The sequence below is a fragment of the Natrix helvetica genome (genome assembly GCF_964273705.1).
Source record: "Natrix helvetica genome assembly, chromosome: 1".
In the NCBI taxonomy this organism is placed as follows: domain Eukaryota; kingdom Metazoa; phylum Chordata; class Lepidosauria; order Squamata; family Natricidae; genus Natrix; species Natrix helvetica.
The window spans coordinates 70619010-70763188 of record NC_138548.1 but is presented as its reverse complement, the minus strand read 5'-3'; the positions used below and the strand labels follow the sequence as shown (position 1 = coordinate 70763188).

General features: G+C 40.6%; 2 protein-coding genes across 4 annotated transcripts; one reads left to right on the top strand and one right to left on the bottom strand.

The window, feature by feature from the left end:
- Positions 1-82948: 82948 nt before the first annotated feature.
- Positions 82949-97917, bottom strand: VPS18 (VPS18 core subunit of CORVET and HOPS complexes). 3 transcript variants are annotated; one of them, XM_081939458.1, is made up of 5 exons: positions 97590-97917; positions 91938-92079; positions 89441-89532; positions 86905-88775; positions 82949-84894 (listed from the first exon to the last, which is right to left on the bottom strand). In XM_081939458.1, exons 1-5 carry the CDS (start codon positions 97678-97680, stop codon positions 84163-84165), a joined length of 2928 nt encoding a protein of 975 aa, XP_081795584.1. In that variant the 5' UTR covers positions 97681-97917; the 3' UTR covers positions 82949-84162. The 3 variants fall into 3 exon arrangements, with proteins under 3 accessions (XP_081795584.1, XP_081795586.1, XP_081795585.1); XM_081939460.1 differs by having other exon boundaries at positions 97661-97917; XM_081939459.1 differs by lacking the exon at positions 97590-97917 and adding an exon at positions 97346-97525.
- Positions 97918-107141: 9224 nt separating this feature from the next.
- On the top strand, positions 107142-130006 carry RHOV (ras homolog family member V). Its single transcript, XM_081936453.1, has 3 exons — positions 107142-107793; positions 125417-125475; positions 126935-130006. Exons 1-3 carry the CDS (start codon positions 107595-107597, stop codon positions 127373-127375), a joined length of 699 nt encoding a protein of 232 aa, XP_081792579.1. The 5' UTR covers positions 107142-107594; the 3' UTR covers positions 127376-130006.
- The last annotated feature ends 14173 nt before the right edge of the window (positions 130007-144179 follow it).

Sequence of the window (144179 nt, the reverse complement as noted above, 5' to 3'; positions counted from 1 at the left end):
AATATGTTGTTATACCTCAAAGTCCTGTTAAAAATGAAAATACTGACTAGACCTATCAGTCTAGTGTTTGCCCAAAGAGATGCTTGCAATGGCTCTAAAACATGAACAAAGAGGTTTTGTCCCTCAACTCAAGAGAGAGTGCATTCCAAATAAGTTGAACATCAGCAAAAGAAGGTCAGCCTTAAATTGTCAAAAGATGACCTGTGGCAACTATAGGGGAACTAGCTCAGGTAGATGTTTATTAGGGATGGGGAATCATATACAGTAAGTTATTCTCTCAAGTCACTTGAACCTTGTGTAAGGTCTACTTGGAAATTAACTGGCAGTCAATACAAATCCATCAGCCTAGGTATGTACCAGTATGGTAAAAAAAAAAAATCAAATGAGAACCACTATGGTACAATCAAAGCTCTGTCTGTTTTTTAAGCTTGTAGGTATAGAGAGGGTGGAGCCTCAATCACATTTTCATGGCTTCTATCTGGATTTCTTTTTTTAAAAAACCATACCTTGTGGACACTGGATCATGCTTCCCCCCCCACCCCACCCCCCCAAGACTATCCTGGTGATTGAGATCTGTAGTCAGTAAAGTCTTAATGCAGAGGAAATAAAGTAGAGGAAATAGTGGTTTAAAGAACTTGGTTAAGCATCAGGTAATTTTCCAAAGAAAATTGGGAGGCACGGGTCATCCTCATTTTTTTCTCCTTTCACAAAATCAATGGGCAGAATTTTTTTTTAAGCCTACAACAAACGCAGATAAATTAAAGAGCTATATTGATTCTAGGTACCTTAATCAGCATAACAGGTCTAAAAGAACAAAACACACACAACAGAAACTAAAGCCTGAATCTGCTGTATTATTGATTGCTAAAAGAAAATGCCTTTGCTTGAATTTCCTAGTTTTCCCAGAGTTGTAAAATGATTATGTTTTTCTTGTGTTTATGTTATAAACTTTATGGCTATTACACTGTCACGTGTTGCTGGACGTGTTTTGAAAAACTAGCACTACTGCACTTTGCACAAAGAAAAATTCTGGTGTGTTCCTTTACCTAGGAAAGTGGACCTGGCCTCAGTTTTGCTAACAGTACTTATAATCACTTGATTCAGCTGTCACAGAATGAGACTACTCAAAACTTCATTGGGTGGGATATTCAGAGAGGGCCTTGGTTGCCAGTGTACTTTTGACCCTAATTCAAAGCAGTTATTCAGAATTTAATGTTAAAAATTTAAAGATTTTAAATCATCTAAGTTCTTTCAATTTCTCTCTCTCTATAAAAATGGCTGTGTGTGTGTATGTATGTTCCAGCATAACTCTGGAACTCCTTGAGCAATTTCAACCAAACTTGGTACACAGATGACTTACTCTCTGGAAACAAATACTGTGAGGGTAAGACACCCCTAACACCTCTCAGGGTGTGTTCTGTTAAGATACTGCCTGTTGTGCCTTAAAATGGCTTCTACTGTACAGCGCAGTGGAGTTGCCATGGTAACGGCTTCACAGTACTCCACAAGGGGGGCTCCCTCTGGTAAAGGGGAAAATACAACATTACAAACCACATTTGGTCCGGACATTTTCCCCCTATAAATAAATACCTGGGCAACACTGGGTTATCAACCAGTTTTATATAAATGTGCCTATAAATGTTTAAGATCATTTTCAGTATGTATGCAAGATAGGTGTGGTCTTCTTTCCTTTCCACAAATATATTCCCACTCTCTTGCCAAAAGTTTTAAAATTTAAGTTTGAAAATTATATTAGCTGTTGATCCATCTTTTAGAAATATATTATATAAAAAACCTTTTAAAATATGCTGGCTGGGGAATTCTGGGAGTTGAAGTCCACAAGTCTTAACGTTCCCAAGTTTGGACACCCCTGTCGTAAATCAGTTGGGAATACAGTACTAAAGTCTGCAATATACTGTTACTAGCAATAACAATATCAGTAGTGACCATGTGGATTTTTGCAGCCCAGATCTGGTAGCCCTAATGCCAGTCATTTGACTGGCGCAATTTGTGGTGTTTGCTAAATCACAATTTCATGGATAGGGTATATTTCTTGTTTTTTTTTAAAGCTCTAAAAAGCCCTTTGGAAGGCTTTGTCTGAACGCTTTGCTTACCTTCCTACCCAAGGAGGCAAATTATTAGCTAATTTCAGCTGCATTAAAAAAAATGACTCATTCCCAAAGGAGCAGAAGACAACCATTTGCCTTGAATATAACTTATCATTTGCTTTGCCGAGCATGAGGACATTAGGAGGGTCAAAGCCAGTTCAAGCTGACTCTCTCCCCCTTCCTCCTTTTCAGTCACAAAGACCGCTGAGCATCTGCAACGAACTAACCAAGCTGCCCTGCTCCTTCCCACCCAGACTCTTATGACATGCCCCACTTTAGATCTGCAGATCTTTTCCCAAGAGCAGCCTGTGGACTTTTTATAAGCTGTGCTTGTCCTTCCTTCAAAGAGAGAAGCTGAAACACTGCAATGTGTATTGAATGCCGAGGAGTATGTGGAACCTCGGAAGAAGAAAAAAGAGTTGGCTTGTGAGTGACGTCTCCCTTAGTACACATTTTTCCACACTTGTACAGAACTGTTTAACAGAACATGTGTTGATTCCCATATTGACTATGGAAAAACTTTTCCAGACATTGTCCGGCGTAACATCTTATTACTCAACCATGAAAAGGCTTTTCTATTTAGATGCAAATAAACTCCTTCCTGACAACAAATGTTGAGTAATTTTGACGTCAATAACTGTAGCCGGACATTCCAAGAATAGACCTACCATTTGGGAAAGGAGCAGAAAGGAAGCACTGCAGATCCTCAATAGGAGCAGCAATTCTTTGGAAAGTGGGAGGCAGAGGAAAGATGAGCTAGAAAGGGATTGCAAGCAACCAGCTAGAACTAGATGATCAATTGCGCTGCAGCAATTTCTGCATTTGGAGGCCTATCCAGATTATTGCACAAGGGTGGAAATGCCTCTGTGCTGAACAGCTTGCAGCTTCTAGTCTGAAATTGCTCACTGTATAGTTGCAATCCAACTCCAGAGTTTAATGTTTCTCTTGATCATCCAGTTTTCAAGCAGTTTATTTATTTGCACACAAGAAAATGATATGTGAAGCATTGTGACTTTCTTATCTACTGCATTCAGTTCTGGTCGCCACGATGTAGAAAAGATGTGGAGACTCTAGAAAGAGTGCAGAGAAGAGCAACAAAGATGATTAGGGGACTGGAGACTAAAACATATGAAGAACGGTTGCAGGAACTGGGTATGTCTAGTTTAATAGAAAGAAGGACAAGGGGAGACATGATAGCAGTGTTCCAATATCTCAGGGGTTGCCACAAAGAAGAGGGAGTCAAACTATTTTCCAAGGCACCTGAGGGTAGAACAAGAAGCAATGGGTGGAAACTAATCAAGGAGAGAAGCAACTTAGAACTGAGGAGAAATTTCCTGACAGTTAGAACAATTAATCAGTGGAACAGCTTGCCTCCAGAAGTTGTGAATGCCCCAACACTGGAAGTCTTTAAGAATATGTTGAATAGCCATTTGTCTGAAACGGTATAAGGTTCCTGCCTAGGCAGGGGGTTGGACTAGAAGACCTCCAAGGTCCCTTCCAACTCTACTATTGTATTGTATTGCATTGTATTGTATTATATAACTAGCCTCTTTTTAAAGAGACATTTCTGTGCCGTCAATTTTTGGATATTGCTTGCCACCTTCAATAGATATACACTGTGTGAATAATGAAAGGGGGTCTTCTTAGCTAATTATTGTTCTGTTTATCTGTCAACTGTTGTAGCCATTCTGCAAAATGCCAGATATTAAAATATTTTAAATTGTATGGCTAAAAGTAAAAGAAAAATTCTAAATAATTTGTCTATCTTATTCAATATTTGTTATACTGATTGAAGTGGTACTCCAGGAATTTGGAAAGAAATAAAATAACTGACATCTGAACCATGCTTAATTTTTGGCAAAGCATAGTTTAAAAATGACAGATATTGTCAGACAAACTAACCAAAATATTGAGGAGATTATGAGGAATTTTGGAGGACTAGAAGGAAGACATAATTATGAGGGGTCCTTGGTGCTCTCTGAGCTTGGTTGTTTCCTTGCAGATGTTTCATTACAAAAACTAGGTAACATCATTACTGCTAGTCCAAATCTAGCTAACATCATCACTAGCACTGATGATGTTACCTAGTGTGAGTAATGAATTGTCTGCAACAAAACAACCAAGCTTAGAGAGCACCAAGAAGACATAACCCCCTCCCCAATTTAAAATTTGGACTGAAGTTACAGTAAAGCAATGAAGAAAAATTATCTCTGTAATGAATAATATTACTCTCTTATCATTTTATTGAGCCCTTACAAAATAATATATTCCAGGTGTAGATTTTTATCTATGAATGACTTGCTAATTATTTAGGCAGCCACCTCCAATCTGATGCCCCAGGTTATGTTTAGAATGCCATTCTTAGAATTCCTAAATAATGTAGCTTGTGGTCATGCAGTCTTGAAATTCTGGAAGACATCCACAGACCATGGGCAAAACTTTCCAATTGTGCAGAAAGATAAGGTCTTGACAGTCTCAAATGAATATAACAAGGGCTTCTATGATTATAACTTTAATTACCTGATCCTGATAAGGAGACCTCAATTTATTAAGCCTCTACGATAGAAAGTTAGTTTGAGGATCATAACATGTTACTAGTATCAACTACAACTTTTTCCAACCTATGTCCTCCAGATATATAAGACCTTAATCCAATACTTTTCTGGGAGCATGGCCAAAGGCTTTGACATATTTGACATCTAGTTTGTTTGGCTGACAACACCTTATGGTATATATGATAACTTGTTGCCACATAGCTCAAGAGGATGGCTCACATACAGACTCTCATTGTTACTGTGTTAGAAGTAATTAGAATAGGGAAGATGTCTCATTTACTTTGAGATGGTTCTATTTAAATTAGTAGTTCTCATGATAACAGTTAATGTGATTTGATAGTCAAATATGGACAATATAGCTCCTTGCTGAAATTGACATTTGGGCCCATAGAAAATAGGGCTTCCTCCTCACTAAGATGTAAAAAAACAGTCCTTTGATCTTTTCTCCATCTAAATTCTGCAAAAAAAAAAGAGCCAGGACACCAGAATTCATCTACTGTCCTTTCTGTCTTGGTTTGCAAAATTCTCTTTGATACTGCTCTAACACTAATGTAATCCAAGCAAGAAGGGAGGTTTTGCACCTTCTAGGACAGCTAGTATGTAACTGTGGTTACAAGATGGCATGATGCAAGATGTAAGTTAATTTGTAAGGAAGCTTATTTTTCACAAAACTGCTTTGAGCAGACAGTTTAGTGTTATAGTAAAGATTTTGGATTAACACTGGATTAAAGTTCCTCCCCACCACGGAAACTCGCCGGGTGATTTGGGAAGAATCATTCTGTCAGAACAGCTGATCATGCCAATTTTATGTTGTGAGAACGAAGTGAAGGGTAATTCATGTACACTGAACTCCTGGATAACTATAGGAAGTATACCTAATAAATAAGCAATTGTATATGTCATTGTCATTGAGAAGCACCGTTGCCTACCAATAATCTGGTTCAGTGGTGGGATTCAAATTTTTTTACTACCGGTTCTATGGGCATGGCTTGGTGAGCATGGCATGGCTTGGTGGGCATGGCAGGGGAAGGATACTATAAAAATCTCCATTTCCTCTCCACTCCAGGGGAAGGATACTGCAAAATTTCCATTTCCTCCTGATCAGCTGGGACTCGGGAGGCAGAGAATAGATGGGGTGGGGCCAGTCAGAGGTGGTATTTACTGGTTCTCCGAACTACTCAAAATTTCCGCTACTGGTTCTCAAGAACTGGTCAGAACCTGCTGAATACCACCATCTCTGATCTGGTTGGTAAAATGTAATTCTGAGCTTCTTCATAGGAAGCTTCTTCTTCCTATGCCATTTTGGCATCCAACAGACTCAGAAGAAGAGGTTAGATCTGCAGTGAAGCAACATTGAAACTATTTCAGGAAAATGTTTTCAAACCCTACATACATGCATAGAAAGGCACTGGGAAGGGAAGAGGGAATCCAAAATACAAGTGTTATACTGACAATTGGGATCAGAACTTCCATCACTAAGCATCATTGACTTTGCTGGTTAGAAGCTCCCCGGGAAGGTCGCAAATAGTGATGATGTGACCCTGGGTTGGTGCTTGCCAAGCACCCGAATAATGATTATGTGACCTTGGGAATGCTGTGATGGTCGTAAGTTTGAGAACAGATCACAAGGTAGTTTTTTAATCACCATCATAACTTCAAATGGTTGCTAAATGAATGGTCATAAGCCAAGGACTACTGTACCTATGTGGTATCTCATTCAATTATCATGTTTCTGGTTGATTCCCCCCCCCCCCGAGATTATACTTAGTAAGACAGCTGTTGGATCTTAAGCTTCTGGTTAAAAAAATATATAAAGTAAATCCCAAAGCTTGGAAAACTAGATTCTTTCTGTTCTTGCACTATGTGACAGTTATAGACATATAAGGAAGTTCTCCCATGTTTCTGGACATTCCTACAAGTAACTGCAGAAACAAACATGCTATAAATGTTTGTTAAAAAGTATCTCTGCTATAATATATAGTGAAAAGAGAAAAACATGTATAGATAAGACGATATGACAATGTACAAAAGGTTGACATAATGATTGTAACATATGTTGAAAAGAGAAAAAACAATAAAAATTACTGGAAAAAAAGTATCTGCTCGAAATGAAAGAATTATCATTTCTACATCATTTTTTTGGGTCAAGGCTATGGCCACAAGTTGCTGACTTCCTTGACATTCTGGTAGATAAGCAGAAGTGAAAAGGCCCTCAAGGCTTATTGCTTCTTTCAGTATTTTCTCATTAAAATATTCCTCCATTGCCATGGATACAGTATTAATTAAATAGGGATCTCAAAAGGGTTTTCCCCATAACATTATTTATTGAAGGAATGCCTATTCTTACAACATTCAAAGAGGAGTCTACCAATAAAAAAAAAATCACAAATGTTATTCTGTTCATAATTAATGTATGGTACTATATAAAAATGGGGCACCTGCAGTTTATTTATTTATGTGTCTTAATCTCTTCATTGTTTTTCTATTTAAAACAATTTGAAGAAGGTGTGAAATTAAAAATTAGCAGACTTGCAGAAAGATGAGAAAGGACGGTGAGACAGCATTAAAAATAATACAGATGCCTCTCTACTTGTGGTTAAACTTCAGATGCTAAATTTCCCCCAGGTTGAATATTATACAAACATTAACTTCTATATTGGGCTAAATCAAACTGTCATATTGGTTATAGTTATGACAGAAAACATATCGGAAACAACATTGGGATGATGTAATTTTACATTTCCCTTCAATACAGAACAAAACAAAAATATTTATTTTTCAGTGCAAATTGCGCATATTCTTGTGGGCACATATGTACCTCTGAAAGGAGCATACGTTTTAAAGGATTCTCCACATCCTATTTTTGCAGATAATTTCTCTACTGTGGGAGACAATTAGCCTCTGACAACAAACTCATTAAAAAAAATCTGACCTGGCTTTTGATAGATCTAAAAAAAAAATAGTTCCTTTGGGCTTCCTGCTCACATCCCCTGGTGTTTTAAAATAGCTGTGACCTGTGAAGTCCCTATGTGCTGCTGAGAGCATTCAGCAATTTTTGTTCCTCTTGTGCCACATATTGTTTGTGTGTTTAAGTGCAAACTCGTAAAGAAACCAAACCTGTCCATTAACAAAAACACAGAGGTGCAGCTATGGGGCTAGGCAGAGAAGAGGGCTCGGAACAGCTTCCTCCCAGGCCCATAGCATAAACTCCAGGCCCACGTAGACCAGACTCTATCCCTGAGCATTGGTTGGGTTTGTTTTTACTTAAAGATGGAACTTGGAAGGGACTTTGTGCAGGAAACACCTGCTTTTAACGTGACGACTGTCTTATCTGACCCAGTCACATCAGGTGGCTTCCTTGTTTACATTAGCAATAGGTCCCCAGCGACACGCCTGCTTTGGCCATCATTGGCTGACTGGCCATCTCCTTTTTTCCAGCTTGCTCGCTGATCTGAAGAGAAAAAGCAGTGGCAGCTTTTCCCAGCAAATAAGCTGCAGCTTCATTTCCTTTCTTCTCCCCCCCCCTTCCTTTAGTAGTAGAGTAAGAATTCTGGCAATCCTCGAAGGGAGTGGCAAGATAGTTCCAGCAGGGACCTATAAATGGGTGGTGAGGCAGATGGAGAAGGTCACTTTGCTATCATCCATACAACAAGGATGCCCTGAGTTTATTAAAGAAGGTCTGTTTAATGTTCATTTATTTTTATGGCACTTTTACAGCTAATAACAGTTGTTCCATGTATTCAGTCAAAAGACACTAAAAAATAAAGCAGTATGAAAGCCAATACAAGAACAGCACAACACCCAGGAAAACCAGGAGCAATAATAGCAATAAACGCAGCATACAATCATAATCATAAACTAGCAATGCAAGATTTTAAATAACCTGACATGTTTTTAAAAAAAATATATGTGAGAAAATGAAATTGTCTCTACCCGACATCACTTAAAATGGAAGCATTGGCAGGCCCCTCTTAGAAGGGCGTTCTTTGACTCCAGAGAAGCTAGCTGATCTGGAATAAAGCATAATAATGTGGGTTAGAATGGTCATGTTGGAGTCTGGAGTCTTGCCATGATGTATTCTGGAATTGGCTGTTGTTGCCTGCAGCAGTCACCAGTGGTTGGTCACAATACTCACAACCTCTTGTTGAAATTAGAAGTTCAACAACTGTAGGGAAAGAAGACGGAAAGAAAGAAGTGCAATCCTCATCCAATACAATGAACACTACTCCTACTATAACCACATTGCCCATAAAGCAGGAGAACAGCATTTTAAAGATCAACTGACTTTGCCAAAGCATCAGATAGAAATACACTTGTTCAAATTCAGTGGGAAAGTTTCTCAATGAACTGGCCCAGGTTATGCTTTTGGACTGAACCAGGATATATTATAGTATAAGGAGAGATAAAATTTTATTATAGTTTTGACAACCAAAAGCTCGCAAGAATTACATACTACTGTAGTAGAACACATTTGGTAGAAATAGAATAGAATAGAATAGAATAGAATAGAATAGAATAGAAAAGCGGAGTTGGAAGGGACCTTGGAGGTCTTCTAGTCCAACCCCCTGCCTAGGCAGGGAACCCTATACCGTTTCAGACAAATAGCTATCCAACATCTTCTTAAAGACTTCCAGTGTTGGGGCATTCACAACTTCTGGAGGCAAGCTGTTCCACTGATTAATTGTTCTCACTGTCAGGAAATTTCTCCTCAGTTTTAAGTTGCTTCTCTCTTTGATTAGTTTCCACCCATTGCTCCTTGTTCTACCCTCAGGTGCCTTGGAGAATAGCTTGACTCCCTCTTCTTTGTGGCAACCCCTGAGATATTGGAACAATGCTATCATGTCTCCCCTAGTCCTTCTTTCTCTTAAGCTAAACATACCTAGTTCCTGCAACCGTTCCTCATATGTTTTAGTCTCCAGTCCCCGAATCATCTTTGTTGCTCTTCTCTGAACTGTTTCTAGAGTCTCCACAACTTTTCTACATCGTATTAAGTGGTATTAACACTTCACGTGATCTTGATTCTATCCCTCTATTGATGCAGCCTAGAACTGTGTTGGCTGTTTTGGTGGCTACTGCACACTGCAAGATAGTCTTTGAGTTAAAACTTAATAGCGCCTGTCCATTTTACAACCTTTTTTTGCTGTGGTCATTAAACAAATCCATAGTTCACTATGGCATGGTTTTGCCAAAAACTAGAACCAAATGCCTAGTTTTACAAAACCTTTGTAAAACATGATCATGTGATCGCAGGTCAAGGCAAACAGCCGCAAATCCAGAACATTGTCACGTGTCCAAAGTACAGTCATGTGACCAGGAGGGGGGGTGACTGTTGGAACTTTGGATCCAGGTTGTAAGTCTCCATTTTTAGATAGCTTGTAACTTTGAATAGTTGCCTAAGTGACTGGTTGTAAGTAAAGGACTACCTATACTAGGACTAGTACTTACCCAAGTTCAAAACTCCCTGCCCTTCCTTACCGAGTTGTAGAATTACAGTACTGATAAAAATTATACGGTCAGATTTACATATTCAAACAACCAAGTGGGCAGGTATTATTGAAACTGCCGTGAGATTATTCCAGTTACCTGCACAGATCTTGCTTCTTTCCTCTTCCTTTCTCTCCAGTGAGTTGGACAACTTCCTAATTTCAATGAGAAGTCATGAGTGTTGTGACCATCCTTTAGGCCAGTGGTTCTCAACCTTCCCAATGCCGCAACCCTTTAAAATAGTTCGTCATGTTGTGGTGACCCCCAACCATAAAATTGGTGTCTTGGTTCCTAAGACCATCGAAAATATGTGTTTTCCGATGGTCTTAGGTGACCCCTGGGAAAGGGTCGTTCGACCCCCAAAGGGGTCCCTCCCCACAGGTTGAGAAACACTGCTTTAGGCACTGCTGCAGGCAAAAATGGCTTGTCTAGGCAACACACTGCAGGGGCATCATCCTTCTGTCATTCTGAAAGCTATTGGCTTTTTAGCAGCAATTCACTCTATCAGCTCAGTCTCAGAGCACATCAAGAGATAGGAGACAAATTCATTATTCTCCTCATGGAACAACAGTGAAACATAAATTCCCAGAATCATTCCTGATAGGAAATACCTGACAAATGCCTTGAAGGAATTTTGCAATGTAAAAGCACTTATTAACTGTACTGAAAGTGGTCTTTCTGTTTGTTTGTCTGTCTGTCTGTCACCTGTTGTATGGATAAAGCATTTTATCTAATGTTTTCCTGAAAACCTCAGCTAAGATAGAAAGTTTTACGCAGAGAGCATTGGATGGGAGGGTGGGTGGGTGGATGAAGGATGGCTGACACGAGAGAGAGAGAGAGAGAGAGAGAGAGAGAGAGAATTCATTTCCTCTAATTTCTTAATCAAATAGTCATTTTAATCATCTGAACTCTTTTCTTCTGGAGCAAAGTTTAAAACTGTTTATTGAATAGGAATAAGAGATTCCTGTGGTTTATTAATGTGCTTGAATATTAATTATAGACATCGTAGACCAATTTGGTACCCTTTTTTGGGGTCCCGCTTTAAATTTTTCCTTCTGTATCATGGAAATGGGGGGGCCCAGAAGTAGAAGTGCTGTCAAAGTTGGTGGAAAAAAATTCCAAAGGAAAACTGTCTAGATGAGATGGGTGTCACATAAATCTAGTAAATGAATAAATACTTAAGATGGTTTGAAAAAATGGTAAAAGTTGTTCAAATGATGAGGTATAGGATGATATGAAATATGGACTGGTATAAAAGGATATTCCAATTCCTTTTCTTTTTCAGACTTTGTTAAGGAATAAATATAGGATTGCTAGAGAAATTGTAGCTCAGAGGTAGAATATATGTGTTACATATGAGAATCAAGATCCAATTTTCTGTATCTTTCAATCTGAAAATTTGAATAAAAAGTCAAAAACATTTTATTCACTCTTATATTTGAACTCTATCATGTGGCCCACCAAAAAGCTACAAGGCAGCTACAAGGGGAGCTCTAGATACTCCCATGTAACACCACTCCTGCGCGAGCTGCACTGGCTACCTGTAGTTTTTCGGGTGCGTTTCAAGGTCCTGATTACCATCTTTAAAGCGCTCCATGGCACAGGACCTAGTTACTTGCGGGATCGCATCCTCCCACGTACATCCCTGCGGCCAATCTGCTCTCACAGGGAGGGGCTTCTCCAGGTGCCGTCCACTAGGCAATGCCAGCGGGCGGCGCCGAGGAGTAGGGCCTTCTCTGTGATGGGCCCAACCCTCTGGAATGACCTCCCCCCCGATATCAGAACCACCACAGACTTCCGCTCCTTCCGACAAAAATTGAAGACTCACCTGTTTCGATTAGCTGGCCTGGCATAATTATAATTGTGACAACTGTTACCTCCTGGAAACATATTCTTCCTGGTTATTTATACAGTACGGTTTTAAATTTAACTGATTTTAGGGTTTTTAGAACCATATTTATATTCTTCCGTACAGTTCTTTTAAATTTTAACCTCCTCCTTATGTGTATTTATATCTGTATTTATATTTGTATTTGATACTTGTTGTTTGTTGTGTGGACTGTACACCGCCCCGAGTCCTTTTTGGGAGAGGGGGCGGTCTAGAAATTCGAAGAAAATAAAATAAATAAAATAAAAATAAATATATAGTTTTAAGGGGGCGTGCATAAGCACACCAGCGTGACTACCGTCCCTGTCCTACTGTGCCATTTTTATGTGTTTATATGGCTATGTTTTGCTTATTTATATCCATTTTATATTGATATTCAGGAGGAAGGGAAGTGGTCATAAAAGATATGAATGGATGTACTGTTTTACCTGGAGACAACTCCCACTCAGCATATAAAGCAATGATTAAACACTACGACACTAGCACTGAGGATGTTACCTAGTTAGAGTAATGAAACATCTCTGAGAAAACAAGCAAGCTCAAAGAGTATCAAGGACCTCTCACAGTATGAAGGATTAGCCCATTACCAAGCAGAGTATATTTATACTCATCCATATGCATCACTGGTCTGAATTAGCTTGGTAACTACTCCGTGATGGATTTTACAGAATGGGGATATAATTTTGAATGCAATCTGGAAACTTGCAGAACTATAAAGTTGAAAGGGACCATAAAGAGTCACTAAAGAATCTTTGACAGATCACAATCTGGCCTTTGTTTGAGGCCTCTGGCAGAGGAAAGTCGCCACCGAGTTCTTGTCTCATTGACTGACAGCTCAAAGAGCCACAAAGTTCCTTCTGATGACTCATCTAAACCTTGCAATTTGGTTCTGCTTGTAATTTTAATTCATTGGTTCTGGTCCAGCCCCACAAGGCAATAGAAAATAAGTCCTCTTCCTTCTTTGTGAGACAGAATGACTTACAGCAAACAATTTGACTAATATTTTATGGCAAATATTTGGCCACTAGCAAAATATTGTAGCTAGGCTATTAACTGATGACGGCATTATCATCATTATTTTTAATCATTAACAATGCAGTAAAATATGACACCAACATCCATGCACAGATGAACTAGTTGACCTATATTTTGTGCCAAGAAACCTTGACTGCTGTTAGGTTCATGAGAAAATGGATAGAATCTACTAATCTACTGCAGCTCTGCTGCTTTGAAATTCTTATTTCTTGAGACTGTACTTTTTACTTATCTAATAAAATGAAGTGTGATCCATAAAAGCTTATGTAATAATAAACATAATGGTGCCAAAAGATTTTCTTATATTTTTTCTCCCAAAACTGGTCTATCTCTATTTGAAATAATTCCTATTTTGGTATATTAAGTATACCGTCCAAAGCATATGCTGATATCAGTCTGTGCAAGTCAGGGGCAGAAAAGAACTCTGTATGATACTCCTCCAGTGATGGGACACCTGGATTGATTGGCATATGCCGTTCATTCTCACAGACTATTTGACCTATATGATGTTTGTGATTTGCCATATATGAATTTCATTTGTATTTTTATTTTGTATTGTTCTGAGAGCAATTTGCTTCAGGGTGTCTTATACATATTAACAGTAAAGAAATGAATGAATGAATGGATGTATAAAGGATCTTTCTACCCTAAAATAATTTAAAGCATTTTTTCCTGCTCCAACCTAGTCTCCAGACGTGTACTCTTATTTCAAATTATAGTGCAATTCTGCGGACTGGACTAATTGGAATTAACCAGCCCATCCAGAGGGTACCAAAGTGAATGTCAGGCCTGCAGCCATCTTTTCCTTTGGATCTTTAGCTTGCCACACTTTCTATTATTCTACTATGCATTTTCCATTGTGTGAAAATGGGAGGGGGGATTGTATGGAGTTAGATGATATGTAGCCATAACAAAAAAATTTATAGACAGCCAAGGTCATCCTTTGTCTTTGCACCTCTGCACCTGACCAGAACTGGATGGATGGAACTGCCAGCATTGCAGTGGAAGATTGGACCATGTGATGGACTTGTGGGTGTGGGGGCAAGATCTTGAACTTTCAGCTGGGTGGGGAAAACCGGAAAGCTTTCAGATTCAGATTTTCCCAGATGTGCCAACATGTCTCTCTTAATAAATTGGAACTTTGAGAAATGCTTTGCCTCAGACTCTGATTTAATTTTGGATGCTATTTGGAAGCCTGACATTGAAAATGTGATAGAAAAGTATTTGAAAGGTCCAGATCAGACTTAGACTAAATATTATATTAAACAGGGGCAACTAATAATCTGATCTGTACTTCTAGTAAGTATACAGGTAATCCTTGACTTATAACACTTCATTTAGTGACTGTTCAAAGTTGCAACGGCACTGAGAAAAGTGACTTACGAGCATTTTTCACAATTCAAATGCTTGGCAAATGACTTACGATATATTTATGATGGTTGCAATATTCCAGGGTTATGCGATCACTTTTTGTAACCTTCTGACAAGCAGTCAATGGGGAGGCAGATTCACTTAAGCACCATATTACTTAATTAACAACTGCAAAGATTGACTTAACAACTGTGGCGAGAAAAGTTGTAAAATAGGGCAAAGTTCACTTAACAAATGTTTTATGCAGCAACAGAAATATTAGGCTTAATGGTGGTCATAAATCCAGGACTACCCGTATATGGATGGCAATTACCTCTGCCGCAACCTCCAACTTTCCTTTCTGAACTGCCTCACGTCATCCATTCAAGTCAGTTGAGGTTTTGCATGAGAAGATCTGGAAACGGAAAACATCTCTCCATCTCAGAAAGTTCTCAGAACCTGCATGCTTACTTCAAGGATTATGGAGGGTGGGGGCACAAAAAGGGGTTATTTGTATTTACCAAATAATTGGAATATCATTTCTCCCATGGGATGCATTTATCTGATCCTGCCTTTTAGGAAAGCTCTTTAAAAAATGGTTTGTCCAACAGCCCCAGGGGCAAGGTCATTTGCAAACCCACATTAGATATGTGATCTTTTCATCATTGTTATTCTTCCACAACTAGTATTGTTATTTCTTGATTTCCTTTCATTTTCCAATTTTTACTATGTTGCCTCAACTTGCTTTTGTGATTATAACAAGCAGCATATAAATATATGTTTGTTTGTTTGTGTGTATAATCTGAGCCTACATAGCAAGAGATATATTTTGCATTTGCAAAGCAGCCAGAATGACTTCTTAACTAAAAAAAGCTGGGGAAGACCTCTGCTGGCAAAGTTGCAGAGCTGCTGTCCTTGAGAGCAAATAGCTTCAAATAAAACTGATCCATGATCTGGTTCTGTATTTTCAGTATCATTAAGCGCTAAAAGAATGCTTTCATTTTACACTTAAATTCAAAAATAATAATGCGTAAGGCCTAATTGCATCTCAATGGGATTAAACATTAATTGCTTTATTCTTAATACCTATAAGGCTTGAGCAAATGAGGGTGAAGCCTCATTATCACATGCAAGGACTGTCAAAGCTTTGGGTCTGTTTGAAACTTGATATGTCCAACTCTGCCTGTATTCAATTCCAGATAACACCTTGGTGTCAAAGCCTTTGTATTATAGATGTGCAACAGAAAAAAAGCAGAATAAGATGATATGCTTGGGGGGGGGGGCAATGAAATTCTACCCGATAGACACAATTCCTATTTTTCTTTTTTCCTCTTTCATAGCCACAGTATTCTATTTTTTGTCCACAAAGCATCTCTTCTCTTTGAGAAAATTCACATGAAAGCATTCAGAGTATTGGGGTTTGATTAATTTAGAACGGCTCTCCCTTGCTCATACTGATTCAAAGACATCCAGAGAATTCAGCAATTTAATCAAGATGAAATTAGTGTTCCAAAATTATCATACAAACCTATGTCCATCCAGCATCATGACCCATATACAGAAAGAGTGGAGTGTTCATTATAACGGCATATTTATTTTGAAATTTGCTCTTTGTGCCCCAATGCCTGTTTTAATATCCCTTTCAGTGGCACAAAGAGACCCTGGAACCTGTTTCTAAATATCAATAACCTCATGAAACTGCCTTTGCCTTATTCCCAGCCCAGAGCAGAGTCATCTTACTGTTTCAGTTTTCAAGTAATATTTTTTTTTCTTTGCTCCCCAAACTGGTATTTCTATTGGCTCCTTTAAGGCACACCATGTTCCTTTCGGGTGTGTGGGCAATGTTCTCTAGTAACATTTTAACTTGGTTGAGGGATGACTCCTCTGTTAACGTGTTCCAACTCTGCTTAGCTTATGAGTTGGTCAAAGCTAAAGGTATACTCCACTGAGTCTATAGAAATGTGTATATATATCTAATAAAGGTTAAAACAATAGAAGCCAAACTTCTGATCTTTTAATGGGATATTTCTAACTGGTCAAAATAGCTACACTTGCAGAATATTTTTTACTCTACTACAACTAGAAGCATAATTTATATTTCATATAATTTATATAATTATATAAATAATATATAACATAAATTCATAATATATAAATTTATTATAATATTATAAAATAATACAGTATATAATGTTATAATTATTATAATTTGATATCATTCTGGTATGCTGGACTACATCATTTATTATTCCCAAACAGAATGAGTGTTACATCCCTACAGATTTGGAGGACATAATGTCACACAAGTTAAAATATTCCAGCAATGCTTCAATATAACATACTAGACAAACATCCTCCACACTATAGAATAGAATATAGAATAACAGAGTTGGAAGAGACCTTGGAGGTCTTCTAGTCCAACCCCCTGCTTAGTCAGGAAACAGGACACCACTTCAAACAAATGGTTATCCAACATCATCTTAAAAACTTCCAGTGTTGCAGCATTCAAAACGTCTGGAGGCAAGTTGTTCCACTGATTAATTGTTCTAACTGTCAGGACATTTCTCCTCAGTTCTAAGTTGCTTCTCTCCTTGATTAGTTTCCATCCATTTCTTCTTGTCCTACCCTCAGGTGCTTTGGAGAGAGCTTGACTCCTCTACCAGCCCAAATAAATTGACCCCAAGGGAAAAATCAAATGGATTACATTGGTGATATAGGCTTTCCTTGGTCTGTCTATGGAAATCCAGCTGATTACAGCTGCATGTTAGGAAATACTTCCTAAGCAGAGCAGTTTGATAATGGAACAAATTACTTAAGGAGGAAGCAATATTCCTCCAACCTATTTGAATAGTTAAGGCATTGGGTTAGAAACTGGGAGATATAGTACAAAGCCATATGAGTGACGGCTTGGACCAATCACTCTTTCTCAACCCTAGAAAGGAGGCAACTGCAAACTATTTCCAAAAACCAAGCAAAGAAAACTACAGGGCCTGGTTCAGTCGGTCGCCAGAAGTCAAAACGGATTCAAAGGCAAAGAAAAGAAAATAATTATTTGTTGGGTATATGTTCGGATAAAAGCTGGCCTGACTTCTTTTAGGCTTGTGCTCATTTGAAATCCTGCACTGGATTCAATTGTCTCTAAACCTGTGGCAATTATCTCTGCGCCTATTGCAAGCCCTGTTTATATTGTTTAAATGTACTGCAAAATAGAACAGCACGTTGCTAACTACCTTTCTCTCTTCTGCTTAAGACCCAGGTCAGATGCGTACACTTTTCAAGATGAGAATTGTGCTGTGTCGGTGGGCAAAAGAAAGTTTCACACATCTCCAAAAATGAAAGTGAAGCTCTCAAAGAACAAGGCCATGCTGCCACACAACGGCAACTCAGCTTCATCCGTTTCCTAAGGGGATTCTGAAGAGAAATCAAATCCAACCCAATGTGCTGAGGTATTATGCTTCCAAGTGGGCCGGTTCCAGATGGAGCATCCTCTCCATCAGGGGCTAATGCTTCTGTCCTCAGGATGCCTTTTGGCACTGACAGCAGTTGGCGAAACAGGCGGGCATGCTGCTACAGCCCAGTTAGCGGCCTCAATAGAAAGCAGAACCAGTGTAAACATTTTTTTGCAACTGACAGTTCGCTTGGAATGCATCGAATAGCCTGATGGATTTCCACCACTCGGCCTGCGCGTTTCCACTTGCCTCTCTGTAGCCCTTTGTGCAGGTTTACCTCTCGCTGCTGCAGCACTCTGGCGCTACCTGTGCCTCCGTGTGCAGAATCTGCCTTCTGGCGTTGGCTTCTGCAAAACTCAGCCTCTGTGATCTTTGCAGCAGGAATTCTTTTTCTTTTCTTTTCTTTTTACAGCTTGTCCCTGAGATTTATTTTGGCTTAGCGAGATGCTGGTGACATCTAGCAAAGTTCAGGGCATTGCCAGAAAGAAAGGTCGGTGGCTGTTTGTATTAAAATAACAACGGTAGTTCCCACTCTGCATGCCACACAACACCCTGTGAACCCTCCTCCAAAGGGTAAGGAAGGAGGGGCAGCTGCTTCCTCTCCCCTTTCACCTCTCGCCACTGAAGTCATGGCATTCCCAGACTGCCCTCCGATTATAATAAGCCAAGGCCATTTGGAGGCCTCTTTCTGGCTATCAAACAGGAAAAAAGAAAAAGAAAACCACCAACATGACCAGAACCAGAGGCCCTTTTCGCTTGCCTCTCCTTGTGAATGGTGGAAACAATACTGAGGTCAGGAATCTTTAAGATGATAAATCATTTCACTGCAGCCTAAACCATTTTAATGAGAAGTGGTTTTCCAGGCAGTGCATTATAATTGCATCTAAAGATCGCTTTGTGTCTAGGACAGGGATGGCAAACTTTTTGGGCTCGGCATAGCAACCATTTGGAAAGTGCCCAACTTGACCAAGATGGCATGTCACAGACACACCCTTGAACAGAAAATAAACAATTCTCAATTCCCCCGCCCCAGGCAGTGGTGTATTAACCATTAAGCAGATTAAGCACGTGCTTAGGATCCAAAGGGGGCACCACAAAGGTGAGAAATGAAGATTTGTACAGTAAGTACAAAGGAGGGGGAGGGGGCACCAAGATGTGTCAGTGCTTAGGGCACCAGTGAGCCTTAATCCGTCACTGTCCCCAGGCTTTGAACAGTACAATTCAGCAGCAGCACTAAAACTGGGCCTAGAGGCCCAGGCCTTGACTTCAGTCCTAGGACCACCACTGCCACTCTAAATGGGCACCTCCCACCAAAGTGTGTGAGCCTTGAAGAATGGTGCAATTGCCTCCGTGGCCCAATTTTCCCCAGCATGCCCCTTACCTACAGGCGATGTTCTCTTTCTGGTAACAGGCATCTATGGCTTATTCAAGTTTGCTCTGGTTGGATTATTCTCTTCTGCCACCTCTGCAGCCTCTGAAAACCATGTAAAAGCACGGCCCGTTCTCATACCAGTTTCGGAGGCTGCAGAGCCAAGTGAGAATGGGGTCTCTCTCATGTGGCATTTGGATCCTCCAGAAGTGCATGAGTTTGTGCTCTTGGCTAGCAGGGGCAAGAATCAGATGTGTTCTTGCATAACGTAAACAGGTAAGAGCCTATTTACGGACCTACCTTGTGGCATTAAGGGCGGCCAAACGTAGATATTGCGCCGCTCTTATTGCGTCCGCGGATAACCGCCCTGCCGCCCTGTTTAGGGTGACCCGCTCCCTCTTGTCACAGAGGACGCGGGGGGCACCCTTGCAGGGCAGAGCAGAGGAGTTTGGGGAATATCTGCAGGACAAAGTCGCTCAGATCCGGAGCGGATGGGCCCCCCTCAGTGGACCAGACGGGCCGCCAACAGCGAGTCTTGTGAGACCATCCTGGGAGGAGTTTGATTCTGTTGCCCCCGAGGATTTGGATAGGTTGCGTGGACGGCTGCAACCCACCACATGTTTAATGGACCCGTGTCCCTCCTGGTTGGTACTGGCATCTTGGGAGGTGACCCGAGGCTGGCTTCTGGGCCTGGTGAATGCCTCATTGGGTGAGGGATCCTTGCCAACCGCCTTGAAGGAGGCGGTGGTGAGGCCCTTACTTAAGGGGCCTTCGCTTGACCCAACGGAGCTAGCTAATTACCGTCCAGTCTCCAACCTTCCCTTTCTAGCGAAGGTTGTTGAGAATGTGGTGGCGCAGCAGTTTCCACGACACCTTGACGAATCCGATTATCTAGACTCACGCCAGTCCGGCTTCCGACCCGGGCACAGCACGGAGACAGCCTTGGTCGCGTTGGTCGATGATCTCTGGAGGGCCAGAGATAGAGGTTGTTCCTCTATCGTGGTCCTATTAGACCTCTCGGCGGCTTTTGATACCATCGACCATGGTATCCTATTGCGCCGGTTGGAGGGGATAGGAGTCGGAGGTACCGTTCTGCGGTGGTTCGGCTCCTACCTCTCCGACCGGAAGCAATGTGTGTTGACAGGGGGACAGAGGTCGACCCCGAGGCCACTCACTTGTGGAGTGCCACAGGGGTCGGTCCTCTCACCTCTCCTGTTCAACACATATGTGAAGCCGCTGGGTGAGATCATCCGTGGTTTTGGGGTTGAGTGTCACTTCTACGCTGATGATACCCAGCTGTATATTTCAACCCCAAACCATCCCAACGAGGCTGTCGAAGTGATGTCCCGGTGTTTGGAAGCCGTCGGGGTCTGGATGGGGGACAACAGACTTAAACTCAACCCCTCCAAGACTGAGTGGCTGTGGCTACCGGCACCTCGGTTCAGCCAGCTGATTCCATCGCTGGCCATAGGGGGCGAACAATTGCCCCCTGTGGAACGGGCGCACAATTTGGACGTCCTCCTTGATGCCCGGCTGTCAATGGATGACCATGTGGCAGCCGTGGCAAGGGGGGCGTTCCACCAGGTTCGCCTGGTGCGCCAATTGCGCCCCCTACTGGACCGAGATGCCCTACACACGGTCACTCATGCACTGGTGACGTCCCGCCTGGATTACTGCAACGCTCTCTACATGGGGCTGCCCTTGGGACGCGCCCAGAGACTGCAGTTAGTTCAGAACGCAGCCGCGCGGGCTGTGATGGGGAGTACGAGGTACTCCCACGTAACACCTCTCCTGCGCGAGCTGCACTGGCTACCTGTGGTTTTTCGGGTGCGTTTCAAGGTGCTGATTACCATCTTTAAAGCGCTCCATGGCACGGGACCTAGTTACTTGCGGGATTGCATCCTCCCACATACATCCCTGCGGCCAATTCGCTCACACAGAGAGGGACTTCTCCTGGTGCCATCCACTAGGCAATGCCAACGGGCGACACCAAGGAGTAGGGCCTTCTCTGTGATGGGCCCAACCCTCTGGAATGACCTCCCCCCCGACATTAGAACCACTACTGACCTCCGCTCCTTCCGGCAAAAATTGAAGACTCACCTGTTCCGATTAGCAGGCCTGGCATAATTACAACTGTCCCTCCTGGCAAATGTACTATTAACTGGTTATTTTAGGGGTATTGTTTTTAACTTATTGTGTGTGTTTTAGGGGTTCAAAATCCTATATTTATATATACTGCTTTGTACAGTTCTTTTAATTCCATTTTTAACCTCCTCCATTCCAACTGTACATATTCAATTTTTATTGTATTTTGATATATTTTGCATGGACTGTACACCGCCCCGAGTCCCTTTTGGGAGAGGGGGCGGTCTAGAAGCATGAATAATAAATAAATAAATAAATAAATAAATAAATAAACGTCTGAAGGAAATCATGCAAGAGTACACCCCATTCTTGTATGGCCTTCACAGATTCATGTGAAAGCATGCCTCATTCTCATGCAGTTTTCAGAGGCTCTAGAAGCCACCCAAGAGCACAGCCCTTTTACCCAACTTCCAGAGATTCCAGAGATGACAATCCATTCGTCTGAATCTTCTGCATCCTCTGAAAATCGTGTGAGAATGAGATGCGTCCTAGAGATGGGTTGCTCCCGGTTTGGCCTGGATCGGGTGAACTGGTAGTAGCGGTGGCGGGAGGCTCCACTCACCCGCCTGGACGCTTCTGCGCATGCGCGCGTATGCGTGCACGAGCAAACCGATAGTAAAAACATCAGAAACCCACCACTGGTGTGTCCTTTCAGAATAGATGAGTGTTGGTGAATGCTCTTATGCGTATGCCAAAACACCATTGCATGTCAGCTTTGATCATATGTCATAGGTTCGCCATCACAAGGTGACCAAGACTGTTTTCCTCTGGTTCAGTCATTTGATTTTGACAAAATGGCATTTCCCCAAGACTCAAACTGTTCAGTCTTTGAATGAAGTCTGCCAATTGCTGGATGTAGTTGGCATGGGCTTATTAGAGCCATCCCCCTTTCTTCCATATAGCATACTTTTTGATGACCTTTTAGAGAAATTAAAGAGACAAGAATCATTAAAATACGTGGAACCTTGTTTAGTTCTCACATTGCATCCATATATTCAGCAACTGTTGAAAGTTATGATGGTGTTGAAAAAAAGGGACTCACAATGGCTCCTCAAAGTTGCTGCCTGTTCACAATCATCTTGTCAAATTTCAGGTGCTTGGCAACCAACCTGCACTTAAAATAATCAGTGACTCCTGTGGTCATGTTTTCCTGTACTATACAAACTGCCTCAATCTCTCTTCTCCCTTTCCTGCCCTTTGACTGCCCAGCATGAAAAAAAAAACCATGGTATTAAATTTTATGTGATTTTCACATACAAATGGATCACAGCATTATCCCAGGAGTAATAATAATTGAAAAGAGAAGAGTAATCTTTGCAGAATTAGAAAATAATTGTAAAATGCGGTGATCTTGTGATTTAAGATGAGATTATGGAAAAGATTTTGTAAAGTTAACCCTGCAATTATTAGCATATTAAAATGCTAATATATGTATATATTAGCCGCATATATATATATATGGCCGCATATGTATATATGCAGCCATATATACATATTGTATTCATAAATAAAACCACAATTAGTTTTCTTGTGGCTGGGTTTACACCAGTAAGCCCTGCTCTCCTGTACTTGATTCGAAGTTGGTTTACTTATGAAGTTTACTCAGGGATTTCCCACCCACCCAACCACCCATGAGCAGTATATAGTATATTCTGGAATCATTATTGTGACAAAATAACAGTGATGAAGATAGGCCGTGAATGAAGATAGCAATGAAGATAGGCTGTTGACACATCTGTGATAGGTAATGCTATAAAGATGCTATAAATTACTAATGGAGAAATTGCTACTGTTTAATGCAGCCAACTGTATTCTGTAACTCTGAAAGATATTGCGTATTGATCCTTGCATTTTTGTTGTTGTCCTTTGAAATAGGAATTTGATCTGTGTATTGTTGTAACTGATTTTACATGCAGTATCATAGGCATCTAAGAAGGAGGGTGGGGTTGGGCAGCAAGGACCACACAGTTTTAATGTTTGGCACCATCTCAGTTAGATACAGATATTTATGTATCCTCTGGGTTTTATCATTAACTAAATTAGAGGCTATACAAGTTGAATGGCTAACATATGTGAACAGCTGCTCGATATGCATATATATAATGTCTTTTTTTTTAAACAATCCTAGAGTCACTCTAAGGATTTGAGTCATTCTTAGAAACTCAAATGGTATGTTAGTGGAAAAGCTTACCTTCGGAGTTGTGGGTGCTCCCTCATTTGAGGTTTTCAAAAATAGACTTGACAATCATTTGACCGCAATAGTGCAAGCCTTCTGCCTTGAGCAAGGGGTTGAACTAGAAGACCTCTGAGGTCCCCTCCAGCCCTATGATTCTATGTTCTAATTCAATTAGAATAAACTTTTAAAATTCAGGAAGTTTTGGTGGAGCCTAGTGAGATCCAAGGAGGATGTCTTTGGGAACATGAGCACTTGCAGGCACCAGCATACTTAGCCAGGGCTATGTGGATGTGAAATATTAATCTAGTCAATATGAAAAGGAAAAATACATTACAGGGGATTTCTGTTACTGAATGTTCCTTTTGGTGGAATTCGGGGGGGGGGGGGGAGGACAGCAACTCAATATTTAATCGATATCACATCACATCACCTTAACTTAAATAGATCCCTGTATTGCAGAGAAAATGGGGAAATATGTGAATTGTCCACTTTTTCTCTCTCGGACTCTTCATGGTTCTATTTGAATTATATGTTAATATTTTATATACAATAATACAATAGTAGAGTTGGAAGGGACCTTGGAGGTCTTCTAGTCCAACCCCCTGCCTAGGCAGGAAACCCTATACCGTTTCAGACAAATAGCTATCCAACATCTTCTTAAAGACTTCCAGTGTTGGGGCATTCACAACTTCTGGAGGCAAGCTGTTCCACTGATTAATTGTTCTCACTGTCAGGAAATTTCTCCTCAGTTCTAAGTTGCTTCTCTCCTTGATTAGTTTCCACCCATTGCTTCTTGTTCTACCCTCAGGTGCTTTGGAGAATAGTTTGACTCCCTCTTCTTTGTGGCAACCTCTGAGATATTGGAATAATGCTATCATGTCTCCCCTAGTCCTTCTTTCTCTTAAGCTAAACATACCCAGTTCCTGCAACCGTTCTTCATATGTTTTAGTCTCCAGTCCCCTAATCATCTTTGTTGCTCTTCTCTGCACTATGTTCATACAAGTCTGAGAAGAGATAGGATAGAGGCATATAGGAATAGTAAATGAATGGATTCACAAGCCAGATTTACCCTGCAAGCTATTTTTTAACCACCAAAACTTGTGCAATTCATTCACCCTCTCTCTCTCTCACCTCTCCTATAAAAGGTTCATTCAGAAGGTTGGACTTTTCAGTCTCCCAGCCATCAGGACATGCTGCAACAGAGTGCAAAGGAGAACCAACACCGTGAACGAGCAAGGTGTCAGATTGCCTTTGCAAGCTGGGCTCATTTTCCACATACTTGTACCATTGTCTTCTGAGGGGGGAATAGTTGAGTTGGTCTCAATATGCCGTGGCTTGTCCCAGCTAATGAAAGCAAAAGCAGGAGCAGGGCAATTTCAAAGGCTTCGACAATCAGGAGTGGGTGATTTTAAGCCACAAAGTACACATTAGTCAGTTCTTGGTATTGGCTAGGAAGCAAAAAAAAAAAAAAAGTCTGCTGAAAAAATAGAGACGATGCTATCCACGACTTTCTTTTCTCTCCTCCCATTCTCTCTTCTTTGTGTCCTATGTTGTGGTGGAAGCAGAATGAGCAAAATAAGTGGCAAAAAGTCAAAGAAAGACATTTTTACCCTTTGAGACTTCTAGTGCATCTATAGAAAAATATTATTTATAATAAGTAAGATGTGATTTCCAGAGTAAGTATAACAATTGTATAATTTGATAGCTGTCAAAACTCTAGGATATTTTTTTTAGGTCTGCAGCCTCCAATATTCTAGTTAGAAAATTCCATAGGCTAAACTTGCAACTTTATACTTTCTTCCTCTAAAGGATTATTACATTATAAGTAGTCCTCATTTAGTGAACATAGTTGGGACTACAACTTGGTCATCAATGAAGCAATCACTAAGTGAAACATCATAATTTTACTTTCTTACTTCAGTTGTCCTTTGTTTCATAGACCTACAAAGGCTGTAACTACAAAATGTGGCTAAATGAGGCAGTTGCTAAACAAGGGCACCATTATCATGTGGCTCTTTCTGTTAATGAATATGAAATTCATAAAGCAGACTTTGCTTGCTATCAGTATCAATATATTGGGCTGCAGAAATCCCAAAATTGGAATTTGAGTTTCTGTAAAAGCTTTATGATACAAGAGAAGCTGCTTGATTAAAAGCCACATTTGCAAAATTTGCAGATCACTGGGCAGCCTCCTGCAATTTCCCACAGGTTAAGGACATAAGTAGATCTAAGAAATTGGCAAAAATGGCTTCTGCAATAATTGAATGATTCATCCATTTACATCAGGCTAATGATGCTGCTAATTGTTTTGCTGGATATCGGAAAAGCTGTCTTGGCTAGATTCAAACATTTCTTCCTGTTCCCTTCCCTTAGGCTTGGCCTTTCCTTTCCATGTGACATCTTTTAGATCACCTCCTTTGTTCTCCATAATGCATAGAAAAATTACATATTATTGTTGGAAAGTTCCATTTGGAATTCTGCTGCCTTTACTGCCTACTCAGTTTTCTCTGGATAAAAGTTATGCCCAAGTCCTTTTATCAGATGGGCAGCCAACTAAACATAAGACTTCATGCCGGAAAGCATAAGTAAAATTCGAGTCACTCTCTGTCAAAATGCCAACGATGGAAGATTTTTCGTTTTGATAATTTTTCTGCTTTCCAATTATATATGGGAACTTGGGTGTGTATAATATGTCCATAAACCAGGGATATATAACCTGATTTTGAATAAATTCTCCAGTAAGAATAAACTAGGTGAAGAGATTGTGGGTATTATGATCCACAGCCTCTAACAGAGAGCAGTTTGCCTAACCCCAACTTAAAATAACATTTTCTCATTGCTGTGGTCTTTTGAATTAAAGTTAAAATTAGAAAATAAATGTCATAAAAAACTTCCTGATACTTTGCAGTGTATTATCACCGTTTTCACACTGCTTGAATTCAATAAGTCTTTGGAATAGGATTAACTATGAGTTATTAACTCCCCCTGAATTTTTTTGGGTTGTACAGCTTTATTTAATTAATCACTTCTGTCATGTAAAGCTACTCCTGAACAAGTAATAATCAATCACAGTTCTCCTTGTTTGTTAATGTGTGTTATTCACTAAAGGTTCATAATCTGGTTCCCCTCAAGCATTAGACAAGCCCTCACACCCATTTTTATGCTTTATTTTCATGACATTCCTATCTTCTCATCTCCAGCCGACAGCTGAAGCAGCTTAACATCATCTTTAGTTGTATCCATACGTATAAGCTAGGATGCTACATTAACCAGATGGTTGCTGATACATTAGGAATAGGAGCTATCCAACCCCCCACCCCCTCCCCCAGTGTTTTCACACAAGTACAGAGTTTTGGATCAATTGAGTTTTGATGCATCGCTTGCAACTTGAATTGACCTACCAACTTGTTTTCTGAGTCTGAGATTATGGGCTGAGAGAGTGACTGGCTCAAAGTCACACAGGCAAAAATTCATGAGGTAGGATTAGAACTCAACAGTCTCTTGGTTTCTATCTTGGTGTCTTAATCACTAGAGCAGTGGTGGGTTCCTACCGGCATTACTACCGGTTCGCTGAGTTGCGTGTCAATGGAACAAAAATTACTCAGAAAAAAAGGAAAACAGCTGAGGAGCGGCAATTCAATCTGCCACCCCGGATCAGCTGGGCTTCGGAAGCTGGAATAAAGGTAAGTATAACTCAGGGGTGAGCAAGCGGGCCCACTTTTTAAAAAAAAAACAGAGAACTGGTTCGCTCTCTGTTTGAAGGCAGCACTACCGGTTTGGGAGAACCCATCAGTGCACTAGAGCTACAGGTGTCAAACTCACGGTGTCACACTCCAGTCACATGACATATCACGATGGTTTTTCCCTTCATGGAGCTGGGGTGGATGTGACACATCCTGCCTGTGGACCCCCAGTTTGACACCCCCCTGACAGTGACTAGACCAAACTGGCTCTCTAGTTCTACCCAGTATTATTGGTTAGATTAGTCTAGTCACTGGAAAGTGCTCTTCACAATCATTTTGGGTTGCATGATAGATTGGAAATTTGACTTCTGCAGTCAGATCTGCCCACATAATGTGACTGGTGTTTTCTGAAGTGCTGGTCGGTTGTTGTTAGTTACCTATTAATATGAGTTTAGCTCATTTTGGAAGAAGTGATGATTTGAAGTTAAGTTCTCTTTAAAGAGCATGGTCTCTTGACAGAATGTTTCCTGGTGGTCAGTTTAAAGAAGGAAAGAGCCATTTTCTGTCAACTTTGTGTTGCTGATTTTGCCACCACAGGTGCCTTATAGGTTTACTACTGTCAGCAAGATGCTTCATAAAGCATTTATACAAGGGCAGAGCAGCACCATTTTACTTACAATACAATACAATACAATAGTAGAGTTGGAAGGGACCTTGGAGGTCTTCTAGTCCAACCCCCTGCCTAGGCAGGAAACCCTATACCGTTTCAGACAGATGGCTATCCAACATCTTGTTTTTATTTTTTATTACTTATTACTACTATTATTACTTATTCTACTTTGGCTCTATGGATATCCATAGTTTATATATGGGTGCCAAAATGAGACTAAAATTAAACTGTGCTAATGCAGTTATTGCATTGCACACTAATCAAGAATGTGGCTTGCTCATTATGCATTGTCCCTTTCTTGCTGCATCTCATGCCCCTTCTCCTTGCCTGTAACCTGTTGGCTGTGTTCATCTCTACACTATTCAGAAATAGCCTAACTGAGGTTATAGGTGTGAAGCACTGCATTTGTAACACATTAATTGAGCAATCTGACAGGTGGCTAAATATGCCATTCCAAGCTTAATTTGCCCAACACCATCCCATTTCACATTAGGAAGAGTGATTGGTTGATTGTTTGCTTGCCAGCAAAATATGCTTGTTCCAAGGACAAATTAAGCTGGTGGAATCCAGCCTTCCTAGCTTTCCTTTTAGGTTTTCTTACAATTCAAGGATTGAAGGATAGAGTTTTAGCATCATTACTTGGCTGTGCTTTCAGAATGTCCTATCTTGCCTAATTTCAGCTTGTATACTGTACACCCATGGGACGTTTGGGGGAAAAAGACTGAAACATTTTCCTTAAAATCAATCAGGTTGATTTCCCCAATCATGGAAACTCTCTGAATTAAGAGAACACAGGGAATATCTTGGAAGGAAAAGAGGAAGAGCCACACAACCAAAGTCAAACGCGTGTGGCTTGAACCTGGCTAAGAAACTAATGCGAAAAAAATATATCAGACAAGCCCCTCTCTCATTTACCCAAAGATAGAGAGAGGGAGGATGCAGCTGCAAGACTTGCAAGATCGCTACCATAGCTGTTCTAATTCTACATGGCATTGGTTTCTTAGTTTTGGTTACCTTGTGGAAGTGACACTGAGTGACTTGAGAGCAAAACTCTCTCTCTCTAGCCCATCTACCTCAATAGCTCAAGGTTGCTATTGTAGGAAAAAATGGGAATTGCATTCCTTGTCTTCCTGAACAAAAGACTAGGTATGTAGAGAGAGAGAGAGAGAGATCTACAAACAAATAAGTTCCTACGAAGACTTTGCGTGCACTCAGGGTTGAGATTCAGCCGGTTCAGACTGATCCAGGTGAACCGGTAGCTCCGTTGATCAGCTGGGGAGAGAACCGGTTTGCTCCGACGATCAAGTTGGCCTGCCCACCCACTCCTTACCTATATCCTCTCAGGTGATTTGTGCAGCAGAGTGGATTGCCGCGCCTCAGCTGTGTTACTCCCCAGAAGTAACATGGAAGGTAAGTTTTGTTAAAACCGCTGACACGCATGAAGCACGTGATCACTGAACCGGCTGTTAAACCGGCAGGATCCCACCACTACCTACACTTTCTCCATTTCTGTGCACTGAAATTGCAGTTCCCTCCTCCATCTCCAAAATGTATGAAAATTCCCATATTGGGATATCCAGTCCTAGTTACGGCGCAAGTGTTCAGAATATGGTTGCACGATTGCTACCTAAGGCCGGGAACAGAAAGAACATCTCACTAGCTGATAAATAGCTACATCTGACTCAGTGGTGGGATTCAGATTTTTTTACTACTGGTTCTATGGGCGTGGCTTGGTGGGCATGCCATTGCTTGGTGAGCGTGGCAGGGGAAGGATACTGTAATATATCCATTTCTACCCCACTCCAGAGAAAGGTTACTGCAAAATCCCCATTCCCTTCCAATCAGCTGGGACTCGGGAGGCAGAAAATACATGGGCCACTCAGAATTGGCCAGTCAGAGGTGGTATTTATCGGTTCTCCAAACTACTCAAATTTTCCACTACCAGTTCTGCAGAACTGGTCAGAACCTGCTGATAACTACCTCTGATCTGACTTTGATCCTTTGTAGGAAACCAATCAAAGAATTAGGGCTGCTTATAAGAAATGGTTACGAAAGAACTGCCTTCATCCCTGTTGCCCTACCTTTTTAATCATGTTTCAAAAGAAGTCATAATGTTTCTTTTACATGATCTTCCTCAAGCACATGTCCTCCAGATGTTTTGCCTTCAGTTCATAATGGGAAATTATGATAATTAAAATCTGATATTTTTGGAAGGCATTGGGTTGGGGAAGATCACTCTGTGCAATATCTGTTTAACTGATATATATTTTAATCTTGTATTTTATACTTTAAATTTTATCCCATATAGTATGCCTTATTTTAATTGTGATGCTTTTGACACAAATAAACAGATTTCTGTGGAATACATTGTTCATATCTGGAAGATTTGTCTGATATTGATTTCCCTTTTACCTTTAGGAAAATATTGCTTTTATTTTTGTTTTAATTTAAACTCAGAATAGAATATTTCTATGCCACTTTAATCTGCTGCTTTTAATTCTGTTGTTCATTTTTGTCTTCATTTTTTTTTGGTTTTCTTCATGTTGTACTTCTAAGCTATTTTTTAAAAAATATAACATTTGCCAACAAAAAAGGCATCCTGAACACTCTGTAATTTGATAAATACCAAAATATCAAAATTGATGTATAATATGATACGCGTTACCTCAGAATCTGACCTAGAATGGACATTTCTAATCATTTATTAAAAACTTGGACCTTGATGTTGATAGTATGATTGCAAAGTGGACTTAGTATTTAGTTTTGTATATGGTTCCATTTCCAGTAAAATATTCTTTTCCAAGAAATCTAAAGTATTTGTGAATTTCCCCTTAATCAGGAAATGTGTTACAGATAAACAAGCAAGAGGCATAAATAAAAATGAAACTTGCTGGTTGAATAAATATGCATGGTGTCGTAAAACAAATAATTGTGTTTGCCATTTTCTCTTATGAGTTATGATTGACAAGTAGGAAATATATAAAGATGAGGAAGGAGAAAACCTCCTTTAAAGTAGAGACAGTTTAAAAACTCATATAACCACAGCATCCTTTTTTAGTCTGGGATTCCCCAGATTGTTAGCCATAAATTCTCATAATCTCCCAACACATATACAAAATGATTAAATATTTTTAAAAAACTTCTGGATCTGATTAATTCAGTTTCACTAGAAAAGCAAGTTTCAGAGAAAAGAAACATCAACAGATTGGTTTCTGGTGTGACAGAATATTTACAGTACATTTCTGATATAATTAGGGCAGTCAGAACATGCAGTAGAATGTGTCTATCGTCCAAGAAGTAAACAGAGCATTTATAATGTTGATTATTTGTTAATCCTAAATATAAACTTTAATCAAGATCAAACCAATAGCTAAAAATACAGATTTTGTTACTTTTCAGAAACAAACCCAGAGTGGTTAAAGGTGACTCAATTAAAAAAAAAAACTAGTAAATTGGCCAGTTGGTTGGAAGAAAAGAACCATGTCTTCAGAATAAAAGTAGTTTTTCTTCTTCTTTTAGTCTAATTAAATTCTAAAAGAATATGCCAACATCCTAATTCACACCAAGATTATACTGATGACTAAAACTGAATCTTTGCAAAGGATTGCTAAGGAGCAACAAAGTTCTGAATCTATTTCCAAACAAACATACGATTATACTAAATTTATTGCAAACCTAAAGTGATGACTGGAAATAAGTCATGTTAAACCTAGAGTGATTTCTGACTAATTAAATATAGTATTGTAGTAGGTTTCCCTTTAAATAAGAATTAGATATTATTGATGTACACTGATAATAAGCCTATCTCAGCAATTGCTAATGTATAGCTCTAGAGGAGAGAGCCCTCTCTGAGCGTGATGGGCAGTTAGGATAAACAAATAAATAATAACATATCTAAATCCCCTAAGAATACGTATGGGTCCTTAAACATCTACATTATTCCTAAAAACCATCCTATGAAAATTGCCCCTTTGAAGATGAAGCAATAAGGGCACATATCAATATTCTCATCTATTAGACTTAGCTGATCCATAGCAATTTTTTTTTGTTAAGTATAAACATAAAAAAATACAAAAAGAAAAAGAAACCCAAAACAAGGATCTTGCAGAAGTATTCTAAAAACTGTAATACTATATTCACTAAAGCAGTATGGTGAAATATAAAATATCTGCTACTAAAAAAGAATTTCAAAAACAAAGGCCAGGAATTCAGAATTTATTATGTTTCTAATAGGAGAAGTCAATAAGATAGCAAAGCAGTTTATTAATTACCGTGTTTCCCTGAAAATGGGAAAGGGTATTATTTTCTTTTGACCCCCGAAATAAGCACTTGGCCTTATTTTTGGGGAGGCCTTATTATTTTTGAGGTGCAGGAGGAGGTGAGCATGGCTGCTGCTGTGTTGCAATATTTTGGGGGAGCGTTTATTTTGGGGGGAGGGCTTATTTAGTGCATGCACTCAAAAGCCCAATTGGGCTTATTATCCAGGGAGGTCTTATTTTCGGGGAAACAGGGTATATACAAAATTATCTAGCCTGGGAATTTTCTTTCAAGTTTCTTTCTTTCTTTCTCTCTCTCTTTCTCTCTCTCTTTCTCTCTCTCTTTCTCTCTATCCCTATCTCTATCTCCTTTCTTTCACAAAGAGTATCCAGCAATTGATAAAGTATAAGTGATTCTCATTCTGCTTCCTTGTTCTTTCAGTCTGTCATTTTCTCTAATTTCTGATTTGTGTGTGTGTGTGTTTAAGTGACAGAGTTGTAAAAATTATTAAGTTAGGAGAACAAAAAGCTGCAGTAATTGTCTTATCATCATGATGTATGAAATTGTGAGTAATCATTTCTTGTATATTATACTTTTACATAGTAGCTAAGCATAAATATGATTATCTACTGACTCTCTTACTTTTTATGAATGTTTGACCTTTCTTTTTACTGATTTTTTTTGTCTATGCACCAAAGTCCACAATAAATCTGTTACACCATTATCTCATGTAGTGAAATTCATTGAGCTTACTATATCTAAGTTGCATAGGACTGAATCCTAGTGTTTCAAGGTACCACCAGATGTGTTGTATGTACAAACATAAACAGAAGTGACAGCATCCCATGTGAGACTATATCACCTTATTTTCTTTTAAGCTGGAGCTGTCTTTCTTGACATTACAGGTATCCTTTTATTGGATCTTAGCTTCCAAATCCCCATATACACATCAAATTTCTCAACTGCTCTCAGCCAGATGTTTTCCAAAGCTTTCCAGCCAGTTGGCTCCTTCTATCTGTTTGCTGTTTTGAATTCTCTCTTGAAAGAGTTTTCACTGTAAGCTGATTTGGGTCTGAAGAATTATTGGGTCAATATTTATTTTAATTACATTTGGACAACATTAATGGCCCTCAAGCAGTGATGAAATTTGGGAATGGATGAAGTCAAAATGTGACCATCAGAAAAATAGACTATGCTCATTTAACTCAAAGGCTCATCACTGCTTGATTGATGTCAACCATGAAAGCTTATACCAGTGTTTTAGTGACACTGTGTATTATGTTTATTATTTTTCTTTCGTTCAATCGTGTCCAGTTGTTTGGAACTTCCTGGACAAGTCCCTGAAGTCTTTGTGACAAGGGTTTCAGAAGTGGCTTAGCATTGTTTCCTTCCTAGGGCTGAGGCAAACTGGTCCACGGTCACTCCGCTGGCTTTGCGCTAAGGCAGGACTAGAATCCATGGCCTTGTCTTTTAAATCAAGGTAATTGTTTGTATTGACTTTTATATACGGCCAGTATCATTAATCTCTCATAGCTGTCTTATGAAGATATTTCATTGGTTATAATCCTTTCTGAGTTTTTGTTCTTCTCCATCTTCTTTTGTTTGATTTCTTCTGGTCTCAGTGGGTATTGTTGCTGCTTGCAGGGGCTGCTTGAAAGGCCTTTAACCCTGGCATGGGTTTTTGCTTTTGCTTTCCCCTAAAATCTACTGTAACTTCCCCTCTCTCTTTGCCACCAAAAAGCAGCCTTCATGCCTTTTCTGCTATGATATCCCAGTTGTCATGCCTAGAAGGACATCTTTTCCCTTCCCATTTCTTGGTGCCCTGCATAGCCACATGTTATGCATAGATGTGGTTGAATTGGCATCTTTCCTGGCAAATTTTTGAGCACGCAAAATGAAGGAGATAAGGGAGTCAATGTAAGAGCTTTCTGTGAACACCGCGAACTACATTTATTTAGAGGAATGAAAGGGGTAAAGAGTAATCTGTCACTCCAAATTGATTTCTCAATTATGCAGAACTGTGTAGCTAAGCAGGAAATTCAAACAACAAATTAAACATTCTGTAGTCATTCACAATTGTTTGGATGTTTAAATCTGTGGTTAAGTAACAGCTTAGTCAACTATCCAAAAATAAAGGGCCAACCATATTTCCTGTCTAAAATGTCTTTCTAGGGAATAAAGTTGCCAAATCTCTGAATTCAAATCTTTGCTTCCAATAATAACTTCACATTGAAATCACTAGGCAATAAACCCAAGGCAATAATTAATGTTTCAACCAAATCAAAGCTGGTGGTGAATTTATCATATGATATACAAGTAAGCTAGATATAGCAGTTATATATTAAAATCTAATATAATCTGCCCCCGTTTTCTTCCTCTATGACCTTCCTCTTCCTAGACCCAGGAAGACTGTAAATAACTGTTTTCCACCCTCTCTATAGCGGTTGGTGCCTTCTGTACTCCAGTGGTTATGTGGCCAGCTATAGCTATATAGTCACCCTTTATTTTATTACCTAGGAAATCATTAATCATCAGCTTTGAAACAAAGAAACTGGCTTAACCTATTCATTTAACACTTGAAAAAGAAAGGTTTTCTCAGCTCAGCAGCATGACATAAATGAGTGGAGGTTTATTCTTAGCAAATAAATCAGAGGTAGTTATCAGCAGGTTCTGACCAGTTCTGGAGAACCTGTAGGGGAAATTTTGAGTACTTCAGAGAACCAGTAAATACCACCTCTGATTGGCACCGCACCCATCTATTCTCTGCCTCTTAAGTCCCAGCTGATCGGGAGGAAATGGGGATTTTGCAGTAACCTTCCCCTGGAGTGGGCAGGGAACAGAGATTTTACACTATCCTTCCCTGCCATGCCCACCAAGCCTTGCCAGGCCCACCAAGCCACACCCACAGAACCGGTAGTAAAAATGTTTGAATCCCACCACTGAAATAAATGCAGTAAAATAAAGGTTTCCTTTGCTTTACAGCATGGGTGTCAAACTCATGGTTTCACATTGCCGTCAGGTGACATTTTGTGACATTTTCCCCATTCGCGGAGCTGGGATGGGCGCGGCCTGTGCATGACGCATCCAGTCTGTGGGCCGCCAGTTTGACACGCCTGCTTTATGGCATATCCTAATGTTACTAAACCAAGGATGGCAATGTTTGGCCTTCCAGCTGCTTTTAAGCGGCAACTCCCATGTTCATTGTAGCCAAAATAGCTGTTAGGAAAAGTAATGAGAGTCACAATGGAATCATAATAGGGAGGCTACACATCACTTTATATTGCTGAAATCAAAGGACCATAGACTTATTTTTTAAAACCGAATTCAAGAATAGGAAATTTACCTGAGGACGAGCTATGCGCTTCTGTCATCCAGACTTGGAACTGGATCAAATGATATTCATTCTCATTTTACTCACCAGTCAGAAGTGAAACCTCATGGGAGGTTTGTATTCTTAATCCTTAATTCTCCAGTGTCAAAGTACAGCAGGAGAAACCAGCCTGAAGAGAGGGGCACTGCCATTCCAAGAACAAAGTTGACACACGTGAATAAGACGAATTTTCCACGGTGTGCTTATTTGCCACACCGTACCAAGAATTGGTAATTATATTCTTCTTAATTGCATATTTCCACTTAAAAACTAGACCAGATGCCAAATTAAATCTGGTAGGAGAGTATACTTCCTGTTTACGAAAATAGCCTTCCTGAGAGGAAGGGCCCGCTTCCTGTACACACTTGTCCCTTCGTATCATTAGAAATTCCAAACCAATTCCATGAGACAGGATGACTTATGAAAATAGTTTGACTCCCTCTTCTTTGTGGCAACCCCTGAGATATTGGAACACTGCTAAGTCAGTCAAGAACATCAAAATATCATGAGTTAACAAGTTAGAACATCAGTATCTTAACACTTTGTCAATCTCATGAGACTTAAGTCATTTAATTTCCCCCCCTCACCATTATTTTGGTGGGGAATACTTGGAGTAGCTTCACAGATCATCAAACCACTGATTAGGAATTGATCTAGAAAAACAGGTGCACTTGAAAACCATGAGCATTTCTGTAATAAATAATCTTTTTTAAAAAATCTCTGCTATTATATAGCATACACTTTTGGAGGCCTATACAACTCCTCTGGTTGCTGCAGAATTGGAAAATAAGTAGATAAAATGCAAATTGGCAGTTTGCCCAGAGAAGGAAATTAATTTGATGCCAGGGTTTTGATAATAAAGGTCTTTAATTCGAAGAAGGCAAAAATCAGAGGAAATAGTATCCTCACAGAAGGTTCCTGAGTTATTCTGAAGTAGAAATTATAGGAAGTTGAGAAAAGTTTCTAGTAAGACAGCTTGAACTCTAAAAAAAAAATGGAATTGGGAACTTCTATAAGGAAGAATTTAGATATCTCTCTCTCTCTCTCTCTCTCTCTCTCTCTCTCTCTGTGTGTGTGTGTGTGTGTGTGTGTGTGTGTGTGTGTGTGTGTGTTTATAAGTCTTCATACATTGCAATTAGAACAAATATGTAAATCCAAAGTTTTAGGGAAGTGATGGTATTTGTTATGGTATTCATTATACTAAAACAGCATCTTTTAATCACGCGCATACACCCCCCCAAAATACTGCAACTAGATTGGCAAAACTGACTAAATCAACTTTAGTTAAAACCAAGGTCTGGGTTCCATAGAGTGGCCTACTTTGCCCAATATTAAACTATGGTTGATAATCCAGCAGCCACAGGCAACTGTGTGCACATGAAATCTCTTGATGGCCATTGTTAATTCAACTGCTGATTTTATTTAAAATTAAAAATGGTCCAAAATGTACAATATCTCAAATGTTGCATGACATTTTTTTAAGATTTCAGCATTTTTGGAAGGAATAACATGACTTGCCTCATCTTCCCAAGAAAGACCAACCTGGATGATACTCTTCTGGAAATTCTCCCTCCAATAATTAATTAGGTTTATTGCCCCAAATGTGATTTTTCAAGAGGCAACTGGACTTTCTGGTTTTTACAATACAATACAATAGTAGAGTTGGAAGGGACCTTGGAGGTCTTCTAGTCCAACCCCCTGCCTAGGCAGGAAACCCTATACCATTTCAGACAGATGGCTATCCAACATCTTCTTAAAGACTTCCAGTGTTGGGGCATTCACAACTTCTGGAGGCAAGCTGTTCCACTGATTAATTGTTCTAACTGGCAGGAAGTTTCTCCTCAGTTCTAAGTTCCTTCTCTTCTTGATTAGTTTCCACCCATTGCTTCTTGTTCTACCTTCAGGTGCCTTGGAGAATAGTTTGACTCCCTCTTCTTTGTGGCAACCCCTGAGATATTGGAACACTGCTATCATGTCTCCCCTAGTGCTTCTTTCTCTTAAGCTAAACATACCCAGTTCCTGCAACCGTTCTTCATATGTTTTAGTCTCCAGTCTTCTAATCATCTTTGTTGCTCTTCTCTGCACTCTTTCTAGAGTCTCCACTTCTTTTTTACATCGTGGCGACCAGTAATGTCTTTGAAGACATTTTGCTTCTCATCCAAGAAGCTTCTTCAGCTCTTTATATATAGCAAATTAGGTTTATCAGATTCAGCCTACAAAAAAAATCTGGACAGCCATTACATTGCAGCAAAAAGTCAGGAGTATGTGCCTGTCTGCTGCCATCTAGTGCTATCTAGGTTTTTGCAGCCTAAATGCTACAAATAATATATTTACAATCTGCTATTTCCAGCACCATTTAAAAAGATTCGAATGTGTCTCCCTTCTCGAGAATCTATCACTGATGCTGTCTCAAACCATTTGGATTTCCAGCTGGTATCCTGATGAACTGGTTCCACCACTGATATTTCCTGCCAGGTCAGACAGAAAGAAACATTCAAATTGCTTAGTGAGTAACACCCAGGATTGGGTATAGCAGGCAGATATCTCCTGTGAATTATTAGAGAATTGGATAATCTTATGTAAAATCAACCTGGTAGAGCTGCCTAATGCAGCCCTCAAGCTGCAGTGGTTTTCTCAGCCCTGGAATTAGAAAAGAATTGCTTCCTCCTCCAATTTTCTCACAATTTTCATAATTTTCCTCTCCTTTCCTGCAACAAAATAGAAAGGCAGTGGTAGTAGGCCTCCTACAGTGAGGTCACCTTCCCACTTGGAGTGTCTGCAGGAATGAATTGCTAATTAATCTGTTATCTTTCCTTTAATCACAATAATTGTCCTTTTCTGTGATTTCTTGCTTTTGCATGGGGAACTGGTGACCTCATCATACTATCATTTATCATTTTTACTGCCATATAGTGTCAGGACATTATTAGCTTGTGGAAAGCAAATCATACTGATGAAAAGTCATGCAGAGTGATTGGATAACATAGACATGTTCTCTAGATATTCGTAAAGTACTTATTGGCAATCATTTTAATCATCATTAAAGTATTCTGTTCTACAATTTAAATCATTATTATTTTTAAATTGCCCTTTATATACACTTTTTTAAAAAACTGTAACCTGCTTTGAGGGTCATTTTATGCTAGGACACAGGGTAGTACTTAAGAAATGTTTTTATCTCTGTTGGAAGTACTAATTTATTTCTATTCTTTCAAGTTGATTGAAACAATCAAACATTGTTTTAAAAAAACTGGGACAGAATTCAGTGCGAATTTAGCATTTAGAGCCTGTAATAATTGAAGATGCACTCAATTACTAAACTGAAAAAAACGGGAATCTGAAAGTGCTTTGTGATTTTGAAAGTAGTTAACATTATAAAAAAAAGATCATTTACAAATGTGATTAAAATGTAGTAGATAAATTAGCAAACAAATACAATATTCCAGTTGGATTGTAACTGAATGCAGTGGGTTTGAATCAGTGACGTGCGGTGAGGTTTAGGGCTGGTGAGGCTGGTGACGTCATCAAATTATCATCATGAAGGGAGGACTGTGACAACTTTGATCTTTGCAAGCGTGCAAACAAAATACCCCAGGATCGTGGTGGCGGGGACAGCAACTCCTTCTGCTGCGCTGCGGAGAAGAGCCACAGGAAGGAGGGGAATGGGACCACGTGTGCAGGAGGCAGCCCTTCATGTTGGCTCAGGAAGAAGGGGAATGGGACCACGTGTGCAGGAGTCTCCTCAGCGCCAGCCTCAGATCAGTGCGAGCCGCGGTCCCCCTCCCCTGCACACGTGGTCCCATCCCCCCTCCTTTTTGAGCCAACATGAAGGGGATTGCGGCTGCGCTGATCGGAGGCTGGCGCTGAGGAGCCTCCTGCACACGTGGTCCCATTCCTCTCCTTCCTGTGGCTCTTCTCCGCAGCGCAGCGAAAGGAGTTGCTGTCCCCGCCACTGTGATCCTGGGGTATTTTGCTTGCATGCGCAAGAAAGAGATGAAAGAAAAAAGGGGAGTTTTTTTTTTCTTTTCATGATGAGAGCAGTGAGGCTCTGCCTCCCCTGCCTCCCCTGACTGCACATCACTGGTTTGAATATATTATAGCAGTGGGGAAGGATAGATGTAACACTCTTCTTATTTGGTGTTGCATGATTATTTTTCTGCCTGATTTTTCATTACCTACCTGTAAGTCAGTGGTTCTCAACCTTTTCTCCACCACAGAAGTTTAAACACCTTTTGTGGCCACGAATCATGGCCATGGACCACCCAGACTTCATGGATCTTTTGTGACAACACCGTAGCCCCACTGTGGTCCATAGACCACAGGTTGAGAACCATTGATTGATTCCCTATTTCTCTTGGCAGGACTGATCCTCCCAACCGAGAAGGTGAGGCAGAAAACATTGAATGGAATGAAAATACTGTAAATTGTTCCTCATTGTTGTGTCTGTTTGGTACTGGGGCAGGGGAGGGGAGGAAAGGAAGATGATGGGATTTTTCCATTCTAAGTACTAGAATAACTTGGCTACACGTAGCCTGCACCTTGACATAGTAAGCTACTTCTAGATGACAAAACTTCCAGCTGCTTAGCTACAAGCATTTCCTTCTTAATGCCAGTATTTCATTTTCCGCTCTGCTGTTACACACCAGTTTGAGCTGTGGTGCTTAAGGAGATTCCTGCATATTCCTTGGATGGCAAAGGTGACTAACAAGCAAGTACTAGAGAGTGTAACACCAGACATGTTACTTGAAGGAAAAACCACAAAACCGTGCCTCACTTAATTGCTTATACTCACTTATACTATTCTTTCTCCCCCCTCACGCTCCCCTCCTAAGCTTACCAAATAAAATAGTTTGGGAGGCCGTATCAGACAATTCATGAAATCAAATTGGCTAATAATGTTTAAGAAACTTGCTAATAGCCTTTGGAGGTCTAGGGATGGGGCTGGTACATGTGTCCTGTCAGTAGCTTTCAATACCATCTACCATGGCATTTTTCTGGGTTGGGCTTCAGGGACTGGGAGTTGGTGGCACCATTTTGCAGTGGTTTTCTTACTTTTTTTGTGGCTGGTTCCAGTTGGTATGTGAGAAGATATTAGCCCCAGGCCGCTGCAGTAAGTAGAAGAACTTCTGTCCTGAAGGCTTGTCCACATGATCTGGTTGTTCCCTTGCCAGAGTGAGCCAACAGTCATTATCTGATGAGACATCTTTTTGGGTAACTTTTTGGGTAACCATAGTAGACCTGAGAAAGATATTCAGGATATCATAAAGAGAGCAAATTACATGTTGTATCTCCAACTCTGTATCATTTTGCCAGAACAAACCTAATGCTAATATCAAAGTGTCACATCTTATACCTCATTCTGTGCAGACATTCAGAATGGAGACCTGGACACTCTTGCTATTTATTCCTTGAACCACTAAGATCTTGGCCAAGAAACGGTTTGTGCCTATTCTGGGTTGAAATAGAATTGTATATAGTACATAGCAATAGCACTTAGATTTATATACCGCTTTACAGTGCTTTACAGCCCTCTCTAAGCAGTTTACAGAGTTAGCATATTACCCCCAACAACCTGGATCCTCATTTTATCCACCTCGGAAGGATGGAAGGCTGAGTCAACCTTGAGCCTGGTGAGATTTGAACTGCCAAATTGCAGGCAGCCGGCATGTAGCAGAAGTAGCCTGCAATGCTGCACTCTAACCACTGTGCCACCATGCTCATTGCAACGCATTCCTCTGCCCAAAGTGCAGGGGATGGATCAGGCAGGTTGTAGCAAAGCACCAAATCACTTTCTTTCAAGCCAATTAGATTGGAAAATCTATTTCTATGCATTTTGTTTTAATTTATGTATTCAAAACTCCCTGTCGCCTCAGCCTCAAGAATCAATGCGGTGGTGACTGATAGAAAGGAATTTGTTTTCCTCCCACCTGCATTCTTGATTAATGAAATTGAACAACAATATATTAGTGTTTTCAGCTAATGTCAGCAATCCAGCAAGTATATAAACATAAAAGCAAATCAGACTTTGGAGGTATCTGGTTGAGAACTTTCCCCTTTTTGTTCATAGTTATGCTTTGTTTCAGTGATATAATGACTTCATTAAATAACATAAGTCTTTTAAAAAACTTCCTTTGTTTCTGTTCAAAAGTTCGAAAGTCCACAAGTTTCTGTTTCCAATCTTTATCTCTCCACTCAGCTGACATCTGCATACAAATGGAGTCTGCTCCAAAGTGAAATTAGCACTTTAATATAGCCATAGTGATTAATATCTGTTAAAGCAGAGGCACTCAGATTTACATTCAGTCCATCCTTAGCTCTCAGGGCTAACTAGGTGACTGAACTATCCATTTATGATCAGCCCAAACCTCCATTGTAGGACTCTTGTTTGGGAGAAAAATGAGGAGAATACCATACAATATATACATGCTGTGTTAAGCCCCTAGAGGAAAATTGATAACAATAAATATATAATAAATGAAACATTGCTGGGCAGATACAATGCTTCTGACCTTCGTAGTTCTGACAGCAACATACTTGAGCTGTGGAACTGAAGTTTCATTTTACCAGAAAAACTCTTGGTAGCAACATTACCTTTGTACTAGTGAACTTTGTTCTATTATGACATCAGAGCTTTCTCAAGGCAAGACAGAAGAAAACAAATGTTTCCTATTGAAAGTACATTGATCTCTTAAGCACCTTTTCCTTAGAAAGATGCTTGACGTGTGAAGATCAGAGTTTTAGCTCGCCAATGAAATTTCCTAGAATCCCAGAGTTTGCAAATCTCACACGTTCGTTTTCCAGGAGGCAGGGTTGAGTGAAAAGTTTATCTCCAATTGCTTTATACTTAACTAGGATGGTAACTAACTGAATTACAAATCGCCATTAGGTTATCCCAAATACTGTATGTATTCAGTTGTGAGTTCTAAAATGCTAGTTGGGTTTCCAAGACACTATTCCCGTGATGGCGAACCTATGGCATGCGTGTCGCCCCAGCTCAGCTCCGCTGGCCAGCTGATTTTCAGGTCTGTGCCGTGCATACACGGGGGTGGGGGGGTGGGGGCATGCGGGAGATGCGGGAGATGCGTGCACATGCACAGGGGGCGCAGGGGTCTCACACACACACACACAAACCAAACATTTTGGTCCCAGGAGACTGGGAAAGTCTACTAGGCCCAAAATGGGCCATTGGGGGGTGCAGCGCGCTCCCAGTGTCCCAATTTTGGTCCCAGGAGGATGCAAGAAGGTCTGGTAGCCCACAACAGGACACAGGGGCGCACATGTGCAGGGGGTGGGGGGAGCACGGGGAGTGTCACACATGCATGCGCAGGGGGCAGGGGGAGTGTGTGTGGGTGTCGCGTGCCCATTGTATTATGAGTGTGTCCACGCAACAACAAAAAGGTTAGCCATCACTGCACTGTTCTGTTCCTCTATTAGAACACTTTTGGAGTTTTGAGAAATTAGTGGCAACTGCATAAGAATGGTTTGGTACTGCCCTCTTTGTAAAAAAAACCTCTGCAGTTTAGTCTATAACTTTTGACTTTCTGCTGGACTCCCCTTCAAGTCTTATTCAAGCTGATCCTGCTTAATTTCCACATTTCGACTTGCAACATAGCCAATTTTAAAATAGCCAGACTAATAAGGTTTCAGAACAATAAACAGAGACTGGATAGTCATTTTTCAGGGATGGTACAGCTAGTCCTCCACTTATGACCACAACTGAGCCCAGAATTTCTGTTATTAAGTGAGACCATTGTTAAGTGACTTTTGCCCCATTTTATGACTTTTCTTGCCACAGTTGTTCAGTGAATCACTGCCATTGTTAAATTAGGAACATGGTTATTACGTAAATCTGGCTTCCCTATTGGCTTTGCTTGTCAGAACGTCACAAAATATGATCACAAGACACTGCAACCATCATAAATATGAGCCAGTGGCCAAGCATCTGAATTTTGACCATGTGACTATGGGCATGCTACAATATGAAAAACGGCCCTAAGTCACTTTTTCCAGTTTTGTTGTAGCTTTGAATGATTACTAAACAAATAGTTTTAAATCAAAGACTACCATATAGGGCAGTGGTCCTCAACCTTTTGGGGACCTGTTCCATGAAAAACAATTTTTCCACAACCTGGGGGTGGTGTTTTTGTCCTCTACCTAGATTCCATGGATGCACTGATGAAGCTTCACTCTGTTTTGCAACCTAATTCCTAAATATCCACGAACTGGTCCCGGTCCATGGACCAGGAGTTGGGGACTCCTGATATAAGGAATCCTGTGGCATGGGTTGGAATTGATGACCTCTTAGGTCACCTCTAGCTCTGTAATTCTATAAAGCACCTCAATTAATTGATTACAAAGGTAAAGAAATGAATTCCAAAACACAAAGCCAGATTTTCAAACCCATATTACTGAGATCAGTCCTCAATGCATACAATTTTTCTCAATGCATTTATAAAGAACAAGATGGAAGGCTTATAAATGTAATAAATAAATAAATAAATAAAAAGGTATAGTTTGCTTTAATGCTTTTAGGATACATGGAAGCAGTTGCAATATAAAAAATTAGAACTAAAATTTTATCAAGTCTGTACTATTTCTAAATGTTTAAAAGCTGCATAAATTCCCCCCCCTCAAAATTATGTCGCAATCATTTGCAGTTAACAACTAAAGTATGTTGAAGCGTCAATGGCCAATTTGTTTTCCAGAAACAGCTGCCATCAGTTTCCCAGATTTTCTGCCACTTCCAGAAAATTTGCTTCCAAAAGCAGCCAGCCAAATGTTTCTCTGCCTGCCTTCCCCAGTCTGGCACTCTTCCGATATGTTGATGCTCATTTTGGAAGAATGCTTGATTTTCTTTCAAGATGAAAAGATTGCCATGATATTGCCGAGTCTAAACTCTGAAACGACTTATGTAGGGTTTCTAGAAAAACACAATTCCTGTTTTGCAGTTAATATATCATGATTTGTAGTGATGGATAAAATGTTTCTGCAAGCAAGTCCTTCTGTGTTTGGAGTTGCATTTCTATCCAAACATCTCCTCAGTTACCCTTTAAATTAGTGTATCATTAATGTGGTGTAGTAGAACTGCTACAGCAGGGATGTCAAACTCAAGGGTGCTTAAATCTGGCCCACAGGGTCAGCCTGGAAATATCAAAGGATCAGCTTGTGGGGCCTCCGCGCGGCCCGTTTTTGGCCAGGAGAGTGCTGCAGGAGGCCTGGGAGGCCAAAAATGGGCCTTGTGGGGGACTTACGGGGCCTCTGTGTGGCCTGTTTTCGGCTGGGAAAGTGCTGCAGGAGGCATCCATCCTGTCTCCTCCCCCACTCCCTCCCGGCTGCGGAGGAGAACTACGATGCTGATCCAGCCCTTGAAGAAATCCAATTTGACACCCCTGTGCTACAGTCTTTGGCAAAACTGCTCTTCAACATTTGCAGGTAAGTATACCGGTATTCTGTATTGGCTCTAGAACTGATGACTCTTTGGGAACTACAGATAGTCCTCACTTAACAACTGGTCACTCAGAAACAGTTCAAAGATCCCACAGACCTCCTGAAAGCTACTTATAGCTTAATTTCAAAGTTCTGATGGCTGCAAATTGTCCCCTGCAATCATGTGATCATATTTTGGTCAATTGGTCAGCGGTTTGCTTTTTATGGCGATTTGCGGAGTCTCTGATTTTCAGCGGGTTTTTTGCTCATTTCCAGTATTTACTTCTGGTTTCTGACAAAAATACCCATTGGGAAAAATAGATGGTTTAACAATTGCTGCATTTGGTTAACAACCACTGCAAAAAAAGTTAGGTGAGGTCATGTTGATGATCCACTTAGCGATTACCACTATTTACAACCATAATTCCAGGCTGCCATAATTCGAGAACTACGTGTAACAGTATTTCCCCACCAGCCCATTTGTCACTATTTGCTTGAATGGTATCACTGCAGCAGCATGTTGCCAAGGGGGAGGACATATCATGCTCTTCAAAGAAAACCCCCTTATGTTAGGCTGCCTTGCCTATTTTTTGTCTCCTGACAAAGTAGCTAGTGAGGACTACGTACAAAAACAAGGCTCCAGAAATCTTTTAATGTTGCATTCTGAAGGCATCCTATTTTCCAAACATGGGACATATTTGAAAAATAAAATTAATTGTAAAGTGTGCAGCTCAGCCTCTGTGGGAGAATGAAACCCTTCATTCTCTGAAGTCATGTGCCTAAATAGAAACACAATCAACTACTAAGTGAGTTGCTCAACTTCATTCTAGAATAGTGTTCCCTGGGGAAATTGCAGGGAATCCCAAACAGTAATTCCGATGGCAGGGTTTAAATATGAAAAGGATTTTGACAGCTAAGTGCTCCCAAGTTTCTACCATTTCCTCAGGAAATGAAGAGTAATGGTATCACAAAGTGCGCTCTGTCCCTCACTTCCTCACATCCAGGAGGGTCTTTTCCCCGCTTTTTGCTTTGTCTGAAGCAAAAACAAATGTGAAATCTCAGGAAGAATCATGCTGGTGCCCCATAAATATCTTTATCTTGGTTGAGATAATCGTTTCAACTGACTTGATAGAAGTTTTGAATCTTTTATGAAATGTATAATAGACATGTTCGCTAAGCTATCCAAGTCTTTGCCTTTTCACAAAAACGTTGAACCAAGCAATTTAGTTGCAAGTAAGAGGTTGACTACTATTTTTGAGTTTAAAAGTTGTAAAAAAACAACGTTGGGCTATGCTACAGTTTCATTTCCAAATCCCAGTTAAAACAATGAGGGTTCAAAGGTGGGTTTAAAACTCTATAAAATAGCTGCGAGGTTAGTTTGCATTTTCAAGTTGTAAGGCCAGAAAGTTTGCATGTGTGTGTATGTGCATGAAATACATTTCCTTTGTATTTTGGTACTTTAGGGTTAGTGATAGGGTTAGTAGGACAGGAAAAGCTCTATAGGTAATAGCATACTAATATAAATATGCATTCAAAATATGTAGCAGATACAATTGTAAAGATGCTTTTATGAAGCTCTGGAAGGAGAAAGTTATGAGAAAAAAGCACATTTCCCCTTTAAGGATCATTACTTCCTCTTTTGCCAGTGTATGCTTTTAACAATGGATTGTTCTAACAATTTTAACAACTCATAGGTTGAAGCTCAAACCGGGATAATATTATAATGTTGCTTGTTCAGCTTGTGCACTTGCTGTGCATGTCATAGCTACTACAGGGGAGTAAAATCCAGTAATGGTAGCAGATTTTCTTCTGACATCTCCTCTTCGAATAGTAGCTATGTACAGTATTTGCATGATTAGTGACATTCCTTATAGCTGTGGAAATGCAGTTTGCCACAGAACTGCTTGTTGGGCAGCTGCTGAGAGGGAAAAAGCTCTGCAGGGAGTAAACCTTGCACATCTTGCAACTGCTTTTGTTATCATGATTAATTCTTTATAGATTTATAGCTAGCCGTCACTTTTATGATATGCTCTATTAGACGGGACGCATAAAGAGTTGGTGGGATTCAATCTTTTTTACTACCAGTTCTATGGGCGTGGCTTGGTAGGAGTGGCATGGCTTGGTGGGCGTGGCTAGGGAAGGATACTGCAAAATCCCCAATTCCCTCCCCACTCCTGGGGGGAAGGATACTGCAAAATCTCCATTTCTACCCTACCCCAGGGGAAGGATACTGTAAAATCCCCATTCTCTCCCTACCCCACTCACCTTCTTTCCAGCTCCGTTCTGTGCAGGGCAACAAAAGAAGACCCAGCCGATCAGCTGGGACTCCAATTAGCTGGGACCCAGGAGGTAGTGAATAGGTGGGGGCGGGGCCAGTCAGAGGTGGCATTTGCCAGTTCTCCGAACTATTCAAAATTTCAGCTACTAGTTCGCCAGAACCGGTCAGAACCGGCTGAAATAGGACCACCTCTTGTTCTGATCAGAGTTTCCAGTTCTGGAATTCCACCCAGATCCCATAACCTTTCTCCTACCTGGCTCAAAACCTTCCACTGTGTCTCCCCGTGAAGTGACATTGCTGAGCCCATATGAAGCATGTGGGTGAGTGGTGATCTGAATGGTTGCAACAGCTCAAGCTGGTTGTGAAATTCAGCCACAAATACCCTGGAGGCTGCAACTTGCACAGGCATCAGAATTCCAGAATTCAGTTAGCATGTTTCAGAGAACATTGTAGGCGGGAAACTGTATTAGTCTACAGGGTCAAAAATAAATAAATCATGAGCCTAGAAGGACCTTTTTCAATTCCTAAATGTCATTAAAAGATGTAAAGTGTTTGTGAGCTGCAATTCACTTTATTAAATGCATCGAGTGGTTAAAATGGTGAAAGATTTAAAAAAAAAACGAGGTGCAAGAAAAAGGGGGAATTGCCTCAAATCTTTTGAGGTGTGTGAGTTCATTAGTTTCCTTCTCAATGTTGCTGTTACAAAGTTGCTTTTCTAAAACAATCATTTTTTTTAGAATGGCATTTTAATGTATTATAATTGTTCTTTATTAGGTTTTTAACTTGTACATTTCAACTCTTTTTAACTTGTACATCCATGACCCGCCTGAAACTGTTACTCTGAATGCCAATGATATCAATCAATATTACCAGAGAGGAACGGTCTCATAGACATTTTTTATATAATTATGTGGATTGTGTGTATATGTTTGCTTCTCTTCTGCCATGTTCTCATCATAGGCTAAATAAAATAAATAATCATCCATAAGATATTAATAAGATCTCACAGATAACCTACATCGGCATAATCTTCTGCTCCCTTTCCCCATCCAACTTCCCCCCCCCCATTTCCCTCCCATTACACCACATGCCAATTTAAATCATACATCAATCTAATGAAGTTAGCTGCAGCTCAGTTTTAATACAACTGAGGAAAACATGCAGAACATTTTCTCATATGGATCTTACAGAAGTTGTAGGCTCTCTTGCATTACAAGTAGACCTAAAGGTGCTTTTTCAAGAGGCAACTGGACTTTCTGATAAAAGGAAGTCCAGTTGCCTCTTGAAAAAGCACCTTTGGGACAACCACGACCTATGAGAATCTCCATAGACATTACAAGTAGACTTCTCCTTAAGTTATACTTTCAGCAAAGCAACTGATTCTCCCTTTACTACAAAGTTGGCAACCTAGATTTGACTTGACTCTTCCCAGAATACAGTTACAGTAGTTGTTGATTTACAATTGGTTGCTTAGAGACCATTCAAAGTTACTGACTGACTTGAAAAAGGGGACTTATGACCCGGATTCAAAGTTCTGACCGTCAGATCAGAGGTGGGTTCCTACCAGTTCGGACTGGTTCAGCTAAACTGGTAGTGATGTGCTGGCCTGGGTCGCCAGAACTGGCAGCGACCCAGGCCATGCCTCCAAACCGGTTCTCTGTTCGGCATGGGATGGGGGTTTTCCCCCATTTTTTAATGTTCTGCATATGCGCATACCTATTTATAGGAAACTGCGCATGCACACACACTGAAAAAGCAGTAATGCCAGCACCCCTGGGTCAGATCCTGTCTATAGCCACTTTACCAAACTTTGGTTATTTGTCTGCACTGATGGTATTTGGAGCATCCTGCATTTTAAGATGGTTTTGCAAAAAACTAGCACTCGTTTCTGGTTTTCAGCAAAACCATGCCCAAAGCAAACCTTTGGTTTGCTTACTGACGGTGGTGTTTGTTTAATGACTGCCACGTTTGTGTTACAACCATACGCTAATACAACCGTATTAGCTTAATGACTACGCAAAAATGGTCATAAAATAATTTTACAACCATTACAATATACAACCAGTCCTACGTCAAGAACTACCTGTACATGAGAAGGTGATAAATATAATCTCAGCCACTCCTGGGACATCATAATGCTATAGTCCTTGGCCAGGCACAGAAGCAAGTGTGGCTTCCAGAACAGAAAAGGGGGCCACCTCTGCTCTACTACCACATTTGGCTGCCCTTATATCCACCCAAGTCAGTTTGCAACAATTGGCCAAATGATTTGCATATGTCAGCAAAAAAATGCCACAAGTAGCAATAGCTCTTAGACTTATAGAACGCTTCATAGTGCTTTTACAGCCCTCTCTAAGTGGTTTACAGAGTCAGCAAATTGCCCCCAACAATCTGGGTCCTCATTTTACCGATCTCAGAAGGATGGAAGACTGAGTCAACCTTGAACTGGTGAGGATCAAACTCCTGGCAGCAGGCACAGTCAGCTTGTAATACTGCATTCTAACCACTGCGCCACCATCATGGCTCCTTTCCTCCTTCTCAAAAGTCAAAATACGTGCCACATCAGGAATTAACTGTTCTTTCATGACAGTGCCAAATTTTATTCCCGAGGTGGCCACTGTAGGGCCAGGACAGATGAACTGCTTGGGTTAAGGTGAAGAAAACACCTTGCTGTTGTCTCAGTTCCTGAAAATCTGGGCAGAGGATCAATCTCATTTTCACTTCTCCCCTGTGACCAGTTACTCAAACAGTAGGGGATGAAACTGCCTTATTGCAGCTCCTGTGCCAGTTATAACAGGAAAAGTGGGCTGTCCTCCCCATTTGTTCATTGTTAATATGAGAGAAGAGAGATTTGCAATGTCAATATTGCTTCCAGGCATTACAGCGTGCCCGAAGCAAAAGTTTCTGGTTTCAGGCTGCAATATACTCAGCTACCAGGGAATAAGCGTCAGAGAAGAGAGCTTCTGCTGCATAGCACATGTACATGCCATCCAAAAACCCCACATGTGCTTTGTGGGTGGAGACATCAAGAACATTTGCACAAAAAAAGTTAATTAAATTATTTAAGTATTCAGTATTGAAGGCAGCCTGGAGAATTTTTGCATGCTATGTAAAATCCTCCTCACCACCATAATAATCCCGGAGCATTCAGAGCAAAGAGATCGGTGCTATTCTTGTCACACCTAGGAAATCCCAAAACAGAGGTACAGAATTATTTGGTTACAAACATAATCGAACTTCACTCAAAGAGTTGTGATCTTTCATTGTGGGTGACCCCAAGCTTTGGGCAAAAGAGGCATGCAGGGGCAGTGCTTTAACCATTTAATTCTACTGTACTTTTAGGAAACCAGGAGTTGGACCACTAGAACCACCTAGTGGTTAAAGATCTGTCACTGCAGTTGTTGGTTTATACTTGAAGGCAAGCAACAACAGGGTGTGTGGTATGGAAGGGATTCCATTTTTGCTTCTTTTGCATAAGAGAAAACCCATTGTTTTTCTTACCTTTTCCCTGTACCATTTTTCTACTACTCCCATGGCTTTCTCTGCTGAATCTCTATGGAATTTGGGATTCAAAGAAACTGATATAACTTTCTTTTTTTTTTTGTTAAAGGTTTAACTTTTTTTTAAAAAAAAGAGTGTTTCGTTCTGCTTGTACGGTGAAAGGGACTTTTCCCAAGTTCCAGTCAGACTTTGATTCCAGTATGTTAACAACATTGGACAAAAGAATATTGCAATGTTTTAAAAAAAAGTTTTAGAGATGTTTATAACTTGGCCAAGTAAAGAGTGTGGGAGTCAAATCCAAGATAGGTGGAGGGCACCAGAATGGGAAAAGCAGATTGTGACAGTATCAAGCATGAAGAAAAATACATTTGGCTCAGTTCAGGGATGCAGCTGATCCTTTCCCTTCTTCTGAAAGCACTGTAATTTTCTCAATAGTACATGTGTGATACTTTCCAGATTTACTGTGACAGCTAGAGAACATTCTGAATTAGATTCATCTTAAGGATTACTAGATATCTAGCGTCGATCAGAATATGTTCTAAATTATCCAAGGTTAAATAAATTCAGACTTACTCAAAGCCATTCCGTTGAAATCAGGATGACCTGGCCCTTTCTAGCTTAAATCCCATTAATTTCTCTGGTCTTATTTACAAAGGACTCTGATTTGTTCATTGACTTAATTGAGATTTTGGTATACAATGGGACATTGTAAAACTCTCCTTATCAATGATTTGGCTACGTTTGCTTTTCATGAGACTTCTCGGTTCCAGGGAACAAACTTCCTTCCAACAGAGCACCAATACAGTGCTCAGGGTGACTTGAAAAGGAAAACGTAATGAAGTTGGCTTTAATTTATAGTGCAGAAATGCTCCTTTTGATTACCAGGCCTCAGCAGAGGTGGGATCCTACCGGTTAAACATTAGGTTTGGTGATTGTGCACTTCGTGTGCGTAGCTTTGAGAAAACGTACCTTCTGCATTACCGCTGGGGAGGAAAACAGCTGCGGCGCGGCAATCCGCTCTACCACGTAACTCAGCTAAGAAGATATAGGTGAGTTAAGCGCGGGGGCAGGTGGGCGGGGCCACTTCATTGTTGGAGAGAACTGATTCGCTCCCAGCTGATGGTTGGAGCTACCGGTTCACTCGAACTGGTCCGAACTGGTAGAATGCCATCACTGGGCCTCAGCCCAGACCATCCACAGCCAATCTGCATGTAGACTTGAGTCCCTCCAAAGTCACACAGCCAGGTCGGTTTTCTGTAGCTTTCCAGAGGCCATGGTGGAAAGAAGTTGTTGTTCCCACCCACCCCCAGTTTTGTGCACTGTTAGAATTGCTTTTTATTTTTGGAACAAATAGGTAGCAGCAACCTACCTTGGCTGATTTCAAGACCTGAGCAGGATGATAGCAATAGTGCTTAGACTTATATATCGCTTCACTTAACACTTGGATATGAGAACACCAGGACATACCAAATGGCAGTAATGCATGAGTATGCACACCCACCCAACCCATAACTTTAACCTTTAACTGTCTACTATTGATCTCACCACATTCCTAAGAAGTCTACATAGCAGTCAAAGAAGCTGAGCTCCACTTGAAGGCCGTTACATTTTATAATACACATCTGAAAATCATTCTGCCATCTGAGTCAGAAAATAATCATTTATTTGTTTATCCTTTTCCTGGATATTTAAAAGTTGAAACAATTCTTGTTCTTAGAGGCAAAGTTCTCATTAGCATGAAGTACCATTAAAGTTTTCCCCAATAATGCCTGCAATAATGATTCATCCTTAGTAAAATAAATAGGCTTATGAATAACGATGCAGTAGAAATGGAACTCCTATGACAAATCCCATATGCCAAGGAACAGTTCTGCTTGTTGATAATTGAAAAAGTAAGTTTCCACACACAGAACAACAAACACACCCTTCCTGCTATAAAGGGGCACAGAATAGGGTGGCTGAATTATCCACCAAAATTTTCAGAGGAATGGAACAAAGATGATCACAAGTTTTCTAATGTTACAAAATCAAAAAGATTTTTTAAATATCTCATTTGTTCTTTCTTGTGAAAAGAGAAATGATGGAAGAAGCAATGAGAAAATGAATGAAGAAAGGTTACAAATAGAAGATGTCAACTTTTGGACTTCCTTTCTATCAAATTACCGTACATGTCTGGAACGGTATAGGGGTTTCCTGCCTAGGCAGGGGGTTGGACTAGAAGACCTCCAAGGTCCCTTCCAACTCTACTATTGTATTGTATTGTATTAGATGAAACAATGACACAACAGCATACTTTCCTGGTAGAATGCCAAACCATCTAATCTGGCTCAACTGCCATTTTAATTCTGATCTCCTTGTTATTCTCTAAATCATGGTAAAATCTCAGTATGAAAATAATCATTTTTTATTAAATCGATGGATGAAGAATTCCCATCCATAAGTGGGAGGTTGTACAGTGAGGAGTGACATAAATTAACTGCTAATATAATCATTTATTGCCAACAATCCATTACCACCATACATCAACTAATGCAAAAGGCTAAATATATGCCTTTGCAGACTTTATTTTAGATTTCCTTTGCTTACTGAAAGTCCAGGTAAAAGTAATTCTCAACAATCATTCATAGGTAAACTTCATTCATTCAACTGATTCTTTCAACATCCTACTTTTTATGAAGTCTATTCTCATAAGAGAGTTTAGAGGACAGCTTATTGGGTTTTAATACTAATTAAAACTAAAACCGTCATACAAAATATTTATCTAGGTCATGTTCAAATGCCTAGCATGTTCTAGAATATGTATAGCCTCATTTAGACATCACTGAAGTTATGTAAAGCTTGATTGTTATATTGGCCCAAGGATTGTATAACTCTACAAGACACTACAAATCACTAGCATGGAAATGACTAAAGCCAAAATCGGTGCTGACAAGACTCAAATCATGTGTTTAGGATTCTCTTAAAACCAATGAAGAATTGTTTTCCTGGAAACACACTTCTAAAAGGATGAGTCCTCCACAGAAAAGGAGGATGTTGATATTTAGTAATAGTTGAGCCTATACATGTTATAAGGAGCCATGGTCTGCTTCTTAGTATATATTAACTATCTCTTAATTCCAATCAGAATTGAGTTTACTAAACATTGTCAAGCCTTTTCTGTATCACTGCCTTCTCCTGAATGAACAACACAACTAGCTTATTTACTTTTGTCTACTATTACTAAATCTGTGCTACATAAATCCAGACAATGGCTAGCTATTAGCTAGAGTAGAGAGAAGCTGTTTCTTTGCTGATGCCAAGTAATTAGTTGATTGTTGTAACCCAGTTCTACCCTTGATCATGCCAAAAGGCAGAAAGTAAAACTTTGGCCAGTTAACAGAAAGAACGTAGGAAGCCCTCAGGTATGGTGGTCCCCAGGCTAATGCAGCTTACAAGTTCTGTCTCTCTGTCTGGGCTACCTGGTGTTTAATTTATCACTTGGTGTCCCGACTAAAGAAATAACTCCAAATTTTGATTTGATTTGATTAAGAATAAACACTGTTTATGATTCTATGGAAAATTGTCAAATTCCAAATTTATAAGCTAGGATTAAAGTGAGGATATTACTCTGGAATGTTCATCCAGCTATGTAACTTGCACGTTGTGTTTTTATGGACCCAAGAAAACTCCCATTGAGATGAATTTAGTATTAATAAATAGAACAAAATGAAGCCCAAAATATATGTAGTCCATCTATACTTAAAACAATGTGGCAATATTAGGGCTACAACAGGAAAAGTCAAAATGCAATGGAATGTGTAAACTCATCTTTTCTCGGATGCATTTTTCGTCAGCCTTTCTAACTACTTTCTGTACTAAATTTGGGAAACGCACTGTTCCTCAAATCCTGTTGCATCATTCGTCTGTGTAATCAGTACACATAAACAAAGGAAAACGGGACTGGTTCTAATTCTGCTTTTCAAAATTTGCATTCTTTTTGAAAAGAGTTTTAATTTTAAAAGGTTTCCTGTTCTTTTTGGCCAGTTTGGGTATTGCTTCCCCACCAGCTCTTCCCCCCACCCCCCTGAAATGCTTTCATTTGATCACTAATTGATTACTGACCAATCTATATTGTCAACTTTCATTCTAACTATTTTATTTGGCACTGGAACAAATCCTTGTGATTTCATAATTGTTTAATTAATGGGGAAGCATTCCAACATTTTCGTACCCGATTTCCATTCATCCCTCTGTATCCCAAAGTCATGTTTCCACATTTACTTCCCAGCATTCCCATAATTAATGTCAGGGCATTTAATAATGTCCCCCTTGCTTTCTAAGATGCTTTTCCGTGGACATGCTGTTCCCCCCTCCCCCCACCCCAGGATCTTCTTTTGCTCTGCCAGGTGACTCTCAAGTGTAGGAAGTTAAAACCCACCCGTCTCCTAGAAAAATGAAATATCCTGAGAAATATTGAAAAAGGCAGAATATTATATTTCCCTGGATAAGAAATGGAGAAACATGTTTTTAGGCAGGAAACAGACTCACTCTTAATAGAGCCCCATATTAAGTTCTTAATAGAACTTTTGTCAATGGGCCATTAAAATGCCTGAGCCAGTCTATTCTATATAACAAAAATCTCCCCCTTCAGCTCCAGGTTGACGTGATTAAGGCATCATGTGATTACCCATCTCGCCACATGGCATCTGGGAACTCAACCAAGCTTGGTACTCAAAAGGCACACAACCTACAAAGTTAGCTAAGATCCTCCACCCCTGGGAGTCTGACAACCAATCAAAATACATTTCTTACACAGGAACAGGAAACAATAGGTGGGGCCGAACAGAGAGTATAAGAAACCCAGGAACTCTCAGCAAGCCCCCTTTCCCTCTTCTTCACCCAACATCTGGAAGCATGTGATCACCTTTTCTGTTCAGGAGCTCAAGTCGTGTGATCCTGTCCACCATTAAACCATCTTTCCAAGTAGCCTCCATGTTTCCAGTGTCTTTTTCCCCACTTGGAACTGAACCCAGAAGGACATTTCTTCCAACAGAAGAAAACAGATTGGGGTCATCAGTTGATCGAAAACGGTTGGTTCTTTTCGGTCCATGCATTCTTGAGCTCACACCATTTTGTTTCTCATCATCTTCACTGAATTGATTAGCAAGCTTCCAATTGCTTTACAGTCTGTTCATGCTAGACAAATGCATAGCTTGTGGGAGGAAGCAAGTGGTTTTATTTTTGTCCTGTGGAGAGGGTGGAGAAATAATCATCAGATCAGGATCCACGTACATGCAGACACTACGAAGGGACAAAGAAATGCTAAGGCCAATCACTGATTGATCAAAATGAAGGCAACCATGACAAACACAGACGATGCATTTAGCAAGCATTCCAACATTCCTTTTCCACATATATGTACTAGCAGACAACACTGGATTTTTCATATCCCCATTAAACAGTGGTGGGTTTCAAATTTTTTTAGAACCTATTCTGAAGGTGTGTCCTGTTTTGTGGGAGTGGCTTGGCCGTGACCGGGTGAGAATGGCCAACTTGATGTCACTCACCTGGAGATGTCATGGATTGGGTAAAATGTGGTGAAGCTCACTTAACAATGCTCTTGCTTAACAACCAAAATTTTGGGCTCAATTGTAGTCATAAGTCAAGGACTATCTCTACCTTCCTCTGCATGGCAGCCTTGTCCTAGTAAACTATTTCTCCTTTCTGGCAATTTTCCTCTCTGTTAGAGGTACCAAAATAATCCATACAAGGTTTCCTGCTGCAGCGGGGGTGGGGGGTGGGGGGATTGGACTGGATGACCTCCTAGTAGCCTTCTAGCCATAAATTGCTGTGCTGTTTTTCTTTCTTTCTGCCAACAAAGAAACCAGCCTGAGGCTCATTCCACATGTCTGCCAGATAGAGATAATGAGATAATGACCCTAGAGAAAATTTGGCTCCATTCACAAGCAGGGAATCATCCAAACCCTTTTAGAAACACAATGCTCATATTGCACTTCAAAAACATAAAATCATATAACATATAACCATATAACCAATTTGTTCTTTCCTGCACCTTTTCAATTTAAAGTTATTAAGACTTGTAGACTTCAACTCCCAGAATTCCACAACCAGGCAGGCTCAATTCTGATTTAAAGCAACAGCATTTGTTTTTCTCCTTTGCGAAATAAGTTTCCTTCTTTCTTTTTCTTCTCCCTTCCCCTCCTTCCTCCCTCTCTCCCTCCCTACCCCCTCTCTCAAACACACACATACACCCACAGAGAAGTTGGATTGGACTATCTCTCCTACCCCCTTTCCTCTCTCACTCTCTCTCTCTCAAACACACACACACACAGCTTCACTGATTACAAGTTGGATTGGATATCTTTTCCAATAGCTTGAAAGCAGCTCCTCTGCCATCCCCCCCATTCCCCCGCTGCCTTCCCCAAACACTTCCCCCATTGCAAATGCAGCCTGCTATCTGGGTGGGAAATGCCTGGAACGCAATAAAGCCCACCCACTCACCTCCTGCTGGCAGGCTGGGGTGAGCGGAGAAGCAGAGAAGCCGGAGGTGAGCCAATCCGAGCCTTCTGAAAGAAAGGGGCTGGGTGAAAGTGTGTGTGCTACAGCATGGCTCTTTGCCTGGCTTCCTGCCTCCTCCTGTGGTCTCCTCAGTGCTCGCTTGTGCTGTCCCTTCTCAAGTGTAGTTTGATTGCAGGTGGAGCCAGTTGCCTTTTCAAACTTGTAATCAGTGAAGCTGGGCTGGTTTTTTGCATAGCTTTATTCAGCTGTGTGTGTGTGTGAGAGAGAAAGAAATGGATGGGGGCCTGGGGAGGAAGTCACTACAGTTGGGGAGGGAGAGCACAAGCGAGCACTGAGGAGACCACAGGAGGAGGCAGGAAGCCAGGCAAAGAGCCATGCTGTAGCACACACACTTTCCCCAGATTGGCTATTTAAAAATCCAGCCCAGCTTCACTGATTACAGGTTTGAAAAGGCAACGTGGCTCCACCTGCAATCAAACCGCACTTGAGGAGAGAGAGCACAAGCGAACCAGGGTCCTTCCCTCCAGCCATTGGCCAAAGTCCCGCACAGCACCAGGACAATGAAGTTTGAATTCCTCCCCTTCCATCCAACCCACACGTACCTTTTCCATCTGCTTCGGGAGGACTTCAACGCTGCTGTTGCCTCGAGTCCTCTGAAGAAGCCTGCCCTTCCTTCCTTCCTTCTACCTGGAACGGGTTCTAACCGGCACGGTAGATTTGTGGAACCTCTTCTACCAAACCGGTTAGAACCGGCAGGAACCCCCCCCCCCCTGCCATAAAGGCACTAAAGTACAGGCATCCCCAATGGAGTCTGCATGCATTTGATCCTGATTTTAATATTTCAATCAAACTATCACAATCTTTTCCTCATAGCTCAGTGAATATGCTTTGTGACATCCAATGCTGGATAAGACAATGTTTATTTAACAATATGTAGTAATTAAAAATAAATTATTATAAATAACAATGCATGCTTTCCTTATTGCTTTGTTTCAACAGCATCTGGTCCCTGTCTGCACAAAATTTTCAGCTCTGAGTCTTAAAACTGAGGACGTTTTACCTCAGTAATATAACTTTGAGTAGTCTCATATGGGTTGCATTGGATTCCTGGTGACTTCATGGACACGGTGATTCATTTTTTTTCATTAATGGTAGAGAAGTGGTTTCCCTTTCCTACCTTCTAGGATTTTTCCTCCACTTTCCAGCCTAGCCCCTATCTTGCCACTTTCTAGATGAGCTAAGATCAGCAGGACTGAGGCACAGTCTTTAAAAAAAGATACCTTGCATCCTAAATACTTTCCTATAGCGGTCCTTTTTCATTGGAAATGCTGCAAGAGGCTTAATTTCCAGTCCCACTTCAGGCTCAATTTTTTTAAAAAGGTGGTGGAAGTTGGAGTGCGGGAATGAAATAAAGCCCCCATGCTATGGTTTCAAAGTGCTCCAGCTGCCAGCATACTGGTTCCAGCTTTGGTCTTGGCAATTCCCGGAATATCGTTTGTTCGTAAGAACCAATGACACTCCCCTTCATTTATCTTTCTCTCCATTAAATTGTTTGTCATTTTGGAATCTCAGAAAACATGTTTTGCATCAATATTTACACTGGTTTGGAATTCGTTTGCGTTTGCACTCAGCCTTGCAATGCAGGACTTTCCGGGTACATTTGAGAGAATTCATATTTGGGGAATCCGGTAAGCTTTATAAGAAGCACAATCTCCTGCCATTTTAACTTTGGGGGCATCAATCCTGAGTGGACAGCCAGAGGTACCCTTCCCCCAACTTTGAAGGTGAAGGAATAACATTGGAACCATTAATGTGCATGAGACAGAGAGCAAATTGCAGTTGACTCCCATTTCTACCTTGAGTTATACCCTAACTATATGTCAGTGACGTGCAGTCAGGGGAGGCAGGGGAGGCAGAGCCTCACCGCTCTCATCATGAAAAGAAAAAAACAACTCCCCTTTTCTCTTTCATCTCTTTCTTGCGCGTGCAAGCAAAATACCCCAGGATCACGGTGGTGGGGAAAGCAACTCCTTCCACTGCGCTGCGGAGAAGAGCCACAGGAAGGAGGGGAATGGGACCATGTGTGCAGGAGGCTCCTCAGTGCAACTGCGATCCCCTTCATGTTGGCTCAGGAAGGAGGGGGATGGGACCACGTGTGCAGGGGAGGGGGACTGCAGCTCGCGCTGATCTGAGGCTGGCGCTGAGGAGCCTCCTGTACACGTGGTCCCATTCCCCTCCTTCCTGAGCCAACATGAAGGGCTGCCTCCTGCACACATGGTCCCATTCCCCTCCTTCCTGCGGCTCTTCTCTCTGCTGCAGCGCAGCAGAAGGAGTTGCTGTCCCTGCCACCGCGATCCTGGGGTATTTTGTTTGCACGCTTGCAAAGATCAAAGTTGTCACAGTCCTCCCTTCATGATGATAATTTGATGACATCACCAGCCTCACCAGCCCTAAACCTCACCGCACATCACTGCTATATGTAACTACTTAACGCACATGCCCTGGCTCATCTTTGGATTCCCCTGTCCAGCGAATACATTCTATAATTTGTTTTGCATTTTGCAGATTGCAATTTTGCTGCCCTTTGAATTGATTCTCCTGGTTCCAAGACTCTGTCCCCTTCCAACAGGGAAGAAAACAAGGAAGCACTTAGAGCCGCAGTTATCTGTCTTCTCAATGGGTTCCCTTTGAGGGCTCTTCAGAAGATTCCATTAGGGTAGTCCTTGAGTTACGAATGTAATGGAGCCTGCCCATTCCATTTGTAACCCGAGGATTCGTAGGAGTGAATTGCGTAATTTGAACGTGATCACTCCCTCCTTTCTCCTACGCATTTGCTGATCGAATATGCGGCTCGTTAAGTCCACATGAGGTATCTTGGAGTGGGGAAGACAAGGGGGGGAGTAGTGATGGAACAGGCCACTTGCTTCAGACCACCCATAATAGGTGGCATAATGCTGCAGCTTGGGGGAATCATCAATCCAATTAGAATGGATTCAATGGAAGAATAAAAAGGTTCACTAAACCCTTAGAAATACAAACAGAATTCAATAAACAATAAAAATTAGTACTGTAACATTTGCATTGTCAGTAGAAAAGTGCAACCCTAAAGTTTTGCAGCAAACTGCGGAGGATCTCTAAGAAGCCGATGTTACCAAGGGGCCACACCCAAATTTAGAACATGAGATGACCTCATCTTAAAAAGCAGCCCTTTCTTGTAATAGATGCAAGGCTACGGAATATTCTCTACAAGTGTATGTATGTTTCCGATTATGGAGGATTGAGCAACCTGCATTTCTTGGATGAAGGCAATGCACCCTTGGGTTTAATTTCAAAATCCCATTAAAAAACATCAGCTCATACTTCCAATAAGAGCTATCTGTCCTTTCCTCTCCTTGGGAGAGAGGAAGAATGGGATGCCAGAGGGAGAAAGAAGGATCAGAAAGAGAATGTCACAGTCTCCCCTTGTGCTCTTCCCACAGCCACTAGGTGTTTTGGCCCCAAAGTTCCCTTCATTGTGGTGTGCTTTCCCTTCAAGATGTCATTAATTTTTAAGTTCCTTTTGTCAACCTGATAGGTTTTGGTTTTTTGCATGAATTCATGTGGCGGAAAGTTCAGTGTTTTTCATTTTGTGTATAGATTGTTTTGTGTTAATTGGCTTCTCTTGTTTTACTGATTGCAGTTCTCCTGGGAACGTAATTACAGAGCAAATCAGGAGATATAAGATACAAGCGGGTGCGCACGCACACACACTCAAGAAAAATATATAGGTGGTCACTAGGACTTGAAAATGACTTGATGGCACAGAGGGAGAGGGAGGGCGGGGGTGTTAGATCGGGTAATGGATAGGCACACATAGGCTAACGGTAACAACAGCTCTTTATTAAATGCAACAAGTGAGAACAATCCAGCGAAGGTTGAGTCTGACAGCAGCCCTTTTATAAGAAGCTGTCAGACCCTTTGACCAAGGAGATTAAATCTCTGTTCCCGCCGGAACAGAGGACCTTGGTGGAAACCACTATAGTTAAAGCTAGTATGTAACACCCCTCCCCTCTTAGATGGAAAAATCCTACTGGTCATGTAGTCACGCAGGTAGGCGGGCTTTGGGGTACCTGCACAGTTCAGTTGGAGGTGTTCTTTGAGCAGGTCAGACGGACCTGTTTGCTCCACAGCTCCGCTTGGTGGAAGCTCCTGGAACCTTTCACAGGCCGCGGCTGGAGCTTCTAGAGCCGGTTCGCTCGCAGCTCGCTGCAGGCCTGCAACACAACCAGATAAGTTCCCTGGTACCCTCGGGCTTGAGCTGCCTGTGGATGGAGTGAGTTCTTGCTCTGTTTAGATAGGGCTTTGGCTAACTCATGCAGGAGTTATCTCTGGTTGTCTAAGAGTGGAGTTGGAGAGGCGGCCCCGGAATTGGTCAACGTGCCTTCTCCAATTCCCACCATCCTCAAGCTCTACAAGATAGGAGCGAGGCCCGATGATGCCAATCACTGTGGCAGGAATCCACAGAGTTCCTCCTGCGTAGTTGTGGGTGTATACCGAATCCCCTACGCTAAATGTCCAAATCTTGCTTGTGGAATCAGGGGGCGATGCGGCAGAATAGTTTGGGTGTAGCCAGTCTAAGTGGGACCTTAGCTGGCGACCCATGAGAAGCTCGGAGGGGCTTCTCCCTGTAGTGGCACTGGGTGTGATATGTTGGATTAGCAGATAATGGTCAACCCGTGTTTGCCAATCTCCCGGGCCCATCCTAGAGAGGGCCTCTTTTGCAGATCTCACCATTCTCTCTGCATGACCATTGGAGGCCGGATGGAATGGCACGACCAGGGCATGTCTGATTCCCTGAGCTGCTAAGAAGGTCTTGAATTGCATGGCCATGAATTGGGGCCTGTTGTCAGAGACCAAGACATTGGGCAGGCCGTGCGTGGAGAAAAGTCTCCATAGTACCTTGATGACCACTTCTGCCGTAGTGGAGGTCATCAGGACTACCACTAGCCATTTCGATAGGCATCCACAACTACAAGGAATGTCTGGCCAAGAACTGGGCCAGCAAAATCAATGTGCACCCTAGACCACGGTGCTTGAGGTTGCTCCCACTCCTTAGTTGGCGCCTCTGGGGGAGCTGGTCTGGACATCTGGCACGGTGTGCAGGTAGTCACCCATTCTTCGATCTCCCTGTCCATGTTAGGTCACCACACGTAACTCCCAGCCAAAGACTTCATCCTGACAGTTCCAGGATGCCCTACGTGTAACGCCTCTAATACTGCAATGCGCAGTTTGGGTGGAACAACGATCCAGTCCCCCCACAGCAAACAGCCATTTACAAAAGATAACTCGTCATGTTTACAATGGTACATTTTGAATTCAGACCCAACAGGTCCCTTGGGCCACTCCCTCCACACCCAGTTCAAAATTTGTTTGATGGTGGAGTCAATCAATGAGAAGGACAGGCATCTCGAGGATAGGGTCAGCAAGAAGTTCTGGCAGCGGGCAATAGCTCAAGGCGTCGGCGTGCCCCGAAGTGGAGCCTGGTCAGTGGATGAGAGGGTAGGAGTAGGCAGCAAGGAAGATGGCCCATCCAGTCATCCACGGTGATAATGACACAGGGGTAGGACGGCCCCCAGCCAGTAAGCCCAGTAGCGGTTTGTGGTCTGTAATGAGTTTGAAATCACGGCCATATAGGTACTCATGGAACCTTTTTACTCCGGCCACTGCAGCCAAAGCCTCACGGTCCAGCTGGCTGTAGTTCCGCTCAGCAGCGGACAAGGTCCTAGAGTAAAAGGCTATTGGAGTCTCGGTTCTGTTGGGCATGCGGTGGCTGAGGACGGCTGAGGACGCCGAACGGTGAAGCATTGCAGGTCAACACCAGTGGCAGGGTCCGCCGAGAGAAGTCTTTTTACCGAGGCAAATGCGGTGGCTTCGGCTCTGCCCCAGGACCACTTTGTGTAATTAGCCAAGAGACGGTGTAAGGGCTCAGCAATGGTGGCTTTCTGTTTAAGAAAGATGCTGTAGAAATTAAGGAGCCCGAGGAACGCCTATAGCTCAGTTTGATTGCGAGGTGTAGGGGCATCCTGGATTGCTTTAATTTTTTTTGACATCAGGTGAATCCTGGAGCCATAGATTAGGTACCCTAGGAATTCAACCCTTGGCACGTTAATTTGGCATTTTTCTTTTTTGAGACAGAGGCCTTTGTCTCTAATTCAAGCCAAAACAGTTCTTACACATTTGAATAGTTGTGCCTCATTTGCAGCCAATACCAAGATGTCATCGAAATAGGGGACGACTCCTGGAATCCCCTGCAAAAGCCATTCTATGATGCTTTGGAACAGTCCAGGGGGCGATACTAACACCAAATTGCAGGCGGTGACATTTGAATGCACCCCTGTGCGTCACAATGGTTTGGGCCTCTGCCATAGCACCATCTACAGGCAATTGTTGGTATGCTTGCGTCATGTCCAATTTAGCGAATACTTTGCCAGGGCCTAATAAATGTAATAGGTGCTGTACAATTGGTACAGGGTAAGCGCTTTGTTGTAACGCTTTATTGATTGTGCCTTTGTAGTCCGCACAGATGCAGACAGACCCATCAGATTTGACAGGTGTCACTATAGGGGTCTCCAGCGTGCGTGATCGACCAGCTCTAGGATTCCCTGGCCTACGAGCTTGTCAATTTCCAGTTCTATTTTGGGGCGGAGAGCGAAAGGTACTCTCCTGGGCTTTAGCCTTATGGGGGCTATGTTGGGGTCCAAATTAAAGGAGATTGGAGTCCCCACATACTTACCCAGACTGGTGCCAAAGACGTCCTCGAATTCCGTAAAAATCAGCGCTTTCGTCTTTCAAGGCGTTGATACCGGTCACTTCTAGGCCCAGGGCTTCGAACCAGTCAAGCCCCAGGAGGCTCTGCAGGTTGCTGCTGACCACCATCACTGGGAGTTGGCTGTTGTTTTTCTTGAATTGCACCCAGAAGGTGCCCTGGCTCACGATGGGGACTTGGTTCCCCTGGTAATCACGAAGGCGGATGTCAGGGGCATGTAGATGCTGCTTTTTCAGACCAGAGATAGCCTGCTTGAGCGTAGACCACGGCATGATGGTCAGTGGTGTGGTAGGTGACTCTGGTGTTGCCCTCTGAGTGCCGTGGTGGCTTCTACCATGCCCTTTGGTTGGGCCTCTGCTGGCGGTTAGCTCGGCTTCTTGGCTGCCAGGTCGTCGTGGGGTACTCGCTTGTTTTTTGTGAAACTTGTGGCATACAGAAAGTTTGAGAGGCCTGCAAAGTGCTCCTGGGGACTGAGGAGGCACAAAAACGAGCAAAAAATGGCCTGTTTTTCACGAAAAGAGGCATGCTTTTTTTGCAAAAAACAGGGCATGCATAGGCTTTGGGAGGCTTGTAGAGGCTTCTCCTGTGGGCTGGGGGGGGGACAAAAACAGGCAAAATATGGCCCATTTTTCATTCTTTTTCGCCCTCCCCAGCAGCAATTGCAGGCCTCCCAAACCCTCTGTACATCCATTTTTGCGAAGAGGGTGGGGTTTCAGAAGGTCAAAAATGCTGTATTCGGTGTATAAGATGCACCCAGATTTTTATCGTCTTTTTTGGGGGGGAAGATGCGTCTTATACTCCGAAAAGTATGGTAAATTAAGAGAGCAGAATACTGAGATTTACTGATGGATCGCAAGTGATTTGCAACAGATTCTCCCTTCCTCCCTCCCTCTCTCTTCCTCCCTCCCTCTTTCTCTCTCTCATCTATCTATCATCTCTATGTTCCCTTCCCTTCTCCCCTCCCCTCCCCTTCACTCCTTGATATACAATGGTCCATTCAAGAAACAAATACAAACCACTAAGAAAAACAGGTAAAACCACCAGTCATCCCAGTTCCAACAACTTTCTTATAACTAAAAGTAAAATCAAAACTTTACCAAAAAGGTGTGACTTCACTGCCTTTCTAAAACTATTTGAGATGTTCCAAAGGCATAGAAGAATGTGGTCTCTGCTTCCCCAAACTTCACATCTCAATCACATTTCACATCTTCACATTTCTATCAAACATCTGATAGAAATTTTGCATTGTCAGTATATATAAGCAAATTGTAGGAGACAGTCCTGGAGACATCCAGTGTATTCCCATCAATAATAAGACCTTCTATCTCCACCTCTGGCCCTGGTTGCTGAAATCAAATATATGTGTATGACAGGATTGTTTAATTCCGACTCGTAAACAAATATCTAGGGAATCTTAATCCTTCATTGCCTGCATCTTGAGCCCCTATTTGTTACTTCTCTTTTATCTGAAGGATCCTGGTGAAAAACAAGAGCCTAAAGATATGCAGACCTCTGCTCAGAAAAAAGAGTTATTCGAAATTGGAAACCAGATGCTTTCTATGCCTAGATATGTTCTCTTTTTAGCTAAGAGCAGGTAAATTCAGTTATTATTGCTCTTTTTTGTGATCTGCCCAATTGTTCTCAATGAACAAAACACATCTGGAGAATAATGATTGTCCTAAAGATATCTGTAGGGTTCTTCTGATAACGTAACCCATAGGCTGAAACGCATGGGCGTTTTCTTTATTTGATAAAACTCTATAAAATCAGTTATTCTACGCTCCTTGCTTTCCAATCTATTTGGGGAAGCCACAGGCTGGCTGGCTGGTTGGCTAGCCAACTAACTGTGGTCATCTGTCCTCCAAAGGCAATTTCACAGGCACTTAACTTGGCTGTCAACTTAAACCCATCTCCTAATTGGCCTAGACACATCACCGTGTTAAATTAGGAAACAGAAAAAAAGCAGGCAGCAAGGAGAAAACTGATTTGAAAAGAAGAGGGGCTGCATTCTTGGAACCTCACAAAGTTTGCCCATTTGAGGTGCCAAACAAATGCCATCCATAATCATTTACTGCCGTGAATATTCAGGCCCAGCTGCCAGCAAGAATGAGCAGCTGCTCTGGCAAGAAGTAGGGTAGCCCCTTCAGGCTGCCCTCGTAATACCCACCCTAGCACCTGGGTCAGCTTATAAAGAAAAGCCCTGTGCTGTATGTACCAAGCTTTCTGGACTGATACAATGGAGGCGTCCGGCCAAGGCTATTTTAACAAAGAAAAAGGAGTTTGGGGTTGGTTTTTTTTAAAAAAACAAGCAAAGAAATCCATCATTGTATATCTCTGTCATCTACTGAGGAAGGAAGCCTCTCTGAAACTCAGGTGTGTCCCCCACTTTGGTGATAATGGGTTCGCAGGTGTGTATGTGGCATTTCAGTTACAATAAGGATAGAAATTAAAAGCTCGGGTGTAAACTACTCTGATTTCAGGAGGGCATTTCAGTTTTGCAAAGGCCATTCAAGACTTCCAAACAAATATACTTGTAGACCTCAAGGAGCCCGGGGATGACTCGTCACTGGCCATTTGAAATACATATGACTGTTGAGGGTTTCAGCAGCTGCAGTGGATATCATTGGCAAGAGGAGGTAATTGCTCTCCGAAGAAAAGGGCCATATGTCTGAGGCTTTGGACTAACAAAAAGCATCTGGAGGAACTGTACCACGTACTGCTCCAGATGGCTTACAGGCCTGCAGAGAGCAACTGGTAAAAGTAGGTAGCCACAAAAAGATGATTGTGTGTCATATTTCACTCTTGTCCACCGGCAAATCTTGCGATCTGATAGGTTATGTTTTTATGTTCAGCAGCTGATGACTAAAGCCCGAGTCATGATGTTAATGATGGAACCATTGCATGATGTCAAGCAAAATTCCCTTTGATGGAGTCAGTTTACACATTCATTTCTCACTACTCAGTTCATAATTCCTTGCACATTTCTTCTTTATTGTCAGAGACAATAATTTACATATAAATGGTTTAAAGCAGATATTTATCTTGTATAGGACTTGTGAGGAATATTGGCTTTGAACCCAGAAATAAATTAAAAGCATGCATTATTTTGCCTTGTTGTTTACAAGGAGGGTTTTAAAATAATGATTTCTGTATTAATATTAGTTCATAGTGTTATCATTTATAAGTAGAAGAATATTCATTTCTTTATGTCAGAATATAATGGGAAAATAACTAGAAAATAAATTATTAGAAAATCTATTTATTCCATTGGAATACCTTGTCCATGCATTCTTTCTTCACTAAATTTTAATTTATTTTAAGGTATATGGATATAGGGGATTCAGTGGCTCAGTGACTAAGACGCTGAGCTTGTCGATCAGAAATGTTGGCAGCGGTTCGAATCCCTAGCGCTGCATAACAGAGTGAGCTCCCATCACTTGTCCCAGCTGCTGCCAACCTAGCAGTTCGAAAGCATGTAAAAATGCAAGTAGAAAAATAGAGACTAGTGGAAGGAGGGGGAAGGAGGGGGACATAACTAAGGCAGAATATCAGCAAATAGCCCGAGCCTGTAAAGATGAAGTGAGGAAAGCTAAGGCTCACAATGAAGAAAGGCTTGCCACAAAAGTAAAAATTAACAAAAAAAGCTTCTTCCAACATGTTAAAAACAAGAAAAAAGTTAAGGAAACAATTGGTCCATTGCTAGGAGAAAGTGGCAAGAAGGTGACAAGCAACAGGGAGAAAGCAGAACTATTTAACTCATGTTTTGCATCTGTCTTTACACAAAGGGATAAAACAGTCCAACCTATCAAAAGCAGCACCACAAAATTAGGAACACAAATTGAAATAGGGAAGAAAATGGTAAGTGAGCACCTGTCTACCCTAGACGAGTTCAAATCACCAGGACCGGATGGATTACACCCCAGAGTTCTGAAGGAACTAGCAGACGAGATCTCAGAACCACTGAATTATATCTTTCAGAGATCCTGGAACACCGGGGAACTACCAGAGGACTGGAAAAGAGCTGATGTGGTTCCCATCTTCAAAAAAGGGAAAAAATTAGATCCAGGAAACTACAGACCTATCAGCCTAACCTCAATACCAGGAAAGATTCTGGAAAAAATAATCAAGCAACGAATTTGCGAACACCTAGAAGCAAACAAAGTAATAGCCAAAAGCCAACATGGATTTGTCAAAAACAGATCATGCCAGACTAATCTTATTGCATTCTTTGATAATGTGACAAAATTAGTGGACCAGAGGAATGCCGTTGATATAGTTTACTTGGATTTCAGTAAGGCTTTTGATAAGGTAGACCATAACCTACTACTAGATAAAGTAGAAGAATGTGGGTTAGACAGCATCACCACCAGATGGATTGGTAACTGGCTGACCAACCGCACTCAACGTGTAGTTCTCAATGGAACTGCATCTACATGGAGGGAAGTATGCAGTGGAGTACCCCAAGGCTCTGTTTTAGGCCCAGTACTCTTCAACATCTTCATCAATGATTTGGATGAGGGAATAAATGGGGAACTCATCAAATTTGCAGATGATACCAAGCTGGCAGGAATAGCCAACACTCCAGAAGATAGGCTTAAGATACAGAAGGATCTTGACAAACTTGAACATTGGGCACTATCTAATAAAATGAAATTCAATGGTGAAAAGAGTAAGGTTCTACATTTAGGCAACAAAAACGGAATGCACAGGTACAGTATAGGTGATACCTTACTCAGTAGTAGTAACTGTGAAAGGGATCTTGGAGTCCTAGTGGACAACCATTTAAATATGAGCCAGCAGTGTGCAGCAGCTGCCAAAAAAGCCAACACAGTTCTAGGCTGCATCAACAGAGGGATAGAATCAAGATCACGTGAAGTGTTAATACCACTTTATAATGCCTTGGTAAGGCCACACTTGGAATACTGCATTCAGTTCTGGTCGCCACGATGTAAAAAAGATGTGGAGACTCTAGAAAGAGTGCAGAGAAGAGCAACAAAGATGATTAGGGGACTGGAGACTAAAACATATGAAGAACGGTTGCAGGAACTGGGTATGTTTAGCTTAAGAGAAAGAAGGACTAGGGGAGACATGATAGCATTATTCCAATATCTCAGAGGTTGCCACAAAGAAGAGGGAGTCAAACTATTCTCCAAAGCACCTGAGGGTAGAACAAGAAGCAATGGGTGGAAACTAATCAAGGAGAGAAGCAACTTAGAAATGAGGAGAAATTTCCTGACAGTGAGAACAATTAATCAGTGGAACAGCTTGCCTCCAGAAGTTGTGAATGCCCCAACACTGGAAGTCTTTAAGAAGATGTTGGATAGCTATTTGTCTGAAACGGTATAGGGTTTCCTGCCTAGGCAGGGGGTTGGACTAGAAGACCTCCAAGGTCCCTTCCAACTCTACTATTGTATTATTGTATTATTGTATAGACTACCTTTGGTGGGAAGGTAACAGTGTTCCGTGCAGCTTCAGTGTTTAGTCATGCCAGCCACATGACCACGGAGACATCTTCAGACAGCGCTGGCTCTTCGGTTTTGAAATGGAGATGAGCACCACCCCCTAGAGTCAGGAACGACTAGCACATATGTGCGAGGGGAACCTTTACTTTTACCTTATATGGATATATTGTCTTTATGTGTATACACAACAGATCTGAAAATATTTGTAATGACTTATGTATAGCTGAAGCAACTTTTACCTAATGATTGTTATATAATCTATTATTAATTATAGTAGAAATGTATCAGTTATGCTAAGATTCAAATGTTACTCTTCCCACTTCCAGTTACAGAAAGATGATGTATAAAACATTGAAAATTCCCATTTGAAAAGCTGGTGCTCTATTGAGGGAATACAACATCTTTAATAATTCCATGGGACACAAAATACTTTATCACCTTCCTGTAAACATAAGTCCACTTCCTGAATGTGTGAAACTAGTATTTTAGCTGCTACTGATGAAATTCACTGAGCACATGAATTCCTTTTGCTGGAAGAAACACTCATTTATTCAAATGCAATTCTACACAAAAGGTCACAGGCAACACAAGGTACTCTTTATAGAAATGGCACCAAACATAAGTGCCTTATCTTTTATGAATCCGTGACACAATAGGTAGCCAGTGTCTGATATGAGCAGAAAAGAATATATTTAAAAAGAGAACTGTTTTTTTGCTTGTTCTTTGTTTTGGTTTTTGTTTTGGTCATGCCCTGTAATTTCTGTACTCTCCATTTTTCTAGCTGTTTTGTATACTTTCCCCAGCTGATTTCCACATTCCCAGGAGATTCTGCTGCCCTAATTAAGGCAATTTTGTTACAGTCAGTTAGTTAGAGTCTGTTCATGTCCAGATCTGGACTTGATTATGAGTTCTATTTCAGAAGAGGGGAAGTGCAGAGCAACACTGATGGATTTGCCAAAAGCCCAGTGGGCCTTTAATGTACTTTTCCAGTGTCCCCACAGATGCTATGAAAGAACAAGACAAGCTTGCAGCAGAGGCAAAGTTCAGGGCCCAAGACCTGGATTCCCATTGTACTTAGGCACTCAACATGTTATTTCCCATGTCATTTGACAAAACCTGTGGCCTCCTCTGACAAAGCCACCTGGGACCGAAGGATCAGCTTGCAACTGTTCATCCAAGGGTCCAACCATGGAAAATGAGAAAAAGAAAGTTTATGAAACGGGACTCTTTTTAGTTTTTGAAACCTTATTCGGTTACAAAAACATGGACAGTAGAGCCAATGGGTTCTGTAACCATGTCCGTGCCGGGGGTTTCATTTCTCATGGACTCACATTTATGTGGCAAGATTACAAACCACCCTAGAAACCGTATTGCAAAAAGCCCACTCTTGTTTTGGAGGCACTCAAATGTATGAGTGGATATTAAAACCTACATTGGTCTACTATTTGGCACTGCCTCAAGAGAACAGAAATAGTATAAGATTTCCCAGATCTTACAATTTCATTACACCTTTAAAGGAGGATCGCTGGCTGGCTGCTCGTTACTGAGTAACTTGCACTTTGGGTAATGATGCCACAGACTGTGTTAATCCGAGGGCCCAATGCCTTTTTGTTCTCAGCCTGGGAGACCAGAACACTGCTTCTGTCCTGATCCTTACAAATGAAATTAGGAAAACGGGCTGCCTTGCTTGCATCTGCTTTTGCACTGCCTGGAATGGTATTACCCAGAGGGGTCACTGGCTGGGGAGAATCATGAATGTAATTTCCTCCTTAAATGAATGATATCTTGTATGTATGTATGTATGTATGTATGTATGTATGTATGTATGTATGTATCAGATGTGGATTGCTACCGGTTCACACCGGTTCACACCGGTTCGGGTGAACCGGTAGTGGAAATTGTGACTGGGTCATCAAACCAGTAGAGACAGCAGGCTGGCCACGCCCCCGAATCAGTTCTCTGGTCGCCTATGCCATTGCTGTCATGTTTTTTACTCCTTTCTTATTGTTCTGCGCATGTGCAGAATTTGATAATTTATAGGCAACTGCATCTGGCATGCGCACAAAACATATGCACAGTGAACCCGCAGTAACTCCAGCAGCAACCCACCCTTGGTATGTATGTATGTATGTATGTATGTATGTATGTATGTATGTATGTATCTTTGTATGTAGAAGATTATAACTCTTTTTAAAAAGTCTGAAAAAAATGAACATCATTGTTTACTGGATCTAAAAAAGCGATTCTGTCTCTCTCTCTCTGTCTCTCTCCCTCTCTCCCTCCCACTCTTTCTCTAGCTTTGCTTCATACATAGCCTCATAGGAAAAATGTGCTTGATCATTATAGTGAGAAACAAATCAATATCCAAATTCCTGTCAGATTGATTATTGGAGAAATTTAATAAAAATAGAGTTTTATAATTGAAATAAGAGTCCAGTAAGACATTAGTGTTGGTAAATCAAATCTTTTGTAAAATTTAAGTTACATATCTGAACACTACTACCTTCCAAAATGCAAGGAATTTCTCATCTATTTGATCATATTCAACTCGGAGTTCATTCATCAATGAAGTATTGCAACTCAAGTGTAATGGAAGTGATTCCATTATGTAGCAATCAATAATGGGGAATACATTTATTGACTGATCTGAATGTAAAGTTAACTCTTTTTTCCCCATTTTCAGCCTTTAAAATGCATGCATCTATGAATTTTGCCACACAGTTTGCCAATTTTTCTTGAAAAAGTAGGAAACTGTTCATAAAAATGCAACAAATGTGTTTATTTACTTGATTTCTATAGCTGCCCTTCTCAGCAAATGACTCTGGGTGGCTCAAATAAAAACCATACCTGCAGCAAAATGCAAATATTTAGATATTAAATATATAAGGTAAAGGTTCCCCTCGCACATATGTGCTAGTCATTCCTGACTCTAGGGGTTGGTGCTCAGCTCTGTTTCAAAGCCGAAGAGCCAGCGCTGTCCGAAGACGTCTCCGTGGTCATGTGGCCGGCATGACTAAAAGCTGAATACGCACAGAACGCTGTTACCTTCCTACCAAAGGTGGTTCCTATTTTTTCTACTTGTATTTGTACATGCTTTCGAACTGCTAGGTTGGCAGAAGCTGAGACAAGTAACGGGAGCTCACTCCATTACTAAGGATTCGAACCGCCAAACTGCCAACCTTTCTGATTGACAAGTTCAGCATCTTAGCCACTGAGCCACCGCAATCCCTGCGGTGTGTATCTCTATACAAATATTAGTTACTCTTAAAAAATAACATCTGCAATTGCTTTGAGAATGGGATAAACCAACATTTAAAATGAGAAAGGGAATGGGAGGGGAAAATAAAATTTGCAGACAAGACAAACCGAGAGAAATCCAAAGCAATATATTCACACATAGTTATAAGCAGTTACAGAATCTACTCAGTTAATCCATCTAGGGCCTCAATTCCTGAGAACCTGAGTTCCACTTGATTAAGCCAAACATGTTCTCACTTTAGACTGCACTAGGTGTCTTCAATGTATCGTTGAAGAAAAAGCAGAATAAAGTTAGTTTTTTAACCATCTTCCCTCCCCACGCCATTCTACTTCGTTTTCCATTAGAATGGGGCATCATTTTCTTCTTTTAAATTACAAAATATGCTGCTTTAAACATGTCCCCAGAATTAGGAATGGGGTTAGTTAATCCATCAAGAATTGCTCCCAACTGGTGACATTTGCCATCCTAGCAGTCAGAACATTTTTCAGGCCAGCACATACCCAAGACGGTAAAATTAGTCAGCCACCAGGTTAAAGTTTGTATCTTTAGATTGTATCTGTAATTGAAATTAAGGGGGCAGTTTCTGGATACAGAAGAAAGCACGTCTTTTAAATTTGGAGATGGGCTATTGATCAAGACTGGAAGCACATGAAAAAAAGTTAGTGATGATTTAGGCACAAATTCTTCAAGAAAGAAACTTCTTCTTAGAAGCATAGTTTCAAACAAAGAAATGAATGCCAAGGATTCATCAACTTAGATACTTTCCAAGTTATATATTAACTTCAGTCTTACCTGACTCTAATGCAATGGTCAAAATGAGCCAGAATGGCAGACATTTCAGGCATGAAACAAAAATTAACTTGGCTCTGCCTTGCTTTTCCACAGATACTGTACATATTTACAATCATGGACAGCTCGTCTTTTTTGCCCAAGCTGACTGCCAGAAAGAACAGATTAATGTTGCTTTGAAAAATCTTGTGTAAATAAATGAGTGGTATTATCATCTTGTGGGACTTCTCCAACAAAATATGATGATAAAACCTGTCTGAAACAGATAAGTAATGGCTATACTTTCCTTTGAAGTGATTTTTTCTGCTATTAGTACACTACTCATTTCTAAAGACCACAATTGAAATGAAGACACTGTCTGGGATTTCCCCAGTATTATTCCTGTAGTGCTTTCAGTGTTTATAGTATTGGTAGTTCTTGGCATTAGGTACTTAAGAATTAATTGATAATTAAGATGCAATGAAAAGGAAATCATCAACTGGGAAAGTTTTAAAAACAGGAAGACATATATAGTCTTCTGTGTTGTCTGGAAAAGATTTAAAAACAGGAAAATAAATATATACATTTGGTTGTCTTGGGTTGATGTCTTACTAATGACCATTTACTAAGGTAGCATGTAAACTGAAATTCCCCATCTCCAAGTGTGGAACATCAAGATGTGCCTCATCTGAGATTAAAGAGGTAATGATAGGAAGTCACAATGACTCATGGTGGAAACGTGATAAGTAATGTACTAAGTCCATGATGGCAGACCTATGGCACATGGAGCCATATTTGCCGGCACAGCAGCCCTCAATTCTGGCGCACATGCGCATGCCAAACAAGCTGATTTTTGGCCTTCCAGAGGGCCGGGGGAGGCCGTTTTTGCCCTGCCCAGGCTTCAGGAAAGCCTCCAGAACCTGGGGAGGGCAAAAACTCCCCCCTCCCTGAGTGCATGCGCGGGGGGAGGGTCGTGCATGCATGTACAAGTTGGGGGGCGGTCACGCGTGCATGCACAGGTGGGGGCACACTTGCATGCACGATAGCACACGCGCACACAGTTTTGGCACACCTTTAGAAAACGGTTAGCCATCGCTGTACTAAGTCTATGCAAAACTTCCAATAAGTATGTCGCTCACTCTTGAAACTGATGAAGCATTGGTGATACCTGATCAGCCTTGAACCTCCTCCATTGGTGGAGAATTGCTTCCAGGCTGGCTGAATCTACCTTCTATTAACTTTTTTTTAAAGAAAAGATTTTGAGGTCTGCAGATGATGTAAGACTGGAGGAAGTCAAGTCAATTTTTCGCTCTTTGGAGAGTATTCAAAATGGATGTTTGATGCTTTATCTACCAGACCTTTAACATCCCTATTTTAGGACTTATTTTATCTTTCAAATATCAAAGTGCACATGTCTCCAAGCAGAAATTCACTGTCAAATTTTAGCAATGAGATTCGAATGGGAGGAAATGATGGAAATCGCACAAACGCAAGTTGCCAACTTCTTTTATACTGTGTCCTAGGACACAGGTAGCAACAGTTAAGGGCAGATGCACTTAGACCATTCAGTGCTGCCTGAAGTTTCCAATTGTGTACAAATATATAATTGTCACAGTAGTCCAATTAAGTTTAGTTTAATTTAGTTTAGTTTTATTGGATTTATATGCCGCCCTTCTCCCAAAGGACTCAGGGCGGCGTACAACATTAAAAAACACATATCACAAAAGTTAAAAGGAAATTAAATAAATATCCAAAAAACCCAAATCCAATTAATATGACAATAATATTTAAAAAATTAAATAAAATTAACAGGCCAGGCCGGCTTGCTGAAAAAGCCAACTTTTTAGGGCGTGTCGGAAGGAGCTGCTGCTTATCTCTGTGCAAGTTGGCTCTTAGCAAAAATGAGAACTCCGCACATTACTACTTAGTACCAAAACAATGAGAACTCAAACAAGTGAAACATTTATTTAAGTGAGCTTTGTTCCATTGTATGACTTTTCTTGCCACAGTTGTTAAGCGAATCATTGCATTTGTTAAGTTAATGTAAGATGGTTGTTAAGTGAATCTGGCTTCCCCATTTCCTTTGCTTGTCAGAAGGTTGCAAAAGGGGCTCATGTGACCCCGGAACACTGCAACCGTCATAAATATGAACCAGTTGCCAAGCATCTGAATTTTGATCATGTGACCATGGGGATGCTGCGATGGTCGTAAGTGTAAAAAACAATCCTAAGTCACATTTTTCAGTTATAACTTTGTAAGACCGCTGTAACTTTTAAACAGTCACTAAATGAACTGTTGTAAGTCGAGGACTACCTGTGTGTGGTAGTCCATTATGCTCTTCTCCAAGGTACACGGATTTGCATAGAAGTCACTGCGATTTTCTGCACTTTGCAAGTTTAAAAGGTAAGACTACTTCTATGCTGCACATCATTTTATATTGGTCATTCATAACCATCTTCCAATTGGAAAGATAAACATATGAAGCTGTTTTTTTTGGGGGGGGGGAAGTCCCCAGAGAATATACTGATTTTAAATGCAAAAGACTTGATCACTTTAGCATATTTTGCTGCAAACTTCAGCAGCTCTTTTTAAAAAATTAAATTCAAACCCATGTGCGTCTATTTAAAATTTGTCAAGAGTCATTACTGATTAATGACCCTGTTTATTTCATCCGATGGTGCAAAGGAGAAGAGCACATAGATTTTCAATTGTAGTCAAGAGAAGGAATGAAGATTTGATTTTTGAAATGAAGATTGATGCCTCAAATCCAGTATGTAGAGTTCTGAGCTGATTCTAGATGAACTGGGTGAATCTATGAATCCAGGAAACAGGACCCACACTCAATGTTGCGGAAGTGCACAATTTTATGTCCAGAATTTATCCAGTTAGAATTTATTCCATTAGATTCCATTTGTCTCTTTAAGAACTTCTTTTTTGGCTGAACAACAGGGAGAAATGATTCAAGTCAATATTAGAGATCATCTAATATCTAAATCTAGATTTTGTGTGTTTATTTTGTTAAGACGACAACTGTTAGATGCTGTATCCCAAAAGTCTTGAAAAAGGATTCCCCAAACTTTCAAAAAGTAGTCATCACATTATAGTAGCTTTAAATTGGAGAAGAGAGAATTTATTTTAATATGTTTTTAATCATTTTAGTCTCTCTCTCTCTCTCTCTCTCTCTCTCTCTCTCTCTCTCTCTCTCTCTCTCTCTCTCTCTCTCTCTCTCTCTCTCTCTCTCTCCCCCTCTCTCTCTCCCTCCCTCCCTCCTTCTTTTATTCAATATTTTGTCTGTATCTGGCCTTAGGGCTGTAATAACATTGAATGGAATGAAACAAGAGGAGGAAGTGGTTACATATGTGGAGAATAATAATCTTAACAGCATCTAACAGAGCAGAAAGACTGTAGCTCATGTCTGGACTTTGAGGAAATGATGCTTCTAAAGAGAAGAAAAAAGAGAGTTTCCAGTAGATATTTCATTATACCTGTCAATAGAATGTTATGCCTTCTCATTCTAAACCTAAGATAGACAGGCTGAGCGCTCAACAGCTGATCATTCAAAACATATAGATGCAACTTTCCCATCAGGAACCAGAAAGAGCTCCAAAAGCAGAACGTTGGATCAATTATTCAACCCAAGGATGCCTATAGCTCCGGCTACCCAACTTCCACCTCTTAATGGATAGTTGTAACCGGATATGTTTTTAAATTCACCATGACATGTTTGAACAAGTTTTTCTTTCTTGAATGATCTGTGCTTGGTGAAATATGTCTAATAAGTATCACATTATTAAGAGAGCTGAATGCAACGAAATTTCATTTTAATGTATGCTGATTTACACACATGGACATTTAAAGTGACAATAAAGATTCTATTCTAATCCTAATCCTAATTTCAATTTCTATTATTTATATTCTAAAGAAAATGCCTAGAAAAGTAGGGGAGAAAAATCCTTGCACCTATGTGGAAGTGAATGCAAATCAGCTCACATTATTGATTTCCTCATTATCTTGAAAGCATTATTTTGAATGCTTTCTGCCATCTGTTCGAAACAACCTTGCACCTGACAGATGGGCTAATAAGTCAGGATAGTGTAGTACTGGATTTGGGACCAGGGAGATCCAGGTTGAAATACCTATTTGACCACAAAACTACTTTTAGATGCTGGCTGGGGAATTTTGGGAGTTGGAAGTCCACCTGTCTTAAAATTGCCAAGTGTGTGATAAACACTGCTTTAGATGTGGACCAGTTACAGGTAGTCCTCGACTTGCGACAATTCATTTTATGACTGTTCAAAATCACAATGGCATCGAAAAAAGCAAATTATAACGATTTTTCACATGATCATTGCAGCATCTCCATGGCCGCATGATCAAAATTCAGATGCTTGGCAACTGGCTCATATTTATGACGGTTGCAGCATCCCGGGGACATGCGACCACCTTCTGTGACCTTCTGACAAGCAAAGTCAATGAATGGAGAAGCCATGTTACCAGCCTAATAACTTCAATGATTGACTAACAACTGTGGCAAGAAAGGTCGTAAAATGGAACAAAACTCACTTAACAAATACAGTGGAATCTCGGATCACGAATGCTTCTGACCACGACCAAATTTGGGTGCCGACCAAAAAATCCGCTAAACGTTTCACTCTGTTCACGAACGCATCCTCAGCTGGTGATCAATCACAGCCGCCGTGATTTTCCCTGCCGCAGAGATTTCCCCTCCCGGGCCTTTTTGTGTGTGCATGCGTGCGCAGTCAGTCTTGCTTCCGGTCACGACCAAATTGGGTGCCGACTGAAGTCCTGGAATGGATTACGGTTATGACCGGAGGTTCCACTGTATCTACTTAGCAACATAAATTTTGGGTTCAGTTGTGGTCAATTGTAAGTTGAGAACTACCTATTCTTTCTCACTTTTGAAAGTATCTGAAAACTATAGCAGTTAACCTCTTAACTGGTAGCCGATGCAGATATGGAATGAAGTATTTTGAAAATGTGTTTTTTTTTAATGATACATGGATTCATATTGTTGTTTTAAGCAAATTTTAAATATTTTGTTCCATACATAAACCACTACAGGCAGCCCTGCATTAAGAACATCCAACTTATGGATAACTCAGGTTTACAAATGGGCTGCCTATTATTAAAAATAGTGGACGGCGTTTTCGTCCCTTGAGCCTACAAACCTTCTCATGAAATGCGGAAGCCACGGGTTCATCGGCTCAAAGGAGAACGGCATCCACCATTTTTAGTTATTAGCAGTCTGTGAATACGAATTCCAACTTAGCACATCAAATTCAAGTTAAAGTCAAATTTAGAAACATAACTTGTTCTTAACCTGGGGACTGGCAGTCTTTTCAAATTAGCCGGAATATCATTATCACAGAAAAACATTTAAATTGTTGATATTATGAATAGTCTATTAATGTTCAATCCTAACCTTTTTGGTTAAGGAGTAGTACTTATTACCAAGAAAGTGCTTAGGCTGAACGAATGTTATTAACTCTAATTATACAAATGTCACATCTCAGACGAATGCACAAAAGTGTGGAAGTGAAATGGGCAGAACTCCTGCATACACATACCGAAAGGTAAAGGTTCCCCTCGCACGTATGTGCTAGTCGTTCCCGACTCTAGGGGGCGGTGCTCATCTTTGTTTCAAAGCCAAAAAAACAGAGCTGTCTGAAGACGTCTCCGTGGTCATGTGATCGGCAGGACTAAACCCCGAAGACACATGGAACCCTGTTACCTTCTCACCAAAGGTGGTCCCTATTTTTCTACTTGCATTTTTACATGCTTTCGAACTGCTAGATTGGCAGAAGCTGGGACAAGTAACAGGAGCTCACTGTGTTACGCAGTGCTAGGAATTCGAACCGCCAAACTGCCAACCTTTCTGATCGACGAGCTCAGCATTCTCAGCAACTGAGCCCTTATACCAGGGGTGTCCAAACTTGGCAACTTTAAGACTTGTGGACTTCCAACTTCCAGAATTCCCCAGCCAGCTCTGAGAGTTGAAGTCCACAAGTCTTAAAGTTGCCAAGTTTGGACACCCCTGCCTTATACGCATACTTACTAGATGTTAATTATATGCAAGTCAATCATTCATCCAGGTTTCCAAACTCATATATAGTTTGTGCAATAAAGACAATGCGATCAACATGCTAAAATATAAAGATGCTTATTTTGAGTAGAACTCCACTGATTGATCAGCCCAGCTTGTTTGAATTATCATGTTGGCATTGGTCACACAAATACCCTTCGTTTTAGATCTTTCTGCAATGCAATACTAACAATCTGTTTTCCCAAGCCTCAGCCTAGCAACCATCAAACTAGAATTCCCAGGTAGCTGGTTGGGGGTGGGGGAGAGTTGCAATCTAATCTAAAAGATACCATATTCAAACTTTGAAAAGCAGCTGTATTAAGATAATCAAAATCGGGTGCATGAATGAGGACAATTACCTTTATGAGTGATGGTCAATTTGGAAGTTCTGATATTAATTTACAAAACACAATTTGATGTTTCCATGACAAGTTGCCCTGTCCTTTTTGGAAGAGAAGTAAGCTACTTTAGAAGTCAAGAATAAAAGTTTTATTTTTATTTTCCCCATGTCGATAACTTCCCATTTCAAAGAGATCGGTCAGCAAACAGACAGTCCATTGTAACTTGTACAAAATGATTGCCAGATGAAAACCAAAGGTAACTTGGGAGCCAGTTTAGGAAGGAATAAAACTGTCTTCCTGCTCAGCTCTAATTTTCATGACAATCAATAAAGGGCACCTGCAGGCTGAAACACACAATTCTTGGTGCGTCAGTGCATAAAGCCCTTGATTCACCTCTGTATTATTGAAAAACAATGCAGCCACAAAGAAGCCAGCAGAGGCCTCCACTATCAGACACACCTCATTCAGAATTATTTCCTTCTTTTCTTCCTGGCTTCCTAAGTTCAATTTGAGAGTTTCACCCATTGCCCCCACCTGCTCTTCCCATATTAAAAATTGATGTCCTAGTGGAATTCAATAGGGGTAGCATTTCTTTACCAGGGCAGCAAGTGGATCAGGAGGGAAGCATCAGAACGGCGGGTGGGAAGGGGAAAGAAAGAGGTGGAAATGGTCGGCTAGTTCGCCTGCTCCCAACAAAGCAACAGAGAGGAAGCGGGGAGAACATCTGGCAGGCAGAAACACAGCTGAAAGCAAGGTCAGAAACAGGACTGGTGCTCCAACAGGTCATTTTAGATGTACTTTGGGACTAAACGGTGGAATGAGGAGGGTGTAATGCTATCCTTTTTTTTCTCTTTTTAAGGCTGTTGAAGTGGTTAAGTTCTGCTACATAGTCCTGTGTTCAGGAGCAAGCCTGTTAAGACGACGGTGGTAAAAACAAATAATACCTGCACTGGGCACCATCTTCAGACTTAGGTCGAGTTCAGTGCTTTTAGAGAAGGTAACTAAAGATGGACAGAGATCCTATATAAGCTGATAAGCTACACCAACACCTTTGCTCAGGTGTCACAGTATCTTTCGAGTGTTTGAAATGAGAAACGGCAGCGGGCTGAATGAACAGGAAAGGAATGAACAAAGCACTGAGTGTTAAGTTACTTGTAATTAACATTATCATGAAACTTCCGAATACATAAACAGCCTATGGAGGTTTTTCCCCCCGCTTTAAATGAAACTGAAATCAGCAGCCAGCATAAAACACTCCCAAGATATACACACAGTTTACTTTAACGGTATTGCCATCAAGTACGTATGAACAAACCCATCAAGTCATCTGAGCTTGAGGGAAAGTTCATCTTATTCTACTCAAACGTCCCACATAAATGTCACTTCGCAATAAGCTGTAGGTCAATGTAGGCAAAGATTGCTGTTTTATCAAGGTTCATACTTCTTCTTGCCTATTGTTGGAAACGTTACTGAAACTTAAGTTCATATGATTCCATATGTGAATAGTTTGCATGCAAATAAAGCATAGAAAACAGGAATAAACGATCTTAAAGAAAACAGTCTTAAAGAAAACAGTGACCCCTAATGGCTGAGGCTGATTTTATTCTTTTTATTCCTTGTTCAATCCGGTACAGGTAGTCTTCATTTAGTAACCACAATCGGGACCAGCAAATTGGTCATTAAGTGAAGCAATTGCTATGCGAAACTGTGATTGGGCTTATGATCTTACTTCAGTTTTCCTTTGCTTTGCAGACCTGCTAAGATTATAAAAGTCATGGTTAATGTTATCAAAACCATTGTAACTGCAAAGTTACTAAATGAGGCAGTCACTAAATGAGTACTATCTGTGTTTTCAATACAAATAAGAAGTCTGTTTCCTGCTTAAGCAGGGGGTTGGACTAGAAGGCCTCCAAGGTCCCTTCCAACTCTGTTATTCTATATTCTAAGTTAAGGATTTCAGGATAAATGCCTGAGCAGCCGCCACATGAACCTTAGTTTTGTTCAAAAACAGTTTCAATTATCATATCATATATGACATAATAAAAATATGTTATGTATTTTTGATTGCTGTATAAAAATATTTTAATAAGTTGTTGCCAATTTATCCTTTAAAATTATATGAAAGAGTTTATGTTACTTTAAATAGTAGATATGGTCAACTACTTTGTTCTCACTGACTCAAATATGACAAGGAATTTAGTTGTCCCAAACATCAGAAATACAAGTATAAAAAGTTTCTGTCTTGCAGCCTTCCTAAATATCCCATTTGTTCCTAATTTGGCTTCGTGAGTGTTGGGCTGCTATTAAACAAAGGTGTCTCACTTGGCTATCAATCACGTTCTGTTTTAATATACCACAAATTTAGTAATCAATGGTCTAGTAATTTGTATTATCTGTACAAATAGCATTCGTGTAAAATACAAGAGAGTAAACAATAAAAACTCACGGTAAAACATTGGGCAGAAATTGTTTTATCAGACGGGATCACATAGCACCAACAAGAAGCTAGCTTATATTCTAGTATTCTACACTAACATTGCAGCAATAAGTCATTTCTTCAGTGATTCATCTGCAAATAATACAGTGTAGCCACTGCCACTCATATTTTATCCTCTGACACAGCAATTTTAAAGAGAGACAGAATTTTTATCTTATAAGCCTACATATCAGTGAGAACTGTAGGAGTACGAACTTTCAGTTTATGCCTTACCAGAAAACAACTTCTCTGTGGAAACCAGATATTCAGGCAAAAAAGGTGAGGTAGTCTTAGCTGGACTGTGAGCTATATAAGAACATGTTTGTTCATACATCATGCTATGTGGTAGTTTTCACCATCGGTGGTTGACACATTAACACCATGAATTCACACAATTTACAGTATTAGACTCTGTTAGCAATCTCACAGCAGAAATGGGAAAACAAGGACAAAGTACACAATAGAAAGTCATTAGACAATAATTTCAGGACTCTTTAATAGGCAACTAAGCACAAAAAGCATAATTAATTACAAATTCATAGCCATTAAAGGTGGTTTAGCAGACAAATATTTTGATACAAATATAATGTGACTTGTTATTCACGGTAATTTGAAACCAGTGCCCACAGAAAATGTGGTTTTCAGATACAAAGTCCCTCTTAACTGCTCTTTATCTTGCATTCCCTGTTACCTAAATCTCTTGTACACCATACATCACACTCCTTAAAAGAGAGGGGAATCAACTTTTAGCTTCAAACCTACAGTCAGCCACTCTTCTAACTAAATGTTCCGGTTTAATAATAAATTATCTGAATCATTTGCAAAGTTTACAGCTCATGGCATGCAGGATTCTAATTTTTGTTTGTCTAAATGCCACAAATTCAAATAAATATGCAGATGGAAGTAACAATCAGAATAATGTCAATGCAATAGAAAATATCAAGTGAAAACACGGAATGCTTTCAATCATAATGCCAGCAGGTTACACAAACAAGTGTTTGCACCTACCCTAGGAAACCTTCAAGGAAACCCATAAAAAGTACAAGATAATTTAATGGACAATAATCAAAATATAGCATTTGTGCGTGCTTTGACTGAAAATTACATGTTGGGAAGCTTCCTTGCCATATCAATGTACAATTGGGATGTTCTTAGAAATGGGACCTTGTACATAATTTCTATCATTTATTAATTTTATCTAATGTCATATGAGTAAGCTTCCCTTTGGACATTAAAGCGCTATCTTCCTCATTTCTATTATTCTCCAATGCTCCTATTTACCAATAAGGTCCCTTCCCCTGACAGATGAATTACATTTGGACGTGACCTTGTGTATCTATTAATAAGATCCGAGGGAGCTCTTTGCATGAAAACAGGGTAAGCTTATGCAGCTGGGCATCCTCACCTCTAATTATTCATAGAATTATGGGTATAGTGCAGATATAATATATGCTATTATTTTAATTAGGTTTCTCAACACAAAAATCCATACGGTATTTAAGGTACGAATATCTCTAAATTTATATTAGACAAATAGTTTAGTAAAACAATCATTGTCACTGACCATCTATTCTTCACAATCCATTTACAAAGAGCAGGATACAGTGCTTTTTCAAACCTATTTTAGAATATTGGGAGAATATCGGGCACGTTTCATGCTTCACAGGCAACTTCAGTCTCATATCCTACAACCAGCTCTGCATCTCTTCGTGATATCTCTCTGGATCAATGAAAGGCTTATCAATGGATCGGATCATGATGTCACCACAATACACACATTCAGCGGCCACAATATCATCTATGTCAGCTTTTGTTTGTTCTCGACTTGGCTGACCTTTTCCTTGACCAAGAGTATCTGCTGTATCCTTCTGGCGGTGATGGGATTTGGAAGGCTGGCTCGCAGCCAGCATCTTCTTTTGAAGGTCTTCCAGTTTAGCTTGCTTATAGGCAGGCAAGTTTGGGTAAACTGCCTGCAGAAGGCAATCATAGTGAAACATGTGGCCACAAAGAAAAAGGTAAAAAGGACGGTTTAGAAGTGGAAAATCACACGCTGCACACTTTTCTTGTGGTTCAACAGAGCCATATTTATTTCTCATCTCCTGAATGTCATCCCTGATCCTTTCAGCACTTTGAGTGGCTTCCTCCATCTCTGTCTTCAGCTCCTCTATGTGCTTGTTATAGGCCTCTAGAGAGTTGCAGATAGCTTCCTTGAAGTGATCGATGGTGACAAAGTCTGGGAAGAAAGGCAACACATCTTCAATCTTCAGCAGATTGCAACTAGAAAGACAAGCCATGGCCTTCTTAACATCCTTCTCTTCTTGTACAACATGACGAGCAATCTTCAGCCACAGTTTTTTTCTCAACTCCTCATCCTCTTCAGGAAGGTCTGCACAGGATTTTGCCATATCTACATCCACCTTAAAGAGGGGGGAAAAATAGAAAGGGGGGGGGAGCAAACAGTTATCCTTCTATCTCCTATCATAAAAAACACAGTTGAAAAAGTGTGAGGGAGATAATGTTGAAAGCAACAACACAAGGATACAAGAAGAGATATTTGTAGATATACTGTATGTCATTCTCTTCAGCCAATACTGGATACTGTTTTAGTAGTGGCAGATCATTTTAGAGATGACATTCTAAGATGCAACAAACCTAAAATTGTGGGAGAATAACATTTTCCCCCTTAATCCAGCCTATCCCTTTTTGTTGAGGAATTCCTAACCTGAACTGTGCCTTCAATCTCTGTTTATGAGTTTCCCATGAACAATGTTAGTTGTGGTGGAGATGAAGTTGGCTACAGGTCCTTGATTTACAAACAGTTGTTTAATGACTATCTGAAGCTACTGCAACCTCAGAAAGGTTATTTATGACCCATCCTCAAACTTACAACTGTCCCACTACTTCCACAGTCACATGTTCACATTTTGGGTAGTTGGCAACAAATTGGTGTTTACGATTGCATCATCCTGTGGTCATGTGATCACATTTGGTGATGTTTTTGCCGTTTTCTGCCATTGGATGAGCTAGATTCAGATTTACAGTGGATATAGAAAGTCTACACTCCCCTATTAAAATACCAATTTTTTGAGGTGTAAAAAAATCAGATCAAGATAAATCACTTCAGAATTTTTTCTACCTTTAATATTGCTTACAAACTCTATAATTCAATTGAAAAACAAACTGAAATCTTTTAGGGGAAAATAATTAAAAAATATACAATCATATGATTGCACAAATATGCACACCTCTTATAAGAAGGGATATGTCTATGTTCAGAATTAACCAATCACATTCAAGCTGATGGTAGATAGAAGTCAATACACTCCTGCCATCAATTAATATCCAAGCCCAGCTACATTTTGCAAAATCCTACATGTGTGTCAAAAGCGTGTGGGAAAAATATGTTATGGTCTGATGAGACCAAGGATAAACTGGTTGGCCATATTTCCAAAAAGTATGTTTGGCGGAAAACAACACTGCACATCACCAAAAGTACACCATATCCACCAAAGTGAAACATGGTGATGGCAGCATTATGCTTTGTGGCTGCTTTTCTTCAGATGGAAATGGGGCTTTAGTTGAGGTGAAGGGAATTATGGACTGTTCCAAATAGCAGTCAATTTTGGCACAAAACCTCTGTTAAAAGGCTGATCATGAAGAGGAATTTTACCTTTCAACATGACAATAAAGCACACCTCCAAATCAACAAAAATGCTTCACCAGAAGATCAAAGTTTTGGAATGGCCAAGCCAGAGACCAGAATCAAATTGAAAATCTGCAAGGAAGGTTTCCAAGGCAAGATACTGCCATGCTGATAGGCTCCTATCTTAGAAGACTAAATGCTGTCATAAAATCAAAGGTGCTTCAACAAAGTATTAATGGGAGTGCATATTTATGAATTTTTAAATTTTCCCCTAAAGGTTTTCAGGTTTTCAATTGAATTATACAGCTTATATTAAAAGAGGAAAATATTCTGAAGTTGGTTTATCCTGATCTAATTTTTTTACATCTCAAAAAACTGATATTTTAAAAGGGGTGTGTAGACTTTCTATATCCACTGTATGACATGATTTGCTTAATGACTATTGTAAAAGTCATAAAATCAAGTCCAATCTTTTGATGACATGACTTCACTGCAATGACTTACTATCAGAATTCGGGGCTAAACTGTGGTTGTCAGTCGACAACTATCTGTAAACAAGTCTTCATCTAAGACAGCAATATAATTTTCATATTAAGAGAATCTGTTCTAATAGTGTTTACTTTAGAACAGATTCTCTTAATATGAAAATTATCTTTCCTAATTCATTCTTGTCAACATTTGATCCTGCCTGCCGTTTCAGCTTTTTAGATGATTATTTAAGAGATCCTGAAATTTCAAGGAGAAAAATTAAGGCAACCTGTTATTTATACAGAAGCATATTTACCTGTAAAGCTAGATCAACAGCTTCTTCATACATCTCCATAACTTTATAAACATGAACACAAGCCCGGTGGTGGCTATGTTCTGCACAAAGCCTAAGTGCGTACTTCAGGTCATAATGGATACTGTCAGCGAAGGTTCCAGCATGTTCCAAATAGGACAGTAGTGAGTCAGGCCGACACAAAGCATAGAGTGACAACAAATAATTGTGAATGGCCTCCTGAGTTTCTTCTAGCTCATTCACACAGAATTCCATGTATCGAATGGCTTCATTGATCTGCTGGGTACTCCCACTCTGACTATAGGTGACAAGAGCAGGAATTAGCCTCTTGGCATCCAAGTCCTTGCCCATTTCAATCCAAGCATCTACTACTTTCTTGGGCATATGCTGGATCAAAATTGGAGAAAACTTGTAAAAGAGTTCCTCGTTCTTGATTCTGGATAGGACATTTAATGCTTCGGCATAATTTTCATGTTGACAGTAATGGGCTATCACTCGCTCATAATCATTCATTATGACAGCAAAGTATACCATGTGTTCTGTGTCCCCATGACTTGCCAACAGCTCATGTATAGTAGATCGATTGTTGCGGAGGGAGTCTTTGATTTTGGGGCTACTCAAGAAACTCCGGAACTTCTCCTTGGTCTTTTCATAGAGGTCTTCCTTTGACCCATCCCCTTCCAGCACCCCCAAGCGATTTAAATATAGTTCAGTTAACCAAGTGGTCAGCAGAGTTATTTGTGTTGTTTCAGACTGCTTCAAGCCAGCCAGTTTCTTTATCAGAAATTCCATCAGTGCCTCTTCCTGTTTAGCTTCAATAAACTTAAGAGCAATCTCCTCAAAGTAATTTTGGGTCAGTGCATAACACTTAGCACTATCCAGATATCTCTTGTTTTGGAAACAGTATTCTGCTTCTTTTGCCAGCACAATATCTAGGCAGTCGGGGCGGTCTTTACAGTACTCTTTAGCCAAATCAAATTTGTTGATATTCATGTACATCTTCCACACATCACGGGATTCTCGCTGAACGTTATACCGAAACACAACTTTCTCGGTGTGAATCCAGATTTGTCCAAATGCAGGGTCTTTGATCATACGCTTTAGTGAGCCAAACTTTTCTAAGAATACATCCTGGAAGACAACTTGCCCATTCAAAGTGCATACAGCCTTCACTCTATCAGGAAAAAGCAGCAGAAAATGAAACTGGGTGAGTACTATGGAGATGGGCTTATTGGCTAGTGTGTCTACATCAGAAGGATATTCCCACACTTGCTCATCACTCAGAACAGAATCAGGACGTCCATAATCCAGAGAACCATACAAAACCCCATTACCCATCATCCAAGCAAAAGCACTGGGTGAAGAACGAAGCTTGGGAGTGTAGAATGCAATTTCACTGTAGCCAAGACTAGCCGGAAACTCTCGAAATCCAGGCAAATGATCTTCAGGCATGCTAAATATGGTGCCAAAGGCTTGAGGCTCTGACCCTTCCGGAATCTTGCCAACAAACTGGAAAAGCCTCTTATGAGTGGTGGCAATGATAAACCATTTTCCATCAACTCCTCGTTCTATTTCAATGCAACAGACTGGGGCAGGACCAGCTTCCTCCTCCAAAGTATAAATCAGGCGGAAATATTGATCAGGATTAGTACTAAAGAGACTCCCTTCAGTGACAGAAATCTCAGTCTCATATATTTGGCCTTGTGATGTTCCAACCAAAATGGGTCCAGTGTTTATCTCTGTACCAAAAATTTTGTTCCAACCCACGCTTTCAATCAAATGACCTTTCCACCGGGAAAGAAGCCGTATCTTTTGAGTGCTTCTGTTCAAGTACAGACACTCACTGCTACTCAGCGCAATGATAAGATGGGAACCTGTAGAGAAACAGGATAAAAAGGAATTAATTTATAATTACAGGAAGGACTAAACATGAAGCTTGGATACAATACAATACAATAGTAGAGTTGGAAGGGACCTTGGAGGTCTTCTAGTCCAACCCCCTGCCTAGGCAGGAAACCCTATACCGTTTCAGACAGATGGCTATCCAACATCTTCTTAAAGACTTCCAATGTTGGGGCATTCACAACTTCTGGAGGCAAGCTGTTCCACTGATTAATTGTTCTAACTGTCAGGAAGTTTCTCCTCAGTTCTAAGTTGCTTCTCTCCTTGATTAGTTTCCACCCATTGCTTCTTGTTCTACCCTCAGGTGCCTTGGAAAATAGTTTGACTCCCTCTTCTTTGTAGCAACCCCTGAGATATTTGAGGAAGGCTATGAATTTAGATTTCACAGCCCCCAAATATTCAAAAATACTCAGGATTACATTTTTCAGAGTCCCGTTGGATAGTTTTAAAGGCTCATCTATACTAGTTAGCATCCAGTTTTCAATAGCTTGATATCTATAAAAAGCCATAAGGAAAGCAAAACAGTAGATTTTCTGAGAGAAAATATACTGAGATAAAACACAGTCAGAACACAATATTTATACTATTTACCAAAAATATCAAATAGCCTCTTCTGCAATCCCTATTATCCTCTTACCTGTGTGGTCCAAGAAAAGCTTATAAACGATGGCTTCATCTTTTCGTCCGAGTTCAACCTGATTGGGCTCATCAGCCTTGGCTACGTCAAGTCTACGTAAAAAGGGAAGAAAGCAAACTCTTGAAAGATTGGAAGAAAAGAGGTAGAAACACTGTCGTAAAACAGTTTATGAAGACAGTTTCATGCAAAAAAAAAAAAATTCAAAATAGATTTTGCTTTTTGTAAATCTACATTCATTTCAACAAAGATCATGAGACTAAGAAGTGCCACAATCAAGGGTCCAGGGACGTGCGGTCAGGGGAGGCAGGGGAGGCAGAGCCTCACCGCTCTCATCATGAAAAAAAATGGAAAAGGGAAAAGGCGCTGAGGAGCCTCGGGGAATGGGACTGTGCGAGCCGCGGTCCCCTTCATGTTGACTCAGGAAGGCGGGGAATGGGACCACGTGTGCAGGACAGAGAGAGGTGCAGGAGGCTCCTCTAGCCTCAGCCTCCCTCCTGCACACATGGTTCCATTCCCCACCTTCTGTCGGGTTCTGACGCCGGAGCTCATGTTCCAGGGCGAATGCGCATGCACGAGTGGCTCCCTTCCTCGCACTGAGCAACGGCAGGTTTATGGGAAGTTGCTCGCGAAAGCAGAAAGTGCGACAGACTTTTTGGACCGTCAGCTACCGTTTCCCTGCCAGCTCGGTCGCGAAAGGACCCTGGAAACGGAGTCGTGGCCGGCGCCTTGTTAAGAATTCCCCACCTTCCTGATGACATCACCAGCCTCACCAGCCATAAACCTCACCGCACGTCACTGCAAGGGTCTATGATTTTATTGAGGCACAAATGCTATTAATAGCAATAATAAACCACACAGAACCTGGCTGTCTGAGGGATAGGTCTTGCTATGAATCTTCCTAGTTATCTGAATGAGCCGGTGAGGCCCTTTGGAAAGTGCCCCCATTACCAGAAGTTCACCATCTGGTACTCATGTAGCTCCCTGCTAGGAAATGCTTTCCCCAGGGAGGAGTGATTGGATCCACTTTCCCAGTATAATTTCTGTAATTTTGATGACTATTAAAGTATGATCTGAGGGCAAATTATTATAAAAAATATGTATTTACTTTTGTACATGCAGTTAATGGGCCATTTAATATTATTTTCACTATGGGTAACCAGTGGCCAATTTTTCTTTCCAGCAATAAGCTTAACCTTAAACACAGATTAACACAACTGCTGTATTTGCATAACATGCTATGCTCAAATAAGTAATGTCATGGTCAAATGTGACTGTCTGGTTTACACAGTAAGCAAGAAAATTACAGAATTCCCCAAGAGGCAGAGAATGACAATCTATCCATTTTCTTTTTAGCCTAATTTAGTCTGTTGTACAAGTCTAAATGTAAAATAATAAAATACAAGATATAAAAAACCAAATTTATTCAAAACACGAACTCAGAAATCAGTCATCAAAACTGACAATCTCAACATTTCCATAAACTAGGAAAACACTTCTTCTTGTCTTTCACATTTGAAATTACTTTAATGTTAGGTTATTTTTTTCAAATCTAGCCCAGTATAATCTACTCTGTCTGACAGAAGCTATTCAGGGGCTGAGGCAGAGATGATATATCCATCGTTATCTGGGTACAAGTTGATTTGTTCTTTTTTTTGCTGAAAATATCAGCTATAGATTCTAAGAGTTTAACTTCCAGAATACAGTATTTTTTTTCAAGTGTGGGTGGGATGCAAGCTTCATTTTGCAACAGCAAAGTACAAGAAATGAACAAAAATATCAGCCATTTTAACATACACATAGTCTGAAGGAGAAGGCAGAGATGCATAAAGCACTGTCCTGGGTCAGCATATATTTCTATTTAAGCATGAAACTCAGGAGATATACCTGAATGTACAGCACTCGTCATTAATGCTGCAGAGAGACTTTTGATAATCTTCCAAATGAGCTCAAATAAACTAGTGTATTATGGCTGACTATGCACAAAACTGCAGGGACTTCTCCAATCACCAAGAGTCAACACTGGGAAGGAGGGGGGAGGGAGGGCATCAAAATGGATTTGCTATAATGTCAATGGGTGCAGCGAAATGGAATCATATTAAGACTGATGGCACAGCCTCTGCATTGGTTTTCAACTTTTTTCCAAACGAATTCAAAGCCTCCATGGCTAATTTTGAAGTCCTTTACATTCAAAATCTGAAAGAATGCTTCTCTAGCTATATCAGCCTGTCCTATTTTTAAGATTTGCAAGAAAGGCTCTTCTTAAATATATCGTATTCATGATGTGATAATCAGAGAAAGGATATTCTTACAAAACAAATATTATGCAAAGATGCAACTGGCTCTCATCTTGCAATTAACACAATCCGATTCAAACTTTGATTTCCCCACCCTTTTAATGTTTTCATTTTTTTATGTTTTAACAAAGCAGACAATTTTGTTCTAATTTCTTTTGAGAGATGGTCTCTAAATATGCAAAGAAACTCTAAGTAGCACTTACCTAAATATTATGTCTTTTCCAAGACTCATACACAGTTGGTTAGATGAGACAATCATATTATTAATCTTCTTGGGAGGTGTGAAATCAATTCTCTGTTTGTTAAAAATTGGTGTTTCTTTTTCTAGGCGAGCATTTACATATCCTTAAAAGCAGGAAAGAAATCAATCGTTCTTAAAAAATGAAATCAAACTGCAATACAACCCAAGATTTTATAAGATTTTCCCTCCTTAATTCCAGTCCTAGAAAACAAAACTTCCATTTATGCTAATTAGTTGCTATTACTTTTATTATCATATCTGATTGATTTTGATCCAATTTTCCCCTCAATTCTGGAATAATAGGGAGTGGAGTGAGGAAAAATAGATGTCTTAAATCTTAAGATATAATGTTAAGGCATCCACCTGGTAACAACTCTAGATAGCTCCAAAAGTTGATCTTGGCGCCACTTACAATAACTTTTGACACCTCATGGCACACAACTCATAAGCTGATATTGCACTTTCCTAGTACAGGGTATCACTGAGGAGATTTTATTAAGCAGAAGGAACATATACAGGTAGTCCTTGACTTACGACCACAATTAAGCACAACATTTCTGTTGCTAAATGGGACATTTGTTAAGTGAATTTTGTGCCATTTTATAATCTTTCTTGCCACATTTGTTAAGTTAAATCACTGCAGTTGTTAAGTTAGTAATCCAGGTGTTAAGTGAATCTGCTTTCCCTATTGACTTTGCTTGTTAGAAGGCCACAAAAGGTGATCACATGACCCCAAGACACTTCAACTGTCATAAATGAGTCTGAATTTTGATCATGTGACCATGGGGATGCTGCAACGGTCCTAAGTGTGAAAAATGGTCGTAAGTCACTTTTTCAGTTCCATTGTAACTTTGAACAGTCACTAAATGAACTGTTGTAGGTCTAGAGCTGTATTATAGTTTGAGAAATTTAGGTAGGTTTAAGTCTAGTCTTTTCTAAAATTTTGCCAAAGCAAATATATCTCTTCTCAAGATCAAGAGAGAAATTCACTGCATTCAAGCAAAGTGGAACATAACATAATCCTTATGAATCAAAATAGAATGTGTGGTCAAGTACAAATAGATAGCATCAGAGCTTTGAGACCACATATGGCTTTACATATGCCCACTTTTCTAGGTTTACGTTTCTTACAAATATACAAAGTACCAGGAAACCCTATAAATAATGTCTGCTAAAAGGATGTGCCCAAGGTTACCACAGCGTAAGTAATAAGAAATGGACAACCTCTTGTGGGTAAATAATAGCCGTTTCACTGGGAACGGAAAGGGACTTTTATGCAGAATTGTGAGCCTGGGAAATTTTTACTGGTAATATTTATTCAGAAGAACAAGAAAAACCACAGCGGTCTTTTTTTTTTTTTACAATTAAAGATGCGTACTATAAATTTGTTTTTCATTTTACCAGAAATAAACCCCCGTTTCAGCATTTGCAAACTGTTTTCATTTGTCAAAGCAATTGGCCTCATGCCGCTTCTTTTTTGAGAAGTTCCCTAAGATTGGTCCTCCTGGAATATCATAGAGCCACCTAGTGGCTGCCCTCAATAATAACTCTTTAATATGAAGAAGGGCACACTGCCTTAAATAGAACAGTTTCAACTTCCCCTTGATTATATTTCTTTGGTTAAAGGGGTGAAAGTAACACTAAAGAATTGGAACAAACTGGGTAGCTGTAAAGTATCATAAGCCTTAGATTGTTGGCTCCATTTCTTCTTTTTTTCCCAATTGTCATGGTTTTTTGGTCTTTTTTTGTGTCATGATTTATGACCACAATTGAGCCCAAAATTTCCATTGCTAGACAAGACTGTTGTTTTGTTTGTTTGTTTATTTGGATTTATATGCCGCCCTTCTCCAAAAGGACTCAGGGCGGCGTACAACATTAAAAAACATACATCCCAAAAGTTAAAAAAAATTAAATCCATATCCCAAAAAACAAACCAAATTTAAAAGACAATACATTTAAAATAAGTTAAAAATTAACAGGCCAGGCCGGCTTGCTGGAAAAGCCAACTTTTTAGGGCGTGTCGGAAGGACCGGAGGTCAGGGATTATGCAAAGCTCCAGGGGCAGCTCATTCCAGAGGGAAGGCGCTCCCACAGAGAAGGCTCTCCCCCTGGGGGTCACCAGCCGACACTGTCTGGCCGACGGTACCCTGAGGAGGCCCACTCTGTGGTATCGTACTGGACGGTGAGAGGCTACTGGTGGCAGTAGGTGGTCTCGCAGGTACCCTGGGCCTAAGCCATGGAGTGCTTTAAAGGTCATAATTAATACCTTGAATCGCACCTGGAAAACAACCGGCAACCAGTGCAGGCCGCCCAAAAGGGGTGTAACATGGGAGCATTAGGTACCCCCATGACAGCCCACGCGGCCGCATTCTGGACCAGCTGAAGCCTCCGGGTGCTCTTCAAGGCAGCCCCATGTAGAGAACATTGCAGTAGTCCAGGCGAGAAATGTGTTAAATGTGTTTTGTCCCGTTATACAACCTTTCTTGCCACATTTGTTGAGTGAATCGATGCAGTTAAAGTTAGTAACATGGTTTTTAAGCGAATCTGTCTTCCCCAACTTACTTCGCCTTGCAAAAGGTAATTACATGACCTTGGGACACTGCAACCATCATAAAAACATGCAGTTGCCAAGCATCTGAATTTTGATCACGTGGCCATGGAGATGCTGCAATGATTTTAAGTGTGAAAAATGGTCCTAAGTCATGCTTTCAGTGCTGTTGTATCTTCAAATCGTCACTAAATGAATGGTTGCAAATTCTCTATCTCTATTTACTCTCCTTTACAACTACCTAACAGCTTCAGATGGACTGTTATTCCACATACTACAGGAAGCAAGGGAAGCCTCTATTATTGAAACGACCTGAATAGGACCGAGAAACAGAATGAACCTTTTCAAAAATGGGAGCCAGGCTATGGAATTCAGTGGCCTTGTCTATCTGCCTCAGAATCTCCTTGAGTGCTTTCAACTACATTTTAGTGCCAGCTGTTATTCTTCAGATGCTGCACTACAGACCACTGTGAGAAAATGGTAATGGGCAAGGATATAATTTTTTTTCTTAAAAAAATAAGCAAACGTATAGTGTTCTAAGCTGAGGAAGGAAAAGGATGAGAAATTCATCTGAGAGTGAGAAATAGAAGAGAGGACAGGAAGGAGTTGTACCAAACTTGTCTGGGACATTTAAAGATCAAAGCTGAGATTCTATTCCCCCCCCCCCCCATTGCTTAAACCAGTGGTCACCGATTGGTGGTCCGTGAGAAAATGTTGTTGGTCCACAGAAAAATTATTTGCATTTTTATATTGCATTAAATACTATTTATCTTTTTAAAAAAATCATGTTAGTGGTCCGCAGGATTTAAAATTATGAATTTAGTGGTCCCTGAAGTCCGAAAGATTGGTGACTCCTGGCCTAAACTGTTTGCTCAGGAGAAAGTAACACTAGGCTACAGGGACACTAAAATAACATCACAACCATTTAGTCCAGTCACAACCAAAAAGAAGCTCTGTCTTCTGGCACTTCATTTTCTGTCCAAAAAATATACTTCTGATTTGAATTTAAACTATATGTAGAGAGAGTTTATATATAGCCTAAGTTAACAAGAAAAAAAAACAGAAGATCAAGAATACAAATTATAACAAATGTTGCTGATGCCAAAGCTTTAACTAAATAATGATGTCAATATACTAAATATCTAAAAATAAATTAATTGAAAAATAATAATTTTGTACATTTTGCAAAAAAAATGTGCAATTTTTCCTCTCTGAAGTTTCTCTCTCTTTCTCGCTCAAGTTTGTAATTAAGAAAGCAATATGCCATACACCATAATCTTTACCCCTTCATTGCTTTTCAAAGGCAAGCTTCTTCAAAAGTAGAGTAAATGGAATGGATGCAACAAAGACACTCCCACTGAAAGCAAGCACTTAAGAAATATAATATATATATTATGCCATTGTACACACCTAAAGGCAGCAGATAGGCAGCTAAAAATATGCAAATCCAAACAACTGTGGCAATTTTTTTCTTGATCATTGCTTAGCCATAACATTTTTTTTAAAGAAATTAATTCCAATTCTTAATTAAGTCTAAACTACAGGAACAATAATTTAACAAATACATCCCAAAGAAAAATAATCTTTTCTGCCAAGATGAATCATATTAACAAAACAGTTATTGAGCAACCCTACTTGAGGTTTTATTAATTTTTTTCCTCCGTGTCACATTTCTGCATTAACTTGGCACTGTTTTTCACTGGCTAGTGATTTGGAATATGCAACACCATTAACTCCACGCAGCTAAGATACTGAATTCTTGGTCCCATGAAATGTTCAAGTTATACGCTGCAGTCTTTTTTGTTTGGGTATCAGTTTTTCACTAACAGAATTGAAAGCAAATGTATTTCTTACTTAAGGGCTTTAATAAGTTTGTTGTTTTTGTGAAAATAAATGCATAAGCCTTGCGGAGAGATGGGCAGCAAACAAAATTTAAAAATAAATAAAAATAAAAGAAAGAAGTGATTTCTACTTAAATTCCTGGTTAAATACTTAGTGGTTAAATACTGTGTTTTATAGTTCATCAAACTGACTTTCCCTGTATCAGGAAACCACCAGATCGTTGGATAGAATCCATTAAAGCCAGAGCAGATACATTAACGAGTCTTTAGGTTCCAAGTAAAGTAACAATGGTATACAATAGTCTAAATATTAGATAATATCTTCCAAATTTTTAATCAAAGTGAGTGGATAATTATTTGGGGATGCAATTAAGCCTGCCTGCAGTCAGCTTTTATCAGGACAAGCTGATTTTTTTAAAAAAAAACACAAATAATACAAATAGTACATATACAACTAAATACAAAAAGAAAGAAAGAAAAAAGAAAAAAAAGAAAAAAAAACATATTACAGTGCACCCCCCCACCCCCTGGAGACCCCCCTTATATTTCTTAGATATACAATATATTCCAATTGTGCCCTTATATCCTCCAAAACATATTTTCTTGAATAGATTTACTCCCTTTGCCTTCCACCAACACTGATTTTATAAAATCCCCCCCATATTTCATTATAATTATTTACTTTAACAATCCCTTTAAAGTTTAATTTCTGTTGTCAATTTATCATTCGTTGCCATACTCCAAATTTCATTATACCACTCATTTCATTGAATATCAGGACCAGCTGATTTAAGGCCAGCATCTTGTAAAACCTTTCATCAAGTTTTGCGTAATTGCAGAGCAATTCGAAGCAGATCCCGACGCTCAGCAGCAGCTCAACAGAGCTAATTCCGAGAGATATAAGTGTAAAAATGCCGCTTCGTGATACGTTTTTTTAAAAAAAATAAATTTAAAAAAATAGCGGAAGAGAGCAAATTTTACCTTAAAATTGCGTCAAACGAATTGCGCGTCTAGCTCTTTAGTGAAATGCGTCCCTTTCTGAAACGCTGCGAGTGGGCGTGTCAGGCAAGGCCCGACATAGCACACAATTCGACTGAGACAACCGCGGCTGCACACCAAGATAACACGGAGCCCATTTCGCCGAGAAGCCCGTTAAGCCCACCAGCGAGGGGGGGGAAAGGCGATATAAACACGGCCAGAGCCCTCCCCCTCTCTCCTCTCCTACCCGTGTGTGGGATGCCCAGGTTCACACGACTCTGCTGCGAGGAGGTGGAGTGGGAAAGCGAGGCCACGTACTCGTCCAGAATGGTAGCCATGGCGGCGGCGGTGGCGGCGGCTACTGCGGTGGCTTCGGTACGGCGACCGCAACTTTGTCCCTCCGCCTAGCGGATCTTCCCGATGACACCCGCCGGGCCTCAGCCGATTCGCATCATTGAAGGGCCCGCGGCGCTTCCTGTTTCCTGTGGGACTCTAACCATAGAGGTGTTCGCGTGAGAACGGAGAGGCCCCCTGTGGAGCCGTCCCTGCTCGGTCGGGGAAAAGCGTCGTTGTGGACGCAGAGCGAGGGTCAGCGAGACGTTGCCTCCTCCCGATATGGAGAGGATGGATAGAACAACAGAGGAGCGTTTTTCCTCTTCTAGCCCAGGAAGGTCCTCCAACCATAGAGTAAAGAGGCGTGTGTGTGTACACAGAACAACAGAGGAGCGTTTTTCCTCTTCTAGCCCAATAAGTTCCTCCAGCCATAAAGAGGCGTGTGTGTATGTGTGTGCGCGTATGTCTCGCCTTGGTTGTGGTGGGGAGCAGGGGAGGAGAACAAATTTTGTAGAAGTGCAAAAGGAAAAGGTCTAGCATTACTTGGCTTTGTTCTTTCAGCGCTCCAGTGTGATCTGAAGATGTGTGTGTGTGTGTGCATGTCATACACACATACTCGAATATACACCAGCTGGGGTACATCAGACCATGTTCTGTGGTGTATTTAGTGTGCTGCATGAATCCAGCTGTATGATATATAGGCTGTGATCTATGGCTATGCCTTAAACAGGATTTTGGACTTGGCTTTTTAAACATCTGGCTTGTGAGTGTTTAAATGGAATTTGTGTGAGGGCATTAAGGTAAACTGGGCTATGAATGTATGTACTAAAATGTTAACATGTGGACCCTAAAGAAGGTAGTTCTTTCTGAGTTAATTCCTGGCCTAAGGAAGATGAGCTGCCACCCATCACCTTCATAGGTTATTACCATAGCCCACCCCAGACAGTTTATGGACACCTTATAAATGTAATAGATTTCAGCAGGCACTTGTGAAATTTCCCAGCAACCTACTGTGTAGCTCCATCAATTGCCTACATAGCCCCTGGTTCTTAGGATAGTTGCTCCCTTAGATGCCTTTGTTTGCTGATCAGAGTTGGCTTTTTGGTTTACTGACAGTCTTTGGGAGATGAAGCAGTGGAAGCAATACCAGTGGACGATGAGAAGAAATGAAGAGCATGGGTACAAACTCAGGTTTGAGCATTAAGGGAGTAATGATAATAAGGGAGGTGAAGTGTCTCTACTTTTCCTCCTTTAGTATACAAGATGGTTTGCCAGTCAACAGCCTTCTTTAGGGTGGCAAACTCTTCAAAGTAGGGAGACACCACTAGATCTATAGTCTGGTATCTGTGATTGTTTACACATATTCTGCTGGTAGTCAGACAGATTTGCCAAAGTCTTGACTCTAGGAGGTTTGTGGGGAAGATTGGAGAATGTCAACTGGATCCAGGAACTAGTCAGAGAACTATTTCTTGCAGGCTTGAAAGAGGTTGTGCCCTCTTTCTTGATCCAAACCAGTCTCCAACATTCCCTAAAAAGAGAAGGTTGCTGGGAGGCAACTTCAGAGCATCATAAACAAAGAGCATTACTTGGATCCTTTTCAGTTGGGATCAGGCCTGGACATAGGGTGGTAATTGTGTAGTTCATGTTGCCTGAAGGTAGATGGAGGAGTGTAGCCTGCTTAGTCCTCATTTCCTTTGATATCACTGACCATGGCATCCTTCTGGATTTTGTGCAGGAGTTGAGGATTAGGGACACTGCTTCAGTATTAATAGTCTTTCCTAAATAAATTGTTCCTTCTACTTTTTAACGTTTGCATGAAATTATTGTGGACATTTGTTGCTTTTGCTTGTAGTTTATCAGTTGGCTGATGATACCCAGTTGGACATCATCTCCCAAAGCTCAAATGATACAGTTGAAGTTTTGTGCTAGTGCCTGGAAGCTGATGGGATAATTATATCAAAAGAGGAGAATTAATAATACAAGCCCTTTTCTTCTCTCCCTTTTGTTCTGTTGTAGATAATTTTTTTTAATTTTAGTTTCTGCCATAATTGTATTCATTGAATAAAAAGAGGAACATCTCTTTAAAAAAAAGCTTATCTGTACTCATTTATTTTTCCCATGAAGTGAAAATAGCTCAGAGGAAATCAGTAGTTGAAAATCTATCTGTGTCCAGCTTTTCCAAAGGATGCATGAAACAAGGAAACCAGCAAGCCAGTGTTATGTGCCACAGGGAAGCAAAAAAAAAAAAGGGGGGGGGCTTCCTTTCCTGAAATAAATTCAAATGCTTGCTTTTTTCATCAGTATAAAAATAAATTATTCTGGACAAAACAAGTGGTAAATGAACCTAACAAATAATTTTAAAGAAATCATTCTGGGCATAAAGATAATTAAAGATTCATGGTGTGTTTCAATCATTAAATCCATAAATCATTTCTTTTTTTAAAAAAAACAAAAAGTCCATAAAAGATTTCCAGATTTTACTACAATAATATATGTTGCCTTATTAAACTTGCTACATATAACCAGATTTAGTAGTAGTTGGTGTCATGTTAATGATTCCGTTTACTTCTTCATTGCTATTGTTCTCCTCTAGATGGCAACTCTTACCAACAAAGAGTATAAGAAAATCTAATGACTAAAGACAATACTGTGTCAAAAGGAGCCACAAAATATTATAGTGCTATTTCATGACTTTTGTTGTAGGAGGAAAAAAATAGAAAAGCTGCTTAATTTCTTTGGAGTGAAGTTTGATGATTACACAATAAAGCACTTAGTTGTGCAGATTTCTTTCTGCTTCAGCAGTAAAATCTTATCTGCACTTGAAGTAAGGTGGTAAAATACATTATCTGAAATTATTTTGAAATATTGAGTATAACTGTAAAATTTAAAATATGCAACACGAATGTTCCAAAATCAATACCGGTATTAAGGCAATATTTTACAAACTTAATTGATGATTAAAAATACTTCAGAAAACTATTCATGCAAAATGGGTTTAAACCCAGAAGAGTGTTTGAAACTCTTAAAAGTGTACAAGTATTTTTAAATATTTAATTAGACTAATAAATATACAGTATTGCCTCAATGAGGACTTAATTCCTGCCATCCTCACTTCTTAGCATAGTTACATTTTAAAAACCATGGATCTCTACTACAGGGTTTTCTCTTTTTTTAGATCGATACTTAAATCCATTTTATCCTATATTCTGTTACTTTTTTACTATGTACCGTATATATAATAGAGATACAGTCTACCATTGTATTTTGGGACCTAGTGACATAATTAGAAATGTTTGGATTTCTAGTACTATACTTGGGAAATTTGTGACATGTATTTTATATCACAAAAATAAATTTTTTCCCGTTCAATAAAATAAAATAAAAATTTACATATTTAAAAAAATATGTAAATTTTCCCCTGGTTTATAAAACAATAGGTAGTTGATCTCAGTGATTGCCTTTCACATCTATGTTATAGTTGTAAAAATGTTTCTCCATCTATCCAAATGCTTGCATAGGGAAATCATAGACCATCCTGAAATGTTTGGATTCCCTGAATTCATTCGATGAACTTATGCTCGCATTAATTACTTTATGTGATTGGGCTACAAAACTGCCCTGAGAAAAGTTAGATTTACCATCTCCTTAAATTTGTTAAAAAATTCATCTTAGCACTGTCTTTTAATCAGTAACTAATCTTAGAAATATAGAGGCTTAACCTTAAAGCTCCAGGTTGAATTCCTGAAAAAATGGGTGTTAATACTACAGGATCGATGTATTTCTATCACATTCTATCTGTGTAAAAATCATACTGTGGCTCCACCCAATGGCCTCTTCCACACGCTTGCTAAGATAGTGATAGAGTTTCTACCCCATTTTTACCAAATCTGGCATATGAAAAGGCAGCTAGTATATTCTGAACACTTTACTATTTTGTTGTCGGAGAAAAATTGAGTAGCAAATCAGTAGGAAGCAACTTCCCCAGACTCTGACAAATGGAACATCATAGAACACCTATTCAATATTCACTGCAAGGCAGCAGTATTCATATTTTCTAGTTTGACGTCTGCCACAGAGATAAGTTATTTGATCTATTCTGTTTAATTTCTGCAACAGAAGAAAGGGATAAGATGCTTATTTCTCAGGGACAATGGGCTTTGGAAATGGTAAATAATTCTGAACCTGTCAACTTATTGGCAACGCAGCAATACAGTATCTATTTTGTTACAGTTAGAATTCTTAGTGTGTCACAGTAAGCTTACAAAATTTCACATCACTGATTAACACGATACTTCTTTGCTGCATAATCTGAGTTTTTTCAGAATGGCCACGACTGGAAGAAGAAGGGATGTGTATTTTTTTTCTTCCTTTTGAAATTAGGGAGTTGGCTTTTCTTTCCCACAGTGCTAAGGCTGTCAGATATGCACAATGAATCAGCATTCGTTGACTCGGTCAATAAATAATGAAACATGGGCTTGACAAGGGAGATACATTTTTTATCTCCAGAAATAATTTTCTGTCTTGGTTTCACCAGGTCTGTTCTGATTGTCTTTCTTGGGCTGCCTCTCTAGTTACCTCTGCAGAGATCCTGATTCCCCACCCACACCCACCCCTGCAAAGTTTTTAATCCTTGACTAGTTGCAAACATCACAAACTTCTTTCTGGGTACACTCTTGATTTTATCTAACAGACTTCCTTCCAAGAATAGCTGCATTGGGTAGAAGGGGATGAGCATTCAGTGATCAAGAGCCATCAAGAATCATGAAAAAAGATAGTATAGATTTCTGGTGTTGAATTAAAGCATTTTGACACAAAAGCCACAATTTCATCTTAAGAAAAAATGTTATTTAGGTGTGGGTTAAATGGTGCATTGTTTGATTCCCATGAAATAACTTATTTTTAATCTAGAATAATTTATTTCATGCAAATCTAGACAGCATAATAAAAAGCAGAGACATCACCCTGCCAACAAATGTGCATATAGTGAAGGCTATGGTTTTCCCAGTTGCAATGCATGGCTGTGAAGGTTGGGCCATAAGAAAGGCTGAGTGCCAAAGAATTGAGGCCTTTGAACTCTGGTGCTGGAGAAGACTTCTGTGAGTCCCTTGGACTGCAAGGCGATCAAACCGGTCAATCCTAGAGGAGATCAACCCTGACTGCTTTTTAGATGGCCAGATCCTGAAGATGAAACTAAAATACTTTGGCCACCTAATGAGAAGGAAGGACCAATTGGAGAAGAGCCAAATGTTGGGAAAGATTGAGGGCAAAAGAAGAAGGGGATGACAGAGAATGAGGTGGCTGGATGGAGTCACTGAAGCAGTAGGCATGAGCTTAAATGGACTTCAGAGGATGGTAGAGGACAGGAAGGCCTGGAGGAACATTGTCCATGGGGTCGTGATGGGTCAGACATGACTTCACAACTAACAGCAAACATATTCTTGGCTCTTTGAATTCTTTGAGGAAATACTAAGCAATTAAGGTATATTGAGTATAGTTGATTATTGCAGTGAATTTTGTATGGGATGTTATCTTTTTTTTATTGTTTTCCATTGTAAACTGCCTGGAGCCATGCAGTGAGGCATATTCACCAGCAGTGGGTTTTCAAAGTGACAAACAAAGGCACAGTCTGGTGACCCTCCTCCAATGAATTCTGTTCAGATTTTACAACTCTTTGTGAGAGTGAAGGCTGTCACACAATCAGTAGAGCCTCTCCGTGAGTTTTAGCAAGGTTAAAGGTAAATAGCCCAAAGCCAATCTAGTCCATTACCATAACAAGGGACAGTTCTCCCCAGGGAGAGGGAGGCTTAAAACCATAACAGCAGGTTACCAGGAAACCTAAAGATTAAACCCAAATTTACTATAAAGTGGGCTTGTATTTTATACTGGGAAGTCCTTGGAATTCTTAATAGCATGTTACTCTTGCAATAGCCTTAGTTATCAGAGACCTGCATCCTTGACTCTTTGTCTACACAATTTCCCATTCTGCTATCAGCAATCAGAAAATCCAACAAATTGGTCAGTTCACTGGTTTAATCTGTCACCATTCTTTACTCAAAGATGCCATTTAAAATTTGAAAAGGATGACACAGGCGTTCTTCTCAATAGGTCAATAAATCTTGACCTTTTATCAGTCACATAAATGCAAATGTTGACCTGTGGAGCAATTTCTCTGTTCTTTAAGACTAACAACTTCTGCTCCTCTGGTTTTTCTTGTTTGTAAACCGTATAGTTCAAAATAACATATTTGCCCCTCTCTGCCTTATTCTGAACCATAAGCCGATAGGACAGTGTTGGTGGACCTTTTCAGCACAGAGTGCCGAAACGGGAGTGCGCAAGGAGTGGAGCGCCAGAAACCAGAAGAGCAGTTCCCTGGATCGCATGCGCGGGAACAACGGAAAGTGGAAGAGCGGTTCCCTGGAGCACATGTGCGCACCAGAAAGCTAAGCTTCTGGTTTTCGGCATGCCCGCTGGTCACCTGGTCTTCCAGTTTCTGGCATGCATGCGCACATGAAGACCAGCTGGCCGATGTGTGTGTGCACGCCAAAACCTGGAAGAGCAATCAGCGACGGCTGGCATGCCTGGAGAGATAGCTCTGCATGCCACCTCCGGCACATGTGCCATAGGTTCGCCATCACGGCTATAGGAGTAACAGTCATCTACTTTAATTCCTATACTTTGCATATCATGGATTTTGAGTTTGACTGTTTTACAGAAAGCAAAAATATGGGAATTATTCTGTGGTAGAGGCAGATGAGAAATGAAATCCCACTTTGCAGACCAGAGTTATACTTACAAAAAGATAGTCCTCATTTAACAACCACAGTTGCGACTGGCAACTCCATTAATAAGTGATGCAGTCACGTGTAAGCACACCCAACTCACATCAATTCTGCTGCTAGCATTTACAGTAAGTGATTACATGTGGTGATGAAGGACAGCATCACATGACCACAACTTGTGACCTTCTGCCATCTTTACCATTGACTATGCTTGTTGGAGGCCAGCTGTGAAACTTGCAAATGGTAATCACATGGCTACAGGACACTGCAACCATTGTAATAGTGCATTGATTGCCAGACACCTAAATTGCAATCACATGGCCATGGAAATGCTGCAACCATTGTAAGTGCTCAAACTGGTTGTAAAACTTTTTTTTTAGTGCTACTGTAAGTTCAAACAGTTGCTAAACAGGGCAGTAGCTATCTGAGGACTACCACTGGGATTGGATAGATGACTTCCACACAGAGTCAATGGCAGCATTTTATTCTTGGACTGTTTCCAGGGTCCCCACTAGTTACTCTTGTCTCGGATACATAGACATCACAAGAAGGGGATAAGGGATGTGCAGCCACGATGGAAACCCCACCCCTTATATGTTTTGAGTGACATTGCAATTCAAGTAACAAAATAATTGAGCTTGCATCATGACATCACAATATATGTTTTATAATTTTGACATTACCATGGTTTGGAATGGATTTCTTTCTTGGATGTACATTAATTCTCAACCAACACAGATAAAATATAGCCAGAGGGTGTTGCAACTTAATACACCTGGAGGTGGAGAAAAACTAAATTAGGCACAGTAGAAAATATAATAGTAGCTAAATTAAACAGCCCCTTGTCCATCTTCATACCATGCATGGCAATAAAATCACTGATTCTTCAAAAGCTCAGTTTTGCATCTGGTAGCAGGAGAAGCTTCATAGACTTGCCACAGATAGGTGTTGCTTTATTCCAGACAAGAAGGAAGTCATATATATGCAGAAGATCTGCTTATTACGTGTGTGAGAGACAGAGAACACACCCCAGGAATTAAATTCTAGGCATTTCCCTCTCATCCTTTCAAATCAACAGATTTTTTAGTGTGTTTTTTTCCTGTCCTTGAGAACCAGAAATATCTATTCCATATTAACCTTACAATTCTGTCTCTGCCCTGAGAATTGTTGCTTCCTGCCTCATACTTCAGCCCTTCTCCCATGATCTTCTAACAGAAGAATGGGCACTTCCCCAAATCTCTTACACTATATAAATGCATATAAATTAGTGATCATTTTAAATCATAAAATAATTGGTATGAGTACGGGTGAATACTTCATACTTGCTGGACACATGGATGATGTCTTTTCCCTGAAACTCTGATCTGCTACATCTGCAATATAACAGGAAGACCCAGCTTGGGCCAAGACTTGTTTCTACTGACTTGCATGGCTTAGAGATGCCTTTATGCAAATAAATCTGTGATGGAAAGCAGTACTAATCAGAGGCACTGTGCCAAGTTATATTTGCATGCAATAACCTTATCAAAATTTTAAGTAAGTATTGTTCCTGTGCAAAAATTAGGTGTGTAGGATGTCATTAGTCTTTCCATAGGGACATATGGATGGTGCATATATATCTGTCAGCCTTCACAAACAACCAAGCAAACTTGCCTGAAGTTTGAAAGGAAAGCTTCATTTCTGTGACAAAATGTTGCAAAATACCTCTTTTAAATGCCTTGCACAACCAATATTTTGACTAATAATAATTTGAGGATAAAGCAAATAGTTGTGAGATGAAGCCTGTGCCTGCCAAAATTAGGCCAGGGTTATAGAATTTGAGCTGTGAAAAATCTGAAGAGTATCCTGTATCTTCAGTTGTACTGTGACTGAATGGAACTGTGAAAAGATTTCAGGATATATATTATAAAAACATATACCTAACCATGGTGGGGATTAAAACCAGTTCTTTGTAAATTTGTCGTTACTGAGAAGGACCTTTGTCCCATCTGTGTCATGGAAATTCTGAAGTAAAGTAGGGTAAGGGAAGGAAGCCCATCTTGTGTCCTCGAGAGACAGATTGGGGAATATCTGGAACTGCAGTTAAGGCTGGGAAAAACAATAAATAAATAAGATTAGGGTTTATGAATCAGGTCCTAAGTGACCCACTTTCTGAAGCGTTCATTATTGGGTTTTTTTTTTAAAAAAAAAATCAGTTCTCCAAGGGCTCAGAAGAGGATTGCACATATTTCCTTGCCTATGAAATGTTTTGCCTATGAAATGTCCAGACATTTTCCCCAACCAAGTTGGGTAATTCTGGGAATTGACATCCGCACATCTTAAAATTGCCAAGGATGAGAAGAAAGGCTGACAGATCAGATAGTTTTTGGGGGTATTATTGTGTTGCAAAAGAGATAGTTGCACCAAACCACCTTGTTTGTTTGCTTGGGACTTCGAGCGAACAAGACTTGCCCCCTTTATACAATACAATACAATACAATACAATACAATACAATACAATACAATAGTAGAGTTGGAAGGGACCTTGGAGGTCTTCTAGTCCAACCCCCTGCCTAGGCAGGAAACCCTATACTGTTCCAGACAAATGGCTATCCAACATATATTTGTGTGTGTGTGTTTTTAATGCAGGGAGCCTTTCGGTTGCTCATCCCGCCGGCTTTTCCTTACTAGCTGGCGCCCAGTTCCGAGAAGGCGAAGTCCTGATGCCGCAGCCTCAAGTTACAGGGAAAGTGGGGTGGCCCTATGCAAATGAAGGAGGCCGTAGGAAAAACAAAAGCACCTGACACAGCTGGGAAATTAAATGTAAAGCTTGAGAGGATGAAATTCCCGCCCAGGATACAAACCTACCTGTCCTGGCGACTCTTTCCCTGCTCCGGGACACCTGAGCGATGTAACCCAGAGAAAGAGAAGCTGCCGCTTTGCGTGGGGAACGGTGCCTGACCCACGCGAGGCTCTTAGGTCGCCTTGATCCTCGGATGCCACCGTCACCTGAAAGTTCCTGGGCTGAGATCTTTCGGTCTGGGCTGGTTTGGTTGTTTTAAGAAAAGAAAACGATCTCCAACTGCAACATTTTGTGCTTCAAATCGTACCCCCTTTTCCAAAGAGGGAGCCGAAGGGAGTCCCTTCCGGCTCCTCCAGCGATGCCGCCCCAGGAGCTCTTGGATTACTCGCCCACCTTGCGAAGGAGCAGCTGCCCCAGCCGAGGCAGCGGCTCGGAGCTGGGCATTAAGTGCGTCCTCATCGGAGATGGAGCCGTGGGCAAAACCAGCCTGATTGTCAGCTACACAACTAATGGATACCCAGACCAATATCAACCCACTGCACTAGACACCTTCTCAGGTAGGCAGAGCAGAAGTCCCAGCCTGTCAAGGCAGGGTAGAGGGCGCTTGCTGGAGGAGGTTGGGTGGGTGGGTGGCTGTCTTTTGGGTTTAGCCCTGTGTGTTTTTGAAAAGATAACAGTTAATACAATGGGATGAGACACCCACTATTGGTTTCAGTGTTGATAGGAAGTCTGCTGTGTAGGATTGTCAAACTACTACTTTGTTTCCCGGGCATAGGCACTTTAGAGAAAAAACAAACAGCAATTTAGCAGGTGACTTTTCTCTCTCTCTCTCTCAAGAGACAGATAAAGTTGGATGAAAAATGATTTATATAGTCCCCTTTTACATGGGATCCTTGCACAAAGAAAAGGGAAGAAAGGCAGATCTGTTGGTAACCTTGATGTGGAAGGAAAGTTTTTGATCCTTTGTTATTTATTAAGTGTTAAACTGGAGCAGGAGGAAAGAGGGGAACAAGTTTTCTCATTCTTTGTGAAAAACCAAATGCCCAATCAAGTGGGAAGCAACTGCTCTCTGTTCTTGTTTCATTGATAGTACAATTTTAGTAAAATTGTATGATATTTTAAATTTTATATTGTTTATTTATTAGCTGTACAGTTTTGGTCTATTTTATCCTCCTCCTATGCATACATGTATTTTATTTGGTGTTTTTTAATACGGACTGTACACCGCCCCGAGTCCCTTTCGGGAGAGGGGGCGGTATATAAGTGCTAATAATAAATAAATAAATAAATAAATGTCAATCTTGTCGAGATAAATGTGACATTCCTAGGTAAATGTGTATAGATGGGCATCCTACCTTCTTGAAATTTAGAAGTATGTATTTTATAGAGTTCCATCTGTCATTCCAATAATGCTGGTATTTCATAAGTTTGAGAAGTTCTCAAAAAGGAAACTATTGCAAAGACATCTTGAACTCAAAAAGAGGTTACAAGGCAAAATGTTTTACTGTAGTCTTTCACCTTGGAACAAGGGTGGTAACTCTCTCACTCAGCTAGCAGTGCAAGATATCTAGTCTGTTGGACTTGTTTGAGGTGACTTTAATTGCTTGAGTAAAGCTGAGAGAGCATTAATTTCAAATTGTTTTTCTAGTTAAAATATAAGAAAGAGCAGATAATTGTATGCCATTGGAAAGTGTGCCAGTAATTCATTTATAAAGATGAAACTCCAACAGCACTTGGGGGTTGATTATCCCAAGTATCAACTACCTACACTACAGATCATGTAGCCTAAGACTAAACTGGAAATGCAGGAAGGATGACTGTAGATTACCCCTCCACCCCAAGAAAGATACACATTTAATTGGCTGGCTAAACGTAGCAATTGATAAACTGTGCTCCAGCACCACAATTCTGTGCACACCTCCTTGAAAATATATCCCATTAAGATCAATGGGATTTCCTCCCTAGAAAGTTTGTATAAGATGTTTGCCTAAACAAACTTTTGTAGCAGTTATAGAATAAAGGTGGTGCTAGATTTTTGTGTGCTGGAGCAAATAATCCATCTGATTCATTCTTTTATTATTTCCAGTTTACCTAGTGTCTGCGACTGATTGATTACATGTCAAGACAGTATCACTTTACTGACCACATAGCAATTCTTCTCCAAAATGACCCAATGATTATTATAACCACCTGTAACCTCTATCTCTATCTCTGCATTTTGTACAAATACTGTATATTTTTTAAATGGCTTTTGAGGATAAAGATTTCTCAGTTGATTTTACTTCTTTTTTAATTTTTAAAATTATGTCAAATCTATTATGCTAGATACTGAATCCACATTTAACAATAAATAAAATGTAACATTAAAAACAATAGAATATCTGCTTGCATTAGAAGAACCATTTCCCTCGGTGTCAAAGTTCTCATTTGGAGACAGACAGACAGACAGACACTTTATTTTGGTCATTGGCTAATAAAAGGTACAATCAATAAAATGAACAACACAAAAGTATCCCCTAACAACAAGAACAAGTAGTAACTACTTGTGGGTGGAGCTTACACATAATGCAACATTTTAATGACTTTTACAGAAATAAAGTGATTTTGATTTTTTAACAAATAACGTAGATAAAAGCTATCAGAGTGCCCTGGAAATTTAAATAAAAGAAGGGTAATCAACTGGTGGTGAATGTACAGTAGAACTGGCAATATAGAAGACTATGAACTGTGGTTTCTATGGTACCCATATCAGAGGGGCAATATTGGGTTTCATTTAGTCTTTTCTCTATATCCCTTCCAGGACAGCTGTGGAGAGATCAATGTAAAGATAAGACTCTTCTAAAGTTGGGAACTGTGATAAACATGAGGCTGATTTAGACATTTAATCTTCGGGGATTGCAATTATATTATGACAGAGAGCAGTGGTTTGTGTTTGATCTTCTGCATCGAAGAACCTTTGCCCTAGTGTTGCTCTAACTTGATCTGACTCTAAGATTAAGATGGCTTCTCTAGAGAAACCATAGAGTTCAATTTCTTTTGAATTGCTATTTCCCAGGAAGTCGTTGTCTGCCAATATTATTAGATTGGTCAGTTGTCTATCACATGAGGATGACTGGCTGTCAACAATCTCTTAACGCTCCTTGAAGCCTATTAGTCAAAACATCTCATTATCTGAAGAGTTTCTGTCAGTCTGAGCATAACCTTGTAAGGAAAGAAATAGGAAGTGGAGTTAGAACCAGCTGAGACAGTTTCTGGTCTTGATCTTTTTGATGAATTGCTGTTGCACTTTCTCTAACCTGGTGTCTTCTAGATGGGTTTGCTCATCTTTCAGCGTTCCAAGCTAGCTCAGTCATTAGAGATATGTTAAAAATATTTAATTCTCAGAAGTATAAAACATGGAGTGGTTTGTTGTACAGTACAGAATATAGCTACAAATGTGGTTATATGAAAAGTAGCATATTAGAATTTTGAAATTTACTTTTCACTTTGAAGTAACTATCACTTAACAAGCAAACATGAACTTGAAATATACATTGACCCTCACATTTGAGAGAAACACATAGGGTTAGCCATCTCCAACCTGGTACCTTCCTGATGGCATTGAACTTCAAGGACGTCATCATACTGCCGCCCATGCTGGTTGGGAAGGCATGAGCTGGGAGAAGAGTGAAGTAGTTGTTTGTTTTCAACAGTTTGAATAGCTGCAAGATGCAATGACCGATTAATGTAATAACTCCAATCTGAGTGTGAGATCCTTCTGAACTTGATTCACTGCATCCACATGGGCTTTTAAAGATTAGAAAGGAATTACATGTGTGTTATCAAATCAGTTTGAGACTGCTTTCCAACAAATAACTGCCAGAGGATAAAACAATTTATCTGGCTCTTTTCAAAAAGGCTGTCTTTTTGTCTTTTGAAAATTAGTGGTATGTTACTCCGCAAAATGAACAAACAAATGTTGATTGACCTATCTAAAGCAGTGGATAGGAATGTCTACAACATGTGGTTTTAGATTTATTTTATCATACAGCAAAAGGAACCATTGTACTAAAATGGCAGTGAACTGGAGCAACATATAAGCCCAACCTGGATTTCAGTTTGAACATGAGCTCACTAGATGGCATCTATCTTCCCATGAGCAACATAGGATTCCCACAACCAAAATAGATGGTCTTGCAGCATTTGTTGTAAAGAACATTCATACAATGTAGTCACAGAATCACATAGCGAAAGAGTTGGAAGAGACGTTGAGATCGTGCTATCCAACATCCTGACTAGTGGAATAATTTATGTTGCACCTGAACCCCTGAAATGGCAGAACTTCTTTTACAGCACCAAGAGTCTCAAACCTGATTTTTGACATTTGGTTTAGAAGTGCAGGTAGTACTCAACTTATGACCACAATTGAGCCAGTGGTGGATTTCAAATTTTTTTTAGAAGCTATTCTGTGGGTGTGGCCTATTTTGTGGGTGTAGCTTGGCAGTCATGTGACCGGGCGGGTATGGCCAACTTGACATCACTCATGCACACTCAGTCACATGACCACACCACCATCCCCAAGACATGTGGCAAAAAAAAATTGGGACTCCTATGAAAGGGGGTGGGGAGAGAGGGGAAAACCTCCCAAAAATAGACAACTGGAGGATTAAGGGCCAAAATTATGGAGATTGGAGAAAGCAGGACAGAGAGGAATCCAGTAGAAAGCTATCGCATGCTGGCAGTGGTGGGTTTCAAATTTTTTTAGAACCTCTTCTGTAGGTGTGGCCTGCTTTGTGGGAGTGGCTTGTGGCCATGTGATCGGGTGGGAATGGCTTGCCAGCCATGTGACTGGGTGGGCGTGGCCAACTTGTAAAATGTGGTGAAACTCACTTAACAACGCTCTTGCTTAGCAACCAAAATGTTGGCTTAGGAAGTCTGGCACTGAAGCCCGCAAATCTTAAAGCTGTCAAGTTACAAGATCCTTGCACCCCTAACCCTTTAGGGAAAAAAACCCCAGGGGTGTTCAAACTTGACAGCATTAAGATTTGTGGACTTCAACTCCCAGAATTCCTCCTCTCGTTCTTCATCTTGATGATGTGTGGACGGGCGATGGGAGGGAGCTGGAACCAGTTCTAAACGGCACTGTAGATTTGTGGAACCTCCTCTTCTATAGAAGAGGTTAGAACTGGCAAGAACCCACCCCTGGTCTTGCTTAACTCTAGTTTATTAAGTGACAATAGTGACCTGTAACAGACTAAATGATATGCCTGAATGAGCACACAGTGTATGAACACTATTGCTGCCTCCCGTAGGACAATCAGTACATAGTCCAGTCAGGCTTAAGTCAGCTTGCACCAACTTGATAAGGGAAATACTCAAAGTTATAGTCCCAATATATGTGGAGAGGACCAGGTTGGTTGGGACAAGCTGAATTTGCTGCTATGTCTGCTGTTCTAATTTAGAACATGTAATATTTAACTTATCGCTTGATTTGGCCTGTACTACCAAGCAAACTATGTGCAAACCAAAGAACAGTCTGTGGTTCAGTGAACTATGTCTTGAATTTTATTTTGCAGTATATCCTTTAAATTTATATTACAGGGGTCATTTATTCCACTGCTACATATTTAATATACAGTGCATTTAGCTTATTACATGTTGTACATGCTTTTAAAATCTGATCCTGCAGAAAGAATACATTGTAAGAAGCACTTTTTAAAGATCAGAGTTTCTCCTTTTTTAAACAGTGCTACAAAATATCAGATCTATCTTTTGAAAATTCTTTTAAAAAAAAGTAACCTAGTAGAATGGGAGCTTCAGACTCCAAGTTCAACTCCGAACAACTCCAGTGAGAAAGCCAATAATGAGAGTTGCTATAAGGTGTATTCCAACAACATCTGGAACCTGAAGGCTAGATGTTCCCCCTGCCTGCTTTGATTAAGGCAGGGGTGTCCAAACTTGGGAACTTTAAGACTTGTGGACTTCAACTCCCAGAATTCCCCAGCCAGCAATGCTGGCTGGGGAATTCTGGGAATTGAAGTCCACAAGTCTTAAAGTTCCCAAGTTTGGACACCCCTGGATTAAGGCTAGGTATTGAATGCCAAAAATGCCATCCTGTCTGCCCCTTTTCTTCTGTTCCCAGGACAATAGATCTCTAACCTTTGGGAACATGTGTGGACTAATCCAGATGAGGAACCAGTGTAGGTGGCAACCTTCCTCATTTGCAACTTGCTTTGCATGATGCGATTTCCCCAAAACAATTTCTAAAGATGCTTCTTTGTTTTCAACACTTTCCCAAAGACTCCAAGTATAAGGATACAATGTGGTTTCATCCTTCTCTCTTTTCATCTTCCTACAGCAGCAATACTGAAAGGTAGAGTTCTCTAGGGCTGCCTAGTGAACTTCATAGGCTTGATTCTTGAACGCTACTGTAGCCCAATTGGTGGGCTTCAGTCAGGGGTGAAATCAACTTATCTTTGCTACTGGTTCACAAATGTGAGTGTGCCCAGGACCTTCTGTGCATGTGCAGAGCGTCAAAAACAGGACGTGATGACGTCTGGGCAGGTGGGTGGAGCCTCCCTACAGTAGCTACCGCTACTGGTTCACCCGAACCAGATAAAACCAGCTGAATTGCATCACTGGCTTCAGTAGACTGGAATGCTTCAAACAGAATCCATACAGCTGTTCTCCAAAGTTTTCCCTTTCCATTTTAGTTCAACAAAATTAGGGGATGTTAATTGTTTCCCTGTTTATAAACAGGTGGTGATCTAAGTCCCTCATCCAAATCCCAGCAGCTATAATTGGAAGTCTAAACTGCTTTAGAATAACCCCAGGTTTCCCACCCAATCAAATTGCACTAAACATAGACTTAGAATTATTGTCACTTTGAATGTACACTAATCGGCATACATTAAAGTGAAATTTCATTGCATGCAGCTCTCAAAGGGTCTCCACCTCCAATATTCATAAACACGACTAAATAAATAAATACAAAATTATGCATATACTCCCATATATTATATGACACGGAGAAACAACAGTCTAGTTTGGATGTATACATATATGTACATGAAGAGAAAAACGAATCTTGCGAGTTTACCAGATGGATGGCATAGGGAACAAAGCTGTTACAGTCCTGCTAGAAAATCTTTGAAATCTCCTCCCAGAGGGGAGCAACAGAAACAGACCATGAAGTGGGTGTGTGGGGTCTCTAACAATGCTTTGAGCTCTAAGCAGATAGCGCTTATAAGCAGTATCCTGAATAACAGGAAATGAGATTCCTATAATCTTCTCAGCTGTCCTTACCACTCTCTGAATGGACTTTCTCTCTAAGGTACTGCAGCCTGCACTGCAAACATCTTGTGTGGGGGTGAGGTTGAGCTTCTGTGGTGGAAATACCACATTTTCCTAGCCTCAAAATTTAGTATTGGCACCATTTACCATATAGCACATTATCTGATGTGTAGTTAACATATGACTACATCCCTGGGGTAAAACAGGGTTAACTTGTGCTGGTAAGCTTTTTTCTTCAAACACACAAGGGATGGAATTTTGCTTCACTGTGGCAAGTCCATGTATCAGATTAAACTATGGTTCATTTAATCAGCTGTGTTCACATAATAAACTGACACTCAAGTAACCATGTTAGAACTATTTATGCTAGGTGAACCAAGCTTATACGAGAGTTAAAGGCAATCAGTGCACATTTCCAGGCCTGAACTTCAAGGGCCCAATGCTGATTGGTAAAATGAAGGCAAATATAATGAATGAATTAAATAAGTAAAAACCGCATAACCTTGTGGAACTGGTTTAAAAGAGTACAGAGGAAATTGTTCAGGGTTTCTCAAAAGCATGAGATAATCCATTGTGAATCATGTGCAAAAATAAAGAACAGAATCCTTCAACCTGCTCCTCTCCAGATAGTTGAAGTACAACTCTTATCATTTGTCATCAGTGTACTAGCTGGAAATGTCAAATTATTGTCCTGTGCAGGCAGAGGTCATTAGGTTGGGCTGATAGGGAAGGCTAGTGTTTCAGATAATATTGAAAAGTAATATTTTCCCATGCATGTATGCTGAGATCAGAACTACTGATATGTCACATTGCAAGACAGTTCTGCTCTTGGGGCAGTAAATATTGACAGTCACCCACCAAATTTTCCTGCTTAACCTGTTTCTTTATTACACTGAAACTTTCCTGCATCACTTAGAGGGGAGGCCAAAGGACGATTAAAACAAGACCTACAAATTTGTGTGAGAAGGATGGAGATAAACTTCCTCATATCACTTTACCATGCTTATTTGGTGCATCCCTGGAAAAAGGTACACTTGCGTACCATAGTAGGTAAGAATTCTGCTGGAGTAGGTCAATGTCACAGCCCACGTTTATTGCTATCATGTGATGGGGTTGCAGATGCATTCAAGAGGTTAATAGCTCTTCCAGTGAAGCTTATTTGTAAAATTTATTTGCCACTTATCATGCTGTGGGGCTACTCTAGGCATCTTACGATAATAAAAAGGCAGAAGATGAAAGGCGTGTAAACGGAACAGAAGCAAAATAATAGAGCCATAAAATAAACATGAAAAAGGGCCCAATGAGAATACATCACTATGATAATCAAGTTTGAGAATAGCTGGTATTTGGGGTGCTGTCTGTGATTCAGGATATGATCATCCAATCTAGTAGCTATTGATAGTTCGATCCTTTATGAATTCTTCTTGTTATCTGTTAAAATACTTGAAACTGGTAGAATCACTACGTGTGATGAAGATTTATGTAGTTGAACTGTGCCTAGTGTGCTAGCAATTTTTTTTATTAATCTTGAATCTCTTTCTGCTCAAAGTCTGATTTAAGTGGATTATACAATGTTTTAATACTGTGTAAAAGATGTATGTAAGGGATGCAGTGGCTCAGTGGCTAAGATGCTGAGCTTGTCGATCAGAAAGATCGGCAGTTCGGCGGTTCGAATCCCTAGTGCCGGATAACAGAGTGAGCTCCCGTTATTTGTCCCAACTTCTGCCAACCTAGCTGTTTGAAAGCATGTAAAAATGCAAGTAGAAAAATAGGGACCACCTTTGGTGGGAAGGTAACAGCATTCCATGCACCTTCAGCGTTTAGTCATGCTGGCCACATGATCACAAAGACATCTTCGGACAGCACTGGCTCTTCGGCTTTGAAACGGAGATGAGCACCGCCCCCTAGACTATCACATATGTGCAAAGGGAACCTTTACCTTTACCTTATGAGAAAAATAACTTCCTTCACTCTACTTTTTCCATGCCATGATGTTTAGATATCTCTGCTATGTCACCACATTCTCAGTTTTACTCTAAACAAGAAAGCTAAGGCATTGTAGTTCTTCCTTGGAATAATGCTGCCTACTACAGTCCCAACATTTTTGTTCTCCTTCTTGATTTTAATTTTCATCTGCTATCTTAATCATTTTGTCTATTCATTTGATCCGGACCTGAATTTTCTTTTCAAATGAACATTCAGACTGGATAACAGTAATTAAAAGATAGTATACAAAAAGGTAAATGTGAAATATAATATGTATTAATATTTTAAAAAGTAAAAAATGCCAAAAGGGATGCATCTTTATAGATTTTCTAATTACATAGAAAGTAGAAGCAAAGAATATATTCCAGTGGTGTCAAACTTGTGTCATCACGGTGATGTCACATGACGTATCACAATTTTTTCCCCTTCACTAAACCGGATGTGGCCATGGCCAGCACATGACGTATCCAGCCTACAGGCCGCGAGTTTGACATCCCTGGTATATTTTGTGGCCTGTAGGAAAAGATGCTCACTTTGACCCAAATAAATGAGACTTTCAAGAGCTACAAAATTTTCAGAAGGCTCAACAGATCTTAATGGCTGGATACCTTCATCATAGATAAAATTATATGCCTTCTAGACTAAAGGTTGAAAGTATAATACCAATAGCTTAAATAGTACCTGGTAAATAGTCGGCATTTTAAAATATAAATATGATGTGATTCTTGTTTCTTATACTAGCTATTTGCTGCAACTTGTAGGGTATTTCCAAAAGTAACACAACAAAGAGTACATTGTGATAGACAAGAGTCTTTTTTGAGGCACAATGATCAGAACTATGGAGAATAAAGTCATACCAAATGGCATTTTTACAGTGTTATATACATTAGCAGTATGATGGCATATACTTCACACAAAATATGGTATCAGATTTTTTTGCACACTAATGCTTTGGGCCTAGCAACCATTTTATATTTACAATATGGGTTTGGCAAGTATTGAAATGAGAAATGAGACAAGCGGGAAATGCCCACTATCTGGAAGATCAAATAAAAATCTCAGCAACTTTTTGACCAGGAACAAGTTAGTCTTCTTTCTTTACAGCTAAGCTTGGGCAACAGTCATAGTTGTGCCCTGGCCTTAACAAAGGTAGGGCTTCTTTCACTTCTGCTATTTGATGGTTGAGTAGGCATTGTGTTACCTCAATCTATCATTCAGTAGAGATTAGACTATATGTACTTATAACTCAGTGCAGTATTAATTAAATGTTCATATTTTGCAAGATACTGTAATAAAAGCATGGGGAATCCAAGGCTGGCTACCCTGAAGTCTAAAAAAACAGTAAGGACTTTATCTTGTCTTCCACATCTGAGATCAGAAAAATGTTCTATGCTGGCCAAAGGCATGTCACAGGTAGCCTTTGACTTACAACCATAACTGAGCCCAAAATTTCAGTTGTTAAGACAGATAGTTGCTAGGTGAGTCATGTCCGGTTTTACAACCTTTTTACCATGTCGTTAAGTACATCACTACAGTTAAGTGAATCGTGCCGTCATTAAGTGAGTCTGGCTCCTCCCATCAACTTTGCTTGTCAGAAGCTCCCTAAGAAGGTTGCAAATGACAATCCCAGGACCCCAAGATGCCACAACCATCGTAAATATACACCACTTGCCAAGCACCCAAAGTTTGATCACGTGACTATGGAGATGCCTCAAAAGTCATAAGTGTGAAAACTGGTCATAAGCAGGGGAGGGCTGCTGGGGGTTCGCAGGGGTTCGGGAGAACCTCTAACCAGTGACGTGCAGTCAGGAGAGGCAAGTGAGGCACAGCCTAACCTCTCATCATCAGGGCAGCGAGTCATTCGATGGGAAACTTGCCTTTTGGGAGGAATGACCCAGCTTGGCTCCCGCTTTCGATCTGCCGCCCAACGACTGAACGGAGAAGCGAAGAGGCAGGAGAGACAAAGCAGGAGCCAATCCGAGTCATTCCTTCCAAGAGGCAAGTTTCCTATCGAATGACTCGCTGCCCTAGACTCGAGGGGGGGGGGAGAGGCTTCGTCCACTCCGTCCGCTCCCCATCTGCACTGCCCTCGCCCGACAAGCGCGCCCTGGATTCCGCGCAGCTCTGGCAGGCGGTGCCATGGCCAAATCCCAGGGCAGAGGGCGGCAGGTCGCAACTGAGCATGCCTGACTGTGGAATTCTGGGAGTTGAAGTCCACAAGTCTAAAAAAATTGCTGCCTCACTAGCTATAAACCTTACCGCAGGTCACTGCCTCTAAGATTCTGTGCAGTTTGGAGAACCCCCAAATCCAACTCCTGAACACACACACACACACACCGCCGTGGTGCAGGAGGCCGACTAGGCAAATGCTTGTAAGTCCAGGAGTACCAGTGTATAAAATAAATTTAAGCAAGTTCTCTTTCTATGTCTATTATGTTTAACCATCTTATTCCATCCTGACTTGCTTTTTATGTGTCTGAAGAGGTTGCTTTATTTTCAGATCCATGCTTGGCTCCACTCCATTTTCAAAAAAACATATTGCATATTGCATTCCCCACTGTAGTTAAAGTAAAGCAAGATGGCTTTTATTTGACTTGTTAGATACAGCAGAAAAAGAGGGAAGGGGGCGAACATATCAAGGACCTCCATCAGTGTTTTCATGTACTGTTTTCATGTACATGGTACATTTTTACCATTTTGAGAACATTATCAGGTTAATACAGGTAGTCCTTGATTTACAACAGTTTATTTAGTGACCGTTCAAAGTTAGAACTGCACTGAAAAAAGTTATTTATTACCGTGTTTCACACTTATGACCTTTGTAGCAGCCCCAATATCATGTGATCAAAATTAAGATGCTTGGCAAATGGTTCATACTTACATCCTTTGTGTCCCAAGGCCATGTGATCACCTTTTGTGACCTTCTGACAAGCTAAATCTATGGGGAAGCCAGATTCATTTAACAGCCAGGTTACTAACATCCACTGCAGTGATTCACTTCATAACAACTTTTGCAAGAAAGGTTGTAAAATGGGCAAAACTCACTTAACAACAGAAATGTTGTGCTCATTTGTGGTCCTACGTTGAGGACTACCTGTACACTTCTTTGCTCCAGTTTCAAAATATGGGAATGTGAATTTCCATGTATATGTACATGGCATATGTAGTTAGGTAGAGTTTGCTTGCTTTGCTTTATTTTTTCTGCCTTTTAATTTACAGCTTGAAGGACCTTGTTCCCCAGGAGGCTGTCTGGACATTAAAATAATTGCGGAGAAATCTGATGGCTGCCTTTTAATTGTTGACTGTCTAATACCTGTCTGCCTTGCTCTCTCTATATATTCTCACTTACTTTTATTACAGAGAGTCAGTTTAGCACACTTTATATAGGAGGGATTACAGTTTTCCAACAGTTTTTCGGTTTTGGGCTTGGAACATTGATATTCGTAACAATTCAACCCATATAAGAATATGCATATTGGGGAATGTTGCTGTCTGAGATGAGAACTAATATTATTGCACCCAGAAACATACACATTTTTCCTTTTTCAAAGTATAGTCTTTGGGTATTCCTTAATTTTATGACATTTTCAAGATTTCTTTCTTTTTACTGCAATGCCAAAATGGCTCTGATTCCCTTTGTACATAATTACAAGCAGTACAATACTTGTATCATCACTTCTACAACTTCCATTGTGCTATGGAGGTGCCTTGTTGTGTTATATTATAACAATATTTTCAAACTTGACAACTTTAAGGTATGTGAACTTCCAACTCCCAAAAATCCCCAGCCGGCATGCCAACCATTCATGCTGTCTAGAGAATTCTGGGAGTTGAAATTCACACACCTTAAAGTTGCAGAGTTTGGAAAACACTGAAGTGGGATTTGTGCTGAACTCATTTCCTGACGCTTGAAAAACTAAACTGCGTGCTTTGAAAAGGATATAACAATCCAGCAGTTTGTTTCAAGGATAGCTTGATATTGTCTTCTTGACAGCAATAGGGAAGTGGTTTGCTCTTGCCTTCTTGCTTTTTATTTTTACTTCCCACTTGAGTCTTTATCCCAGACATTTCCTGGTGGCGTTTGTGTATGAATGTGTGTGCATATATATGCACACTCATATACACATTATCCCACTCTTGAGAGTCTTATTATATTATTTATTTAATCCAATGTTGGCACCACCCATTTCCCTCACAGAGGAACTGTGGGTGGTGTGCAAATAAAATATTAAAACATAACATGTTAAATAAAATTTAAAAAGAGGCAAGGGCAATTGAAATCCAATGTTAAAAATTAATTAAAAGGGAGAGGGAAGGCTTTCGGGGTGCTAACCAGCCCCACCACTGTGTACTCCTCCAGGCATCCCAAGCAAGGCTACAGAGCCATGTTTTCACCCATTTGTTTACATTTCAATAGATTTTATACTCCTACAGCTGCTCATAAGGGCCATCTCTCACTCTGGGACTGGTTTTCTTGCTTGTGTTTTGTTTCTTCCGCCAACTCTCTCTCTCCATCCAATCTCTGGGCAAGACCTGAGCAGACAGATGAGACAGTCTGCCTGTAACAGTTCATGGTAGAAAATTAAAAAGCAGGAGCTTGGGGAATAGTTCATGGGGCATTCACAATAGAGGGGAGTAAAGAGGTTGGCTGATATGACCATACACAATACTGGGCTTAGCACAGTGATGGCGAACCTTTTTGGCACTGACTCCCCAGACTGGAACGTGTGTGCATGAGTGTGTATGGGCGCACGCCAGAGTATCAGAAACCTGAAGATCAGCTGGCTGGCACGTGCATACCTGCTTTTTGGGCAGTTTTGGCCATTTCCAGGCCATTTTCCAGGCCATTTTTGGTTCACAAAATGACTGGGAAAAGGCCCCAAACAGCCTGGAAAATGGCTAGTTTTTTGGCCATTTTCAGGCCATTTTTAGGCAGTTTTTTGGGACTCTGGCACCTGCAAAGACCAGCTGGCTGGTGTGCATGTATGCACTGGAAACTAGAAGAGCAGCTGGCGAGGCTGCATGTGCCAACAGAGAGGGCTCTGCATGCCACCACTGGCCCGTGTGCCATAGGTTCACCATCATGGGCTTAGCACAATGTGCAAACCACTCCATTCGGAAGACGGGTCTGATCGCTGCACCTTCCTGTTCCTGATCAGCTCCACCAAGCCTCCAAATATCTAGACAAGAAATTGTGCCTCAAGCACAATCTATAATTTGGTTTCTCTCTCCATTTGCCCCTCTCCCAAAAAATAAAAAGGCTGCAGAAGTGCTCCATGGAGGTTTTTAAGAAGAGATTAGACAGTATTTGTCTGAAGTGGTATAGTGTCTCTTTGGGATTGGACTAGATCACCAAGGTCTCTTCCAACTCTGTTATTCTGTAAGTTCTATAAGACCAGCCAAGGCAGGGAACCAACTCCAGGAAAGTCCTCCATGTGCTGTGGAGACTGGTGACTGTATTCCAAGGTGGCAAAAGTACAGCTGACAGGGTGTACTAAAGATTTGAGGTGACTCAGAGGCTTTGCCTGATTGTACCGAAAGACCCTGAGGCAACAAGAGTTATTTCATCCAGAACAGGGCTGCAAAGGCTACACTCTTCATTTCCCTAATGACAAGATGCCTGAGAAAAGATTAGAAGAGTCCTTTTTTCTCCAAAATAAAGAACTTCTCTGTACTCAAGGATATTCTGGCAATATCTCTGGTTGGTGTTAAGTGCCTTCTGTTGTCTCCTGTAAGACAGGATGTCTCCCTTTCCTCCATTACACTCTCCTGCTAATTGTGCATTTTGCCTTGATTTATTTTTATCACCTCTCTCCTCTGCTTCCTGCATTTTCATTTAGCTCTCCACAGTTTTCACAAATAGTTATAGGAGAGTGAATTGTTCTCAGTTCTTTTCTACAAATTTATTCAAATAAGTTTGTTTGTTGGAGGCAGGGAGCTGTGAAGAATTCTTGAAGGTTTATTTTTAATTTTCATCCTGTACCCCCGTGCCGGTCAATTTTTTCTCTCTGAATGCTTGAGAATTTTGATATGATATCTTATGGAGCTGCAGAGATCAGAGAACCTGACATATTTAGTTTAGAGGTGAGAAGTCATTATCATTTCTGCTACTTGAGGATAATTTTTTATTATCCTCAAGTAGCAAAAAGCACCACAAAGGAGGGGACAGAATTTAATCTTAGCTATTCCATACAACAGAGTTGGATTGAACAGCAGGAGAAATGTGTTAATAAAAGGTGATGGGTTCTCCCTGATTATTTCTTCAGTTCTCAGTCAGTGCCCATTAAATGTAAAGGTTCCCCTCACACATACGTGCTAGTTGTTCCCGACTCTAGGGGGCGGTGCTCATCTCCATTTCAAAGCCGAAGAGCCAGCACTCTTGGTACTGTGGCAGGCATGACTCAATGCCAAAGGCGCACGGAACGCTGTTACCTTCCCATCAAAGGTGGTTCCTATTTTTCTACTTGCATTTTTACGTGCTTTCGAACTGCTAGGTTGGGAGAAGCTGGGACAAGTAAGGGGAGCTCACTAGGGACTCGAACCACCGAACTGCCGGCCTTTCTGATCAACAAGCTCAGCATCTTAGCCACTGAGCCATCTTCAGTGTCCATTAGATAATGTGCAAACCATTCACACTCTGAATTTTGTTAATTGAATTGGATCAACTGTATTTTAAAGCCAGGATCTGACCAATCTCATTATTAAGTCAGGATCCCAATAGTTAAATTTTTCCTTGTATTAGGTTAACAAGGAACTATGGAAATATTAGAAAAAGGAGGTAAAATTTATTTTTAAATGGCTTATAATACTTGCCATTTAGCAACTACATTTTAAATGTGTATTTTTAGACTAACAAATGGCTAATGCCTTGCAAGATTATTTAGGTACAGTATATTGTTTGGTTACTTGTGTGAGTTAATAGTTTCAGCTGTGTTTATGAAAGAAATGGCATAAAGGAAAGTTATCTTATTTATGAGGAAAATATTCTTTCTCAGTTTGAACTACAATTCTTGAGCTGATTTGTGAGGATATACGTAGACACAACAGACAAAGAGCCAGGCCTTTCTAGGCCTCACCACTATAGAGTATAAAGCTTCACTTTCTATGAAGGAAAATTTAGACAAATAAGTTGTCTTTCAAATAAATACTGTGTGCCACCATTGATATTCACGTTGAGCAACTTTTGATAGCCTTTCAAGGAATTTGTGCATTACCTATGAAGACACTATGAAACCTGGTGCTCCAGTCCTTTCCTTATGCCTTTAAAACAGTTTAGAAGCCAGGAAAAAAAGGAAAGAAGAGGGTGAAGCAGATAGAGAGGAAGAGAGAGGGAGGAAAGAAAGAAAGAAAGAAAGAAAGAAAGAAAGAAAGAAAGAAAGAAAGAAAGAAAGAAAGAAAGAAAGAAAGATGTAATTGCCAGTTATACATGTCTCTGTTTTGCTTTCCCTCCCTCCAGTTCAGATCCAATTGCTTTGGCCCACAAATGCAAGGATAGATACATGCTGCTTTGAAGAGTTGCTAGAAGCAATAAGAAAAAAAAGGAAGCCCATGCCAGTTTCAGCCCTAAGGGATTGCAGGTTTAATGACCGGTTGTTCTTATGGAAGCTGTTAGGAGCTGCCAGACCCCCACTGCTTCAGCAATCTTGAGAACAAGAGCAGGTTGCAATGGAGAAACTAGAGGGAGTTGGGAATTTGTATTCTTAAATGCCCACATTTAAGATAACACCCGGCTTTCAAATATCAAGTCACAGAGCTTAGGATCATTAGTGGACTAACCCTGGCCTGGCCTGTTATAGCTAAGATGAACAAAACATGAAGGTAGGCTAAAGAAGAACTTCTGTGCCTGCTGGGTGGAGCCGCTTTTAAAAACTTTGTCAGAGTTCATTGCAATTATGCAATGATGTTTGTGGCAAATACTAATAAGGTTTCACTGTTAACAGTAAACAACTCTGGATATGCAGCATAGACATCAGCTCCCAGAACATCTCTGAGGTGGCAAAAAGCAGAAAGGACAGCTAAACATGTAGACTTCTTGCTTTTCAATTGATTGTTTTTTTGAAAAGTTACTTTCCTATACTGTAAATACACAAGGACATCATGTTTAACCGTGTATGTATTTGTTTGTGTTAGCTAAACATACAGATACTAAAGAGCCATTTACCAATTGGGATGACTGCAGCTCAGACCTGGTTCTGTGTTTTGATACTTAAAGCCCTCCTAACCAACCTGAGGCACTATATCAATAATAATAATAATAGCTAGGAAGCAGCTGCATTAATCCTGGTCTTCTGTGTTTAAATATTTGGCTAGCTTCACACGTTCTATTGTTTGACTGCCACCTTTCTATCTGACTGGGTGTTAACAACACAGCCCCATTTGTAGAAGAGTAGCCAAATTTGAAATTGCATGACTTTTCTGGTGCCTTCTCGGGGGCCATGCTGGCTGGAGTTGATAGAAACTATCGTCTTAAAACATCAGATTATGAAAGGGTGATCCAGAGTTTCATAATACCTCTAGAGCCTACTTATATCACAGGCACAATGGCATCCACTCTCGGTTATTGGTTCAGCACATCAACATAGATGGGAGTATGGAATTGCAGGACCTGGAAAAACTGGCTCATGTTTGCTTTCAGATGGAATATATACTTTTCCTGCAATCGTTTGTTAAGATGTAGGTGGCCAGGCAGAGGCAATACTTCAATGCAGGTTAAAATTATTAGTATAGAGTTGGGCGTGTTTTAGTAATGAATCTTCTACAGTATTTGCTTAGTATTTTCAAATATTCCCACTGCAGCATTTGGGATAATATCTGTGCAGCTTCCCACCTTCAAAGTCCTCTCTGGGGAATAGACCAAGACTGATGCTAGTGAACTGAATGGCGTACATCAATTACTTAGTGATTTTCTCTTTCTCTTCACAGTTCAAGTCTTGGTTGATGGTGCACCCGTTCGTATCCAATTGTGGGACACTGCAGGACAGGTGGGTCCTATAAAAGAAAAGAATATTTGCATTTCCAGTTCAAATGCCGTGCTAAGGATGATATGAGAAAAAAAATGACAATAATTTAGTAAAAAAAACACTGACATTCAGTAGCAATCTACAGCATAGTCCTGTCATACTTTACATTAACGTAATATATCGGTATTGGAGAGGCGACACATTGTGTTTCCTTCTGGTGAGTTCTTATTTGAAATAACCTTTGAATTGGGAATTCCTGGAGTTGCATAATATGCTAAATATGTTATAATATATGCCATCTTGCATTCCTGGAAGAAAACTGGGTTATAAATCTAACCAACAAACTGATATAATTTTCTTGTTTATGTGACTTATGGCTTGCTAACTGAATTTTATTAATAATAATAATAATAATATATTTATTTCTTAGCCGCACCCTCTCCCGAAGGACTCATTTATATATTTGCAGCAAAAATTCCTTTTATGAAATATGTCTGGAGGCCCATGACTTTTTAAGGGAAGCATGAGCTCTGAAATATTAATTGGCACAAGAGTTTTGGATTTGATTGTTTACATGATTGGGAAGCCATTTTAATGGGCATTAAAAGTCCCTCACATCTTCAATGGTCTAATTAGTGAATTAACCTATTTTTGAAAACATCATTTATTACCTAAGCCACAGTGGCTATATTTACACATAACACTAGCCATTCTGGAAGACCTTAATATTTTGGGAGCAATGGCCACATCTAGGATTTTGAGAAAGTTGTGAATATACTCAGAGAATGGCTACCAGAGGGGATATTTCTGATTACAAACATCCACTTTATAGGAGGCAAAACAGTAAAGTTATTCTGCCATATTTCTCCAGGATATTTTCTAATATCTTAGTTTTATCCTGCTTTTTTCTGGGCACGTTCCAAATAGAGCAGTTTTATTTTCTAAGAATGCCTCTGGAGTTTATGAACGGCCCAGCCTAGAAACATTTTGGGAATTTAAAAAATGGTGAATTATTGGAAAAGAAAGTATATATAAAACTGAAGATCATTGGCTTCCTGTGTATTTATTTATTTCAATGATCAAAGTCTCAAAACATAAAATGTGGAGAACAGAAGAAACATCCACAAGGGCATTGATGTCCTCGTCCAGTCAGGGGCACTGGCCATAAACTGTAATGATAGGGTTTACCCAACATGCTGAGGCAAAATTTGTTTTGTTTAGTTTTAGCTTAGTGTGTTGTGCAAACTGAACCATTAATTTTATACTTAGTAGCTATTAATTGACTTAATTTTCCTCTTAAAAGCACTTGGGAAAATTCCAATGATTTCTAACTTTTGGATGATTTTGCTGGTTGAAAGTTGGAAAAGTTTGACTTTGGAGCTTTGTAGAAAAAACAGAGATCGCAATGCCTACTAAGTATAATTGGTACAGTAAATATCTGACACAAACACAGATCTCCATGTTTATTTTCTTTTTATAGGAAGACTTCGATTGCCTCCGCTCTCTCTGTTACTCTGACACAGATGTCTTCCTGGTCTGCTTCAGTGTTGTAAATCCCACCTCCTTCCAAAACATTACAGAAAAATGGATTCCAGAAATAAGAACTCACAATCCCCAAACACCAGTGGTGCTAGTAGGGACACAAGCTGACCTGAGAGATGATGTCAAAGTATTAATCAGCCTGAATCGCTACCATGTAAAACCTGTGCCAAGAACACAAGCAGAAGGCCTGGCTGAAAAAATCCGGGCTCAGACTTATGTAGAGTGCTCTGCTTTGACTCAAAAGAACCTGAAGGAGGTTTTTGACACAGCCATTGTTAGTGCAGTTGAATACAAAGCCCAGCAGGAAAAGAAAATGACAGCTAAAGGAATCAAAACTCTTTCTAAATGCCGATGGAAGAAATTCTTCTGCTTTGTTTGAAACTGACTCCAGTAAGAAACATTTGTAAGCCAAAGTAGCCTGAAGCTCAAGCTCTTGTTGGATTATGGCGAAACTTGCCTGGGAGCCAAGAAGGAGAAGTGTAGCATCAAATGGTCCATGCTACCTTCAAACATCTGGGATGGGATGGTCTGATGCTGATGTACTGAGTCCAACAGCCAAGTTAATTTATATATACGTATATTTCAGGCAAGATGACCAGTTTTTACAGCTTTTGAAGGCTTGACAGCATATTAATTGAACAAATTAATTAAATCTGGGAGTAGCAACACCAACTTGCCTACAAGACACAAGAGCAGGGAAAGTTGAATGAAACTTGATTTAATGTTTCAGTTATAAATTTGAGAGTTATATCTCATTTTCAAGTCATAATAATGAATAGAGGATTAATGCATAGATTTAATGCAAAACCAAAACTTTCACTTCAACCCTCTTAAAAGTAGAAGAAAGTAAAATAAGCCCTCAAGATATACTTGAGGATTAATTCATGTTTGGGGTGAAGAGTGGCTATGTCGCATCCTTAAAACAATATTTCCCAATGAAATTATGTGGGAAAATGCTCAAAAAATGACGGTGTGATATAGTGGTATTCTAAGAATATTTGGATTCATATGTGAAAAGCATACCACAAACTGAAATATTGCAGAAAATATGTGTTTATATATGTGCGTATGTTTGAGTGTGAAATAATTTCTGAACATTTTCAACAGGAATGTAGTCTGGGCATCCACTGAAAAGATTGATGCGTGATTTGCTTTGATGTAAACTTTCTTTGTGAACAAACTTTCTCATTCATTTTTAAAGTCATCCTTAGAAAGTATGATTTTAGTATAATCAAAGTTTAACCTGTTCAAACTAAATTCAAGATTAAAAGTCCAGCAGCTCTGAGTGTGCATTCTTTTTCCTCCCTGAATTATGCCCTGTTCACATATTCTTAGATTTTCCATACTAGGCAAACTGATACTGTATTGTCTATTTTAATAAGATGCCACCCAGTGCCATGCCAATAGTTTAGGTGGAAGGAAATTTGCAATTCTTGTTATACCTTTATATCAGGAATTGGGCCCTAAATCATATCCCTTTGTATTTCACTGCTAATACTGAAGGCTTAATGGTCCCTCCCTGAAACCTGTAGCAGAATAATCAGGTTTACCAAGTTAGCAATTAATATTTATGTTGTGTAACTATTACAGCTAGATGAAGTTTACATCTGAGATGGAAAGATAACCACACACACAAAGACTAAATTAAAAGAACAATCTCAAAGGGAACATATGACACCGTATTTTCCAAAATTATAAAGCAGCTTCCCTAACCTGATATTCTCTGCTATATGTTCATTGGGATACAATGCCCATAAAACTACAACCCAACTATAATGAATGTGTATAATGGGAAAATAGTCCAGGACATCTGAAGAGCATTAATTGACAATGTTGACTCCAAAGTGCTAGAGAGTTGACCAATTCATGTTTCATTTTTGGCACATGTGCAGCGCAGTCAGTGAAGAGGAGAGCAGTATTTACTTCAATGGTCCCAAAAGGAAAGAGAAAATTGCCACCTTTGATGGCATTCAAGAGTGGAAATGTTTGCCATTTTAAATGATTCAAGACAAATTCTGCTTGAAAGATTTGAGGAAAATAAAAATAAAATATGAGAGGAAAGCAGAAAATGAAAAAGGGAAGAAGCATGTGACAGAAGAGGGAGAAGTAAGTGATAGCAAGGAGAGAGAGAGAGATTGAGAGAGCGGGGAGAGGGAGAAGGTGGAAGGCAGGCAAAGAGAGAAAAGGAAAGCTATGTAGGTAACATTGACAAGGTTAGTACATCATGGATATTAAAGTTGAAACAGGCTTGTTGATCGTACATGTTTTCTACAAATTATTTCCATAACATGGAATGACGTCTGAAGTTGTTTACACATTGGATTCTTTCCTAGGCATCCTGTAAAAGCACATAGACAGATGAATCATATTTTAGATCCTTTCCAGATATGAAGACAAATATCAGTCATATTGAGAATCACATCCAACTCAGATACGAATGATCAAATGTGATCATCATCTCTATATCTTTTTTTTTGCCACAGGTATGTACACTGGGAAGCTGAGCCATAACTACTCCCTTTGTGGTCTGCACAGAAATGTATCAATGTCTTGGAAATGTATCATTGCGGAAACAGACTTTGAGCATTGCTCATTCCATTTGCATGCTCCAGTTCTACTCTATAGAAAGAAAATGTTTACAAGTGGGTCTTTATGCATTTCCAATGGGCATCACAAAAGAGTCCTGGAATAGCCTTAGCTGAGGATCAGACCTCAAAAGTAGTGCCAATTTAGCAGGAATTCATAGGTACCGTCTTATCCCCCTCCCTTTATTCAAAATTCATTAGGGATATTTGGTTGTTGTTGATTCATATTGATGGTACCCAACAATGTTCTTTTAGAGGAAAGAAAGAATGCTTAATCCATGCTATTATTGCCTTAGAGGTTGCACATCATTCTTTTTTCTGTATCAAATATATTCTATTTGAACATAACTATTGTTTGCATTGTATTATTTTCTCTACTCTGCTATATAATGCAAATAAATAAATAAAAACTCAGAGAAGACAACTTCAAGCCACAGACTATTGTACTCAGCCATTCATTTAGATATCAGGTGGTATAGATTGCATATTTAAAAATCACTTATGATCACCATAAAATTCATTTTTAAAAAAAGTCATTACAAATGACACATGAATTCTCATTAAAGTTCTAAATATAAGCTAAATTAAATACAAATCATTTCTGTTTATGCATACACACAAAAGGTTGATGGTATTAGTATACAGAGGTTGCTCAGTTATCAGTGTGGTCAAAAATCAACACAAAATTGTGTGTTCAGCAAAGAGAGCAATTAGGACCTGTAAAACAGATTGCTCACTTGACAAGTTCTCAGGATAAGCACTTCCTGAAACCTATGATGTTCCTAGCTTATAAACCTACCACGGAATAGGCACCTACCTAGTTGTGATGAAATAAAAAACATTGAAAGCAGAAACTCCGAAAATAAGATCACACTCAAGCACAGGATTAGATGTGTTATTGTCAATAGATGGTATGTATAGAAATTATTTGTGATTGGAATGTAGATGTTTTATGATTCTGACCTTGAACCATTGCTACAATCACCTGCAAGTATTGCAGCTATCTGAAAACAAAAACAAATGGACAGTCCTTAGCTTGTGGCAAGCATCTACGTGTTTCAGCATCCAGCAACCCTTTAGTAATCATGGAAAAACACCGTCTGTCTACTAATGTGTGATGAAATCTGGATATTGTAAGTAGCTCACCACTGCATGAAGTGAAAGTCTGTGCGCAGGTTTTTTAAGCAACAATACAACATCTGAATAATTATCTGATTTGGGTTACAAAGATATGACAACAAACAAGAATAAAAAATACAGCTCACAAACGTTTATGGGGGCAAAAAAGGAGCAGGTTACTCACAGATACTATTTATACTTTTTCTCCCAAAAAGATAATTAGAAAATATCTGATAATCAAAACAAGTTGATTGCAATAAATTTTGGGAAGTGCTACATAAAATCTGAGGTATTTGCTGCTCTGTGCCATCTTAGTGCCTCTCAAATGTATTGGCATTAGAGCATCTAAATTAGCCATACCCTGACAATTCCGGAAACTTCAGTCCCATTTATTTAAAAGATACTAACTAATCTAGAGCCCAGTTCAGATAAGTAAGGAATAGAACATTAATCTACATGGTAGAACTTCATCCATCTAATGTCCTTTGGTTGCATTATATCCTAAAACATTTACTGTCAAAGTAAATGCAAGGTATGTTTGCAAAACTAATATTTTTCTAGACTTTGATTTTGGATAGCTTCTATCCACATGTTTGCACAACCGCACAAATGTAACATATATGTTTTAGAGAAGACGACAACTTGTGGGTCTCTGGATTTTGTTGAATAACTCTCAGAAGCCACCATCTGTCTGGTCAATAGTGCAGCAGCACAAAAATTATCACAGTTTTTATGCTTCATCTTTAAAATGAGCATGGATCCATATTACTGTAACTGGAGACTGCTTTTTAAGGTTTTCTCATCACTGCCATTGAAGAAGTGGCCAAGCATGCCAGGAGATCACAGAATGGGCAAAGCCAAATATTTGCTTTTTTGGGTAGTAGGGCTTTTAAAAGACAAATACTGTCTTAAGGTAGATTTGCCTTTTAAAATGGGAAGGGAGGAAATAGGAAGGCAGCTACATTGTTTTAAGTATAAAATGAAAGGTGCTTCTGAAAAATCTGCAGACTCCCACAAAAATATGCTTGGCTCTGTTTATTCTACTAATGCCACTGGAAACCCCCCCCCCCAAACCATTATCTCTGGTGTATCCAGCTCTGTTCTATAGGATGCTTCAGGGGCCCTAAAGCTTGCAAATAATCATAATGAGGATATTGTGCTTGCTTTTTCTTATTAGCACCACCAGTGATACACAATTTGTGAAGGTACCTGTTTCATTAGAGCAAAAAAAACCCAAACCCCCAATTGTAATATTCAACATTTCAAGAGTTACTCTGATTAAATAATATTACCCAGACTGGCACCAAAGCAATTTGGAGGCATTTAGTCAGTTATAAAGAACACTTATTTACAAAAGATCAATCTTGCTGGAAGTTTAATTATACAATCCTATAGCCGATGAAGATTTGTCAGACTATCATGCTATTTCTTTTAAGAGTGTTAGATTGGGTAATGGATAGCACACACAGGCTCAACGGTAAGAACAGCTCTTTATTATAACACAACAAGTGAGAACAATCCAGCAAAGGCTGAGTCTGACAGCAGCCCTTTTATAGGGAGCTGTCAGACCCTTCGACCAATAGGGTTAAACCTCTGTTCCCACCGGAACAGAGGACCTTGGTGGAAACCATTGTAGTTGGTATAAGTATCTAACACCCCTCCCCTCTTAGATGGAACAATCCTACTGGTAACGTAGTCACACAAGTAGGCGGGCTTTTGGGTAGCTCTGCCTGACCTGTGCAGTTCAGTAGGAGGGGTTTCCTTGGACAGGTCGGACAGACCTGTTTGCTCCGCAGCTCTGCTTGGTGGAAACTCCTGGAACCTTTCACAGGCCGCGGATGGAGCTTCTGGAGCCAGTTTGCTTGGAGCTCGCTGCGGGCCTGCAACAAAACCAGATAAGTTTCCCGGTACCCTCGGGCTTGAGCTGACTGTGGAAGGAGTGAGCGTTTGCTCTGTTTGAGTAGGGCTTTGGCTAACTCGTGCAGGAGTTCCCTCTGGTTGTCTAAGAGTGGAGTTGGAGAGGTGGCCACGGAGTTGGTCAATATGCCTTCTCCAATTCCTACTGTCCTCAAGCTCTAGGAGGTAAGAGTGAGGGCTGGTGATGCCTATCACTGTGGCAGGAATCCACAGAGTTCCCCCAGCGTAGTTGTGGGCATATACCGAATCTCCTACACTAAAAGTCCAAATCTTGCTTGTGGAGTCTGGGGGAGATGAGGCAAAATAATTGGGGTGTAGGTGGTCTAAGTAGGACCTTAGCCAGCGACCCATGAGAAGCTCGGAGGGGCTTCTCCCTGTAGTGGCACTGGATGTGATGTGCTGAATTAGTAACTAACGGTCAACCCGTGTTTGCCAATCTCCTGGGCCCATCCTAGAGAGGGCCTCTTTTGCAGATCTCACCATTCTCTCCACCTGCCCATTCGAGGCCGGATGGAATGGGGCAACCAGGGCATGCCTGATTCCCTGAGCTGCTAGGAAGGTCTCAATTTGCATGGCCATGAATTGGGGCCCGTTGTCAGAGACCAAGACATCGGGCAGGCCGTGTGTGGAGAAAAGTCTCTGTAGCACTTTGATGACCGCTTCTGCCATTGTGGAGGTCATCAGGACTACCTCTAACCATTTCAAGTAGGCATCCACAACTACTAAGAATGTCTGGCTATGAACTGGGCCAGCAAAGTCAATGTGCACCCTAGACCACGGTGCTTGAGGTCGCTCCCACTCCTTAGCGGGCGCCTCTGGGGGAGCTGGTCTGGACTCCTGGTGTGCAGGTAGCCACCCATTCTTTGCTCTCCCTGTCCATGTTAGGCCACCACACGTAACTCCTAGCCAAAGACTTCATCCTGACTAATCCAGGATGCCCTACGTGTAAAGCCTCTAATACTGCAATGTGCAGTTTGGATGGAACAACAACCTGGTCCCACCACAGTAGACAGCCTTTTACCACCGGTAATTTGTTGCATTTAGCAAAGTACATTTTAAAATCAGCCCCAACAGGCCCCTTGGGCCACCCTCTCCACACCCAGTTCAAAATTTGCTTGATGGTGTAGTCCTTCGCAGAGTGATGGGCAACATCAGTGAACGAGACAGGTCCAGTCTCCAGGCAGTCAATGAGGAGGACTGGCGTCTCGGGGGTAGGGTCAGCAAGAAGTTCAGGCAGCAGGCAGTGGCTGAGAGCATCAGCATGCCCCAAAGTGGAGCCAGGTCAGTGGATAAGGCAGTAGGAGTAGGCAGCCAGGAAAATAGTCCATCTGGTCATGCAGGGTGATAAAGACACTGGGGTAGGACGGTCCCCAGCCAGTGAACCCAACAACGGCTTGTGGTCTGTAATCAGTTTGAAGTCCCGTCCATAAAGGTACTCGTGGAACCTTTGTACTCCTGCCACAGCAGCCAAAGCCTCACGGTCCATCTGGCTGTAGTTCCGCTCTGTGGCTGATAGGGTTCTGGAGAAAAATGCAATAGGGGCTTCAGTTCTATTGGGCATGCGATGGCTGAGGATGGTGCTGACGCCGAACAGTGAAGCATTGCAGGTCAGCACCAACGGCAGGGTCTGGCTGTACTGGACGAGGAAAGAATCTGCTGACATGAGTAATTTTACTCCGGCAAATGTGGCAGGCTTGGCTTTTTCCCAGGATCACTTTGCATTTTTCGCCAGGAGACAATGTACGGGCTCAGCAACGGTGGCTTTCTGTTTAAGAAAGATGATGTAAAAATTAAGGAGCCCGAGGAACACCACCAGCTTGGTTTGATTGCGAGGTGTGGGGGCATCCTGAATTGCTTTGATTTTTTGTGTGGTTGGGTGAATCCCAGAGCCATCGATCAGGTACCTTAGGAATTCAACCCTTGGCACGTTAATTTGGCATTTCTCCTTTTTGAGATGGAGGCCTTTGTCTCTAATTCTAGCCAAAATTGCTTGTACTTGTTTCAAAAGTTGCGCCTCATTTGCAGGTGATACCAAGATGTTGTCGAAATAGGGGACGACTCCTGGAATCCCCTGCAAAAGCCATTCCATGACGCTTTGGAACAGTCCAGGGGCGATACTAACGCTGAATTGCTGGCGGTGACATTTGAATGCACCCCTGTGCGTCACAATGGTTTGGGCCTCCACCATAGCGCCATCTACAGGCAATTGTTGGTATGCCTGCACCATGTCCAATTTAGCGAAAAAATTTCTGGGGCCTAATGAATGGAGGAGGTGTTGTACAATGGGTACAGGGTAGGCGCTTTGTTGTAGCACTTTATTAATTGTGCATTTGTAGTCTGCACAGATGCGGACTGACCTGTCAGATTTGACAGGTGTCACTATAGGGGTCTCCCAGCATGCATGATCGAAGGGCTCTAGGATTTCCTGGCCTACGAGCTTGTCAATTTCCCTATCAATTTTGGGGCAGAGAGCAAAAGGTACTCTCCTGGGTTTTAGCCTTATTGGGGCTATGTTGGGGTCCAAATTAAATGAAATTGGGGTTCCCACATACTTACCCAGACCGGTGCCGAAGACGTCCTCGAACTACTTAAAGATGGCTTCAGCACCATCATCTTTCAAGGCGTTGATACCGGTCACCTCTAGGCCCAAGGCTTGGAACCAATCTAACCCTAGGAGGCTCTGCGGGTTTCTGCTGACCACCGGCACTGGGAGTTTCCCACTGAACTGTTTGAAGTTCACCTGGAAGGTGCCTTGGCCCACGATAGGGACCCGGTTTCCCTGGTAATCGCGTAGGCGGATGTCAGGGGTGCGAAGGTGTTGCTTCTTGAGGCTAGGGATAGCCTGTTTCAGGGTAGACCATGGTATGATGATCAGTGATGACCAGGTGTCGATCTCCATCTCACATGGAGAGTCCTCGATGAGGACTGTGACTTTCAGCTTTTTTGGTCGCCTGGTGCGGACTTCTCCGATTGATGTGTGGTGGGTGACTCTGTCATCGCCCTCTGAGCGCCGTGGTGGCTTCTTCCAGGCCCCTTGGCTGGGTCTTGGTTGGCAGCTTGGTGCGCCTCTAGGCTGCCAGGCAGTGTCTGGGAATTCGCTCTGGCACACCTTTGCGATGTGCCCCTTTCGTTCACAGTGCTGGCAGGTTGCATTGCGGAAACGGCAAGCCGATCTGACATGGTCTCCTCCACAGCTCGCGCAAGGCGGGAGACACTGTTTAAATGTGCATGCCGGCTAATTCAAACAGATCCTGGAAAAACATCTGAGTTTGACTAATAATTTTTGATAACTTTATGTCTTTATGGATGGGTTAACTGGAAATTCTTTTTTTCCTCTTTTAATGGGTTTTTTTTTGTATGCAGGTCAAACTTCAATTATTTCTCATATCACCTTAAGCCAAACATTATATTTAAACCATGGAACAAATGTCCTACTGTGGGAAATAAGTTTACATATTTCTAGGTCACTCTCTATACATTTCCACAGATTTATAGTTAACCAGAGATTGCTGTGGTGACATTATCAGTAAAGAAGACAAGTTTTAGGTTGCTACAGTAATGGCTGAACACTGAATCACACTACCGCAGCCTTGTAGGCTGCGAACTTTGCTATGATATTCTCTGCCCTCACACATCCAGTTTGAGACTTGATCAAGATGGGCAGGTGGAGCTTCTTTCAGGAATGTCCCTCATCTGCTTTCTTTTCTCATTTAATTCTCGTAATAATTTAAACCAGGGGTCACCAACTTTTTAGACCTCAGGGACCACTAAGTTCATAATTTTAAATCCTGCGGACCACTAATATGATTTTTTTAAAAAAGATAAATAGTATTTAGCGCAATATTAAAAAATGCAAATAATTTTTCTGCTGACCACCAAAATTTTCTCACGGACCACCAGTTGGTGACCACTGATTTAAACCATATCTTCACTAATGCTTCTAAATATAGCAATAGCAATGATGGGAAAACACTCACAATCTCTGCTGCCTACCAGACACGAGGGTTCTTCTCTTTCTCAGCCCATTGCTTTAAGATAGTATTTTTCCAACTTGGCAATTTTAAGATATGTGGACTTCAAGTCCCAGAATTCTGCAGCCTTCAAGTTAAAGATACCAAATTCAAAAGATGCTGCTTTAAAGGCTTAGTTTCTCCACCTCCTTTTCCTTTTCCATTTCTCATCTCAGAGTGGAATGTTAACAACCATCCACGTCAGTGGGATTTTTCTTTCCACAGTAGAAGTAAGCTTTGAAAATTCTTCTCCCATCTTCCAAAGATAATCTCACTCCCTACTGCCTTTGGTCAAGTCTGATTTACAATGCATGAAAAATTGTAAATGATGACGTTGACCTGTGTCCTTCAGCTGAAATACTTCACTCGATAATGCTGATGAGACCACAACTGCGCAAATTACTGTGACTTTGAGATAAAATGTAACTGATTTTTGACAACAATGGTTCATTTCCTTCACTGATTAACAGTGAAGGACATTATTATTCTCTTATAAGTAGACCATTCAGAGAAAAGGCAGCATTGCTATAGCAATATTACTATTATTCTGGTCAGCATACTAGAGTGTTTGTGTCAAAATCACTAGAATTTTTTTACCTTAGCTAATGTATTTTTGTCCCTGATTTCTCTCTCTTTTTTTTCTTTTTGATTCTGGTTTGCTTAATTTTCATCTTGAAAGCTTTAAATAGAATTAAAAGCTTCTAATGTATTGATTTTCTTCTAGCTCACCTTTCCCAGGCATAGTGTCCTATGGATGGTGGGAGTGGTGTGTCATTTGTACCCACTACCATATTCCCTGTAATCATCAGCTTTTAAAACATTGCTTTTAAATATATTGCATATTCTTAAGTAGAGGGAAATAGCCCAAGACCAGGTTGACAGGGAGAAGGGGAACTAAAGTCCATCCATGCAAAGCCTTAGTTGATCAGAAACACTAGCTGATGCTCAGCAGTTTGCCAGATCATAATCTATAGGAAGGACAGAATAATTCATCAAGTATTGCAAGCTTGTTCCATATAGTGTGTAGCACAGCTCTGGTTCTGAGAAGGGAAGTTCTTTTCAAAAGGCCATGTTCTTTGAGACTAAACCTGCTTACTCATGAAACTTGCAAGTCCCTTCTTCACTGGACGGAGTTTCCCAAACACAGAGCTTCCCAAACACTGATAAATGCTTTATTGTTCTTTTGTCATTGTGAAGCGCAATTGTGCAAGCAGGCAAAGAAAGGGAGGGCAGGGGAGAGTGGGGAGTAATTCAGCTCTCAGCCCTGAGAGAAGAGGCATGGACCACATCATGTGATATCAATTCCCAGGCTGACATCATGCCTTTTCCATTTGTGGGAAGCTGTGATTCTCCAGCTCTAAACTGGTCTAGCCAGTCTGGGAAGAGAAAGATCAGCTGTGAGGCCCTGTTTCCCTTCCTTCCACCAACCCCCCCCCCTCTTCAACCTCCTCCTGAGACTGCGTTGTGCACCTGAAGCATCACATGTGGTTTTGCCTTCGACGGAGGTGCATCGGGTGTGTGAAATTTGGCTCCTAAACAAGTTTCACCACATGTCGACAAGCTAGGCTGCTGGTTCCCATGAGATAATCCTGGGCGGGGCAGGCAATCACTCAAAATCGAAACATAATGAAAATGAACAGCTTCCCAGGGGTTACTCTAAAGCTCCTTCACCTGATTTTCTCAAGGAGAGAGCCAGACTGAATGAAACTGCTGGAAGCATCCCAGCAAACACAAGATTATTGTGTCAACAAGACCTATCCATTTGACAGACGTTGACCCAAATTATAGTTGTATCTTACTTCAACAGTCATGATAAGATCATGGTTTCCACCAGACCTGAGGAACCTCATGGTGGCTTTGGGGGGGGGGCGGGGGGCAGAGCAACCTGAGACCCCACATTTTAAGTGCAACTCCACAAAAGCATTAAACATTTCCATCAGCGGTGTGATTCACTTACCTTCCCTACCGGTTCGCAAATGTGAGTGCACGTGCCACATTTGCGCATGCACACCCCCTTCTGCACATGCGCAGTGCCCCCCGCATTATGTTGGGGCAGGTGGGCAGACTCTCTGCAGCCACTGGTACCGGTTCGCCCAAACCGGAGAGAACCAGCTGAATACCACCTCTGATTTCCATCAAGTTATAATTTTAGGGGGAAATTATTACATGGTGGTGGAGTCATCATATTAGCTATATTTAATCAATATATTTTAATCAAATATAAGGAAGGTACATCAAAAGTAAGGAGTGTACCTCCAAACTCATTTCTCAGTGCTTATGGCCCTTGGCCTGGAAACAGTTCCACCACTGTGACAAGGGATGCAATGCAATATGTGAAGGCCTTTTAGACTTTTTCTTTCAGCAATTCGTTGAAACAAACCCCAATATTTCATTGGGGAAAAAACTACTATAATCGGGCTAGGCCTGCCCAAATCCATTAACTTATGTTAGAAAGGCCATCCTTCATTTTAGAAGAACACAGGGATCATGCCCTCGAATCCTCTGTCAATATCCTTGGCTGTTTCTTCATTTTAGGCTCATTCAAAAGTTTTATACTTTAAGCCTTAAGGGTCTTTGGAATACTAGCGTTATCTTCTGCATCTCACAAGGGGAGCCTGCCTTGCCCCTGTCTTGCTGCTATAAAGTTCCATCAGACTGAATGGTACAAAGGGCAGGATCTTTCCTTGGTGGCCCTCCGTCCTTTAAAGAAGTGCATATGACTTCTTTGTGTATGGCTTTTAAGCAGTTTTTGATCCTTGACTTTTGGTTTGGTTTGGTTTGGTTTATTTGGATTTATATGCCGCCCTTCTCCAAAAGGACTCAGGGCGGCATACAACATTAAAAAACACACATCCCAAAAGTTAAAAAAGATTAAAAAAAGATTTTTCCAATGTACGTTTTGAAATTTTAATTTCAATTGGTTAAATGGTTGTTTTCTATGATACATTTTATTGATTTTTGTTATCCACCCTTGGCAAAAGTTGGAACAAACTTGACACACTTTTGTGAAAAAGAGCTGTATTATATTGAAAAGTCCAAATTAATAAACAATCCTGGAATAATTATGATAATTACCATTGCCACACAATCCATTAGCATCCACAGCAAATATTCATTCATATCTGAATGGTACCCTTAGATACTTGTACCCTTATCTCTGATACAAGTACACAACTTAATTCCTTGTCATAACTCGTCTTAGTTCATCAGACTCTTTTTCTAAAACCTTTGAAGACTGGGAGTCTTACATATTCTGGTGGGAAATGTAATTTACCAAGCTTCTCGGCAGAATCTACTTTTGATCCCTTCTCATGCTTCCAAACAGGGGTGTTTGACTGAAGCTCTACCTGTTTTTAATGTGCATCACAGGTAGAGATGCATTCAAACCACTGAGGCAGTTTTCTGGACTTGTTTTTACTATACCCTCTGGGCAACCATGCTGCCAATTCTTTGAAGGTTCATATCTCCTCTTTGCTTGTTACACACACACATACATACACACATGTATACCAATGGCAAATACAACTATGCATATATCCACTCCATAGACTAACCAATAATGTGGTTAAGTGTGGGCTTAGAGCCACGATGGCACAGTGGTTAGAGTGCAGTACTACAGGCTACTTCTGCTGATCACCGGCTGCCAGCAGTTTGGCAGATCGAATCCCACCAGGCTCAAGGTTGACTCAGCCTTCCATCCTTCCAAGGTGGGTAAAATGAGGACCCAGATTGTTGGGGGCAATAGGCTGACTCTGTAAACCACTTAGAAAGGGCTGTAAAAGCACTATGAAGCGGCATATATGTCTAAGTGCTATTGTATAATTTCAGATTAGCTGTTCAATATATGTCAGTCAGAAAAACAAGAACTCATCTTTTATAAATGAGAAAGCAAGGGGAAGGGGGTCAGGAAGAACAGACCATTCAGTCGAATTAAAAGCTTAGTTGCAGATTAGTTGCCTGACTTTCTTTAAATGTTAGGTTACTTAGTGTAGGTTAACCTTATCTGGCATTTAGATAATTATAACCCTCAGCTTTGAGAGCAAGAGAAGAATCTCAAGGCAGGAAGAATGTCTGGGCCAAGGGAATACAGACTCCATGCTTCTAGATCTAACCCCATTTGGCTAATCATATCAATGGCATAATAATACATTAAAGCAACCTTTACTGCCTCTCCACTTGGCTATTTCATTATATTGTGATTTTTCTTGTAATTTACCACTTAACCATAGAAAATGTGTGAGAGAAACAAGAGATGGAGCAATATCTGAGGACATATCTCCATAACTGTGGGACAAGCTCAAACTGAAAGGCCCTCCCTTTGTACTTTCATACCCACCGAAAGCCCATCTGAGGGAAGAATTGCATATGAGTCTAGGTCCCACACTTCACGAGGCTGCAGGGACATGTTGCAATCGATGGCTGTAGAAATACAAGCCTAGGATGGTCACAAAGGGCTGTTAGATCTGGTGCTTTCCTCTTTCCTTCCAATGAGTCAATTCAGTGCCTCGGGCAGTTGACTGACGCGTCACACACCTTCTTAGATCATCCCTTTCATGGGAATAAACTCATGAGAGAGGAGAAAAAGAGTCGGTGAGACTCTCCCAAAGCTTCAGTCACTGCCAGCATTCACAATGCAGATTTTCGTCAGATAATCCCGAAGCCTTTAATAACCACAAGAGATCTATACATAAAAACCTTCCTGAGCTGTGCCAGGAAATGTAGTCAACTAAGGTACAAAAATTTCAACCTTATGCAAGTTTATTAACTGCTTTTAGAGAGAGAGAAAGAGAGGGAGATGGAGTTGTAATGATATTTACCAAAGTATTTGAAACACTAATTGAAATTTAATTATATTTTGATTAGAAGTTTCTTGCTCTGCAATAGAGGACTCCATTATATTCCATACAGATGAATTAATCATTAGGCTAGGAAGATCAGGCTTTCTGAACTTAACCTTAGGGTACATTCACACATTCACAGTGCAGGTTTTTTTTTTTACTGTTCTCACAGATATATGACATCATAGCAAATCTAGACAGCATACTAAAAAGCAGAGACATCACTCTGCCAACATACATACACCCTGCATACATACATACACCCTGCATACATACATACACCCTGCATACAGTCAAGGCTATGGTTTTCCCAGTTGCAATGTATGGCTATGAAAGTTGGACCATAAGAAAGGCTGAGTGCCAAAGAATTGAGGCCTTTGAACTCTGGTGCTGGAGAAGACTCCTGTGTGTCCCTTGGACTGCAAGGCGATCAAACCGGTCAGTCCTAGAGGAGATCAACCCTGACTGCTCTTTAGAAGGCCAAATCCTGAAGATGAAACTCAAATTCATTGTCCACCTAATGAGAAGGAAGGATTCACTTGGGAAGAGCCTCATGCTGGGAAAGTTTGAGGGCAAAAGAAGAAGGGGCTAACAGAGAATGAGGTGGCTGGATAGAGTCACTGAAGCAGTAGGTGCAAGCTTAAATGGACTCCAGAGGATGGTAGAGGACAGGAAGGCCTGGAGGAATGGGGGTCAGGATGGGTCGGACACGACTTCACAACTAACAACGACAACAACATCCTGCTTCTGTCCCAAAGAGCTATATTGCAAGTGGAACTATTTGCCAAATCTAGTCAGATTGGCACACCAAACATCACAGTGTAATTTATTAGCAGTCTACAAGAAAAGTTATTTGATTTTCAATATGCCTCTTTTATCCGATCCAAAATTTGCACCACTCCAAAGGTGTAAATGTAGCCCATTATGTACCTCCCATACCTTCGTTTCTTGCATCCCTTTTTGGTGTGTTTTTGAATAGTAAATTCCTCTCATGACAAAAGCTACCCCAACAATATCAACACAAATGGGCAAGTCCTGGATTTTATGAACTATTTAGAGGCCTTTCCCAATACTCTAATGGGTTTAGAGTATTTTGGTAGACCTGTTTGTGGTCTGCAAAATTGACACTCAGGTGAGTAATCTCTGGGGAGAAGGAAAAAGTCTCCAGTTTGGGTAGATTTAAAAATGTGAGAAAATGTATTTAGATTCTTTTAATGCTTAATGTTTATTCAGAAAAGGAGCAATGGGCTAGGAAGACAACCCTGACTGCCAAATCCTGGTTAAAGCTGAGCCCCAGGAATGTCTACGACTGCAAGAAATGTGGTGAGTATAATAATGTGCTTGTTATATCAAAATGAAGGGCATTATAAACATTGACCGTAAGTCAAGAAAATCTCCTAAATCAGAGTAATCTGATAATTGAAGGCATTACTAGACAACTACCATTTTCAACCCCACTTTATAGACAGACCAAGAAGTCAGCTCTGTGAGAGTACTAAAACAACTTTTATTAGCTATACCAGGGGTGTCCAAACTTGGGAACTTTAAGACTTGTGGGCTTCAACTCCCAGAATTCCCCAGCCAGCATGGCTGGCTGGGGAATTCTGGGAGTTGAAGTCCACAAGTCTTAAAGTTCCCAAGTTTGGACACCCCTGAGCTATACAGTAATAACAGAATTTTGCCCGCCTGGTTGTGATGTCCCCACTACTTATAGCTGAGTAAATAAGAGAGAGCTCCCTCTGAACTATTTCCAAACTTTATCTGGATATTTTGGATTTAAGATGTTTTACACTGGTCATCTCGGCAACATCCATCAAAGTCATCTTCCTTACTCTCTGCAACCCCTAAATTTTTCAAAAACAGATTGAAACTAGTTCACAGTCGCCTTCACTTCTGCTGACCTTGAAACACCGAGGATAAGGAACCTCTGTGGAGGAAGAGAAAGAAGCCAGGAGGTTGGGTGAGGCAGGAGTTCCATCATTAGGAAGAGGAACAACCCACATATTCTGCAGAGCAGCAACTCTTCAAGAGAAAACAGCAGCTTTGCTGTGGTTCCAGATTCACTGCAGCCAGATCAGCAATAAATGGTCTCAGCTTCTGGACATAGTCAACCTCAGGAGGTTGGACAAGCCCAGACCTGATTCTGAAGTGGGACAAAGATCTGACGTGGCAGTGCTCTAACTGTATAAGGTTAAGAGGAATGATTATCTAGATCAGGGGTGTCCAAACTTGAGAACTTTAAGACTTGTGGACTTCAATTCCCAGAATTCCCCAGCCAGCTTGGCTGGCTGGGGAATTCTGGGAGTTGAAGTCCACAAGTCTTAAAGTTCTCAAGTTTGGACACCCCTGCTCTAGATGAAAGCCATTCCATTAGTTGGCATAAGTCGATTGACATAAATGGTGGTTTGGGTATTTCCATGAATAGGAATTGTAATAAATTACATGATAAAATAGGTTGAGTTCCCTTCACCACTTGATTTTAACTATGACACAATCATAAGCTGACAATTCCCCTTGACCTTAAGGTTTTGCCCTCACCTTGTCCTCAAGCCATGATGGAGACAGCTTTAAGTAGCGCTGAAACAGAGCAGTATTATCCCTTTTCCCCTTTATTCCCATCCCATCCCATGGATAGTCTTCAAACATATAAAACTCTTTGTCTGCCATGTTGTGGTAGCCACAGACAATGTCGTCCCCCAAGACCTTCAAGATCA

Excerpts from the sequence above, each read along its gene's own strand:
- VPS18 (XM_081939458.1), bottom strand. The coding sequence starts at position 97,680 with ATGGCTACCATTCTGGACGAGTACGTGGCCTCGCTTTCCCACTCCACC. Across the intron at positions 89,533-91,937 it reads GGAAAAGACATAATATTTAG|ACTTGACGTAGCCAAGGCTG; the intron begins GTAAGTGCTACT and ends CTTTTTACGTAG. Across the intron at positions 88,776-89,440 it reads GCTTTTCTTGGACCACACAG|GTTCCCATCTTATCATTGCG; the intron begins GTAAGAGGATAA and ends GTTTCTCTACAG.
- RHOV (XM_081936453.1), top strand. The coding sequence starts at position 107,595 with ATGCCGCCCCAGGAGCTCTTGGATTACTCGCCCACCTTGCGAAGGAGC. Across the intron at positions 107,794-125,416 it reads TGCACTAGACACCTTCTCAG|TTCAAGTCTTGGTTGATGGT; the intron begins GTAGGCAGAGCA and ends TTCTCTTCACAG. Across the intron at positions 125,476-126,934 it reads TGTGGGACACTGCAGGACAG|GAAGACTTCGATTGCCTCCG; the intron begins GTGGGTCCTATA and ends TTCTTTTTATAG.